The sequence below is a fragment of the Varanus komodoensis genome, unplaced genomic scaffold (genome assembly GCF_004798865.1).
Source record: "Varanus komodoensis strain SLA01 unplaced genomic scaffold, ASM479886v1 scaffold10, whole genome shotgun sequence".
Taxonomy (NCBI): domain Eukaryota; kingdom Metazoa; phylum Chordata; class Lepidosauria; order Squamata; family Varanidae; genus Varanus; species Varanus komodoensis.
In genome coordinates, this window is record NW_025335269.1 from 18,799,699 (window position 1) to 18,915,058 (window position 115,360).

Genomic DNA, 115,360 nt, shown 5'->3' on the forward strand with positions numbered 1-115,360 from the left:
TTGATGGACTTGGCATTCCCATTTCATCTCTAGAGAAAGAATTAAAAGTGTTGTACTTGCACTAACGTTTTACTAATTCTAGTCCAAATCATCACTTACAAAATTTGTTCTGTCCAGTTTCAAGCTGTGGTTTGGTGCAAACCAGAACTAGCAAAAATGGTGGTGAATACATAATGTTATCTAGCAGCTGTAAACCAGATGCCCATGAAGGGAGAAAACAAATGCATAGTCTCCTGGAGGGTTCTGATTCTCAACTTGCAATTTTAGACTTGTGCAGTATCCTATGACTGTTCAAGATAGGCCTAAACCACTTCACATGAGATTTCTGCAAAAGGTAGTTATTCCATGGCATTTTTGCTGAAGAATATCCTGGAACAAACTGTTTCTGAAAGTCTCCTTCTCCTGAACTGATATTAACAAAATGCAGTCACACACCACAAGCTAACCAGTAACAATATCTGGGTCTTTCTGACAGCCTTTGTCCTAAATTCATGAATTAACAGAACAAAAAGAGCCTTCAATAGAAGCTGTGTGCCCAAACTGTCTCAGCCTTTGATGTAGATTTATGAAAAATGCTAGTTATTGCCCTTTTCCAGAAATTCTTATTGAGGAATTAGAAGGAAGAAAGAGCACACTGTTTTTGTTGCTGGTTCATTATGTTCTGCTAGTTTGTTAATTTAAATAGCTTGTGTTGACTTCAGTATTGAATGTTCTTTTAGCTAAATGAATGTCTGCAATAGACACTTGATCAAGCAATATAACAAAAGCCTCTATATTAAAAATAAGCTATACATTATGAAATAAACATAAATGCACTTCAGTGAAGTAGCATAGTACATACTCTTATCCTTTTGATTCCTGCACGGGTAACTTGCTGACAGTCGTATAACTCAATTCTCTCCAAGTTGTGGCAGTTCTCAAGATGTTCTAGAGTCACATCTGTGATTAGAAGGCAGTTGTCCAGCTCAAGTACCTGGAGTCTTTCGTGTCCACATGTACTGCTGCTTAGATGCAGAATCCCATCATCTGTGATCAGTTCACAGTGGGACAAACTCTATAACAAAGAGCCAACCTATAAAATCTCATCAATTGACAGTTCTCCAACAGTAAAAAGATGCATCCTCTTGATTAGGAGTGCATCCTGAGATATGAACTCCTGTCCACTCGTTCAGGCTAGGATAGTGCTGCTTTCTACTCAGGAAAGTAGTGTTAGCCATAACCCTCATAGAAGAGTTTTTAAAAAGGCTAAACAAAATGGAGCCATCTCCTTTCTATGCTTCCCAGCTTAGTCTGGAAATTCCTTTCATATTTACCATTCATCTTCCAGCCTACTCTAACCTGAGCTTCAGCAACTTTTGTCTTGTGATATGGAGCAAGTATTCTTTTATGTTTCAGGATTATTAAGCAGAAACAGAGGCCTAGGCCTGGTAAGCTCATGACTGAGCAACAATCAGTGAGTTGGGCTTCATGCCAATCAAACGTTTGCTGGCAGTGCTCAGTATCCACTACACCCCAAAAACAGGTACAGTTGCATTGCCAGTGCCTATCTTTACAGAATGCTTTCCTACTGAGGTCTGCCTGGCATCAACACTCATCTTTTTGGCACTAGGTTAAGGCCAGCCTTTACTTCCTGGCCTATAAAGCCATGTTAGCTGCTTTAACATGTCTAGCTTTTTGTTTTAGCTATTTGTACTCTTGTATATTGAAAGTTACAACTTTATTCATGATATCTGTATACTATATTTTATTGTTTCGGTCATGAACTATGTGAACTGCTGTAAACCATCCAAAGAACTTTTGCTGTTGGGAGGAACAGAAATGAAATAATAGCTTGTGTTGTTACTGTTACCGTGTTTCCCTGAAAATAGGACCTACCCTGAAAATAAGACCTAGTCTTATTTCAGGGTAGGTCCCATAATATAAGCCCTACCCTGAAAGTAAGACCTATTACCAAAAATTATTGGTAATAAGTCTTACTGTTTTTGCTTACTTGCAGAGTGCCAGCGGGGGTAGAGGGCGCAGCAGGAGGATGCAGAGCGGCTTAAGCCGATACTTCCTCTATAGTCCTGGCTCCTGTGAAGGGCGGAGTGATATCAAATGCACTCCGCCTGTCACAGGAGCCAGCACTATAGAGGAAGCATTGGCTCATGTTGCTCTGCTTCGTCCGCTGCCTGTGACAGTACCGGTAGGCGCTGGAGGCAGCAGGCGCTGGAGAGGATCAGTGTATACAGCTTTGGGCAGCAATTGGAGTGCAGAGCAGGAGGGTGCACAGCAGAAAAGTGCAAGCAACAGAAAAGTGCAAGCAGAAGGGTGTACATTAAAAAAAATAAGACCTACTCGAAAATAAGACCTAATGTGTTTTTTTGAGCAAAAAAAAAAAAGACAGTGTCTTATTTTCAGGAAAACACGGTACTGTTATTATTCTTACACTTATTTTATTATTCAATGGCCTATTTCATTTCTATACTGATCAAGAACAGCTGACAATACTCCCTAACATGCAAAAGTTATAACAATTTAAATAGCCAAAACAGTTACAGTAAGATACTGGACTTGTTAAAAACAACTGATATAAAGGTTCTGTCATATGCAATCTGTTGAGGACAATCTTAACTGGTGCCAAAAAGATGGCAGTGGGGAGAGCATTCTGCAACTGGGGACTGTTCCTGGCAAGGCCCCCTCCCTCATCGCCACCCTTGGAATAAGGCCTCAGATGTTGATTGTTATGTGCAGATAGGCTTGTGTCAGGAGAGTCACTCCATCAGGTATGTGGTCCTGAATTGTGTAAACCTTTATAAGTAGGAACCAGCCTCTTAAATCTGGCTTGGATACACGCTGATAATGCAAGCAAACCAGAATTGGTGTTATATACACATAAATACTGGTCCCTGTTATTAGGGCAGCTCCACACAGAACACATTGGAGTACCTAACTTAGAGATTCCCAGACCATGAGGAGAAAACCTGACCCATGAATAATGCAGGGGACCAAGCAATATTCCCCCAACACCATCTTCTAAAATTGGCTATCCAAGTAGGAATGCAACCATTCCCGTGCGGTACTATGCCCCCTCATTCCAACTCAGTCACTCCAGAATACCATCATCAATGGCATCAGACGTCATCAAGGAGAATCAACAACAACCCTGACATACATCACCATATAGGGTTTCCATGCAAAACCTGCCTGGAACCCTGCCAAGTAATCAATCTAGATAGTCTGTTCCATCACTGTACTACAGCTGACTGTACATCATCTGTCCAAGGACCTTGCCCAGGAAAAGAACATTCATCACTGGCCTAAAGTGAAGATGGGCCAAGGGTAGATCCAGTGAAGATTTCTAAAGCAGTGGTCTCGCTTCTACCTTTTTCAGGTAGCTTAGAAGCACTTCCTAATCACTTCCCTTTCAGCTAGCTGTTCCTGTCTTGCCATTTTACAAACTAAGGCAAGTTTACTCACACCTGTGCACGTACCTTATTATCCTTAAGCTATACCCAGTTGAGACTCATCCAACAAAAATGGATTGGTGTGTGCTCTGCATAGTTTACCTGCTATAACATACTCTTAACTCCTGGCAAGATGTGAGAGATTTTATATTGGAAGCACCTTGCTAGGATATTACAGTAGGCCTTCCATGGACTTGCAGTGTCCTATGGAAAAAGCCATGGATAAACTGGAAAGTTCCACTGGGTAGCACACAGAGAAAATTGAGGAAGAGAAATGATGCCTTCACTTCCCTGAATACAGGCACTAATCAATATTTGATTTCATCTGTTAAAGTTTTTTTCAGTTTGAACTCATCCTAATTTGTTTGTACTCTGAGATACTCCATGGAGCTGTATGACTTCTATTGCAGAGAGAACACTTAGCAGCAATTATCCAAAATGGCCAGATAATTTCTACATTGAATAAATCAACCAGGATTTTGTTAGGACTACCAGTCATAATAACTGGAACCAACCTCTTAGAGCCATTACTCTCTGGGGTCAGCTCACTCTTGCAGCAGCAAAAACCTGTCATTGATTTGAATGTCAATAACAGGAGATCTGACCAAGACCAAAGGACTGATTCAAAGTCCTTCACCTTCAGATCATCATCATCAACTGAAAAACTACCGTGCTTCCTGCTGATATGTTGGAACAGTTCCATGGTTGTCATGGAGACCATGGAATACTTAGTGACCCCAGCCAAGCTCTCCTCCACATGAATGTTGTTGTCTCCCAAAACCAGCAGTCTGGGGGACCTCAAAATTATATCTGAGGCAGCCTCTGTCTGTTCAGGTAGGGACATGGCTAAGGGCATTGGATGGTACATCTTCAGAATTCTCAGTCTGTCCTGCTGGCCCAACATGAGATCCAACACTCAGATCCAGTAGTCAGAGAGACAGTGAGCTTGGTGAGTAAGAGGGGAAGAATTCTTAAAGAACATTATCCATGGTTCAGGAAGGACCAGAACACATCCACTAGCTGTCTGGCCTGTATTCCCCTTACCTGGCTAGTCCTACTCCCAATGCCAGGCCTCTTTCTACCTGCCATTCTTTCTACCTGCCATTATGTTGACTAGGGTTCCCCCAGGTCCTGCCAGTTGGCCCCATATCCCAGATATGCATCCAGGCCCTAAAAAAAGCAATCAATTCCCTGTCAAAACTCTGGCCAGCCAAACTTGTTAAGGTGTTAGTGGGGAAACCCTTGGGTGTCCCCCAAAGGGTGATCCCCATTGAGGTTACTGCTGCCCCACTTCTACCCTGAGTGATAAAGGCCTTTCCATAGTCGAGCACGGCAATCTCACATTGTTAATTTTTCCCCTCCTGTCAGCTACATCAGCTTTTCCCAGAACGCAGGGACAACAGTCCAGCACACAGCAGGAAACAATACAGAATGAGGGCCTAGCAAACAATAAGGAACAGCTCATCTGTCCTGCAAAGTGCCCCCATGTCTTCACAGTGGTTTCAGGTACTGAACAGCTCCACTCTGGCCTGGTAGATAAAGAATCAAGCATTGTGGACTTGCATTCTCAGCCACCTGCTCCACTCTCAACAAAGCATTTCCCAGAACACTGTTGGAGAAATTGCAAGGGAAAAATTTAGGGGCCGTCTTTTCAGTGCAATTTACAGGTAGCCTGCCATGACAACATCTGCCCTAGCCTCTTCTAGTTATGTGTGCAGAGCAACCAGAAGTGTTGCCAATTGCCTCCTCAAAGGCAGAGACATCCCCTGCCATGCCCATCACTAAAGGAACTCTCCATGCAGAACTCCTTGAGTAACATTTCAGGTATTTGCTAGCACCAAACTGCCTAATTAAACAGGAGTCATGCCAAGAGCCTATAGAAAGGAAATACATGAACATATATTCCTTTTCCAAAAGAATTTTGAACATCAGAGGAATGGACACATTCTGGTTTAAGACACAGATTTCCTAATGCTAAATATTCTAATGCCTTTCTACAGAAAACTGACCTCCTTCCAGGTTCCTCTTTTTGATAGCTTAGTGGCCATCTTGTTTCTTGCAGCTTCAGCTGCAGTAGCACTTAGGGGAAGCCAAAGGTGCAAAGTAAGACAGGGCTGTGATGGATACAACTGATGAAGTAGCTCAGTGCCAGTGACAAAGCCATCAACAGACCAGCAAGTTAAGTGCCTGTGTGAGTCAAGGAGCAGATTGAGGGGGTCAGGGCAGTTAACACTCCTCTCCACTTGCCCACCTATGTTTTAGAACTTCCCAAGTAAGAGGTGCCAATCAGCAAGTGACCAAAAAGATAAAAAGGTAAAAGGTTAGCACTGGTGATCGGCAACAGAAGCCCTCCTCCGGGAACCCTCTGTGAAAGATGTTAGGAGACAGGGTACCCGGAGGAGGGCCTTCTCTGTGGTGGTGCCCCGACTATGTAATGTGCATCCCAGAGAGGTCCACCTGGTGCCGTCATTATATGTTTTTTCGGTGCCAGATTAAGACTTTTTTTATTTAATCAATATTTTAAGATGTTTTAATATTGAATTTTATTATTGTATTTGCAGCCAGAGTAGGTCATCAATTTATTTATGCTGTTAGCCGTCCAGAGACGTCAGTAATTGGACGGCATACACATTTCATAGATAGATAGATAGATAGATAGATAGATAGATAGATAGATAGATAGATAGAGATAGGTGTAGGGCAGGGGTCTCAATTGCGGCCTGTGGGACGATATTTTGTGGCCCTCACTTGATATCAAAGTTTAGTGATACTGTGGCCCGCGTGTTTTTCTCACACGCACCTGCGTGAGTAGTTACCCTGGGTGCAATGTTCCCTCTAAGCTGCGTGCTGGGACGGGCAGGGCACAGGGGAGGGGCCCTGTGGCCTTCAAAGCGCCGGTGGCACCTGGGCCGGCCTCCGGGAGCAACACGGGATGAGCGGCCCACCACCACTGCGGTGAATACTTGATGCAGCCCAGCCTCACCCAGACTCTACTTCCAGTGGCCCCCAGGTAAGTTGAGTTTGAGACCCCTGGTGTAGGGGCTATCTAGGCTATTACCTAATATCATCATAGACACCGCTATTTGCTTGCTGGACAGAAAGCCTGGATATATATTCACTACAGTGAACGGCTGGATTTCAGGAAGTGTGTTTGCTGCCTTGAGATGAAGGCAGCTGACCTGAACAAGCAGAGAGGTTTTCAGATGAGAACTTTAGAGCTGTGATAACCTGAGAATGGGATCCTGTTAACAGCTAATTTGTTGACATGGAGAATGAAGATTTTGGCAAAGAAGAGGAAGAGGGAACCGGCCCTTAGAAAAGACACAGTGTTTGGGGAAAAAAACTGATATCCACTCTAACTGAGGATACACCAGTGGGAGACTGCTGACAGTGAGCAATTCAACTGTTAGAAAGACAGCCAGATGGGCTTCTGACAGGCATGCAGCTCACATGATGACTTGACTTCCCAATATGAAGGTAGTGGATGCCCAAATTTCACATAGACAGTGCTATGACAGAGTCATCAGCTGTTGTACACACTGGCATGTATGATGTGGAGAAATATAGTTAGGCAGTCCTGGAAACAAAATTGAAGTGCCTACATAGAAAGCCGAAACTCAAGACTTCCAATAGCTTTCTCTTTAATGCTACCTGTTCGATGTGCAGGACCAGCTAGGCAGGCAGAGCTGCAGGGCTTCACTTCATGTACTGGATGTGTTGGGCGCCAGAAAACACTGTAGGACAACCTGGGTCTGTACAAAAGGCACCAGTTCCACTTGAAACAAAATGGAACGAGACTGCTGGCACTTAATCACTGAAGTGGCACAGCAGCTTTTAAACTGATCCTTAGAGGAAGTTAACAGGAGCCAGGGAGGGTCCAGGGTGGGATGAGGCATCCCTAGAGGATATGAAATTGAAGATGTTTCTGACTGAAGTGATGAGGTATAACAAAGCAGTAAGTATGCAGTGTGCCCTGCTAGCCAGGCAGAGGCCCAATACACATGTGGAAATATGCATGCCAGAGACATTTGGATAGGGACCCCATATGCAGGTGCTCATATGCTAATTGTAGAAGCTGCCAGGCCAAGAAGGGGGAATCCTAGCATTTGTTTACAAAGTAGAACAGCAGGTCTAGTGAGCATAATGGAGATCTGGTGAAAAGAGAGAACCACTGGGATGTGGTTAGACAATATAAAGCTTGTGAAGTGTGTGATATATTGTAAAGCTCAGTTACTTGGATCATATAAAACAGGAGTACAAACCCACGTGTATGGGTTAAATGTGTGAACCCGGTAAGATACAGGATGTCAACTACTGGGTCTTAAGTGCCTCCAGTGAGTTCATTATTCTTCTGCAAGGCCACAATAATAAATACATAACATGGTATCATCTACAATATAAAGAAAAAAATTCTTTCAAGATTCTCTTTTCTCCAGAAAAGTAACATTAAACTAAATCAGCTTGATAGTCATCATTCAGTTCCAAGTGCAGGCCTTAACATGTTTGCAGTCAAATTCAATGGGAGACTCCATATGGTGTGTCCCTGCTGACAGAACCACACTGACTGCATCCCCCAGTGGAGTCAATTCAACTTCTCTAGTGCCTTGCTGTAAAATCCACTCCAGAGAGCTGTGAACCCCAGAAGAGAGGGATGCGTAACGGGGCTGCAAGGGGAAGGAGAGGATAAGGCAGCTGCATCATATGAATAACAGCTTGCTTAAGCCACACTGGATTATCCCTGCTTCATTTTAATCCAGTTCTTTTAAAAGATACACATTCTAATTTATGTAATAAAATATAATTTGATTGTTTAAAATCAGTTTTTATGTGACCTGCGCTCCAAGAGGTCAAAAGTGGAACTTTAAAGTCCTTTATACTTCCTTTAGCTTGCCCCATGACTGGCACTCACAAAATAAGCAGAGTTTATGTAGGTTTTTTACATGCAAAATTAGGTTACTTGGACTCAAACTTTTTTGTTTACATTCAGTGTACAAAAAAAAAACCCTTGCAACCTACCTATCAGCAGTAATACTATCTTAAATTCTCTAATTCCCAGCTTCCTTTAATAATAAGATGAATGGAGCACACTCTGGAAGAAGTGGAATGAGTTTATTTTACAGAACACAAATAAATTGTGAATAACTTACCAATGCTTCCAGTTTAGGACAATGAATGGAAAGCTGTATCAATGTGTTATCTGTTATCTAAAAGGAAAAATAAATTATATGTAGAATGGTGATGGGGAAAATAGGTCTTCTAAGACATTTTTATAACTTCCAAGTTATAGTTAGAAACTGAAAATATCACCTCTGAATTATATATTTCACTAGATTTGACACACATGCCTTGTACAAATGGTTCTCACCAGAACACATTCTTCTAGGTCCATCTTTTCTAGTTCATGGCAATTCTAAAAGTCAGAACAGATATTCCAGAATTAAAAACAAGGGATAATTTAGAATTCCATTATGACATTTTCATATTTCATGAAACAATGGCACATATTGAAAATTCTAAAAGAATAGTTTTCAATGTGTATATACAGGTTCATAAATTAAGGAATCTGAATTCACTATGTCCTACCTCCTAACCAGTGTTTCTGGGGTCCTGGATATTTTGTGGCAACACTTGTGACCCTACAAAAGTTTTGGCCTACAATTCCCACCTGCACTAACCAGCCCAGCCAATGAGGAGGGGTGATGGGAGTTGTAGGCTGCAACAACTGGATGGTCACAAGTTGTCCACCTCTGCTTTAGTCTAGCTTGCCTCAGAATGGTTGTTCTAAGATTAAGCTCCTGTTCTGAGCTACTTAGAAGAAAATTGGGATTGAAATTTAAATAGTATTAACCTTACCTACCCGTGCTAGAAGTGTAAAACCAGCATCAGTGAGATGGGAACATCTTGCAGCTTCCAGAATCCTGAAAAGTAAGTATTCTTAGATTTGAGAATATTGAGAAAGAAGTCTTTACACTGACATTAGGAATTTAATATACAATTCTATGCAATGGAACCAATAATGAATCAGCAGCAAAACATCCATTGCCCAAAAAACAGTATTTTACCATCTCCACAGGTAATGGGACTACCAATCTCAACTCCCACAACATGGCTAAATTCCCATCTCTATGACTGATGAATTTCCACAATTGAAAATCTCCTTGATTCACATCTGGTTTTTTTTTCTTTTTGGTGAAAAAGGTGACTGGTTGAAAACTGTGATAGTTGATTCAACCATGTTTTATCGTGTTTATAGTTCTGATGCTCTGAAATTCCCCACCTCCTGGTATTGCAAATCTTTGCACATTAGAAGCATCACAAGGCTATAAACCTGATTAACTGCCTGCGTTCATTGTTACTGTTTTCAGGCTAAAGCCGTAATTTATGCCATTGTTTTCAGGCTTAGAGCCATCATTCATGCCTTCATTTTCTCAGGGCTAAACAATCATAATGTGCTTGGTTAGGCTGTTAGACTAGAACTAGGGAGAACCAGCTTCAAACAGCTTCAAACTTTCACTTTTTGGGTAACACAAACTCTTGCCCTAATGTACTTCATGGGTGGTTATAAAGACAAGATGGGGAAGAACCATGCATGTTTGCCCTGAGCTCCTTGGAGGAAGGGTGGGATACAAATGTTGCCATTTGTTGTTTTTGGTAGTACCATACCTGATTGCTCTCTGACCATTGAATTAGTGCAAGACATGGTTCCCTGTCTTCTGAAGGGATTTAATGACTGGGAGCATATTACAGAAGTACCATAGCAAATTATATGCCTTGCAACGACTGCCTTGCAACAGTGACTCATGCGCTGGTGACTTCCCGTCTTGACTTCTGTAACGCGCTCTACGTGGGGCTACCCTTGAAGACGGTCCGGATACTTCAATTGGTTCAGAATAGAGCTGCCAGGCTGCTGACGGGGACTGGACGTTATGTTCACATGACACCAGTTCTCCGTCAGCTTCACTGGCTCCCCATTGAAGTCCGGGCCCAATTCAAGGTGTTGGTAATGACCTATAAAGCCCTAAACGGCTTGGGTCCTGGTTACCTGAAGGAGCGCTTACATCCATATTTGCCCAGTCGCCCCCTGAGATCGGCGGGAGAGGCCCTTCTCCGGGAGCCCTCCGTGAGAGAAATTAGGAGGGTGGCTACTCGGAGAAGGGCTTTCTCAGCGGTGGCGCCTAAGTTATGGAATGCGCTCCCCAGAGAGGTCCGCCTGGCGCCGTCGTTATTTGTTTTTCGGCGCCAGGCTAAGACCTTTTTATTTAAGCAACATTTTAAATGCTAAATACAATTGAATTTTATCTGGCCAGGGCGGCTTATTTTATAATGTGAGTTTTAATTAAGATTATTTTATATGGATTTTAACTTGTTTTATCTATGTTGTAAGCCGCCCCGAGGCTTCGGCGAATGGGGCGGCATAAAAATGTTTTAATAAATAATAAATAAATAAATAAATAAATAATACATCACTTGTTTTAGGATTAACAGAACAACCGAGGGCTACGGCTGCTGGATTCTGGGAAGTCAGAATACTGGACGGGGGAGTCATCATCATGAACCCCCAGTACAACACTTGTAATCTGTCATTACAATTATACCATGTGGCTCTTGAAGGGGCACTTTTCACCATAGCAAAGATAAGTGTTATCTTGGAGATCTTAATGAGGTGCCTGTGAATGAGTTCAGTATGAGATTGGAGAGGAACCCACTGAAGTATAAGCTGGCCCATGGCAGGATTGCTAGGGAGAATAACATAAGATCCAAAGTCTTAAGCTAGAAACAGAAGATCTGCTGAGTAAGAGGCTTTGCTGACTGAATTTGGATGTATTCTGATATCAAATGCATTACGCTCTTGGACATCTCTAGAGACACTCCCAAGTGAAGTAAAGATTGAAGGGTTCCATGTGGCTCTTTCTGAACTGAACTACCTTAGAACCTGCAGTCCTGGAAACAGGATGGTGCAATCCTGAGATCTGAATGAGCATTTGTGTCCTCAGAAGTGAGCTACCATTGCCAATGTGAACTTCAAGAAGACTCTTGGTGCTGATTCCAGATAGAGAGTGGTACCTCATATGTGAAAAATGGGGCAATGTCATCTGCTGTATAGCTGAGAAGATATGCCTCTATTTGATCTATCATGAATAAGAAGTCCCCCTGAATTAAAGCTTTTTTCATGGCTGTTTGGAGAAAAACACAGATTCCACAGTCCCCATCTTTTGCAGTTGAGTAATTTCTGGAGGCATTAGCTGTTCTTGAAGGAGGGAAAGGAAGAAACTACTGGAGTTGACTGAAACTCCAAAAATATCCATGTTGAATAGTGTTCAGAGTCCAGGTGCCTGGTATTGTCTGCTTCCATGTATCAACAAGGTACTGTACCCTTGTTCCTACATGGGCAGGAAGGCTACTATTGGCAATGAGTCTTAGAGGATGGGAAGGGCCCTATTCTACACTAAGTACTGCATCTGGTTCAATACAGGATATGCTTTGAGAGTTTATAGTTACAAGGCCAAAATATAGGTTTGCATCTGAAAGTACTTGTTTCCCTTAGAAGTGGGCTGAGCTTTTTTGTCTTTAGTTTCCACTAAAACATTCCTAACAGAATGTTAACAGAATTTTTCTTCAAGCAGGTGGGCCTGCTTGAAGGGAACAGCTTCCTTTGGAACAAGAACAAAGATTGCAGTGCTTTAAGCAAAGTAAACTTCTTTCCACTGTGGCTGCAGCCATGTAATGTAACACATAAATCATGGAACCTTGCATGTCATCTAAGATAAAGGCATAAGTTACTTCTAATAAACTCCTAAGTAGTGTGAACCTATCCAACTTCTTACTGTTAATAATATCCTCTATCCAAAGAAGGATAATCTCACAGGAAAACATAGGATGCTGTGGAGGGACCCGAAGCACCAAGACAGCAGCCTTGTGAGGCTTCATACTACTTCAGTGAGAGCCAACCCACTGCATTCATGGAGCTTATTTCCAAGTAAGTATGTATAGGAATGCAGCCTGACTTGTAGCAAACTTTTAAAAGTTCTGAGCAATACTCACTTCAGTCTTGGACAGTTCAAACCAAGGGCTATGAGAGAAGCATCTGTAAGGTTTGTACACCCAGAAACACAAAGGGATTGGAGTTGGTGACATCCTTTACAGATAGCCGCTATGCCATCATCTGATATTTGCTGCAACACACAATGGTGGAGAGTTTGAACCTCTAATATTAGATGATCTGTTTTAAGAAGTTTCAAGCTAACACAGTAGAGAGTTATACTGACTATGTCATACGATTTTACCATACTCAGATATAACAGCAGCATTCAGCAGCCATTTGTGGAGTAATGCACAACGTTCACAGATGTAAATGTCAAACCATGGTTCAACTTGAGGTTGTTTAACACAGGAACAAATGCTTGGGTTCAGATGTCATATTACTAACATTCAAATATGACATACATAGACTGTTGCTAGAAATCAAAAATGGTTTAAGCTTGCCGCTGCTGTTATAACGTCTCGAAAAAACTACCCTCAAATGTAGCCATGGATCTTGCAATTTATTTCCTAACATGATTTCATTTTTCGAAGCTGGATTTCTCTCCTCCTTGATCAGTCATCTCCTTTGAAGGATTGCATAAATTTAGGACAGCCATTTCTGAGCATTGTGCTGAAGGAAGCATGTAATCTAACAGAAAATGAGGGAGAAGCTTCCATCCAAACATGATGGAAGATACAGTTCACTTTCCTGATCTGTGCCACATCAGTCTTTTCCTGAAACCATATGACAAAGTTGACTGGCCTGCCACTTGCCCAGCTTAGTGTTAGACACCCTAGAAGATCAAGATCTTTTTATGTCTCCCTGTAAATTCTACTTTGAGCTGAAGGAGAGGTAGCAAAATAATAGAATGACTGCTTTTCCCACTGACAAATTGAGTAATAAGCATCCCTCTACTTTGAAAACTTCAAAACACAAATTTTGTAACCTTTGTAACTGTCACAAAACCAGCACTCTATCTTAACAGCCAAGGGGATAGTGCCCTTCCTTTGCCTTGGTTCTGTTTGCTTTATTTAATGAGAAAAAGTAGTCAGCCCTGATGTAATTAAGCAGCATATACAAAAGGAATTCTCACAGTCTATTTTTAAATGAAAAGGAGCTACAGGAGAGCAAAATTTTGAGCATAGGAACACCAAGGAAGAAGCACATCACTGTCCTGCACCAAACATTTCTCCACTTCAAAATTTCTCCATGCATACTGCTCCTCTGCCCACTCCACTCAGAGTCCCAGTTGCATATTCAACATGGGAATTATCAGGTCATCTGAGAGACCAGCTCGATTTGCCCGCCCCCCACACCTTAGCCAAGATGCAGTCATTCCTTCAGGCTGAATCAGAGGGAGAGATGGGAAGCAGGGCCTAAAAGACTGACTCCATTTTCTCCTTCTCTTCTCCAACTGTTTCCATTCAAGGGGGTTGTACAGGTATTTGAGTTGACTTATTTGCTTCTTTCTTCCATATCCCTTTTCCCTTTTTGTCCTGCCTTTCAGATGATGAGGCCAAGGCCAGGGACTGTCTTCTCATTTCTATCAGTATTGCCATAAATTGTGAAATCTAACAATTCAAATGATCAGAGTATGTTTGGTTTCAATCCTGATCAGGAGAATGGCTTTTTCAATCTAACAGACTTATACTGTCCTTCAAAATACTCATTAAAACCATGCTAAATAAATCGTCCATAATAAGTTGCTTGAGCAATGTATCTTGCCAATACATACTCTAATACAGTAAAAATGTAACAATTTTATTGATCTTTTAAATAGATAATTAAATGTATCTCAACACTTGCTTACAAAGAAATATGAAAAGACTTCGATGCAGCAGGTCCATGGTTTGACTCCTGACATCCCCAGGCAGAGCTAGAAAAACTCCTGCCCAAAATCCTGGAGAGCTGCTGCCAGTCAGTGTTGACAGTGGGCTAGACGACCCAAAGGATGGACTCAGTATAAGGCAGCTTCTTAAGTTCCTACGCAGTGCAATGTTAAGGTTTTTTTTAATGTGATGAAATATGGTGTTAGTGCTCAGGAAGCACAAGCTGAAGAAAGTTCACAGAATAAACTTCCCCTCCTACTATGCTGCACAGAAGGCTGCTCTGGAAGGTTAAGGGACATGCTGGAATGGCATGGTATAGAATCAGCAAGCTGCTGCAAGAAGAGGAGAATTGGCCAAATATCAGGCAGAGTTGCCGTGTATAAGTAGAACCAGTTTATTATTACCTGAACCCTCATGGGATGGAACTGAAGGGCTGCTTGCACAAAAGGAAGGAAGCTTCATTTTGAGCAAACCAGATGAAGATCAGCTCAGGCCTCTGTTTTACCTGGACAGTCCCTGCCTTCTCCTTACAAGGCTTTCTACTACCGACTGCTCTGTGGACAGATCCATATGAGCAGTTATTTCAACTGTTATTTGTAAATCAACTATTATTTTTAAATATTGATTTATAATTATTTTTATTATTGTGCCACTTTACTTGTAAAGATATAAGTAACTGTAATAAATATGCCACTGATTTTCACCTGCAGCTAATTCTCATTAGTGGCTCCAATGGGAAAAATCCCATGCTACAAGCTGAATCTTGCCTGAAGCTCTCAAAATGCTACTCAATGAAAATTAAGAATAGGATCCTATGCATTCTTAAGAACAAGTTCCACTGTACCTTACTCCAAACTAATTACTCACAGTCAAAATGCTCAGAGAAAAAAAATCAGTTCATTTTAAGCTGCACTTTTGAACTTTATTTTCAACAGTACTTACGATTTCTAAATAAATGCTGCTATTATAAAAAGTACTTACCATACATGACTGTAGGTTTAAAATAACAAGTTCATGGCAGTGTGTCTCAATATGGTGAAGTGCTTCATCTACTAGCTGTATTGATCAACAGAAAACATATTAGCAGACGCAGACATGGGCATTGCAATAAATGACTTACATTTTATAACTGCAACATTTTCTAAATATTCCAGATAAACAAACCCCTACAGTTCAACCTGGTAGCTAAGCAGGTTTGTACCTGTGTGCATCCTCTGAGAAACAGTGCCTTTAGTCCATTACACCCCTTCACCAGTGCTTCAATACCATCTTTTGTAATCTGATCACACCAGGAGAGATTCAAGAATTCGAGATTTTGGCATCCCTCACTGTATCAACCAAGAAAACAAAACATTAAGTTTGAACAGTTGTTCTAGTGGCAAATCCAGATTAATTTTTAACCAAGTCCTGGGTTAACTCCAGTGCAACACTAGAAATCCACTATTGCACAGGACTTTACCTCCCTCCTCCGACCTGCGGTCCTCTGCACTGCCCTGAAATCTCATCCAGGGGGTTTCCAAGTCACTTGAGCAGAGTTTGAGGACAAATTGTCTCTCAAAGCACAAATGGCCGGGCAAGTTGTCCCACTCCTGGTTCTGACAGAATCTCTGTTAGAGGAACAACTGTGTGTGGTAGCTAACCAGTATAAGTTAACTATCACCCCATAGCAAAATGATTTGAGAAAAAGACCACATACACTCATAACTATTTAAATATCAGGAACAGTCAGCACCAGTCACTATCAAACTATAATCTCAACAATTCTGCTTATGTTGAACAAAAACATACACATTATTTTACCTTAGACTTCTCAAAGAGCTGTTTGTGATGGAAATACAAGATGTCAAATCCAGATGTTTTAGCCTTGGGCAGAATTTGCTAAGACTGTAACAAGTGCTGTGAAGAAAGAGAGTCATTAAAAATCTATTCAATTTATTTCTAAAAATAAAGTTATTATATTAAATACCATCCACTTACCTATCAGTGATTTTTGTGCATCCATTAAGGTTCAAATGCTCAATGTTTCTACAGTTCTGTGCAAATGTTCTGCAAAAAAATCAGATAGTCCAATGAAGTAAAAAACTTTTATTTGGCAACACACTCCCTCATCAAGCATTTCTATTTAGCATTTCACAAGTAATCATCTCATATTTAACTGTTCTTAAACAGGCAACTTACATTATCTTTAAAACCTATCTTCTGTTCTGCTGCTTAATAATATTCATATTCCTTTAATTATATGAAATCATAAGAGGGGAAGTCAATGTTCTCCAGATATTCCTCAAGTAATCAAAGTTAATTCTAATAAGAAGTTCCAACATGCAGTTAATGATTCACAAACAAAATCCATGATTAGTGAAAATAACTGGTTGTATGTGCACCTAATTCTGCACAGGATCAGTTTTAAGAGTCTGATTCATAGCCTGATTATGTCGGAAAGTTCTTGCAGGTACTTTGTTCATCTTCACTGGCATCACCTGGATGCCAAGGCAATGGCTTCAAGAGCTTCTACTCAAGACCTGAAGGCCTGTGGTACCTTAATCAACAACTAAGGACTGCAGACTGGTCCATCTTATTGTAACGAACACCTAAGCAGGAAACATTAATAGCAGTAATGTGGCTGCATTAGCCTTCTTTAACTTGGTGCACTCCTGATGTTCTGGAGTTCAACTCCCATCAGTCCCAACCAGTATAGTCAGTTGCAGTTCAAAGCAATTGGAAGTCGGTGGCAGCTTGGGTAAAGTTGGCCCAGATAATTCTGCTGAGTAATGGCACTCTGTTAGAACCATTACATAGTAAAATTTGAAAATAAATAGTGGGCTCGGAGCATAAATGACCTGGCATGTTTTTCAGTTCAGGCTCTTGAAGTCCAGAGTGGGTCAAAAGCTAAGGTAAGCCAATTTGTTCTACTCAGACACATACTGTTATTTCTGACTTTCAATTATGGTTGTGTTTCTATTGTGCTGAAGATTTTGAGAGAAAAATGGCTTTCAATATATAATCTGTATCATCCAAACATGCACAAGTGTGCTAATATTTTAAAACACTACTTACTTCAAGGAAGAGTCACCAACCCCAAGACAGCCTCTCAGACTTAGTTGTCTCAGGAACCCACCACATCTTTTGGAAATATTTTCTAACACTCGGCCCTTAAACAGATGAAACAAATGTCAACTTCATATCTAATCAGACGGATTTCAAAAGGAGGTCCATGCCAGGAAGTATAATGTCTAAAACAGACAAGAAAAAAACAAAAAGTAAAACATTTTTTTCTTTTTAAAGGCTATACAATTTCTGCTTAAATTAATGCCTACATTCCCATCATGGATACTCAAAAAAGTCTTGTGGGAATTCAGCTGAACACTCACTTTCCGCAAGCACCTAATTTTTAGAAATAAATACTCCAAAACAAGAAATGCCTTCTTATACTAAAAGGAATCCAGTGACAAAAAGTACTTGCTAAATCAGTATCGACCACAATCTATCCTCTTTGCCAGTACTAATATAACCTATTTTGATTTCTACAGTGCTAGAGTTAAACTGAAAGTCGTTATTTCCTACCGCAACATCATTGTATCATAGGAAATTGTTTACAATAGAACTATCTGTGCTAGATTATGACTGTTGAGTTAGGGATTACTTTCTGATATAACATCTCCCCCTCCCCCAGTGATTTTCACGATCCAGCATTTATGAGGAACTGGAACTACATCATCCTTGTGTTACTAGAAGGGGTCAGTTTACATGTTGGCAGTGAAGGCATTAAGCCACAGTGGCTTTTTTCCCCTGCAGACTGTGACATTGTTTTTCATTTATGACCTTTAGCTTTGAATAGTGATAAAATACACTGACTTTATGCCCTACTGAAATGCTAAGATAAGTTCATTTCTTTGGTTCTAACTTTTTCTTGCTCTACAGTTTCTTCCTACTTCCTGCAAGATGTGAAAGCTTGGACCAAGTAGCTGTTCAATTATTTTGACAGGAATTCATGCTTTTTATAACAAATGAAGGTACTACAGTAACATGTATAAATTCCACTGCACTATGTCATATGCCCAATTAGTTATGATTTGCAGTTATTTCTGGGGTAGATGGAGTTGTGGGCTGCTCAAGCAAAACTTCCCATTCTTTGGGGCGTTGCTTAATTAAAAGCACATCAAGGAAAAGAAGAAAGAGGATTCTATTGAGCCTTGTAGAACTGGTAAAGGTAAGGAAGTTTCCACTAGAGAAATTACTGGGTAAATCTGCATCACATGATAGTTTACCATGGGTTATTTATCCCTGAGGAACTGCAGATCTTGTTACCATTATGAATATGCAACTCCCAACCTAGGATTAATTCTTACTTGCCATCTTATGTCAACCTGAGCTATGCAAGGATTGTTTAACCTTCAAACAATCCCTGACGGCCAGGCAAGCCCCATCATTCCTTGTTGGGGTTGCATATTCATATCGGTGGCCAGCATGCACCACAGCTCCTTGAGGGTAAACTAGCTCACAAGTGAACTTTGGAAGTAAGACTTGGAATAAGATCTTTCCATGTAGAAAATATATTTTCTACTTATAAGTCTAATTTTTAAATGTGTGCCTCCTCCTTTCTTATGTTTAGGCATTTATTGGAAAACTCTCATAAAAATAAACAACTAAGCACTGTTTCCAGTGGCAGACTGTATTAAATGCAGAAAACAAACTAATTTGTAAAGCAAGTATTTGTCATTTTGGTGCCATTGTTTTTTTTTATACTCAAACATTTCAAAGTACCTGAAATACCTTTAATTTTGTATTCCTAGAATTCTTGAGTGTGTTAACACTACTCTGAGTAAAAAAGTTGCCCTTCTTTTCAGTTTGCATACTATATGTTACTGGGCACATATTAATGTGTTAATAATCTCATCTATCATTAAAATATTAAGCATTAAAATTTTTATGTAATGAGAAATCTTACCCTTACCAGCAAGTTGAAGTCTTAGCACTGTGCATGAGATGTCACCAAAAGACATGCTTGGAAGTCACACTGAGCAAAAGATAGTGGATACAGGGAATATGCACTTTGTGTACCTTAAAAATAATCCAAACAGATGATTTTGGGTATTTTACGAGTGCTTTGGATGATTCCCCCCAAAATTCTTGATGTATGGTTTCTGCATTATTTAGTGATATATTAAATGGGCATGTTCCCTGCATGCACATGTACTAAACCCATGCAGGGGAGGAACCCCAGTAGCTCAACAGAATCCTGTTCCTGCATCTCCCAATGAGCAGGTATATACAGACTGCTCAGCAAGGTAGTCTGGAAAATGGGGAGTTCACATATGCTTCCCATGGCCTCATCCAACTTTTGAAATATTTCAACATTTTTACACACTTTAGCCTCTGCTTGAACACAGAGCCACTGTCAACATTTGGCATCCTTGGACAGTAGCCAAAGATACAAGAGCCTGGCAGGAGCCTCTGCTGATACCTTTTTGAAAACTGCCTGCATTTCAGAGCTGTCCACCATAGCAATTTCTCAGAATGCCCTGAATTAATGCTACTTCACGGGCACTGTGAGAAATTAAAGTGGTGGGTGTTTCTTAGATGTCCAGCACAGAACATAGTGGTAGTGCTGCCTATCCCACCTGGTAAGCCCAGTGGAAGGGAGGCACCGATGTGGGATGTACCACATTTTACCAAGGGTTCTCTCAAACCTGAAGCTCACCCTGTTTGAAGCTCATATAACATGACCAAGCAAAGAGGAAATACCAAAGTCTTCCACTTCCCCCAATGAGCCACTATACTGCCTCCTCATTCGTATGCATTCTGGGCACAGGGGAGAAACTCTGGGGATCCATCCGCATGCAGGCAGGCAAGGATCATGCCCTATGTGCCCATAATTTTTGTGATATGGTTTAAAACTTGACATAAGTATTCTAATAATCCAGTGTGTCTAATCTGTTTCTATAAAAATCCTTTAAAGGAGTGGATAATCTTTGCCAATGGGTCTGTTAAACTGAACATTAGTCTTTATGTGGCATTAATTACATGCTTTGAATGGGTGCCTAATATATTTAAAATATGAAGGCAAAATTATTGATGTACTACATGTAGTAGTCAGCTTAAGTTAGGTTTCCTCTTTCTTCTCTTTACTACTTGACTAGTATGAAGAGCAAAAAACAACACTGCTGCAACAGGGGTGGTGACAGCCCTAAGTCATGGCGGCATAAAGAGTGAGCACAATAAAAGCCTTCTTATATAATGTCTTCTTAATTTCTTTTTAGACAAACTAAAAGCTATGTTTTATTAACAAATAAATTGAATGCTTTAAAAATGCTATAAAGGGAAAAGAATGAAAACTTAGGATACAAGTATAAATATCCTAATACAAACTTCTAGGACTTTTGTGGTACAAACTATTTTCATCTATGAACCACTTTGTATGTAACCTAATCTATGATCCAGTTTATGTTGAGAACAAGCAAGCATGCTAATGCATGCTGTCCACCTGCTTCTGTTTGGCTCTTCTAGCAGTAAGCAGTAACTAAAACAAACCACTGAACTTCTGTTTGTGATTTAATTGTTATCATATCCAAACTGGGATTGTCAGCTTGTTGTTCTCTTAGCACACTTGAATGAGAAGCCAAAAACAAATTGACTTATTTCATATTCGGGCTTGTCAGAAAAAACCTAATGTTAAACAAACCAGATACCTTATTTAGCCACTACCACTGGGCAGAAGAACCCAGTAAGAAGCTGTCAGGCAGCATGTATCAGCATACTTGTATCAGTATTTCTCATAATCCAGAATTCCAGCTTATCATTAGGTCATAAGCCACACTGACCCAATCAGTGTGCAAAGTTCTGTTAACTAGAGAGCCAGTGTGGTGTATTGGTTAAGAGCATGAGAATGGAACTTAGGCATCCAAGTCTTAGTCCCGACTCAGCCATGGAGCCAGCTGGGTGCCTTTGGACCAGTCACTGACTCTCAGCCCAACCAACCTCACAGATTTGTTGTGGGGATAAGATTGAGCAGGGGGAGGAGAATTATGTAAGCCATTTTGAGTTCATTGTAAGAAAAAAGTGGGATATATATCTAATAAATAAATAACACCCAAATCTGGTTATTACAAAACCAATCTTCCAATAGATAGTGTTGAAGAGACCAATGGGATGTAGCTTTTTATTTCAAATAGGTATCTATAATAAGTTTAGAAATGAAAAGTACATTCTCACCTGTATATATTAATTGGTCAACCTTTTGAGAAATTTGCTTACACACTGTCTACATTCTGAGCACAGAATAATCATGTTCCATAAACACCAATCCCACAGTGCATATAAGTCAGATGAGGTTTCAAATAATTGCCTACTCCTTTTGACATCTATTAACTAGTTCCAAATACAGATTCAACCAGTACTAGTTATGAAGCTAAATTTAAATTATATTATTGTTCTCCTTCAATGTTTTAGTTTGACATTGCATAGATATTATTTTCAATAGCGCTGAAGAACTATAATATTACTAACCTCTACATCTGTTTGAAAGTTAAAAAGGTCTATTCTTTGCCAGTTACTTCCATCAAGGGCCAAGACATTCCAGGACTAAAATATATAAAAACACAAACATATGCATACATATGTATGCATTACATATGCATTTCAGATACCTTACAATAATTAGCATGATCTCTCCAATGCCTTTCTCTCAATAAGTATAAAGAGGCATAAAGAACTGAGAAACCATTTAAAGATGACTGACCATAAAAAAATAATTCAATAATTATTACTAATAATTCAATTGGGTGGCATTTTAAGGTCCACGTTCTTGAAAGGATGTAATAGTATAAGGAATGGACAACTCCCTAAATGAGTATAGAGAAGGTAGAAAGAGTCCTTACTTGGCATGAGGTGAGGTGTGAAAGCCCTAGACATACTATTGTTCATTACGACTACAACTTGCCCCATCTTCAATAATCCTCAAGTCAAATACACAGATAACAGAACTGTCCTATACCAGCTAGGGCAGAACCCTCACTGACTGGGTTTGTACTGCACTATAAACAATGGTAGGTTAAGACCATGGATTGTTTCAGATTAATTTGTTGTAACATCCAAACCTGGAACTGCTTTTTTCCACCAGTTTTTTTCCACAGACAAGTCACCTTGAGAACCCATGTTGGGTTGTTCAGGGCAGCTAGCTCTGCTCCAAATTTGGCAGGACATTTTCTCCTTTGGGCTCTTAAGGAGTTAGAGAAATGTCCAGCAAAAGCAACAAAGTCCTCTGCTAGTTTTCAGTAGTGCACCTGCCATCCTCTCTCATCTCTTGTCAATACCCTTCATCCCATATTCCTACGCATAAATATCAAGAAGAAAAGGACGTTAGAGAACTAGCCTCTAAGGGTTGAATGCAACCTAGTCTTAGTTTAAGAAAACAAGCCAATTTAATACCAAGCTAATGAAGCTGGTTTGTGTCCCTAATAATAGTTAAGATAAATCACAATTTAGGGTTTTGCATAATACTCTTCTGTAGTTAATTGAAAACAGAACTGAAAATTCCTTAATGCTGTAGGAGATGGGAAAGCAAGAGCCTGGGGATAATGATCCAAAGACTAAACTATAGTTAAGATGGGTTCTGAATCAGTCTACAGAATGTATGAAATGTTTATGGCAAGTATATAACAAAAACTTGTGAAAAACAGATGTCACCTGTTAGAAAATGTCATCCTTTTAGAGGCACTGGGCTACCAACTACTTTCCTTTCAAGAAAAAATGCCTGTAAATATCCTTGTTTTTCAGCTATAATTTAAAAGCAGGGTCTGAGACGATGAAACACAATTACATTGATTTTTTTTTTTTTTTTACATCCACAGAATATCCTTCACAAAGTAAACACTTGGCCGTACCTTAGAAACTTGTGCACATCGACACAAAGTAATTATGTCCAAGAAGGAAAATATTCTATAAAAAAGGGGAGAAATAAAGCTATGATTTTCAATAATCCAGTCTAAGAAGGTCATGTAAACAAACAATATACATAACACATATGTACTGTTATATATGCTTTATATATACATATAAAACGGTTTAGTGATTAATACTAACTCTTTCAGAGTAACCAAAAACTGTTTCAAAGCAGTTGGAAGATCTTGGTTAACTTTAAGCTTTGCATAAAAGTACATGCAAGATGTATACACAAGATGTGAAAAATACATACAAGGATTATATAAAATAATCTGTGTATGCGTTTCTAGTTGAAATCTTTCTTCAGATCCTTCTATTCCCATGCATTTAAGTTTAAGAAAGCAATAGTTAGCTGAATGCTGTAGGGCAGGTCATGATTTTTCTGCCAAACTATGTTCTGTTTGGTTTAAAGTACCACCAAAGGCCCTATTTTGCCTTGCAGATAGTGCAAAGCAAAGACTGTGCTTGTGGTCCGTGTTAGTACCAATCACATGAGGAAATGTAATCATGATGTTCTGGAAGTCAAGTTTAAGCTGCTAGGTAGAAGGCTGAAATCCAGAACATCAAGGTGGCCTTTTCTCTTCCAGGCACAGAACCAACTAGACAGGCACAGCTGAGGAGTATTAATGTGTGGATGAGATAGTGGTGGAGAAAGGAGGGCCTGGAGAGGCCTGGATTTTTAATACACTGGGGCAGCATTTTGTGACAAGCCATGCCTGTACAAAAGGGATGGACTCCACCTGAACCAAAATGGAATCAGATTGCTGGCATACAACATAAAAAGTAGCAAAGCAGCATTTAAAATTACTCCTGGTGACAAATCCACCTGGAGCATGGAAGCATAGAATTTGAGTTAAATCACCCCTCATGGATAAAGGAAGAAAAATATCTGATTGCTCAAATGAAATGCTCCACTCCAGCTTGAACTCCAGGAGGATACCATATGATTAATGATATCCAAATCCACTGAAAGAGCAAGGAGAACCAACAGGTTCACACTACACCATCTCTCTCCTGAAATAAGTGATCATAGTAACCACAGCAAAATCTGCTTTGAAGCCTTACTGAAAGAAATTCAGATAATAAATCTTGCTCAGGAGCTTCTGGAGCTGGCAGGCAACTGCCTGCTCAAGGACCTTGCCCAGACCATCAGCCTGAAGTAAGCCATCCAGAGACATTTTTTTAGTAATGGGACAACATAGAAAAACTTTAACTAACTAACTAAATAAATAATAAAATAAGTTGTTAAGATTTCCTGGTCCAGGAAGATTTCTTTAGGAGCAGCCTTACCATCGTTGGTCCCAAGACCCAAGACCTACTCGCAAGAAAGCCCCTGGTCAAACCAGCCATTCCCTCCGTTCCAATTTAGGCCTATGGTGGCTGTCATAGCTCATTTTAATTCAGGGGTGGGTAATACATGGCTCTGCCACCTCAACTGCAGGCCCTGCCACCCCTTTAATGTTAAATGAAGAATGGTGCCAGAGCACTACAGAGATCAAAACGCTCACACTTGTTTGCAAGCTAAATTTGCAACTTTTAGGTCTCCACAGCTACATTTTTGGGTCACTCAGCAGACTTGTGGTGGTGGAGAGGAGTTTCAGGAAGCAAAAATGACCATTAGTTCTCCAAATGTTAATCTCCAATCTTGATTATGAAAATGACACAAAGAAATCCTGCCCCCTTGTGCGACTGATTCTCTAATCAGAACTTCTTTCCCTTCCAACTGCCTTAAGGTGAAAAGAAATCAATGCTAATCATGGATCTCCTACATCGAATCTGTTTCAACTCTGAATTGACAGCGTCATCAGTTTTCTATTAGTTCTTCTATAATTTGTTCACCAAGAATTTTCCACTCGCATTTTACTATACACATAAAACCCCCTGTATTTATCTACCCACTTTCTTTCATAAATACTTGTTTAGTACAACTGATACTCATTACTACCAATGAAAAATCTATTGCTTTCTTGCTGTACTGATAAGCTTTTTAAAATGATCCCCAAATCAAATATTAATACATTTTACAGCAAATGCCACGAAAAGCAGGCCTATTTTAGGTATTCTCTAAAATGTAGCATGCATTTATTATCTCAAAGAAAATGCATTCCAGCAGAACTATTAGGTTAAAGCAATGAACAAGTTGTCTACGATTACCTTAATAGAAGTTCTTTAGGTAACTTTTTGTTAATAAGGGCCTCATCATCATTTGAGAACACCTAATAAAGAAAAGAGTCCATAAACAAGTTTCAAAAACACCTTTAAACAAACCATATATTGATTTAACAGAAAATCAAAAGGATAATTTCACAAGAATTAATTAAAATAACAAATAAAATGGTCATAAATCAATTTTAGCAATTTGTGCACTACAATTCATTGCAGGTCATCTTCTGCAGGACAAACCTCTTTGGCTCTGTAGGCTCTCTCAACCTGGAAATTTCAGTGTCTGAGCAACTCTAGAGGGTCTCTCAACACTTTTTCAACAAAACCCAAAGTATTCCATTCCTGTTTTCTGAGCCACACCTAAATGTAAGTTGTTTCAGTAACTATAGCCCTCAAGTCATTGAATTTCACTCATACAGCTTCCAATTCAGCCTGGAAGTTCTACAAGGTGGCACCTACCATATAGGTTCCTCTGCTGCCCTCTTCATCCAAGACCTATCACTTCTACCACCTCCATCCTATCAGTCCTCTCAACCACAGCCTTACCTAACCCTACTTTAAGTCTTACAATGCTTTAGGATCATATTATCCAAGCTATGAACATTAAAGGCAAAAACAAAACAAAGAAGCAAACAAAAGAACAGAATGGAATTGAAACATAATTCTATTATTTTTCTACAATTACTTGTGAAGACAGGTGCATTCTGCCGCATGAATTTTTCACATATAAAGTCAGTATTTAGAAGGCTTGGGACCTTTTAAGAGCATTGCAAGGCTTACAACTGTTTCAATTTTATAAGGAAAGAAATAAAACAGGCAAGGCTTCACAGCAAGACTTCTCTTCCCCACCCCTGCGGCTCCCCAAGGAGAATCACAGACATGGAAAATGGCCGAGATGTGCTTCGAAGAATATTTTACTTTCTGCATTTCAGAATGCTATTTGCATTTAGAATACATAATAAGTAACACTGTAAAAATGCAATTCTAACCAGTACTGAGAGAAAACAGTTCCATGTGTAACTGTAAAAAGAAAACAAGCTTGACTTTCTAACTGAATAACTGAAGCATAAATATTAACTAATTGCTGGAAAATCTCAAGAGAACATGAGGCAGAAGAGCGATCGTTGATCCAATTAGATTAGTTTTCCCATAGTTTTATATTATATATTATTATATGTGGTCATTTTAATATTCTCATGATTAGGCAAAATATATTGTTCTGATGCTTTGAAAATGTGCTAGAACATAAACACATGGCAAGGAAGTTAAATTTAACACCCTCAAAGAGGGTGTACAAATGAGAGGAGTTGAACAGTCTAACTTCTACAGCCTTATATCCTCACAATCAATTTTCTCCCCAGCTGTACTCATTTTCGTCACAGGAAGCAGGCTTGGGGAAAGACATATACACAAGCTGGTCCAGACTGTTAGTTTCTTAAACTGAGGGTCAAGGTAAATGTGATAGCAGCAGACATATTAGTTAGTTCACATAGCTGTTCATTCACAAAAATGTGGGCAGAATGGATCTACTTTTAACTTTGAGAGGGTTGTGTGGGTGGGGAGAGTAAAACAATTGTCCATTGTTCCAAGTATTTTTCTTCCATATCTGAAGCTAGGCTGATCACAAAGTAGTTAGTAGTTACGGATTCAGGAAAGTGGAAGGATATACCTTCACTTGTATATCCTTCTTTCTGATGATAAAATTAGAGCCACTCACCCTCCCACACAGACTTCATATATGAATGAGAATGATATGTGAGTAAATGTACCTGTCATTGTCACATCTAGCATGGCCTTTAGAGAACAGTTTTCTAGTGTAAGCCAAAACTGTGCACACTTACTTATCTCTGCAGTGGCATGATCTGGCCAGGGCGGCTTATTTTATAATGTGTGTTTTAATTTAAGATTATTTTATATGGATATTTTAACTTATTGTTTTATCTATGTTGTAAGCCGCCCCGAGGCTTCGGCGAATGGGGCGGCATAAAAATGTTTTAATAAATAAATAATAAATAAATAAATAAATAATATGTACAAAATGTAAGAAAATACAGTAGGGCTGCAAGTAGAAAATATAAACATCTGAACCCACAGAAATATCTATGAATTAGGAAGAGAAATTGTGACATAAAAGCTTTGTCTGGAAGCTGAAACATCCTCCAACTAATGATTCCCTCCACCAACTCTTGAGACAAAAATGTTTTAAAAAGTGGGTACCTTCCTTGAGGACTGTTAATCTTGTTATCTTCCTAGATATAATGAACTGAGTGGCATAACACATCAGTGTCTTAAGATGACAGCAAATATTGGGTTAGTTTGAGCAGCATCATACTCTCCTGCTATAGATCTGAACATTAATAAATAAAGCTGTATTCCTATTTAATTCCTTATTTATTTTTCATTTCAATGTGCAGGCAAACACACATGTTGCAAACACAAATGCAGATGTCTCCCATCTGCTTCCCCCCAGAATAGAAAAATGCAAGTATAGTACGCAGGTAAGGCTTGAATTCTCCCTCCTGGGTAAAGCTTGTATGCTTGGATCAGAAGTATGACATGGATGGAAAGGGTCAAACAATTTTCCCTCTACTATTGTACTAATTATTAGCAGATATAGATACAAATCTTCTTTTAAAATGATGCAAGCGCAGCTGCATATAACAATCCTTTAATCTGCCCACTGGGTCGGAAGAGAGAACTACACCCCTTTCCCCTTAAAATGTTTTGCCTAGACTTTTGTCCTTGTGAAGATTATTTTTAGTCATAACTAAATAGCAGCTTTAAGAAAAATATCAATTTTAAGGGATAAAGAAGAGGTAGTTCCCTCTTTCTGCCCACAGTGCATTTTAAAAGAGCCCAATGCTGTTTGTTTACAGAGATCTGACAGCAAAGTGATTCTACCCATGGATCTATTGCTGCCTCATTTAGTTTGACTTGTAAGTGTAGTGATCATATTTCCATATAGCCCTGTTTTATATTTCCTACTAGAACAATATTTTATTTTCTTGCATTGTTGAGTTAAATGCATAAAGTATCCAGATTAGTGTTCTTATATGCTACTTTCTAAATGTCTATCCCAGACTGCAGTGGGAAAGAGTTTCAGGATGGTTCACACCAAGTTAATAAACACAGCTGATGATATAAGATAATAAACAAATTACAGAAAATGAATAGTAAATGGCAACACTAAAACAATTTTATCTAGAAATTAAAAGACTTCTAAAAAATCTTTACCCAGTAAAAAAGACAACAAAGTAGGTGCTTCCCTGAGGGAAATGTTCCAACATGGAGTGCCACAGACAATACATCCTTCTCCTCAGCTACTAACTGCTTCATTTCAGAGAGCAGGGGGTACCAAAATGCTTTTTCAACTACTCAAGTACCTTTTTTTTGTTCTATACAGCTTGCTAAAACCAGCAATTTGAGCTGTGCTATTAATGAATTCATGAGATACAGTCTAGTTAGTAGCCTAGCAGCTATATTCTGAATAAACTGCAGTTTCTGGTTTTCAAAGGACACCCCATGCTCTACATTAATCTAACCTTGATATTATCATAGAATAGTCGTTCCCAGACCATAACTAAAATTCTTTCAATAAAATAAGACCAAACAGCTTACTAGACATAACCATAGACTGAACTGCTATAACAGTAGCATTCAGATTGCTGAGAATGCAAATTATTTTTTCCTCAAAGTAGTTGAGGAAAATGTCACAGTAGTGCACAAGGGATCCTTTGTATCAGCTGAAATCCCTAAACCACCAGAGAAAGCATCACCTGAGAACACTGAGAGGATACATTGGAGGTGAAGGAATATTTTTTCTTTACTATCATCATCATCATCGAATAGATAAAATGATCTATCCATACTTGGATAGATGCTCTATAAGCACGAGGAGGAGGAGGTTGATAAGATATACCAGAATTAGTGATAGGGCATCAAGTGAAACAGTCAAGCTGATCAGCTAGTTAAATACCCATGCAAGGAGAAGCTAAGTTCAACCTAATTATTGAGCAAAATCCAAAGCCAAAACAAGGCTATGGAAAAGGTATTGCTTTAAAGGAACAAAATATTGTGGAGAATTGATTTTTCAGCTCTGTTCTACAATGAATTTTCTTCCAGGAGCATAGATTGAATCCAGCTTTTAATATAGCATAAAGACAAACTACATAGCTCAATATTGACAATGTAGAATTGGCTAGCAGAAAAGTCTATTTATGAAAAAGAAGCACAGGCATATATTTCAGTTAAGGCTTAATGTAGGTATGCTTTAATTTTTAAGCACAATTTATAAAATAAAGTATATGTTTAGATCTAATTTCAATGTAAAAGACCAGCTTTCTAGAATAAGTAAGTCTAAAATACACCAACAGATTTCTATTACGTCAGACCCTTGCATTTCCAGAGGGTTCCTACCTGCCACATCTTTTCATCAATCCCTACTTAATCCCAATCTTTGTCCATAATTCTTCTTAAAAAGTAACATATTCCAAGCGCTCAAATGCCATAAACTCCCCTTTAAAATTTCACTCACTGTAGTTTATCGATACTCCCTTGCTTTTTCAAATAAGACTCTCCTGGTCCTGAGTTTGATAAAGCTAATCAGGGTTATAAAAACCAGACATCAGTTTCTGCAAACATAACTCCTGCCTCACCAACTTTTCAGAGTTCTTTGAGAATGTCAACAAGCATGTTAATATAGGTGATCTGGCAAAGAATGCATTAGATTTTCAAAGACTTTTAACAAAGACCTTCATTAAAGATTTCTGAGCAAACTTAGCAGTCATTGGATAACAAAAGATGTTTGGCTATGAATGAAATTTTATGTATTAAGTTTTGGATCAGATACAGGCACAGTAATTTAGCACTAGTGAATATTTTCATAATGTAATACACAAATGCAATAGGGTAATTTATTAAATCCTTTGTATAAGATTTGATTTTTGAAGAATCAAAAACCTGTGGTTGTACATATGACTACAATTAAAAGTAGTAAGGGCAAGAAGTCAAGAACAGGAATGAATGGATAATTCTAATTCACACAATGCAGAATGTAAACAACTGGGACCCCCATGATCTATACTGAGACTGGTGCATTTGTTCATCAATGAATCAATGGAGTTATAAGTAGACAGTGAGGTAGCAAGGTCTGTTAATAACATCAAATTATTCAGGGTGATAAGAATGATACTGGCTTGCCAAGAGCTCCAAAAGATTTCTTCTAATTAAGTGGATATTAAAACCATAAGTTCATTTGTATATAAGCAAGTATAAAGTGCTGCACTTTAGGTCAAACATTCCCAACTTCACATATATACAGATAGACTTTGAGGTGGCAGCGGCAGGGAATCTTGAGGTTATAGCAGTCAATGGAAACAGTGGCTCAAAGCACAACAGCAGTGAAAGAGGCCAATTCTGTGTCCCACATGATGTAGTGATGTCCTTCAATCTGCATAGCTTCAAAAGGACATAACAAATTCCCGAAGGATGAAATTTATGGGAAGGTTTGCACCATACAACAAACTATGCAACTTGTGTGGCAGTATGTGCTGTTTGTCCCAGGGCCCACAATGTGCCCAACAGACACATTGTAGACTCCTGACTACCCCCTTCTCCTCTCCTGAAATCCTCCTGTGGACATCAGAGGCAACCCCATGGGAGCACCAAGGTTTTCCTTCCTCCCTGCCACCAGCATTAATCAGTTTTGGGCCTTATTTTCATTTAAACGTTTCATTTTTCTTTCCTTTTGATATTACAGAAGATGCCTCTCAAGACAGCTTTTGCAATCCCAAGTTAGTCATCCCAAAGCAATATCTCCAAGTGCTCCTGTGATGCATTGGAGAGGCGGCTATTCCCCACCCAAAATTTTCATAGACATTTGTGAAAAATAGTTGTATTGTCAACTGTGTACAACTGTGGGAGGCAATCAGGACGCTAGAATAGCTAAGGGGCAGAGGGTGCCTGCTGGCAAATTCTGGCAAGCACCTACTCTGTCCCTGTCCCATAAGAGGGGAGAGCAGATAAGTAGCTCTCCCCCAACCATTTCCATTTTGAAGCATTTTGACAGCATTCAAACCCATGCTTCAAAAACCCAGGGAGATCAGGGCTTCCAAAAAGGGGGACTCAAACAGCAAGATCCCTCAGGATGTCTTCCATTAGGAGTAATTACACCCATCCACCACAGGGGAACTCTGGCCATTAATTTTGCATGTTCACAGAACCAGTGGGTGCAAAATAAAGAGGACATTTTGGGTACATGTGCTCCCTCCAAAAATCTTAAGACTCTTACTATTAAAGGTATTTTACACACAAGCGCATGTATATGTACAGTGGTACCTCAGTTCATGAACTTAATTTGTTACATGATTCTGAACAGAGTCAAATTTCCCCATAAGGTTGTTCCATTCTGAACCATATGTATTTTTTTTAACCACAAAAATATGAAACAAAGTACAGTACAGTATGGAGAGAACACTAACCTTGATTGAGGTGACTTCTGGCATGGAGGACAGGAAGGTGGGCAGGGAGGAGGTTATTGTTTGGAGGGAGAGTCTGCGACCACAAGCTCGACTAGAGGAAGTTTGCGACTATGAGTCAGAGCAAGGAAGATGGCCACGAACATGTTCGTGTGGGGAAGATGGCCACGTTTGTGTTCGCAGGAACACGATTACAGCCATCTTCCCCGCTCGAACACGTTCTGACACATGGTCGCAGTGTGAAGAAGATGGCCTCGATCAAGTTCGTGCAGGGAAGATGGCCGCAATCGTGTTCATCACCCGATGCGGAGTTTGTGGATGGAAGCAAATTTTTGCCATACTTTATGTTTGTGAACTGAATTGTTCGCAAACAGAAGCGTTCATGAACTGAGGTATTATTGTTTGTGTTTTACAGCCCAACCTCTACAATAGATTTGAAGAAGACTATGAAGATTCTTTTTAGCAGGGCCATAGACATCATCATATTCTCACATTAGGAGAAATATTGTGATTTAAAATGCAGTTGCAGTCTGGACTGGTCAATGCATTACTTTCTTTACTGCTTGACAAGCTTTGCCAGTACTGCTAGTGCCTGCTTAGGGTTCATCTGCGGGCGATTTGGCACGCTGTATCTCTTGGCACCTTAGGTGACTGCCCAGTTTGTTTCCTCAAAGAATTGGCCTTGAAACCAGAACCATCTAGATGAGAAGGAGAGCAAGACAGAATCCAGATCAGGGATAAGCAGAAATTCAAGATCTACTTGATTTGCAGTGGATCAAGTATTTCTTACACCATTGTTTAACAGTAACAAAAGGTTGAACTCCCAAATTATACTGCTGAAATGAAAACCTGTCTAACCAAAAGTGGATATTTATAAAGAACAGGGTGGGAAACCTGTTGGCACTCCAGAAGCTTCAACCTATATCTTCCATCATGCTTTACATCTGACTATGCTGGCTGCAACAGATAGAAATTGTAGGCCAACATACATGGAGGGCCACCAGTTGCTTAATCCTGGTAGAGAGCCTAAGGGCCTGATCCAGTTTTGGTATTCAAAATTGTTTCATAGGTTTAAAATTCTTTAATTCTAAGTGCCTTTTGTACTCCAGTGGTAGCTCTCAGAATTCTAATAAAAAGAAAGCACCTCATTGTTTTGCACATATGAAGTAACAATGTGAAAACTGATTTAAATCCATGATTTAAACCAAGGATTGGTTAAAGATCTTTTAACTAATAATTTTATTTTTCTTGCTGATTTAAATTGCCTTGCTTTATCAGGAAAGCAAGCTGTAGCTTGCTGGTGTTTTTGGGCTACAACTTCATCATCCTAGATAATTGTCAATCCAGGTAACTCACATGTAGATAAAATACCTATTTGGACACTTAAAAAGTTCAGATTTTGCTTTCTGGGTGCAATGGAAACATACACAAGCTTTGTGATAAAGGCACAGCGTTTCAAGTAACAAGTATGCAATTACCCAAAGTTACCTATTAACTTCAATATGAATTTTGTTACACTCTAAATACTGTTGTAAATATTTATGAAAAAGAGCTTGCAGCTGTCTATTCCAACCACACCCTGCACAATACAGAAGGACTCGTCTCTTCAGCTTTCGATCATGTACTGCTTTCCCCGGGGAAAGCTGCTGGGTGGTGTGTCTCCAACCAATGTTTTGCTTCTCCGACCTCTCCACTTCCACATATGGGGCACCATCTCCCACCCACCTACCAGTTACGCCTCACCCATCCCATAGTCCCTCCATCTTGGCACACACCCTGTGAGCCTCGCGATCCCCCACACGCACATCCGTGTTCTGCCGCTACCGATGAAGAGCACGCCCGGCTCGCCTTTCCGCTGAATTCAAACTACCCCCACATCCTCCTCAGCGCAGCCTGTGCCCCGCTTCCCCGTCCCCACAGCGGCCGCTTCCACGGACCTCACCCCGCCGCCCACACCCAGAACTTCCACCTCCATGCCGAGCCCCTCCCAGGCAGTCGCCTTCCCCGCTCGCCGCCGCCGGCATCACCGCGCGACGACCCGCTCGCTCTCCCTCCACCCAGTACGAGCTCCACCCTGTCGGCCTCGGCCAAGCCATCGGTTCGCGATCGTGACTGCCCTCATGACAATTATCAGCCGCGACTGCAAGGGCAGGGGAGAGCGGAAAACGGGACTCCCGCCAACACGGGCTCCTTTTCACGAGCCCCCACCTCAAGGCAGGCACGCGCTGCCTTGGCGCCCCTCCCGCCGCTGCGCGCGAAGGGCGGCCGACGGTTCAACAGCCTCCGAGCGGCCGTTTGGGGAAAGACTCACCATGGTCCAAGGCAGGGGAGCGACACCGCGGGCCGCCCGTCGTCCCGGGTGACGGAGGAACCGCTCGTGAGGGCCGACCAGCCCGGCCAGGTGCGGGACCAGCACTCGCCCCCCCCCCCCCCGCAGTGTGGAGAGCGGTGGGCGTTGTTATTCCCGAGCACGTGACTGGAGGAAGTGCTCTGCGGATTGGGGACCCGACGGCATGGGCGAGCGCGCGTGACTCGTGCGGACGCGAGGACGACGACGGGGAGGAGGTGGGGAAAGGAGCGCGAGCGGACGGCACCTGAATCAGCGGGAGGACCAGCGGAGCTCATTCTGATGCCCGATGTCGACCTGAGCGACACCCCAGACCAGTCCTCCCCAGACCGGAGCCCTCTGGATGTGTTAGACTACAACTCCCATGACCCACAGCTACTATGCCCAATTACTGTGCAAGCTATGATCGGTGGGAGTTGTAGACCAGCGCATCTGGAGGGCGCCATCTTGGAGGATGTTGATTTGTATACTGTTAACAGACCGCTATGGGATGGGAGTTAGAGCAGTGGCTTCTTTCTGCCATTCAAGTTGCACCCTGCTTATCCCATATTTCGTAGGCCACCCTTCCCTTCTCAGAATGTAAATCCATTCTGCCCTGGATCTAGGCAACTGTTGCAATCTATAGGATGCAATGAATGTAAAGGTGTGTCTTTCTAGCATACTTGCGCTTAGTAGGGTTACTTTCAGATAGAGCTTGTCTGTGCAGCCACAGAGGTACTGGGGCAAATTTATGAGCACTTCCCAGGTACTCTCTTGTTCCAATATGGTAACAGAAATCCCTCCAAGTAACAGATTTCCCTCATCAGGGTCAGATAAGCGAGCCAGTAAACAAATGTTCTGCCTTTCAAGGAGAAGGTGTCACACTCTTGATAACCTCTAGTTTGGTTGATTGCAATGGGCAGGTTTGCACATCATGCTAAGCCACCCTGGCAAGCCCTGGTGGATTGGTTGTGTGAACAATCAGCAACATGCTGAACAGATAATCAGGCTCACTGTGGGTTGTTCTCCCCATCAGTCCTCTAGCCAGCATCCCACAATAGAGCTGCATCACCAGTCCTCTCCCTTTTGATATCACAAGCCCTTTTTGGCTCACCCCCCCCCCCTCCTTTGGAGATTACAAGCAGCAGTCACCACACAGAGCACATTGAAGAAGTTGTTACTGATTAGCCATCCCTTTAAAATGGACCCACATGTATGCAAATTTCATTGTGTTTATTAAATAATTTTAGTTGGATATGTGCATTTTCAGGGGTTCAAACCTGGACCAGGGCTTGGGAGTACCTACTGTCAAAATGCAGCATGTATCAACCCTGAATTTTGAACCAGAGATGTTCCAAATAGGGTCACACACACATACTCACTGCTTTCCCTGAACAGCTGTCAAAAGGAAAGCTGTCAGGGGAAGGCAGTGCAACAAGTGATCTTTGCGTGCAAAGGGCATGGGTGATTTTTTTTTTTTCCACCCTTGAACTTAGATTCTCAGGAATCTGCCTCCTCCTCTATAGGACCCAGTGCCTATAACTTTTTCATCATTCCTGAGACTCTAGATCCTCAGGAAGATACAAATGTGCACTCTTTTCACTGATACTTGCTTTTGGCAATTATTGCTAACACACAATTAAGGTCATGTTACTTTCACCCTCAGTTTATATCTGTGTCATCAGAGAATGAGTGGAGCATAGTGGTTGAAATGCTGGACTAGGACACTGGATATCCAGGTGTGAGTTTGACCCAGTCACTAACTCTCAGCCTGAGCTACCCACAAGGTTGTTGCAAGGTTAAAATAGAGGGAAGGATTATGTAAGCTGGCTTGGGTTCCTTGCATGAAAAAAGCCTGGATATAAATAAATAAAAGCTGACTATTCTCCCAGCAGATTCACTGAGATATGTCCAATGGCTTTATAGTTATAGGGTAAGCACCAAAGGGACACATGTTACTGCTACTACTATGATTTAACTCATATGTAACATGAACATTAGATAAACTGTTATCAGATCTTTTACCAGGTAGTACAGAATCATCATAGAGAATCTTTGGACATGACTATTTAAATTGAAGGCACTACATTTGTAATATTTATAAGTAACAAAGACTATTTGCCAAGGAAGCTTAAAAGCAGAAATGGCATGAAGATGATGGGAGAGAGCTTTGCTTGCAGTATTTCTGTTGGTCAGCATCTATTAAAGGCTCCAGAGTCCTTGCAAAAGGAACTAAAGTACACTAATAAAAACCAAATCAGGTTTACTGCAGAGATGTGAACATTGCCAGAATATGATTGAATACCTCAGTTAAGTGGGTGTGGGACACTACTCTTCACTAATCTAACTAAATAACCATGGTCACATGCACTCTCCCTTTGGCCTGCTCACTCACTGATGTAATGCACCCACTGAGACATTTCCCAGATTGGAATTTTGCCCTTGGACTGAAAAGGTTTCCCTACCAATAACATCCAGTAGCAACTTGACTCAGCCTCACATGCAAACAAGTGTCATGCAAATGATACAGCTTGTCCTGTGCCACCAGTTTTCATTGTGGATCATGGTGTATATACTACTGCTTCTCTTAGAAAAGCCCCAAGAGAAAATGCCTAGTAAAAGACATATTTTAGATATAATTATGACTATAAAAGGCATATCTATGCTTTTAAATCACTACCACCTATATCTACTTTACCAGAATAAGCATCCCCCTCATATTGCTGCCATCGTCAAGGGTGGATTTTTGGTAATTTAACATTTTGGATGCCTTAGGCATGGTTACAAAGAAAAAACCCATGCAATTCCCAGCATGCCCCATCCAGCCTGGAAGTTTTTAAATACTGCAAGCATATACAGTAGACTCTCAGTTAACCAGCACCCATGGGGACTGGTAGATGCCAGATAAATGTTGTTTCTGGTTGCTTGAGAGTTACTATTAAAAATAGGCTTAATAAATACTGTACCCCATACCATACCATAAACCCTGTATTGATTTGATATTAATATTGAAATACACTAATTAAAAGCAAATGAAGACAAAATTCTACCTTCTGAGATTGAGCCTTAGTGTCAAGATCATTAATGAACCAACATTAAATTCCCCCAAGAGCACTGCCCAGCTTTCACCTTTCTCAAGCGTCTTGCATATTTTCATCTTCTGCTTGAGGGTAAGCACTGTGTGTTTATGATTACTTTGGACTTGTTTCAGCGTACGTGGGATTTGGTGAGAACACAAAATTTGCAAAACAATACATGCCAATAACCAGTATGTTTACACATGGTGAATTGGTGGGAGTGGGAGACAAACATGGATTTACAGCAGACCGTGTGGCATGCGAGCATTACCCACCAAGTTTAAACTTAATTCCTACTGGAAATTGATTTTAATTTTTATTTAAAGTATTATTTCTTCTATTTTTTTGCCAGTTGCTGGGAGTGCTGGTTGCTTGAGTTCCAGTTAACCGAAATTTTGATGTACCTACTGTACATCAAAATTAGAACTACTGCAACGAGACTCAGAAATCAGTGCCCTTTGATAACAGTGTGATTTTTTAAAAATATAAGTAATCATTTACACTACAGTTTTATTTCAAATTAGGTGTTATTTCAAATTGGGTGTTTTAAGTAAGCAGACTAACGTTTACATACCAACATGGCAGAAGCAAAGATGAAATGTGCTAATACTAATTAAGAGTCAAAGGAAACATTTAATAAAATACATAGTCATTTAAAGTACAGAAGGAGAGAACTTTATGGGTCTGGGAGACATATTTCTTATTTGATTTTAATGTTGTAAGCCATCCTGATACATTGTCGTAAAGGACAGCATATAAAATTCATTCATTCATTCATACATACATACATACATACATACTGCACTCCCCCCTCCCCCAAACTGCTGGACCCGAAGAAGTCAGGGGATTGAAATTCTACCCTAAAACCCTGCTCCCTTCACTGACATCATCTACCACCCATTTTGCTTTCCTTTGTGGAGAGAAAGGGACTCTGCTGGGTTCTGGAGCAGTGTCTTGCCAAGCATCAGGAGAGATGAGCCCCTCCTTTGCATGCTGCTTTATGTCCCAACTAAGACTCAAATGTAGTACCCAAAGGGTCACTTGGCTATCACCTATAGGAGAGAACAGTGGGAAGAGGGTGGGACACTTCCACGGGCTGGATGGGGAACCTTTGTGAGCTGCATTTAGTCTGTGAACTATCCCTGTTTTATTCTAAGCCAATTTCAGGGTTATATGTCTTCACAAAGTGGCACAGAAAGAAGAGCATGTTCAGGTACAAGACACAGCAGCCATAGTACCAAAGATACAGAACTTTGCATACCTTGCAAGGCTACTTCGACCAGGGTTACAACTACAACTGAAGACAGCTTTTTTGGTCTTTTGGATACTTGCTAAATCATTTGCTCTTTCAAGAAGCTCCATCCCCCTTCCAAAATTGCAATGAATTTTGTGAAGGTTCAATCCTTTCCCTTTTGAGGACCACATACCTAATCAACGGTCCCCAAATATCATCAAAATTATTCTTATTTATATAGCCTTTTTCATTTTAATAACACAAGTTAGTTTAACATTAATAGCTATATTCCAAACTTCTCTATACCAATCACTCAAGTGAGAATCCTGTTTTATTTTCCAATTATTTGCTATGATTAATCTTGCAACTGTTAATAAATAAATATTTTTATTTTATTTATTTATTAAAACATTTCTATGCCGCCCCTTGCCAAGGCCTCTCCAGTGTTTTCTACCAAATATCCACAACAATGCAATTCCAGGGTTTACCTCAATATTTAAAACTCAGTATTTATCCTTTATAAAAAATACTTCTTTCCAAAATTTCATTATACATTCACATCCCCATCAGATATGGAAATATATACCTGCTCCCTGACCACATCTCCAACATAAGTTAGAATATTTGCTATTCATATGATTCAATTTTACCAGAGTTCGGTACCATTTCCATACTAGTTTATAAAAATGTTCTTTTATTCTTACTGACATACCTTTTAATATTGTCTTATCCACATGTTTTTCCAAGCTTCTGATACTCCTCCTTAAATCTTTTTCATGTTGATTTAAAAGGATCCAATCCTCAACTTCTAATATAAATTTTACATACTATCCCTTTCGTGCACATATTGTCACATTTTTTCTTTTCTACTATTGTATTTTCAAATTAAGTATAATCTCTGCATCCATCTTTTTTCTTTAACCAATTCTTAGTCCAACATTCTAATTGAATCACATTAATTCAAGTTATTTTCCCCTTCTAATGCTGCTTTTATCTTATCCTTATTATTCATCTTTTAACTTACTAATTATTATTAAGCTGAAGGCCGCTTTAAGCAAAAGTTCTTTATTGCTTGCCTAAAACATCCAAAGAAGCAGATAGACCTATCATTAAACAGAGTTCCTTGAGACCATTGCTAAGAAGGCCAATTTTTTGTGCTGATCAACCTAAAATATTCCAATGATAAGATCTTGATATATTGGACTTCTTTTTTTACAGGTTGCAGTATGTACCTTATTTAGCAATGGTCTGCTCATTGCCTTTGATAGCGCTAGTCAAGAGACACTGTCAGACTTCCTGAAAGATGCTTGGAACGTAGATGATAAACTTGCCAAATCATATGTCTTTAAGACTCTTCTAGCATCTTTTAGATAAACAATTTAGACTGTTGCTGTTGTTGCTGCTGTAGACTCACAAGGAAATTCAGGGTCTCCCTGAAGAAATGGTTGTGAGAAGTAGTGATGGTGGTGAGAACAATGGAACAGCTCCAGCCTGACAAATATATTTAATTGTCCCTTCCCTGTACTGAATTGGTGCATTTGAGCTGGAATGGCAACAAGCGCCCCACTCCCAGCTCAGTAATATAGTGGGGAGGAGTAGTTTATGCCTTTCTCCCTGCATTCTCCAGGTTCTGCACTCTCAGAGAGTTCCTTTTTGTCCTTGTTGAAAAGTAGGGAGAAAATTGAACCTGTGCTGTGTTCATTAAACAAGAAAAGAGACCTCCCACCACCACCACATTTGTTAGCATTTTTGACTGTAACTTTGTGTTGTTACAGAAAGGAGGGGTTTGTATCACTCAGCACTTCCAAGAGAATTATTCAGAATATTGTTATGCCCTGCCTGAGCTTACATTATTCAGGGTAATTTACATGACAAGATATTAAAAACAATATACAGATAGATCCAGGCAGTCATAAAACCATAGGAACTAAAAGGCAGCAAGATCTCATTCATAAAATCTATCGACGGGATGAAAACTATTCAACAAGAAAATAGAAAGGGTTTTGCTTGTTGCTGAAAGAACAACAAAGCAGGCAGGCCTTTGTAGAGAAATAGCCCACAGTTGGCACATCACCATTAAGAAGCCCCCCACCACTAGTTTTATTTAAGCAAAGACCTTTCTACAGTGACCTCTCAGACTCTGCAGAGAAATAATAGGGAAGTTTTCTTAACTTCCTGGCTCATCTCAGGAAGTACAACACATTCTTTGGAATGAGTTCTCCAGAGAGGCTCACCTGGTGCCATATTTATACTCTTTTTTGTGTCAGTATTTTAATTGTTCAGTTTTTAGTAGCATTTTAATAGAATGGGATATGACTTTTATTAAACCATGAGTTCTCTTGGGTGCATTTTTATTTTTTTAATGTTTTCTCATTGACTGTGGTGTTTTTACATTGCTCTTATATGGTTTTTATTGTTGTAACCTGCCCAGGGAGCCATGTGGCTAATGGGGCAGGTTAGAAATCAAATAATAAAATACTCTGGCTGAATCTAGTTGTTCGACTATGTTGTTACAGGGCAGGTATAAAGTGTTAATATTTGGAGTTCCAGGCAGCCTGGAAAAAAGAGGACCCTTTTCTCACTATTCAGGGCTCTCAGAGAAGGGGAGGTTTCAGAAAGCAGGGTGAAAGGAAAATGTGAAGTTCTATATTCTTTCTTCCCTTCATTTGTCCAATTTTCCTGAATTGACCTGTTCAGGAGGGTTAATTTTTAATAATGAGTGGAAACTTAAATGGTTCTATGTTGACATAATATAAATTTCTGTTTGTTGGTCTAAAAGTTCCCTTTCATTTATCCATAGTTTGTTGCTGTTTCCTAGAAGTCTAATGGGGGTGGTTGGGTTGCCAGCTTTATTAAAATAGAGAGAAATATTCAGAAAATGAAATGAACTATATTTTTCTTTCATGTTTTACCCCTGCTTTTCAGTCAGCTGCAATAACACAGAAAGAAACAACCAGTAAGTCACATGAGTAAAAGCAGACTGAAACAACTGTTGTACCTATTATGGGGGAGCAGGGTGACTGGAAAGACTTTAACATGTTCAAAAAGTATTATTTGTATAACATAAAAGACTGTGCTATGAAGCCAAAACTGCAGTTTTAAAAAGACTGTATTATACATCAGGGGATGCAAGCTTCTTATCCCCTCTGTGTGTATGTTTTCTAATTTATTCCTCAATTAATTGTAACTTCCTTACTTTGCATGTCTCTGTATCTTTTCTGATTCTGATTCCTTTGCAATAGCTCCATAAACGTTGGACATTGCTTTAATGTGGTACAACAACTATCTGCTTGTTGTACTGAATTGTTTGTTTTACAAAAGTATTCTCCTTAACATTGTGCATATGTGAAATAAATTATACTAGGGAATGTAGCTGTCAAATATTTATTTAGTATCTTTCTTTTTGGAACATTTTTGCCAATCAGATAAAATTCATTTTGAATTCTTTCCTCCTGACATCATATCCCTAGGTTGCAAATTCATTTCTGGACATTATGTTGGCATTGGCTTGTTGTGAATAACACAGATACTTAGGAATTTTCATATACAATTTAGTGTTTTCCAAAAGTTGGCATAAAAGCAGTGCTTAATTTTATCTGGCAGCAACTTTGTCCTTAAAAAGTATGTAGCTGGTGTGCTTTACTATTTATGATTCAACCTAAGTCTTAACATTTTCTAACCTCAGGAGTTTTATAATACATGAAAGCTAAAAATCCCCCAATGCAGAACTCAGTTTTTAAATGTTCAGATCATGGGACACCAAATCCTTTCAATGGTTTTCATTCTCTTCTGTGTACTTAACTTTCCATGGGTCTCTTACCTCACCTTCAGGCTCCCATATTTTTCTTTCTACATAATGAGAATGTGTCCCCCAAAACAGAATGACAAACACTTCTGTTATGGTCACTCTTTCCTTTCTGTCGGAAGAGAAAAATATTTCAAGCATGCAGAGAGTTCTTTTTAAAACTTTATTGCAACAAAGGGAACAGAAAAAAATGGTTTCCTTCCCATTTTCCTGTTCACCTGAGCACATGTTCACACACCCCTTTTGGACCCTGCGCCCGGCCACTTCTTCCCTCCTCCTTTCCCCTAATTGGCTGGGGTACCTGGAGTTTACAATCTTTCCACCCGCCTACTCTGCGCTGCTCCAACACCGGCCCTTCTTCCCAATCCAGCCCTGCCCCTGGTGAGCTTCAATAGGTTCATTTTGTTCTGCCAAGCTTGTCAATAAACAATCAGGAAGTCATTGAGTCAGTATTTGGCCATCCTGCCTTTTCTCCCACCTTGTGCTATCTGATCTTAGCCCCTCCCCTACTTTGGGCTAAGTAATTTTCTTTGTTACCTTTTAAATCTTTCTACTCCCTTGTTTCAAATCATCCTTTCACACCTTTCACAAGTTCTACCACCCTGCTGTTGTTGTGACATGCTGTCAAGTTGTCTCTGACTTCTGCTGACCCTATGAATGAATGCCTCAAATATCCTATCCTTGACGGTCCTGCTCAGCTCCTGGAAGCTCTAGGCTGTGGCTCCCTTTAAGAACTTGAACTATTTCCTATTCAGTCTCCTCCTCCTCCTCCTTTCCCTGGCATGAGTGATGTGCCTGAAGTACACAGCTTCAGTTTTGTCATTTTTGATTCCAAGGAAAGTTCTGGCCTGATTTGCTGTACGACCCACTTTTTAGTCTTTCTGTCAATCCAGGGTATTTGCAAAGCTCTCCTTCTGCATCACGTTTCAAATGCATCACTTTTCTTCCCATCAGCTTTCGTCACTGTCCAGCTTTCACACCCATAGTGAACCCTAGTGATCAGGAATACAATAGTGTGTGACATTGGCCTTGGTCTTCAGTGAAATGTCCTTATGCTTGATGATCATTTCTAGTTCCTTCATTGTTACTCTTCCAAGTTTCAGGGTTCTTTTAATTTCTTAACTGTGGTTGCCATTTGAATTGATGACCAAGCCAAGATACATAAAATCTTTGAAAATTTCATTTTCTTTACTGCTTGACTGTAAAAGTTGTATAATTATTCTGTAGTCATGAGTTTAGTTTCTGTAAAGTTCAGCTGGAGTTAGATTTGCATTTTCTTCTTTCACTTTCACCAGGAGTGAGTTCATTGTTGCTTTCTGCCAATAATAAAGTATCACCTGCATATCTTAACTGATTGATTCATCTTCTGTCAATTTTCTGTACATTTACAGGAATTTTCACTTTGATCTCCCTGATCTGCTTTCTTAATGATATGTTGTGTTCAGACTGAACAAAAAGAGAGATAAAATACATCTTTGTCTGACATCTTTGCATGTAAGAAGCCATTATATTTCTTCATATTTTGTTCTATCTTGTCCATGATACAAATTATGCATCAGAACAACCAAGTGCTGATGCACACCCATTCCTTTCAGGACCATCCATAACTTTCTTTCAGGACCATCCATAGATCCACCCAGTTTAAAGGCTTTGCTGTAGTCTACATTGCATACACTGCTCTTCTTTTAAAATTCTCTGGCACACTCCAGTAGTCAATTTATAACTCCAATATATGTTCTTTTTCTAATCCAGCTTGAATGTATCCAAGTATATACCACAGTGTTATCATATGCATCTCTATCAAAGTAACACTTATTAAGGTTAACCTTTCTACTCCTTGTTAATTATTGTAGCCCTAGTCTTTTAAAGTACTATATATATTTATGGCAAGGGGAATTCCCTTCCAGAATAACTACTTGGTGCCTCTCTTTCTTCTCATCTCAGCTCAAAATCTATTTCTCTGAAATTTAGGCACGAAAAAATTCCTGCCAGAATCCAGCTCTCTTGTGCACAAAGATCCCTCCCCCATGCTCTACTCTGAGCTGTGAATTGAATTGAGCCAAGATCAAGTCTGCAAATGCTCAGGAATGCTAGTGGACCCATTCTTTGTGCTAAATTATTCTTGTACAAGTTATACAAATCCCACAAGGCAGTGTGTGGAAGCAGAATTCTGTTCTCACAGTGGGCACAGAGATGATAAGTGGTGGGTGGTGTGTACAGAGCCCTGCCTTGCTAGTTATACCTGAGCAACAATTGGATAGCCAGTTTGAGTCAGGGTTAGGGCAAAGAGAAAACGGTCCAGACACCAGGAAGCCAAGTAAAGTATATTGAATGGATTTCCACCTCCAAACCAGATTCCTCATACCTCGTACATCACTACTGATGCCTTAAGTCCCAATTAAAACAAATCTGAAATTCTATAATTTGTTCACGATATTGCCTTCAATCCTCCTGTTTCCTTCCTCACTGTTTCATATGAAGTTTCTAGAGTGGGGAATCTAGAGTGGGCTGAATAAGGATATGAGGTGGCTGAGGCTTTTAAAAAAGCATGCTTATAAATGCCAGAAAAATAGTTTTATCACCAGTGCTGCTTCATGAAAGGTTACTGTTAATAGCATAATTGTCACTAGATTAAATCCAGTTACAATTACATTAGTAAAATAGTGATTTCAATGGTTCTACTTTAAGTATGGATGAATATGAATCCAAACCATTGTCTGTTCTGCATTTGGGAGGGTGCTGCTCCTGAAATGGTCCCTCTTGATGATTCACCAATATAGCTTCCTTAGGTGATGGGGCACATAATGGGACCTCTGATGATGTTTGCAAGTCAGGAGCAGATTTATATGGAAGGAGGCAAGCATTCATTGGCTCCAAACAATTTAGAGCTATGACTTTTTGGAGCTATGAACATTTGTTTTTGTTATTTTTTTCATATTGCAGTATATGTAAGTGTACTTCAGCCAATAAAATAATTGTGCAACAAGATCCCAATCCAGCAACACATGGATGCATGACATAGATGTAGAACAGTAATGCTGCAGAAAATTAGTGGCTGAATACCATGGACACAAAAATACAAACTTTAGGATATTTAAGACTTTTCTTCACACATGCATTTTGCCAACATTTTGGTTGGTGTGTTTTACTTTGCCTTTTTGCCTGTTCATTTGTTTTTTACTTTTGTGTTGAATTTTATCATGTTCCATTCTTCAAATTGAAAATTTTATATTGACAAATGAGTTTATCAAATGTATTTTATAAGAGGCTTACATTTACAGGAATACTTCAAAATAGGATACAAACCTTCCCATCCCACAGAGCCATAAAATATTTCACATTCACCTTGAACATGAAGAGAAGTATGTCCCAACAGGCTCTGTGATCACTAGCTGCATTACAAACAATAAGTGTAGTGACAAAACAACACATCCGTATGTACCAGAATCAGAGTATCTCACTTTTCTTAGATGTTCTTTGCAATCTGCTGTTCCTCAAACTGCAAACAACTCTGAGTTCCTTTGAAGTTCGGCATGCCATTGTATTGAGAATCAGGATTAAAGACTGGCCTTTACTCATCTCCCTGTCCCTCAACAACAAGACAAATCAAACAGAAGAATACATTTAGATGCAGTGGTGTAATCAGGACAGGACTTTGGGGCAGAAGTTCAGGGTTTCGCTCAACTGAATAGGCTGGAGAGCTTCCAAATGCAGAAGGGTTGTCAACACGTTTTGAAGAAACTAGAGGAATACATGTTACAATTTTAAAAGCTCCATTGTCACCATAAGATCATCAAGTCCAGAGTCTAAAATTACCTAACTGCATTAATGCTTTGAGGCAGGGACAGGCATCAACACATAAACATTTGACCAACTTTGAGATTTTGGGATATTGCCTTATGTGAATGCACATCAGTGTATCTCAGGAATGTATAAATAGTGGGCTGGAGTAAAAAAGCTTTCACCATTGGAGGAAGAGACTTCTGTTTTAGCTCCTCCAGAGAAAGACTTCCCTAGATCCAGTCCTTCGTGCAAAAATGTTCATAATGTGGAGAAATGGATGGGAAACTCCTCCCTGCCATAGATTAGAAAAGACCTCTATCTTTCTTGGATAGAGAACCATGTGCACATAAATCTCAGTAAAGTGTGGCAAGGAATATGGTAATGTGGACTAAATGGTGTGGGAGGAAGGAAAAAATGGTGAGTGAAAGTATATTATATATACTGACTAAAATGAAAATAAAATCCTTCAGAGCAGGGATGCAAAAAGTTCATCCCTGCAAACTCATTTGGCAACCCTCCAGAAAAAAATGAGGAAAAAGAGGGAAAAAAGTAGAACCTATCTATTGCTCCTGCCACAAAAGCCTCCTTTCTAGAACATGTCTACAGCATCAAAAGAAGGAGTGCCTGAAGACTTCTACCTACTTTCCAAGATGCAGGCAGAATATGGTTTCTGTGCTGGAATTATAGGGCTGTTCTAGAGCATTTTTTCCTGAAATATAGGGCCTGTTCTAGAGCATTTCCAGGTAGCAAGAGTATGGAAAAGTTACGTCCTTCAGAAAGAGAGGAGGTCTCTTCAGTGAGAGTAGGGCTAAGAGCTGGAAATTCCTGGATGGCTTGTTGATTTCACAGCTCTGGTTTTCTGTAAGCCATCTAGAGATCCATCCTGGATACAAGATGATATAAAAATATTTTAAATAGATAAACTCAGATTGACTTTATCTGATCACGTGCTAGGCCTATGAAACACTCTTGTCCTCTACATTTCAGAGGCCTTGCACCTGATCAGATAAAGCTGGATATGAGTGAGTAGTATGTCCATGTATGTGTGTGTGTACAATATATTGTATGGAAATGTGTGCCTGAATGTGCATGTGGATGTGAACACACACACATGTGCAGCCCCACCATCCCAGCATATGATGTGACTCTCAGAATCAAAATCCCTGCTTCGAGTCTTATGGGTGATCTCTGGCATAGGACTATCAAGGACAGAACATTTTGGAGGCTGTGCATTCATAGGGTCGCCATAAGACCACTTGATGGTATATGTATAGCATCAGCAGAATAGTCACATTTACTGCCAAAAGAATGACAGCCTTGTGCCTGCTTGTTTGATTCCAGAATCTATAGATAAATGAATAAATCAGAACACTTTCTTATCAGCCAAAGCCAAACATGGAAATTCTAATGACTTTTTTTCCTGTTTTTATAATTGTGGAACTCCTTCCCCCAGAAAATGTACTTAACTCACTGAGATAGCTTGCATATTGTGAGTTAATTAAGCCAGAGTTAACCTAACTACTAATTGTAGGTTAACTGTGGATTGGTTAACCCATGATTATCCTACTGATCATGGTTTATACATAACAATCCAGAGTAAAGGTTTACAGTGGGTTGCTATTGAATTGTAGGTTGTTCAGTCAAGAACCCTATACTGTGGCTTAACTATGAGTTACAGTATATACCAGGAACAACCCACCAACAAACCATGGGTTCTCTTCCTATGATGTTTACACTGCTTCTCACGATCACTCTTGATATGCAATATCATGTCTCTTGCCTCCCCAGGAATACTGTATGAACATCCTGAACACAAAAGTCATATATACACAAAGTTGTTATTCCATCTATTGTCAGTTTCAAGAGCAATTTCTGTCTTTGTCTATTAATGGTTGAAGTATTAAGTGCTTAAGGGTGCAATTCTCTATCAATTTACTTGGAAATAAAAGCAATTGAACATAGTGAGGCTGTCTTCTGAGTAGATCAATGCACATTTACTTTGAAGTAAGACCAACTGAACTTTTTGGTTTACTTCTGCATAGTCAAGCACTGTTAGCCATTTTTCTATGGCAACATCTCTTATATTTCACATATGCTTTTGACTAGTTCTAAATGACAGTGCCTGTGTTTGAATTTTACAAACCTGAAGTAAAAGTCATTAGACAAGAGTTAGAAATGTGACACAGCACTTACTCCACTTACATAAATAAATAAAATTAAAAAGGTTTATTTGCTTTTAATTGAATATTGATGCTGGTTTACATTTAATTGTCATTTTAAAGGTTGCTGATCTTCTTTGTATTGACATTAAAGACTTATGCAGTTTTAATCAATTGTAGTTCTTTTTTTTTAATCTTTCTACTTCATAAGTTTCTTTCAGAAGGCCTCATTTAGAAAGGTAGCATAAAAATGCTGTCAGTAGATAAAAATAAGCTTTCTAAGGGTACTGCATTCTGAGGTCCAGCACACAGGAATGAAAGGAAGGGAAATGAAAGCGCATGTAAAGAAGGTAAAGCTAAAAGACATTTAGACACCATTGTTTTCATATGAAAATTAATTTTTGCAACATCCCATTTGGCTGCAATGTTATGCGTGCTTACCAGAGGATCAGTCCTGCTGAATTCAGTGAGTGTAGTGGAGCTAAGGTTCTTAAGGATGCCACATCAGCACTACTGTGGGATGCTGACACCTGCCACCCCCCCCCCCCCAGGTTTCCCTGTTCCCCCTGAGCTTAGCTGCAATAAGAACACAAGAAGACCCTTGTTAGATTACACTAAAGTTCATTTAGTCCAACATTCTGTTCACATAGTAGCCAACCAGCTGCCTGCAGGAAGCGCACACACAGTGCATGTGTGCAAGAGCACCTTCCTACCCATGTTCTCCAGCAATCCATGCACCTAGGCATATTGGAGGTAGCAAATAACTATCAAGACTAGTAGGACTGGCAGCTTCCTCCTCCTCCAGGTATTTGTCCAATACCTTTTAAAGCCATCCAGATCGAAGGTCATCACTACATCTTGTGGTAGTTACGGTGACCTGGTCCCAGCAGACAAGCCTGTCTGAAGATGCAAGGTCTGGTGCAGCAGAGTCCACTGATACTGGCTGCACCCGCAAGGATAAAGTAAACCCATTCTCCTCAGTCTTCAAGTGCTCTTGGTCCTTTGGTGATGGCTGACTAAAGAGCTCACTGGGGCTTTTCTGTTGGGCTTTTTCACAGCCCACTTTTATCATTAGGAAGAGCACTGCAAGATTACCAATTGTACTGAGCATGTTGTATGCAACCTGGGTACTGAGACAGCATAATTACCTAAATGCTGTACAATTCTTGGGAGCCTTCCCCTTTCACCACCAAAGCACATTATTTGGGTTTTGATGAAAACAGCTTTATTTGGTGAAAATGGATTTACAGGGCTTCTGTGAAAATAGTTAAAGATTCATTAAGGATTCAGAAAAAAACTACAGAGTGAGGGGAAAGGTTGGTCAAATTCTGGGCACAAAGCAAGAAGCAGTTTAAGGTAGCAAATCAGTGCAAAGGACAAACAAAAGGGGGAAAATAACATCTGACTAGGAGAGCTCTGTTCTAAGCTACCTATCTAGTTCCTTTAAGAGCCACTATGTCAATGGGAATGTTCTAATGGCTTTATCGAGGAAAAACCACACCTGGGCACCTGTAGCATGAGCAATCTCTCCTGGGCCTGCCTCAAGCTCCCTTCCTTCAGAGAAACTAGCTTCTGGCAGCCATGTTGGAAGGAAATCCTGCCCTATCTGCTACCTTTCTCAGTAAAGTATATCTCCTCTGCCTCTTTCCCACTTGCCTCTGTGCTTGCCTGTAGTAATGACTCATCCCCAGCTCTGAGATGGATTCTGTTGTTGTTAGTCGCGAAGTCATGTCCAACTCATCGCGACCCCATGGACAACATTCTTCCAGGCCTTCCTGTCCTCCACCATCCCCTGGAGTCCACTTAAGCTCACACCAACTGCTTTGGTGACTCCATCTAGCCACCTCATTCTCTGCCGTCCCCTTCTTCTTTTGCCATCTATTGTTCCCAGCATTAGGCTCTTCTCCAGGGAGTCCTTCCTTCTCATTAGGTGGCCAAAGTATTTGAGTTTCATCTTCAGTATCTGGCCTTCTAAAGAGCAGTCAGGGGTGATCTCCTCTAGGACTGACCAGTTTGATCGCCTTGCGATCCAACGGACTCTCAGGAGTCTTCTCCAGCACCACAAGTCAAAGGCCTCAGTCCTTTGGCGCTCAGCCTTCCTTATGGTCCAGCTTTCACAGCCATATATTGCAACTGGGAAAACCCTAGCCTTGACTATACGCACGTTTGTTGGCAGGGTGATGTCTCTGCTTTTTAGTATGCTGTCTAGATTTGCCATAGCTTTCCTCCCCAGCACCAAGCGTCTTTTAATTTCTTGGCTGCAGTCCCCGTCTGCGGTGATCTTGGAGCCCAGGAAAATAAAATCTGTCACTACCTCCATTGTTGTTGATATTTCTCCCAGCAATCTTAATTCTATTAAGATTCTAGGAGATTGCTATTGTTCCAACACCTGGACAGTTTACTACTGAATAGATTGGCTATTGGCCTATAGATAACTTCAGCCAGGTCATCAGCATTGCAATACCGGCAACTGGTGACCAGCCTTTGGCCTAAGGCTAAGCAGAGGTCTGCAGTTGATTGCAGAAGGGAGGGGACTATAAGCGTAGTCTGGGTGAGTGAGCTACTCCAGGCTGACCATTAACAAAAGTGAATGTCATAGTTTAAGAATGTGCTGCCTGAAGAAGTATTATTATTCCTACATTATCATGAGATCATATCCGGTTTTGTGAACCACCTCACTGTGGGACTTCACTTTGCAAAACTAGCCACCTGGCCAAAAAGAAATACTTAAAAAAAATCTTTACAAATCAATCAGGTGGAGCAAGAAGTCCAGCAGGCACACTGGTGCCTGTAGCAACATGTTGGATATCCTAGAAGTAGACACATGTAGCTACTTTAAATGGGACAGTTTGTCTACAGTGTATGTGGCCGCTCTATAGCATGAAGTAGCTCTTACAATGTCTCTTGTGACAGTGCTTCTAATCTATACATGAATTTGACTGTGCCCTGATCCCCATAGTGCTGATTCCTGACAAAGGAACAAGGTCTCTGTTACCACTGCAACACCCCCATAACTGCACCTCAGCTGGGACTGCCACCCTGATGGAGTCTGATTAAGTCTTTTGTGCTGTAATGCAAACAGGGATGCCTTTCAGCACTGTGTGGCACAAAGTCATCATCAACAGAAGTACACAGAAACACCCTGTTTCTTTTTAAGTGTTTTATATCGTGCCTATCTTTTTCTTGCAAGTGAAGGACACAGTGTGTCCTGATCTGGTCCACTTAGCCCAGTTAAGCATGACAACGATGAGGAGAAGAAAATATTCTGGAGAATAAACTTTGATCACAATGAAAAGGCCGTTGACCCTGAGTGCATGGCAGAGTCCCCTTTTATAGCCCTGAAGACCAGGTAGTGATGACAGCTGCTTATTTGGTTGAAATTCCCATTGCAAGCACTGATTGTGAGCTCTGGAGAGGAATTCTGCTAAATCCCAGACCGCATGGAGACTCCAGTTACACTGATAATACTTGAGTGTGGGACCGACCTGCCCAGGCTGAATACCTGACAGCCTGGTATGTACTACACAAGGAACCCAAAATGGCCTACAAAGTTCTTCATTTTTGCCTCACAACAACCACCCTGTTGAGTAGGTTAAGCTGAGAGTCTGGCTCGAAGTCACTCAGTGAGCTCTTTGTCTGAGTGGGGACAAGTGTCTGGATCTCCTGAGTCTCAGTCCCACGCTCTTGACCACTGTACCATCCTGGCTCTATAGCATGAGTCCCCGAACTACGGCCCATGGGACGAATCCGGCCCATCATGCCTTTTCATACTGCCTGTGCCACCCTCTGCTGCCCACACACGTGCTCACTGCACGCCGGAGGCAGTGATTTGCTCGCTCAGAGATGGTTTTGGACTCGCTGGGAGAGCTCCCAGTGAGTTCAAAACCATCTCTGAGCGAGCAAGCCGCTGCTGCCCCCTGCCTCCCCCACGCACACGTGCTTGCCGCTGCCTTGCAGCATGGGCTGGTGGCGGTGACTTGCTCACTCGGAGATGGTTTTGCACTTGCTGGGAGATCTCCGAGCGAGCGAGTTGCTGCCGTGCGCGCCCAACGCCACCTCGTGCGCACCTGACGACACCTCACCGGCCCGGCACCCAGGCACCCCCCCCCCACTGGCCTGCGCGTGTAGCCGCTGCCTTTCAACTGGCCCCCTATTGAAAAAGTGTGAGGACCCCTGCTCTACAGGGTTAAAATGCTCCCTTTTATCTATCCTGAAGTTCCCACCATTCCCTTGAATGATGCGAGGGTCTAGTATTATGAAAAAAGAAGAAAATTCTCTCCCTATCTACTTTCTCCATACTCTCATACATCTCACATGTACTGTGGGGAAATCAATTTTCCCAGCAACAATATATTGTTCCCTGCTATAATGCCAAGGCTTGGTCTTGAATACACAATTAACATCCATTTACTTCACAAAAACCTTTTCATAGTAAAGATGAAAAGTGCTAGAGCTGGTTTGTTGGTATGGATCAATGTAGGTGCCAAAACCTTTGGACTTTCTTTGCATATGTTGAGTTTTGTTTTATATGTTAAGCATTTGTAAACTGTCCAGAGAGCCCACGGGGTAAGGGAATGGTATAGAAATGTTTTAAACAAACAAACAACTAAATTTCATTTTTTTTTTTAAATTACAGAATTAGTTTGCTGCACACAGACGTGGACTAATGCCAAGGAACTGGCTTTACCAGCAAATTGAATACCTTTGAAATTGAGAGTACCAAAAAAGCATTCTTCAAAGCTTGGAAACATTTTTCCTTCTTAAAAATGTGAATTTCAAATACGTCTAGCTCTGGGAGAGGCCTGTCAGACAGCTGTAGCATTCCTCTCCTGGGACTATTAGTCTTGCACTGAAGTGTGCCTTTTTATAGCTGCTATTGTATTGCAGTGATTTATATGGGGTCGTGGTGATGCACCCGACCCCACACAACATAGTTATCAGAACACCCTCCTGCCTCGATGCTGGCAGAACCCCAACACAGCCACCAATGTTTCCTATGCCACCCACAAACTGGTATACATGATATTAATACTACCACCATTTTTTCTACAAAAAGGCCAGTTCCCCCAATTTCTGAGTTAGCTCTGCATGTGACTACTTTTCATTTAACTGGGTAGAAAATGCTCTATATAAATAAAATATGCTGATTGCCAGACTAATTTTAAAGGCTTTCCTGAACCCCTATACTATAAGTACATAATTCAGATTCTATAAACAAAGACACCTTTATTTCTTCCTCCCTCCTCTGACTTGGGAGGCAGGGAGAAGGGGGAAGTGAAAGGGATATTAGACACGATGGCAGAGCTGTAAAAAAAGTCATATCACCATGTGCAGTAGGTATATGATAAATTTGTACAATAAATGTACAGTGTTTGGAGAATTTTCAAGGATAATCGTCACCTGGATTCTATACTCCTTAGGTATGAAAGAAAGTCATTTGCTCCATCTCCTTGCATTCTTGTGATCTGTGCATATATTTTAATAAAGTAAGAGTGTATACACAAGATAACTTAGCAGTTAAAACATAATCTGTCTACTGAATATGCAGTCTGGCTCAGGCTTCAGTCCTATGTGCATATTTATTTCAGAGTAAATTTCATGGAAGTCTGTGGAATTTATTCTAAGTAGGCATATATAAGAGTACACTGATATGAACATAAAATTTCCTTTGTGGGTAAGCTCAAGATTCACTCAGTCAAGCATTCTGTACAAGGATCCTCACAGGCAGGTCATTCCAGTAAGTCACTACAATATTCTATGTAAATACTTCTTTGGCTACTACAGTCAACTTTACATAAAATCTGTCATTCAGAAATGTGAACAGGTACATGTGTCAAAACCAGTAACTTATTTCTGCTAGGGTGGAACTAGCAGTTTCTGAACTACCAAAGAGGAAAAATGCCACTACATTTTTACCACTGACTTTGCATTTCTCTATTATAGTCTGCCACAAGATGCTGCAAAACTGAATTTGCAAAACTTCTGCTTTGACACAGAAGCTGCATCCGCACATAAAGATGAGCCACAGTGGTTTTCACTATGGTATAGTCTGTTGTGTTGTCTGAACCTGGTCGTGCACTTATAGCAAGATATGTTTGGTTGTCGAAGAAACACAGAGAGAAACAACATGCTCCATACTTCACAATGGCTTGTTCAGTTGTGTGAACCCAGAAACATGGTTCCATGCAACTACCACAGTCTGACGGAAAGAGCAGCTACTGCTAGAAAAGGTGCTCCTGCCTGCATCCTCTACTATCCAGATCTATCTAGCAACTGATTTATCAGGTCCACCCAGCCACCCCTGGTCCATGCACCCTCCCACCACTGGCTTCCTCACTGCCCTGCAGATGTCCACCTGCAGTTCTGGAATGTTGCTAGAAGTGCCGTAGCAGATCGTGTTGTCTCTAGCAGTCTCTTTGGATGTGTTCAGTGCTCCTACCTGGTCATACAATCACCTTCTCATGAGCTGCTCAGCCATTGCTCTCCCCCGTCTGCAAATTTGGTCCCTACATGAGGGAGGCACATGGGCTACATGTGGGGCACCACCAACAGGGCAATCACCTCCAAAGGCCCATGTCTTCTGCCCCCCAAAATCCTGTCCTCCTGCCCTCTCCTCTGCTCCTATCTTGTCCCTTGCTTTCTTTGGATCTGTCAACAAGCCTCGCTGTTCCTCTCGCCACCCTCTCCCTGCAAGGAGGAAGCGGCCAGTGGCAGCATGTGTGATTTCCTGTGCAGGTTTCCCGTGTGGGTGCATGTGCAAAAGCACTATTATAGTCACAAACAAATGCTTTTGCTGAGGAGGGGAGACAACAGGAACAGCTGTTTGAGGACATGCCCAAGGGACTGTGTGGACCAAGGAGAAAGAAGCAGGTAATATAGGCAGGAGCAGTGCAGCCTGGGATTGACTTTCAGCCACAGAGGCTGATGAGATCCCTGCTGCCAGCTGGAGGACTGAGGAGGAAACCCACATGAATGGTAGAAACCGCATGATTGCCCAACAAAGTCACTTGAGCAAGAAATCATGCCACACAGAAACCGCAAGGCATGGTTTAGCATTATGTGTGAATGGAGCCATAGCGTCTGAGCAAGTCGTCGTTTGCTGGGTTAGACCAAACAGCAGATTATATTTTACTGATACTGCAGAAACAAGTTAAGTAGTTATAATGGAACATGTGAGGAAGAAAATCCAAACCTGAGGCTCAAACCTGCTTTCATGCATGAAAGCAAACTGTGTTTTGGCATTACAATTAATTATCTGTATATCTCTTGCATATTTCTTTATTGCATTTCTATACATTGCATTTCTATCCTACCTCTTTTCACTTGTGAGGAACCCATGGCAGCTAACATAGCTCTGTTTTAGTCTCACAACAACCCTGTGAGATAGGTTAGGCTGAGTGTAACTGATTAGCCCAGTCATCCAGAGAGCTTCATGAATATGTGGGAACTGTCCTAGTCAAACATTGTAACCACCACACCACACTGTTTCTGATCCTTTTCAGCATAATACGGATTACAGTTGTTGGGAGAGGAAACAAACTGTATGATTAATAATTTAATCACTTTCAATTAAAAACTGTAATACTGCATTGTACTTAAGGCAGCTAACTTTTTGTTTAAAGTCTCAAAGCCATGTATAAAAGGATCTCCACCACCACCCACAAAATGCAGCAGATAAAAAGTGCAGTTAAAATTCAGAGGGTTGTATCCGGATCTAGTCATACATTGAGTAGACCAGGCTGTTGAATCTCTTTCAGTCCAAGGGCCAGATTCTATTTAGGGAAGTTCGTAGGGGCCACATTCCAGTGTTAGGTAGGCCCAAACTATCAACCGTTCTAGCATATTTTAGGTTAATCCTGCTGGAATCAGGTGTTTGGAGAGACAGTTCAACTACCACAGTGTACAGAGGGAAACTACCGATGACTAGCAGTTGGGGAAAGGGGATGGGGCCAGGGCAACCTGGCATGGTGATCTGCAGAAGCCCAAGGCCTGAGCTGAAATTCCACACCACTAGACCCACCACAATTAATAGCATTCACGACCCACCACAATTAATGGCAAATCTACTTATGATTATGGCTGGATTGAACCCAGAGAGTTTAAAACATTAATGGTAAATATTAAATATGTTCAAAAGTCTAGAATGTGTTGATGGTTTAACATCAAGTATTAGACTCATTAAAATACCTATAGGAGTAAGATTTTTATTGACTGACTGGTCTGGCAACCAGTAGACCACGAAGCTGGAATTTGGAAAACGGAGGTTCCGCTGCTAGAGTAGCAGCAGCAAAAAGAACAAACCTGTGCTCACCTGTTGAGGCATTCCTCAGCTCTAACAAAGGTTGCATTTATTTATTTCTAACTTTGATATACTGCCTTGTTTGCTCGAGAGCCATCCTAGTTCCTGAGGGAATGCATTCCACAGTTTGGGAGTGACACAAGAAAAAGCCCTTTCACACATACCCAACAAACGGGCCTGTGTGGGTAAAGGCGTCCTCCAGGACACTTCCTGCAGATCTTCATACCAACGCAGGTCCCTAATGAGACAGGCAATGCCTTAAATAGTCAGATCTGAAGATGCTTGGGGTTCTAAAGCTTAAAAACAACAGCTGTACTTGGCTGCAACCTTTAAAAAGTAGCTGACAACCAAAGCAGGTCTTTCAAGACAGGGCCAATTTAGTCCCAATATTATAAACCAGCTAACATCCCAGATGCCAATTTTGCACCAACTGTACTGTCTGGGAGTTCTTCAAGGGTGGCCCCGCAAACACTGAATTGCGGTAGCTTAAATGTGATGTTATGAAAACCTGGATACATGTTGCCAAGTCAGCTTGACTCAGGGTCACAGCTAGCAGACCAATAGTAATTGTAGAAACACTCGCCTGGCCACCTGAAGATTCACAGACAGTGCAGGCTCAAAAGCATGCCCAAGGCTATAAATCTGATCCTTCATGGATAACATCATCCCTTGCAGAACAGGTAGAATCGTGGTCAGGCTTTCTACTGAACAAAAACACCTCCGGCTTTGGAGCACAGTATTGGCGAATGATCTTGTAGGCAAGCTAGTGTTGGAGGCCCATTACCAAAGATGGTGGGGTGGTCCTAATTTGGAACGATTATAGCAGGGTATGAGAGTACAAGACAAGCAGTACTTGCATGTTGTTTCTCCCCATACAGAAACTTATGTCAACAGTGTTATCCCTGAAGATCGTTATTTGATACTTTAAGATAAGATCGTTATTTGATACTTTATCAGGCCAGGGCGACTTCTTTTATATTGTTATTTATTTTATCTGGCCAGGGCGACTTCTTTTATATTTTTATATTGTTATTTATTTTATATTGTTGGTTTTATATTGTTATTTTTGTATTTTATTGTATTTTATTCTGTGCTGTGAGCCACCCCGAGGCTTCCGCAAGGGGCGGCATAGAAATGTTTAAATAAATAAATAAATAAATAAATAAGAAACTTCTTTTGCCTTCCAATCTCCTCTGCTACCACAGCCCACCATACTTCCCTGTGAATTCAAAGATGCAGAAAATAACCATCAGTATATTCAGAAGCAGCACTTTCCTCATCTCTGTGTATCAAAAGACACACCACTTGAATTGTCCGGGATTTTGAAGGGAGGACAGAAGGAGCTACTTCTTATAAGTCAACTCCTGCTTTTTGTAGTTATTCCTCCTTGAGTCTCTGATCTTTTGGAAGATTTGCATGTGCCTTGCCAACTTCACATTTCTTTAACAAGGAAGGCAGGCAGGCAGGCAGGCTCACTCAGTAAGTCAGGGGGAAATTGCAAGAGAGAAGAAGACTATGAAAACATTTCTGAGCTCTATTCACTTCCAACAGAAACAGCTAATTATTCTCTGTGTTTTAACCAAAAAAAATACTGGCAGCAGTAAGAGGAGGTTTCCTTTTCTTCATGGTTTTCCTACTTTTCCATCAGGATCTATGGTAGAGACAGTGCAGGAAAAAGAAGCTGGAGATCCAGAAAAGATGCTAATAGAAGCAAGACCACCCTACACATAGACACAAGGGGTTAGATCCAGAATATTTGAGAAGATCTCCCCACCTCCCCTACCTTCAGCTGGGCATGGCATTTGCAGGGGCTGGAAGAGCTGCTGTGGTAGGGAAGAGATGGAGAGATCCATTTCTGCCAACAAAGTTGATCTCATGTTAATCTTGATCCAGTTTACAGTTTGGACTTTTGTGTAATTTGATATCATACCTCACTAATATGTTGGTGAATTAGTGTTAACATGAAGGTACTGTTCATATGAAGATTGGCAGCATGAACATCTGCCCATATAGTGGCTATTCAGGGGTGCATGGCTCACAGCTACTATTCATGCATTCTTTTATGCACAAGAGTCCAGTCCTCCATTCAGTCCCCAAAAGGACATGCAAAGAATCAGCTCACTTGTGGAAGAAGCTGGCTTTTGTCGAGCAGCAGTCACGGATGCGGGCAAACAGTCCAGCAGGGAAATCTTAGTTAGAAACATGCCTGCAACAATCGCACAGCGATTCTGGTTGTGCTGTTTGCACTTGCTGGAACCGGGGAAATGTCGGTGGCTGTCTCCACACTACCCTCTCCTTGTTTCATCCTGCTGTGTCAGCTCACATGTGTGAACTGAGCCCGTTAAGGGGCTGCTCCGACTGTTGAAAATGTTCTGTGGAAAGTAGTGAGATTTGTTCCTCAGTATGCCCAGACTGCTCCTGTGGGTTGCCTTGTCATTCACTTCCCTCCTTCCCCTTATATATTTCCTTTGCAAACAAACCAGCCCCCTAACCCTTCTGCTCCGATACATCAAGTCTTTACTCACAACACAATGCCACTTTTCACACGGGCTCTCCATGCACGCAACTGAGCTGGATAAAATCTCTTTCCAAAGACTGGACTCTGCCCCCCCCCCTTCTTCCCTAGGGCAGTCGGGGAAGCTTGCTCCCCTCCCTCTTTCCATCGCTTCCTTCTCTGCCTCTGCCCTCCATCCCCATCGGTGGATGTCCAAGGTACGGGATCTCGCTGCTTTAAGTCCTCAGCATCCTCCACCCGTCCCGTCCCAGCCCTGCTTTCCTTTCTGCCATGGCTCCCGCCTTCATCCCGTTTGTAGGAGCCGTCGTCTTCTTTTTCCAGATTGCTTCTGTCAAAACTGATGGTAAGTTCATGCACAGTCTTGAGTTGCTGTTCTTAGATTGCAGTTAGCAGAACTTTGAATTTAATGTAATATTCAAGGTGAAAAAAATAGCTGAAAGTAAGTATGTGTGTGTGCTCCGGATTTTAAAACGAGTTGGAAAATTTGCTTTGCCTGGAGAGCTTAGATGAAGAAGAAAAACAAAATCTAAGCAAGGCTTAAGAGTACTTACTGATAGTGCAGAAACAAAGGCAGAGGGGAAATCAATGAAAACCTTGTAGAGCAAACCTGCAACACGATTTATGCAAATACTCACAAGATCCCAAACACAACTCTGCCTGCAAGAATTTTGCCACTTGGATTTTTCTGTTCATTGATTTAAAAGCAACAGACTCTTGTTTGCATTATATTTTGTTTCTTTTTTTAATTTTATTCTATAATGGTGTGAGTGTGTGGAAAAGCAATCAATCGGTTTGTAATACTTTCTTGGAAAAGGAAAAGAGGTTTGCCTATACTGAATACCCAAATATGTGTTTGTGTAAGCCTTTAATTAAGCCCAAATATACTACCTACATGTTCCAAAGAACTTCTGTCTGGCTTTCCTCCACAGCCAAAGTGGGAGTAACAGATTTTCAAAGTTGGTTTTTAGCCTACAGAGCGGGGTAGGGACCTTTCTCCTGGACCACTTGGCCCATGTGTTGCTGAACAGAATGTCAGTTGCAGCTTCCTATTTCTGCTGAGATTTGAACGTAAGAATGGAGCAAAGAAAAGGACTTGTACCCTGATTGTGGGTCCCCCTTCTGGTGGATTGGTCTATTTCCTATTCATAATACCTACTCCACCTCTTTTAACGGTCTAGCAAATCCTTTTTTTATGCATTCAAACTGTCTAACTGATTTATTTCCTGATGGTTCTGTGGTGTAAAGAAAGAGGTAGGGTAGGAAGGGATGGGATAGGTTTCACAGGGACACTAAAGGCTTAACTGGTCAAGAACATCACTGGGAGGATGAGTGAAAAATTCTGTGTTTCCAGATGTTGCAAATGGAAGTTATGTTTTTTGATTCTCCTTTCGTTATTTTTCAGAGTTGAGTTTCAGAATAAGTATCTGAACTGATATCCTGTTTGTGTTTGGGAATCTTACTGTCTTTATTAGAATTTACTGCACTCTGAACTTGGGACTCCCAAATATTCTCAACTTTTTCCATCTCAAGATTTTATGTTATTTTTGATTAATTAAAAAAAAACAAGTTACTCAGTGGACACAGAACAATATTGATCCTGACAGACTTCGTTTAATATCAGAATACAAATGCTTTCATGCTTCAGAGAGGTCTTTATCAGGCAAAATGTCTCCAGATATTTGTACTGTGAGGCAAATGGCAGTTTGGGGAAGATGATTTTAACAAAGAGAATACAGTAGGATGGGAAAAATTAATATTTCTTCTCCTACTGCTATGTGCCTAGTATGAATTGGGGCTCTGAAAAGCTGCTGTTGATTATGTAATTAGCCTATTAATGAAATTTTTGTTTTGTTTTTAAAAATCTCATTCCACATCACACCCAGTTTAGCTCATTATTTTTCTTAGCTTTAAAATGGTTTACAGTGCAACTCTATTGTAAACCTGAGCTCAATAGGATTTACTCCCATATAGGAGTGTGAGAGATGACATCCTTAGTTATTTGAATTTCTGATGCTTGATAAAACAAGCAATGCTATGCCATAGTTCCACTATAGTTGCATGTAAAGTTTCCTTAAACTCAGTGGGAAATACTTTCAAGTAAATATGCTTAGAAAGAAGGCGCCAATTACACAGGAGTATATTGAATTAAATCAGTAAGTTCCATTGCTTTCAATGGGGCTACCTGTATATAAGTATGTGTAAGATGACAGCCTTAGGCTGAAATCCTAGGCTGAAATCCTAAACACATTTATTAGGAGTAATTTCATTGTACTCAGTGAAACACAGTTTCAAATTTAAAAAAATGGGGTTGTATGCCATGACTGGCCACTAACACATATCCACTAATGCATAGCTATGTATCCAGGGCTGTCCACTAAAATACATCTCCTTTAAGTTGTAGATGTATTTAAAATGCCAATAATGCAAAGTGTTATCTTTGGAAAAAGAAGATGCAAGAGCCATTTTTGAATGATAAAACTTTAGTGTCAGTATGTCCTTTTCTGTCGAAGCCACTGCACGTGCTTTTCTGTTACATATACCCTTACAGATTTCAGCTGTAAGAACCTTAGGACCGCCCCTACACTATAATAAGGTTTATTATTATTATTTTTAGCATTGACTTATGGGTTTTTATAAGCATAATGTGAGTATGCTAATAGTATTTGGACAAGCATTCAGACAGATGGGCTCTGTAAAGACTTGGTTCTTCACTCACTTACCATGCTTTTAAGTTTTATTGTAAGCATTAACTGAGTCATTAGAGGTTTCTTCACAGTAATTTCAGGGTGGGCAGATACATGTGAAATCAGATTGTAAGACTATAAATTCTGTTCTCTTAGGAGATTTATAGGGAAATTCCAGACTTATTCTGTGAAAGGGGTTTATTATGTTATCTTTGTGCAGGGGATTTGCCTGTATCCAGTGCAATAAACATGAATATTATATCTTCAAAAGTTATTCCAATTATGTTGGAATAATTGCAGTGTACCCCAATAATGTAAATTACTTGTATTATACTGGCACAACTGACATTTCAAAAGCAAAGGAAATGAAATGTGACTTTAGGAATTTGTAGGTGGTTGTTGTAAGTGTGCTGATTCCAGTGAATAATAGGCACATTCAGTTCTTCTGCTTGGGGCATGAGAAGTGCAGGTACTACTCCTGCTAACCCATGGAGTTGGGAATAATGCTTTCCAGGCCTGCTGCATTGCCCCACTGCATCTGAAGGTCCAGATTGTTTCAAATCTCAGGCCTTGGAGGTTAAATATGGACTTCCTGGAGTTGTAATTATTCCCCACATGGTGGCACCCCATTTCCTTGGGCAGCATCCCCATTCTCCAATCACTGATAATTTGATGGTTTCCAGAATTTTGCACAGTTCTGTCCTCCATCAAAAATACTGGCAGAAAATGTTTTAACCTAAAGGCAATGTCATTTTTGCATGCATCTTCTGTGAGCTTCTCCAGAGTAAAATTTAGGTTGAAAATGGTTTGATGGCCCTCTTCTATCTCTAGTTACTACATTGTATTTTTAGATTAGATCCTAAGGACATATATTTGAGCAAACATGCTTAGGATTACACTTCAGGCTTTAAAGGTGTGTTTGTGTCTGTAGGACATACCTGGCTGGCCAGCATTAAGCCTGGGCAGGCTGGTCACATCTACAGGCAACACCAACATAAATTGGAGTATTCCACATGGCCAGAGATTGAGCAATCTCCTGCAAGAGCTCCCAGGTAGCCCAGCCTCCCAGGTAAGTGCAGGAGCAACAGGAATTCAAACATACCAATCTCACTGCAGTGGAAATTTCAGTTCAATGAACATCAGTCATTGCTACCTGGTCAGCAAAGAGATAAAAGGGGACTATGCCATGTGCTTTGGGTTGATTGCCCTTTTACTGTGATCAAACTTACTATCAAGAATAAAACAAAGTTTTGCATCTCTCACTCCTGTTGTTTTTAATTGGGCGAAGGGTGCCAGGCCTGGACCCCTTGTCTCCTTCATGTTTATGTTTGTGATTGTGTATGTGTGTTTTCTTTTCTGAAACAAGAATACAGGAAGATCTCTTACAGTGAATCAAGCCAGTGTTCTACCTATTCCAGGATTGCCAACACTGAGTGGCAGAACCTCTCCAGGTTTTCAGGCAGGGGATCCTACCTAGTCCTAGTCTGATGGGTAGTGAACCTTCTGCATGTAAAGTATATGCTTCACCACTGAGCAAGTGAGAAGATTGCAAGGGTCATGAGGACACAGATCCCCAGTTGCATGTTAAGACCTCCATAAGCGAATCCTTATTTACGATCCTTATATCCTTATGATCCTTTAATCATATAGTCTGATTCTATGAACATTTACCTAAATCCTGCTCAGACCTAAGTCCTGCTCTGCTCATAGGGCTGCCTACCATATCTTCTATTTTCAGGCCATCATACAACCAAAGTTACATATTTTAAGAGTGTAGTTCTACAGAAACTTACTTGGAAATAAGCCCCATTGAAAATAGTGGAACTCATGCATATGATTATGGAATAAATCCCACTGATATCAAAAGGAGAAAGTTGGGTATAATCTTAACTCTCTAAGTCTGTGGAATCTACAAGTGTTTGACTGGATCATGCATGAACCCACAATTGTAAAGACTAACACAGTTCAGTTAGAAAAATAACTGCAGAATAATTCCAAATATTCAGCTATGTGTTTGCTATTTTCTAAACTATGTTGCTCTGTATCGAGTCATGACAAGCAAGAAATCTGAAGCCCATGTACTCTTTTCTGAGTAAAACACTGAACAGAAAACTAATCAAACTGATGTTTTTATGGAATAGACCTCTGGGCACAATGAAATTCAGAGCATAATAGATATAACAACTACTCATAAAAAGCTTTCGTCCATGTCGAAAGACTAATTTTACTGTAGAGAGAAATTGCTGGTTGAAAGAAAAGCAAAGCCCAGAAATACTTCCCCTCCAAAATCATCATCTCCATTTTTATCTCTACTTACCTTTGAAGAACTCAATGAGCATGAAAATTGACTATAGCAGGTATGCCTGGGTGGACAAGGTCAAGTTGTGTTTTTGTAATATTAATGGAAGCCATTTGTGGCATACATTTTTTAATAAAGGGGAATCACTTTATAACAATAAAGGAGCAGAACTAAAGGACTGCCTGGTCTCAAATGAAAATTCCAAGATATTGAAATTTACATTAGAGGCTGTTTTCTTTGTGCCCCCAATATCAGAGGTGAGGTGGAGAGCGATGGGGGAAGGATCCTATGCATTGGCTGTTCTCTAGAAAACTCTCCCCAGCAGATTCACTGGAGCCCTCCTTGCCAAGTTTAAAGGGTCAGCTTAAGTACCTTTTGTTTTCCTGAGCCTTTTAAATTTCTGGTTTGTAGCATTTTTAGTGCATGATGAACCTACTTTTATCCAATTGATCATATTTGTAAGAGTGTTTATTGGCTAATCTGGCACTTTATTAATGAGGCTGTTTTTGTTTCCAGTTACTACTATTTGAGTTTTTGCTGTTGCTGTTGTTCTATGTATACATGTGTTTGCTTGATATAGTTGTTGGGGATTTAGGAAACTGAAAAATGAGATATGTGTTTCAAAGATAAGTGATTGAATGTACTCACCACAGGACAAAATGTTGTTTTATCTGTTATATTTTCAGCATGCATCACCTAAACTATTTAACTCATCTAAAAATGTTAATCATAAAAACTAACTATCATGTTTGTAAAGTGCTAGTTTCTTTGGTTATAACAAATGCAAAAAAAGTTCAGCATATACTCATGCATTTTAATCTGTTATTTTAAAAGAAACACAGAGACATTCATACATATGGGTTCTGCACCTTTGTGATGGATTTGGAAACTTCTGTAGCTGAGGAATCTTTGGTGGGAACCCTCCCCCACCGCCTCAGTGCACATGTTCTCAGTGGGTTCTCATTTGTTCCCACAATTACCTGAGGCCACCTACTGTGGCCTTGAGACCAAGAGGGAAAAGGGTTTGGTATCAACTTTGATATTGATACCAATACTTAAACATCAACACAGGGGAAACAATACCAAAGTGGGAATGGTGGGTGGGTTGTGAGAATGCACAAATGTCCTCTTACCAGTAAGCAATCTGTCATAATTTCTATGCATCATACATATGGACAAGTGGACAGCTGGCTCAATGGAGGTGGATTGGTGTTGCTGCTGCAGATAAGAGTACCCTTTGACCAAAAGAATTGTCAACTCAGGCTCCACTGTCCAAACAGTGATTTCAGGGAAACGTTCAGTTGAGGTTTGTAACTGAGGTGGTGGTGTGTCTTGGGTCTGAGCCAGAGAGGAGCCCTATATCTCATGAACATACCTGGCTTAATCCTGAGTTGGAGAAGGATCCCACACTCTCCCTTTGAGCTTCACACAACCAGAGTTGGCTTGCTCCTTGGTATGGTATGGCCAATGGAAGTGTTCAGCGTAGGTGATGACAGCAATACCAGTGAAATGGCTTTTGAAGGTGAATCCTGTGCACTTTTAGCCTACTTCCACTTTTTCTTCTTCTGAAGACCCAGTTTAGGGATCCTTCTGCCCATTTGGCATACTTCTGTGCCTTCATCTACTGTCTCAACAGAAGCTTCTTGTCCATAATACTTGTCACACATTGGGGTGATCAAGGCACATCCATTAAAAATAAGGACTGTCCATACCTTCTCATGATCCACACAGTTTCAGGCTTTGCTATATTCTATAAAGCACTGATCAGTCTTCTGAAATTCTTTGGTGTGCTCCAGTAGCCAACATCTGTCTGTGATATATATCAAGTGCCTCTTGAGCATGGCTTTAGACACCACTTCGTGTTCCAGCTGTCCCCTCTGACCAGCTCCTTGTCCTCTCAGCTGTGCTTTAGGGTATGAGTCCTTCTTGCGCAGCTGAGAATGCTTGACAGACACCGCAAGCAGAACTGAGCTTGTGATTCTGACTGTCGAAGGAGAAGCTTCTTTCCTCCACATGGCACCTCCTGGGATACAGCCTGGAGGACCTAGAGGGATGAAAATGGTGAATGGGAAGAGGATTGCTATGTTGAAGCTGATCATCTTTCAGGCGCTTCTACACAGTATTGCTTCTCATGACATGTGAACCTGCCAATGCCTTAAAAGGGCTTGTTTGTATGGCTACTTATGTGTAAATTGCACAATAAAATGTTAGGCTGGGATAGGAAATTCCTCCAATCTCGTGCCCCATTAGTGAAGAGTAACTGACAAGGAATTCAGTGGTATTTACTGTGTAGGATGGGTGCATAGGCTTTCCAGGTCACACAAACTACTATAAAACAGTAGGCAAAGATCTTAAACCAATGTATTGGAAACTCAGAATCATGGAAGGTTATTCACAGTGAATTTGTTATACTTTGTTGGGACTTTCTTTCCTTGTAGGGAAGTTGTTTGCCCTTGGACCCAGGAATGGCTCCCAGAATCTGGACTTAGCAATGGCGCAGAAGTCATGCGCTGCAGAAGGTGCTCGTTTAGCCAGTGCAGAAGAACTAAGGAGAGCAATAAGGGATTGTTCCTTTGTCATGTGCACCAGAGGATGGCTGGCTGACGGCTCAATTGGGTAAGGAGAAAGGAAGCAAGAAAAATTACCCTCTAATGAACCCAGATGACTCATTTCTAAACCTCACAATCTTGGTGGCAATGGCTAATTTTATTGCAAAGAGACTCTGGTTAATAGAGAGAGAGAGAGAGGAAGAGAGAACAGTTTACAATGGAAAACATGTGTAGCACCTGCTGAGACATAAATCTCTTAAAATCCAGAACTGCCATCCTTATTGTAAACAGTTGTAAACCATCCAGAGAGCTTCAGCTAGGGGTTGTAGAGAAAGGAAACAAGTAATAATTGGTTTTCAGATGATGCAAGGCTTAGCTTGTTCAAAGGCAGCATGAACGATTTACTGTAGAGCTTGAACCAGTCCGGATGCCTGTAACCCTTTGAATTTGGAAGATTGCAGGTATCCTGTGTAGGGTGGAAGAAATGTGGAGGTGGTTTCTTCCACAGAGGTGTAGCTACGGTTCTTTTCCAGTCTCATAGCTGGGTCCCTGTAATATTCCATGGCAGTCTAGACTTGGCTATAGGCAGCTACATTGGATAGCATCCTAAAAAGATTTTGCATTATTGACTAAATTTCCATATTTTTCTAGAAGCTATTTTAGGGATCAGATAGACAAGTTTATCCAAAACAAATTTTTATGGTGATTTGAAAAATCTTTCAGAATAAATGATAACCTCATGCTTTTTTTCTCAGTTATAATTTATAACTGTGTTTTCCTGTTTAAACACTGACAATCAGAAATAATAAGAAATATAAATCAGCACTCTACAAAACCCATACTACTTTTCTTCAATTCTAGAGCAATGTCTGAGTGTTCAGTATAGCAGATAGAGCCCTTTGCTGCCCCTCAGCTGGATGATTTATGAATTCAGCTGTTAGATGTGAAAAATGGATGAAAAAGTAGGTGTTCAGTGTGTAACCTTACTTCAAAAGAAGATACAGCCATTCTAAAGGTTGTATCCTTCATTCCGACAGTACCCTGAGAATTTTCACTTGGCTGACAGGTCTCCTCCAACTGTAAAGCAAAAGGACTTCTTCCCACTGTACACTTTAGCCCAATATGCAATGTGATCTCTTCCCACATTCCTACTGAGTTCCTGCAAATGCATTTATTTTTCACAATATGTTTAAAGTGTCACCTGTTTGTCAAAATCCAGTGGTCTTCAAAATACATATGTACCAGGCTTAATTAACAAGGTGATGCAGTGGCAAGAAAGGGTAAACTGCTCGGTATGTCTTAGGATAAAATTGATGTTAAAGGAGCCCAGTCTACAGAATTTTGTTACTATATATTTTTGTTGTTTTCTTAAAATAAATAAGATACAGAAAGAAAAAGAGTACAAGAAAAGAAGTGAAATAAAATTACCAAGGGATTTTAAACCAATATAATTAATACATTTATAACCTGCAAATTTCCAGAGACCAAAACTTTCTGTCAATAAATACTCTGTTGAAATTTGAAAAAAAAGAATGACTATAATTCTCTGTACCAATGAATTTTCCAGTTACTTCAAATCAATTATAAATCATCAACAGCATTTTAACAAGCTTCCTTTTACATCATAATAATTATACTGGATATAATAGAATTTCCATTTATCATTAAATTCTTCAATTGGTCTTCTGTTTATGTAATTAGTTAATTTTGCCATCACTGCATACACTGTCAACTTATTTTTCCAGTCTTCATTTGTTGGACATTCTGGGGTTTTCTATTTAGAAGCAATTGTAATCCTTGCTGCAGTTTTCATACCTTATTTGAATAACTCTCGCATGTTCTTTGAAAGAATCTCTGGCATTATGTTCAAAAACATATTTTTAGGACTCATAGGAAACTTAACCCAATCTACAGAATTAAGATGTGCTTTAATATTTGATCTGCTTAAGAATTGGTAACCTGATTTAGGAAACAAAGATTAAGGTGAAACTCAAGAGATCAAGGCATGCCTAGGATCAACAAGGATGGAGCAAACCAATTGCAGTTTGATGAGTCCCACTTAGATTTGAAGACAAAAGCTGTGAGGCACAGTTGCACATTCTGCAGCAGTGGCCACAGAATATGACCCTGGAAACATAATTCTTTGTCTTGAGCAGCTCAGCTTTTATTTTTAAAATGTGCATGTTTCTAGCCCTTACACATATGAAGGTGGACTTGAAACTATGTAAACAATACCAGCTGAAAAAAGCCAGAGAGGAATAAACTTTCTATTGAATAGGTCTAGGAGCTTTGGTGCCCTGTAAATTTCATTGTGCCCTCCTTTTGACTAGAATTATGCAAAACAAAATAAATCATGTAATTAGTTATATTTTGCACAATTCCATGGATCACAGAAGTTTTCGCTCACGCTCCCTCTCTCCCTCTCTCATACATTTTTCAAACAAAGTATATTCCCAGTGGCAATCCATTTTGGAGAGCCCCAGTGATATTTTCCTTTAGATAATTCTGATCAGATTTGATGTGGATGACTGGCCAGAGGAAGAGAGAAATCTGCCTAGTCTGGCTAGTCCCATATTGTCCAGTCACAGTAACAGCAGATTTCTAGAGTCTTGTTCCTTCCCATCACAGCCAGCTAATACTTTTAAAATTGGTGATAACAGGGGTTGAAATAAAGGCTTCTTATTCTATTATTACTTGTTACATTTCTCTACCACCCAATAGTCAAAACTCTCTGTGTGGTTCACAAAACAAGACTTCAACCATGAAATACAATAACAAAATACAGTAAATTATTATTTGATGAAAATGATGGTATTAATTTAACCATAGTAGGATTAAACCAAAAGAATAAAAGCAGAGTAAAAACCAGTGAAAGCCAGAAGCAGTGCAAAGATCTCAAAGCATGCTAACACAAGGACTAAAATGTCAAGAACTATCTGTGTACAGAGGATGTGTTCTACCCCCTGAGCTAGAAATTTTCCTTTCAGTGCTGCTTCATTGTCTCTTCCTTTAATTATGCCATCTTAATTACGCATGTCAAACCCCTCTGCACCTGATGTGAATGAGACCTGTGTCACTTTCTCTGAGGCACAGTTGTTCAGTTTCCAGGTCATTTCTTTTTGAGTCCAGCTGATTAACATCCACAGCATGTTGAATTATTTAATCAGTAGCATGGGTATTTCAGAAATGAAGTTATCTCACAAAAACAAAATCCCATTACAGGCACCAAATGAGTTGGGGAAATTTATGATTTGCCAATGAGTTATTCTCAAGGGTGATCAGGACCTGTCTAAAAGAACAGAGACATTGGCCTGGGCTCAGAAATGGCCTTGATTTTCAATGTCAATGCTATCTGATCTTTTTCTAAGCAAAACTGGCAAGTAAAAGAAGAAAATAAAAGATGGGTTTCCCTATAAGAGGCAATGCAATTCCCTGTAGGGTAGGAGTGGGGAAGTTAAGGCCCAGGAACCACATCCAGCATTCCTGGGCTCTGGATCTCAAAGTGGTAGACATAGGGACTGTCATTAAAAACAAACTCATGCATATTTACTCAGAATTACATCCCACAGAATTAAATGGGATTTACTCCCAGTAAGTGTGTATAGGACTGTAACCTTCTAGATTAATCATCTGGAGTCCATTTTAATTGTGACACAGCAAGTTTTTAGAAATGGCACTGTTAGTTAAAGACACACATGTGAATAGTTAAGGCAGTTTTGCATCTGACTTGCTCCCGTATTTTTTAAAATTTAAATTTGTATACTACTTTGCACAGAGGCATCGTAGTACTAGCTGTTAAACACAGAGGTGTAAGAACAACAGTAAATGTAACAATCAAAACAACACAATACAATTAATCTGAGCACTGTAATACCAAATGCTCTACTGCAAGTGCTGCTGATGCAAACCTCCAGCACATCTAGTCAGTCATTCCCTACAGTTGTCTTACAGGATCACTTATGAGCAGACTCATGCTTCTGGGAATGCCAGTTTGCTTCAACTGGGGTCATACTCCCTGAAGTGCTAATTCCACTATACTCAGCACTAGTCAGACCTCACCTGTAGTGAGGTCAAGTTCTGGGCACCACCATTTAAGAAAGATGCAAGCTAAGAAAGGCTTCAGAGGAGGGCATCAAGGATGATACAGGAACTGGAGGCATGAGGAAAGACTGAGAGAACTAGACATGTTCAGCCTCAAGAAGAGAAGAGTGTGATAGCACTCTGCAAGTACCTGAAAGGCAGTCACAAAGAGGAAGGACAGGATCTCTTCTTGATCATCCCAGAGAGCAGGACATGAAATAATGGGCTCAAGTTACAGGAAGCCAGATTCCAGCCAGATATCAGGAAAAAATCCTGCCTGTTAGAGCAATACGACAATGGAACCGATGACCTAGGGAAGGTGTGCGCTCCCCCACACTGGAGGCATTCAAGATGCAATTGGGCAGCCATCTGAGAGGGATGGTGTAACTTGGGTGTCCTACAGGAGGTTGGACCTGACAGCCCTTGGCCCCTTCCAACTCTACTATTCTATGATTCTATGCTTGATTTTAAAGCAAAGTTGTCCCTTTTGCTGCCATCATCCTGACACAGTTCAGTATCAAATCACCACTGCAGGAAATTTGGTGGCAGCAGCAGTAGCGAGGAGGTGGTGCTGGGGTGCAACATGCTTTGGAGGGAATCCTGCACTTCGATACCAGGCTGAGCCTGCTTACAACCTGACTGACTGATAACGTTCTGGCACTGAAGTCTGATAAAGTCCTTAAAACAACACTGCACCTATGGAACAGGTGCAGAACAAATGCAAGAGCTGACTTTCCATGGGTCCGTGTTTATCAGACTCTGAAGGGGAAGCAATGGGAAGGCAGAAGGATCAAAGAGGGACAGGAACTTCCCATTTTCCCAGGCTGATCCTGAGAGCAGACATGCTTTGAAAGAGACAGAGAGGGACCCAAGAGAGGAAGGGGAGCATTGCCATGCCTGGCCTCTGACCCTGTGATGAGGTGTTGGGAGAGATGAGCTACTCAGTTAAAGGGCTTGCTGGCTGACACACCACCAGCGGGAGCTGTCTTCAAGGTGGAACCTACAGTGTGAATGAAAGGGAAAGATTTAGGAAGAAATTTCAGGTCAACATTCACTCAGTCTTTACATTAGCAGAGGCTATTTTTCAGCTTCCTAGGGGGCTTTTACGGTTTAATTATCTTGCTAGCAGTGAAGTGCTGGAAAAGATCTGTATTATAAAGTACTGTTTGGTGTTTTGGAGTCTAGGGCAAGAAAACAGGGCTTAGACTTGGGAGAGTTGGTATAAAAGGTTGATATCAGGTGACAATCGAGATAGTTACCTATTTTTCACCCTTGCACATGTAGTCCATTCTCTGCACAACCTATTTTTCAGACAAATTTCTAATCATGTTTTTGCCCTTCCTCTGTTTTAGGACAACCCTATGTAACAGGACAGGCAGCAGGCTGCAGAGTGTGAAAGTGATTGATGTTCAGCTTGAAGTGGACCCTCCTCCAAGTGGCAGATATGATGCATTCTGTGTGAAGGCCAAAGGTCAGCAGGGATGCACTACGAGAACAATCTCCCTGATGTTTGTTTTTCTTTCAAAAATGTCCATTAAGATAAGTGATGCAACTATTTGCTTACAGCTTGGGTGGAATGCCACAGACCCATTATGTCATGCCTGGGCTGAATTCAGGCTCTTGATAAGATAGTTGCTGTGTTCATTGAAAAAGAGAGAGAGAAACTCAAGATTCCAGAACTGTGGAATTGGAAGTGAGCAAAATGCCAGGTAGTTGAGTCCCACCATCTACAAGCCCCTCCCAAGTCAACCTGTGCAATCTGGACCACAGTGTGGCACCAAGCAGAGAACTCAGAGCAAATGACCAGATTCCACATTTTTAGCTACAATTTAAAAAAAAACCTCTTAGGAATACCTTTAATGTCACAGCAAGCATAGCTAGAATCTGTAACCATTCTCAGTTATATTGATGTGTTCATTTTGCATAATTGAGTCAGCTTCTGGGCAAAGAAATCTTCAAGAGACGGAACACCCACTCCCAGACCCTATTCTGATGTCACTTCCCCCCCCCGCAAAAAGAGGAAATGCATCTATTTGCATAATATTTGCATGTGATAAGTTAGAGGTATATGTGGACATTAAGAAATCTTTTGTATAATGTGAATAGAAATAAAGTACATCTACCATAACGGGGCAGATCCTGACCAACCAAAGCCCAGGTACTAACAGCTGATGGGCAACTTCAAGATCCAGGCCAATGGTTCTGCATCTTTCCTGTGAATCTTTCTCTTGGACTAAGCAGGCCTGCAGATAGAGAACTTTCTTTAATAAAGTTGGATATACAGAAACATAAGTGCTCCTTAACTTTCCTGTATATGTTTTCTAGAAAAAAAACTTGGGAAAGGCTCCTGCATTAATAATCTGAGCTTCTCCACTTCTTTCTCCATATGAACAGCCCATGAGGTTGTACGACAAGTGTGTATCTATTCCACAATCAAAAATAATTTGTTATCTTGCAGAAAATGTGAATGACCCAGCTGCTGCGGTGGTTGAACCCATGAATGGGAATCAAATTTTGGCAGGTGAAAGCTCTGGAACAAATTCCTCATAAAAATGATGAATTATGTACCTTGGCTTTTTCTTCTGTAACAAGGGAGGAAAAAATAAGACACCAGAGTCCCTAATATATACCACATGGACGCATGTGAATCTAGCAAACAGAACTGAATTTGTTCAGTTATGGTCTGGTTTTTCCGTGCGTACAGTTTTCATTCAACATTTCAGTTTTCTTTCCCTTCCCATCACGAGCCTTGAACTTAGGACATTTCCAATTATCTGATAGTATCATTTAAGTTAATGAGAAAAAATACAACATACAACCTTCGTTGGTGACTGATTCTGGCATTCTGATGTAAGTGATGCACAAAACGTACTTTAATTGATTGAGTAAAGATTGTGTTCTTTGCACTACATTTTCCCACCTACCATCTCACTCCAAATCTGTGGAAATCAACTACTCCCATAAAAGCCACTCAACATTCAGTGGCCATCAAACACAGGCAGTCTTCCTTTCTCTATTCCAGGGAGGTGACCTTAAGTTTTCTTCTTGGGTGTGTGTGTGTTTCTGCAGAACTTGGAGTTCCTCCAAATCTTCCTCTTGTGCATATGTGGTGCCACTTTGGCTACATATAAACAAAGATATTCCTGTAGTACGTCTTTCAAGCGTGGGTGAAGTTGTTTTGAACACAAAAGCAGTGATACTCAGCTTCAATCTCAGAAGCAGAGGAAATGATCTATTCCAATTTTTAATGGTCGGACCAGCTAACCCAAACCACTGATACTCACAGAAACAATAAGACACGTGTTTCAAGGTTATGTTAAATATATACAAATATGTCACATATATGTCTGCTACTTCTTGGTGCTATGCAGTTTTTGAGAGGGCTTTAATGTTGTAGGTTTTTCAAGTCCATCCATCATTTCACCTACCTCTCTCTCTCTCTTGCAAATGTTACTGCACATGAAAGTGATCTGTTTGTGTGAGCAATGCAGTATATAATCTATCACCGTTTGCGAGTTCCCTTCTTCTCTGCTGCTAACAAGAGTATGCATGCAGGTAGACTGCTCACAGGAGTAAATGAAATATGCAAGAGCACACAGGCTGGCTCCCCTTTGAAACTGTGCTCTGAGAGTTCCAGGATTGTCTAACTTCTCTTGTAAGAGTGGGCAGTTTCCCTAATGCAGCTGTGTGAGCATGTTGAACAGTACTTGGCTGACGCTGTCCTCGGGACACTGATTGTCACATGCTAGGAATAAAAAAAGAGGAGATTCCCTAAAGATCTGCTTGGTAGTCTCTCATCTTATTGTGCCTATCCCCAAATCTGAATTGTACTCTCAACCCAGAAAACTATTGTGTTTTTAGATCTGAAAAATGAAACATGCAGGGTTTTTTCCTGTTCTTTTGTATGGATTCCAAATTAAGCAAAAACATGGAGAACCTGCTGAAAGACATCCTCTCAGCAGAATCTGGATTTGAATCATCTATCACACAAGCCTTCCCCAACCTGGTACCATCCAGACTGTTTGATTGTAACTCCAATCATCCCCGGACAGCATGCCATTGGTTGTGCATGCTGGTGGAGATCGGTCTGTAGTCCAGCACATCTGAAGGGCACTAAATTGGCAGTAGACTGTCTTACACTACATCAGAAACAATGGTTACCTAGCTTGGTTCTGCTCATACTGATCGGTTTGCTTCCTGCTTGTTTTTCTGCTCAGGTAAACCTTGTGGGGACCCTCCGTCCTTCCCTCACAGCGTTCTTCATGGGCACACCGGGTTTGAGATGGGAGATGAGCTGCACTATGTCTGTGCCCAGGGGTATGTCATGAGCAACAAAGATGCTGCTTTCACGCTGCTCTGTCACACCTGTGGAGAATGGTTTGGTCAAGTCCAGGCTTGTGTCAAAGGTGAGCCTCCTGACTGAGGGCATTCTATCTTAATATTCTGGATTGGAGCTCACATCTTTGTGCATTTCATTTAAGGTTTGCGGTATAAAATCAGACTGCTAGAGCTAGTTTGTCAGTACAGATCTACACAGATGCTTGCAATTTTGGACCCTCCTTGGGGGCATGACAATGGGACCTGTCGCAGTAAGCACCCATACCTCCTATGTATCACTGCCCCGCCAATCTTTTACATGACGGACTTGGGCACACTGGTTCTCTGCCTTCATCAATGTCTAGGCAGCTTTAACAGGACAGAACCCTGGTGCTGAAGGCTGCTCCCCACTCTAGCAGCCTGCAAAGATAAGACGTCTGGTGGAGAAGGCAGGGAGGTTGGACCCTCCCCCCCCCCAGCATATTCTCCATGCACTGCAAAGGATTTCACCTCTGCTGAAATCTTCAGCCAGTCTCCATATCTATTAAAACAGCAGCTAGAATGTCTTCTTTTACTGTTTTGACTGCTGGGACCAATCATCTTATTCTAGGGTAGATGTAACAAGAACATTGCTGTAACATGACAAATATTCTAACGTGGACTAAAACAGGACTGGCCCAAAACATTTTACTACTTGAGGCAAAGGCTGAGATGGGGACTAGCCTCCCTTCCATGTGCAAAGCCTGGACTGGCAGTTGAGGCCATGCCACTGGGACAGCATCCTTACCCACACCTGAGGGCAGCAGGTTAGCTTGGGTGGCACCACACAGTTTGCATGACCCATGCCTCCCAGTCTCTGCCTCCTGGAGCAAACGGGAGGACTGGCCTTCTGTCCCTCTAAACATCTGATGAGCATCAAAGAAACTTGCAAGAAAAGGGACAGATCTTGAGACGAGCCATTGCTTGCTTCAACCCTTCACTATGTAAGCTCGAGGTATTAACAAGCAAAACCCAACTGATCCTAATTGCAGCTGGTGGGTTGAATACAGGTTTTGTCTCCTGCAAAAGGCAGGGAATTGCCATGAGAGACAGGGCTCTGCTCATGGAACATCCTCTGTGCAGATTTGGAGATCCCCCATGCACCATAGTCGCCACCACTGCTGATGGTCAAGTGTGAAGGTAACTGGAAAACCTTATTTTCAGAATGCTGTATTTCAAGCCAAATACCACATGGCACAAATTAGGAAGCATAGACCTGTTCTTGGAACTGTTTCATCGCTAAATGGCAACAGGAAGAGACCCTGAACATTTCTATATTGGGTAGCAGAGGAACATTGCTCAGAGAATTCGGTAATCAAAGGAGCAGAAAGAGTTCTGATAAAAGGTTATAAAATTGACCCTGAATGAGCGTAAGAGATTAATTAAATGAGGACATGACTGTCTCTTGGATCTGCCCTTGTCACTCTTCTATATGTATTTGTTGAACTAACAATGTGATCAAAAGTCAACTGTTATTTCTTGTGAAGAAGGTAAAAGCCATTAATTTATTGGTATTATTATTAATGTGATTTCTCTACCACTCCACAGCCAAAGTTCTGAAAAAGCTCAGTCAATAAAAAGACAAGAACAATATCATGAAATCAGGAAAAAATAAAAAGTTTAAAACAGCTAAACACAGATGATAAAAACAAATAAGAGCAAATAATTGCAAAAAAATAGCTCTGTAAAACTCCTGGTGATTCCCGTCAAGGCCTCATGAGTAGCTAACTAAGTTTTTGAAGACCTCAGAGAAGAGGGCCGTCTTAACCTGACACCAAAAAGATAATGGATTTAGTGCCAGCCAAGCCACAGTGGGGAGTTTGTTCCATTGGGGGGGGGGGCACCACCTAGAAAGCCCCCCCCCCTTTGTTGCCACCCCCAAGCCTCCTGTGGTGTTGGCCCTCAGAGGAAGGCCCAAGGTTGAGTGTAATGTCTGAGTAGAATGCAACTGAGTTGCTTTGGCAGCTATTGCGATTCTAATCCACGTAGGGCTTTACAGATTAAAAGCAGCACCTTGAATTGGGTCTGGAAGAATGCAGGCCAGCCAGAAATGGCCTTACATGTTTGGGCCTATGGGCCCCAGTTATTAATCTGGCTGCAGCATTTTGCAGCAGTTGCAGTTTCTGAACTAGCTGAAGGGCAGCCTCACAAAGAGTGCATTGCAGTAATCTAATCTGGAGAGTACCAGAGCATAGATAATGGAAACCGGGCTATCCTTGCCAATAGAGGAGTGTAGCTGAGTCACCAGCCAAAGCTGGTGGAAGGCAATCCAAGCCAACAAGACCACCTGACCCTTAAGTGACAAAGACAGATCCAGGAACAAGTTTAAGTTCTTATGTTTACCTTTCTACCATAAAGCAACATGTGTATAACAGCCTATGCTTTCCAAATATTTAAAATAAATTCAGTGTATATAGTTTGCAATCTAAGAAGAACTTAAATGGGACAGTGAGTCTTGTTTGACTCCAGACACTGAATAAGCAATTACAGCAGCTGATCTTCAAATTTAGGCTTAACAGAATGGAGTTCCCAGGGTCATATTTCCCTCACTGCACCTAGCAGGAAAAGTTTGCCCAAAGATGGGCACATTTAACTTTACTCATCATTGTTGGTGGATACACGCAATCTGCACCCACTGTTGTGATCTGTGCTATGAAGTACATTGTTTATCACAAATGCCGGAAAAAAGAAAAGATGGAAGCCCTGCTATGTACATGAATAACATCCTAGAGTGAAATCCTGTTGACACAAATCTCATACTTGACTGTTAAGAAAAAGTCACCCCAATGTGTGGCCATTCCTAGCAGTGTCTAAATGATGCTATCCTCTTTTGACCACCATAGCAGGTGACACTTGTTAAGAAGGGCTGAGTTGGCCACTCCTGACTTAGAGGGTGGCCCAATAGCCCTTTCAATTAGACTGATGTAATTATGGAAGCAATTTTCAGTCCTGTTTCCTGTCTTTTGCTCTGGAACTTTGTGGCTTCAAAAATAGTAGGCCGTATCCTTAGATCAGTGTAGTTTTTGGCCTCAGCAGACCCAAATCAACATATGTTAGCTAAGAACTGACCTTATAAAGCCACATCCTGATACCAACATTTATTTCTAAGAAAAGTAAAAATAACTTCAGCAAAATGGTCCAGTGAATAGACTTTCAGACATAATAATAATTCACATAAGTCTTCCTTTGCATTTCCCTCTCTTTCTTTTACTGTGCACAATGCTGTTCAATAACTAAAGTCCAGGATGGAGAGAATATTTTAGAATTTCCTTGTCAACATCAATGTTTTTTCTAAGAAGTATCAGACGTCTAAAACGTTATTTCTGGCAGAACTTTCTGTCTTCTTCAGGGGGAAAATAGGGTAGCCATGACACAACCAAGGCAAGTAAAACAGAATAAGCTTCACAAAATTTGGAAAGGAATGAAAATGTGCACTTGTTGGAATGGTTGACTTTCATCATTGTCCTACATGCCTACTCAGCAGTAAGTCCACTGAATTCAATCAGCCATACTCTACCAGATAAGTGTGCATAGGATTGCAGCCTTTGTTTTGCAGAGACGCTTCTACAGTACAGTCCTATAAAGTAAGTCCCATTAAGTTCAATAGCCTATACCCCACTGAACTCTATGAAACTTACTTTTGAGTAGAAACATACAGGATTGTGTGGCTAAAGTTTCAGGTTAACACAAGACAAGACAGGACAAAACAAGACACCAACTCTCAAGAATTATTTTGAGTTATTCTGATGTTAAACCAGAATTGCAAAGATAACTTCCAGCTTAGTGTATTCAGCTTCCCTAGATCTGATATTCAGCAAGTTGGCTCTATGAAAACAATTATGCAAATTCCTTTTGTATCAGTAATTTTGATGAAGATGTTGTGCAATTTTGAAGAAACCATTGTGGAGTTTGTTGTTGTTTGTTTTTCAAGTGCCTGGAAAAGAAGAGTTCTGTGGTGCAACGATGATGTGGGATTCAGGAAAAAGGAGAGCCCAAGACATGGTTACAGAAAAAGAAAAAAAATACCAATGACAGTGTCTAGAGTTCTGAGCCTGAAGCACTTAGTGCCTATGCTGGATCTTTTTCAGACACTGGCATTTTCTCCAAAGATGGAAAATTTTGCAAACATTTCAGTGATCTCAGAATTATAGTATTTCTAAGACAGATCATAGATGAAATCCAAACCAGGTGTTTCCTACTATGAATATCTCACTCTCTTAAATGCAATACTATGCATGTGTAGATAAGAAAACTCGTGCAACTCCCAGCATACCCCAGTATAGGACTTTTTGCTATTTAAATAGACATATGATTATATTATTAGATACTAGCCCATATCTGTTATCCAGTGCATTTAAGTATCCAGTACATTAAACATCAGAGAATCCCACCATGGACTTAAATGCATTCTGATTTTTATGAATCTGACCTGTAGATTATGCAGTAGATGAGCATTTCCTAAGTCACACGGCTTCTGTGGAAATGTGGACCAGTTGTTACTTTTCAGCATTTTACAAGAATTTAGATGTATAAAAATATGAAAAAATGAAAAGAAAACCACCAAAAATGTCATTTTTCACCAATAAGCTAAAGTGTGAAAATGTGCATTTTGTAGGTCTTTGCACATTTTTGGAAATGCAAATTTGTACAAGTGTACACAAATGCAAATTTGGGAAATAAAAAAAATCTATTGATGACCAGGTGACAGAACAAATGGTGATCCATTCCCCAGAGATAATACAGATTTAACAAAATCCATAGATCCCTGTAAATCTGTTCTGAAGGATTAATGACCCTCCTGAACAGGAGGCAGTGAGGGTTGCAGGGGAAAGAAGAAATATGTGAAAATGGACATCCTGCCCACTTCCTCTGGTGGGAAAACTCCACTAGATTCTGGTTCAATAAAAATCCTGGAAAACAGGCTTCCACGTGCAGAGGTGGAACTCTGGATGCAATTCAATGTATCTGGAGCATTTAACCACAGATTCAGATCTTTCAGTAAAAATCCACTTCTTAGTTCAGGTGGAAAACTGTTCAATATAAACCAAAGCACGGAGGGATTGGTACCAATTCTACCCACATTTATTCCTTGTGGGAGAAGTCAGGAAAGCCCTATCCTGCTAGAAGCCTGGCAGAGGAGGAACTTGTGCCATGTCCTCCCTTTCCTGCCATTCCTCTGGGGAAAGGAAGAACTAAAAGAGGAGTAAGCAAGGATGATGTCAGAGTCAAGTATAGTCTTGCATTCTGGTTTTTGTTTGTTTGCTGCAATCCTGACTATATATGGACATGGGCTGGAATTTATAAATGACTGCTAGAAAAAACGTAAGCAAAAGCTACAATACTTCTTGTGCATGTCTTCTGTTTTATGACAAATCAAAATTAGTCTCAAGAAGAAAAAGTTGGAGCAAAAAGAATATCTTAGAAATTATTTGCTGATTGTTGGGATATGTACTAATATTTGATAGAAACTGCACAGACTGAATAAGTTTGTGGGGAGAGAAGAGATTCAAACATACTGTTCCTACAGGCTAGCAATATTTTGGAACTCCTTTAGGACTGGTGTGGGAATGATTTGTGTTACAGTTAAGATGCTTGATTGGAAAGTGGGGGGTTTATGGGCTCAATTTAGCTGTTAGACAAAGCATTCAGAAAATTATTTAAAAGGCTGACTTCTATTAAACTTGGGACTCTTTTTATTATTGGCTACAGAAATGGGACTTTGCATAGATTTAAATATGATTTGAAGTTATCATAAACGGAAAAAGAAGGGTGTGGGGGCTGACCCAGCAGGCTCGATGTTTTTGATGATGGATGTTGTTTGTAGTTTTCTTTTTGTTTTTTAGGAGTGTAATTTCTCAAATAAAGCTTATTTTAAAAAAGAAAATTATTTAAAAGGCGCTGCTGAAACAAATGTATATAGGAATGTAAATCTGTATCTCACATGATAGAAGAATAGTACTTGAAGCAAAGTTAGTTAGGAGATCTTCTTGCCTATTTAGTTTGGTTAATACATTTGGTGGATTTCATGTTAAGTCTTACCAAGGTGATACTGTTGATTAATGCGATTATAAATATGGATGCTGTTCTACTGTGACTTGGATATAATCAGTCTGCATATGGACAACCACATTAATAGATTTCAGAAATGGTATTTCATGGACTATATTCCTATGTAGGAGACAGCAAAAACAAAGCAACCAGTTCAGGATATGGAGTAATGGAGGAAAATACCTCGAGTAGTGGCAGTGAACTAATAGATCTAGCAAATAAATTCCTCCTGTTCTTCTGCTCTTTTCTTTCAGACTCATCCTATGGTCCTTAGTATCTAGGAGACCATAGGATTCTTTGGACTGCCAGAACTGAGATAGGAAAAGAGCTGGGGATTCCCTTTCCCTCCTTACAGCCTGTGTTGAAAAACTGTGTGGCTACATCTCTGATGCTGGAGAAGCAATCTCAGAGAAGGGATGCAGGGGGCTGAAGGGGAAGACGGCTGGGGCCTTCAGGTGATGAGACAGCCGCTTTGTACTCCAGCCTCCTTCCCTCCCTGTCTGAAATTGCTCGTCTAGCTCATTTGCAGGATAGGGGGAGGAAGGAGGCAGAGATCATCTCTGTCACTTCTCCTCTCATGCCCATCTAGGTATCCCCTGGATCTGGAGGCTTACAGGCAACCTTGGAAAAGACTCCAAGTGATTTGCAAGTAAAATTAAAACATACAAAAATGTAGAACAATTTCAAACAGGTAAAAACCCTGAATAATGGAATGCTATAGAACAACTAAATTAAGAAACCACTCATATGCTGTCATAAGAACATAAGCAAAGCCATGTTGGATCAGACCAAAGGTCCATTCAGTCCAGCACTCTGTTCACATGGTGGCAAACCAACTGCCCACAGATGCCCTCAAGTTGGATGGGTACAAGACCTCCTCCTGCCCAAGCTTCTCAGCAACTGGTGTTATGCAGGGATGCCGCCTCTGGTGAAGGAGGTAGCACAGAGCCAGCATAGCCACTGATAGCCTTCTCCTATATGCATCTGTTCAATCCCCTGTTGAAGCCATCCAAACTGGTAGCCATCACCACTTCCCATAGCAGTGAATTCCGCTTTCTGTGAAGAAGTACTTCCTTTCATCTGTCCTAAACCTCCCACCAGTCAGCTTCATGGTGTAATCCTGGGTTCTGCTGTTATAGGAGAGGGATAAAAATTGCTCCCTCCCATCTTACGTCACACTATGCATTGTATTAAGCACCTCTATCATGTCTTCCCTTACTTGCCTCTTTTCTAAGCTAAACAGTCCCAGTAGTTTTACCGCTCCTCATAGGAAAGTTGCTCCAGTCCCTTGATCATTTCTGTTTCCCTTCTCTGAACCTTTTCCAACTCAGAAATGTCCTTTTCCAAGTACGGTGACCAGAATTATATACAATAAAAGGTATGGGAGCAAAGTCTTAACCTGCTGCCAAAATGATGCCAATGCTAATGTTAGGTGAAAAGCTCTCCTTTTCTTGCCATCAGATGTTAAGTCAGTCTTGAGATGCATAGGTTTCATAAGTCAAAACTGGCACCTTGAATTGGGCTCAGAAATATACAGAGAGCATAAACAAGGCAGAATTATGCTGTCCATGCTGTCTATCTGACTTCCATATCAAGACTGTGGATTTCATGCCTCAGAGATTTTTGTAATTTTTTTACACTTAATTTTCCCTTTTTTCAGATGAAACTGAGGGACATATTGATTATGAAGATAATTTCCCTGATGACCGATCTATGCTTAATGAAGAACATAATGTGAAAGAGACAGAGGAAAAGGAAAATGAACCAAAGAAAGCCACAAATGATGACAAAAAGATTCCGTTTGCTGATGGAAACAATCACATCGGTGTGAAAATGATGTATGATGAACAAGGCACGAAAATGCTGTATGAAAGTGAGGACTTCCCTATTGGCCCTACCATTGTGAACAAGGACACAAAAGCAGCTAAAAGTACAGATTCTAAGGAGGAGTCCTGGCTAGATGGCTACCCTGTCACCCAGGAAGCAATAGAAGAAGATGAAGAAGAGGAAGGAGATAAAATAGATGGATCTATGGGAATGGAAGATGACATCAGTGACCAATCAGTTTATGCTGGAGTAAGCAAAACAGGTGGCAGCACCCTGGAAAAGGCTTTCCTACAGACTGGGGCAGTCCCATCACTGACACAAGATAAAGATGGGATCGAACAAATACTAAGACCTCAGCCAACAAGTGGACCTGAGAATATAAGTGTAAGCAAAGGGTCTGATGATGCCATCGGTTATGCCCCAACTGCATCTATCAGATTTGCTACTCAGGAGCTGGCCTCAGTAACCACAGTCCCCCATTTAAATTTGGCTGCATTGGAGACATCTGCAGCACTCCACCTCATTGATCACATCCAGTTGCCCAATGAGGAAGAAATGTTGGCTTTTCCGAGGCAAGAGGTGTCAACTGTGCCTTGTCAGAACGTGTTTACTGATACATCAGCAGATGTTGTGGGAGACACTCTTACCTATGGACTAGGTGGAAAGCCGTTGACCACTTTTGAACCATGTGCAGGGCTAGATTGTTCCAGCCAAGATAAAGGCCCCATGATAGCCACTGGAGTGACTCTAGTATGTTTGCTCTTACTTGCCGCAATCTTGGCGGTATGGTGCTTCAAGAAACAGCAACAGAAAACCTCTGTTTATAAACTGAATGGAAAAGATCACACCAGGCACCAGCTGCAACAGATTGAAATGCAGAAAGTCTAATCTAGTAGTAGACACAAGTGGAAAGAAACGTAATAGTATGATGAAGTGAGGGAAAAACTGAATGATAAGCAGATCTCAATGTCCACTAGTTCAGAAACAAGAAAAGAAAACCTGTGTGCAGATCAGAAGGACTTGCAACTATCTGAAATCACAACATGGGGATATCAGTATTAATTTAGTAATGTAATTTTTGTTTCACCAACCACCTCCTTGAAGATTTCAGTGTTGATTCACAGCTGTGCCTTTTATTACTTGATAATAATGTGATGATTTGGTTTTCTGAAATAGGTGATCTATTACAGTCCTTATGGCTGTGCTTTTTGCATTCTGAATGCCATCTATTCAGTAGCCTGGGTCATCATTTGGGAACCGCCACATCAAATTACTCTGTGGACTGAACTTCAATAAGGCAGAATGGACTTGCAGCAAAGACTGAACAGTAACTGCTTCTTACACTGATTCATATATGCAATTTCCCCTCTACTGTGCTGAGTCAGTCACAATACAGGGGCAAGTTTGAAAGAGGCTCTCTAGAGGAGGACAGCAGCAGGGGGTGACAGGTGAAATTTGATGCAAGGTAAAACTCCTTTTGGTGAACCATTACATTTGTTATTTTTATAGTAAGGCCAAATGGACACAAAAAATATTTGCTGTTTTATGCAACATTTAAGGTACAAATAACCAAGCATACTTCATATTAATTCCAGTGAATTTGTGCTGGAGCAACTCATCCTTCAAATGATAATTTTGAGTTATAGGGAGGTAATCACCATGGATCCATCACAATCTATTAACTAGAAACGGGGAATCTATTTTAACCCCATGGTCTGGTCCAGTCAAGGCATCTCACTTTAGATTCAAGGATACTTATAAAAATCTCTGTCAAAGAGGATATTGAATACAATGAATAATACATTAATAATACATTATCAATATGGATGCATAATATAAACATGCAAAGCTTATATTCCTCTTATCCATGTTGTTTCCTTGAATACACCAGGGAATACTCCATGGACCTCCAAAGTTGCCTGGATGAGTAACACATCAATATTTCTCCCTAAAACCTCTTGCTATTATTCTATAAAGTTCCTTTTTCTCCCCATTCCAGAGTCTTTCGGAATGCACAGATACTGATCTTTCTGGGAGATGGAAGGGGCAAACAGTTTCAGTTCCCACTGCAAAATAAGCTCTTATCTAAGGAATATACTTAGGGAAAGCACTTGCAAGGCAATTATCTCTGGTGCTCTTCTTAAGAAGCTGAAGGCATTAAGGCCTTGACTGGGCTCCAAGAAACGATCCTGACTTTTGGACACTGGGTTAATAACCTCCCTGTTGTTCTTCTGGTATAGCCCATTCAGTAGAACATATTGGAGAATTTGGATTTTGTTAATTGTTTTCCTATTTAGAAGTATCTTTTTATATCTGTGTGGGAATGTATTCACAGACAAGGATTTTGTTGTGGGTTTGAATTAATGATGTACTACTAAGCTTTATTAATCTTTTAAAATTACACCGATGTTGTAAATATTTTACGCAACCCTTCTGGGTTCTATAGGAATAGTCCCAGAAGGAAGAGACAAAGCAACTCACGGCACTTCGCTGCAAACTCATCAAAGGTTCCTTACTTTTTTGAGTACAATGCTGCCACCAGATTGGATCAAGATTTAGTTATACTTCAGGTGCTTCTACACTGAGGATTCCTAGCACTGTGCATTATTCTGCCTCCTGTCTGTATGTCTGTCTGTTTTAAGAGAAAAGATGCTTTTGATAAAACATTATGGGAAAACACAGGAAGGTTACAAATATAACTTCATCTGATCCCTCAGGAAAATTCCATTAGTAAGGAAGATGATTGCAGAATAAAGGCAGCACTAAATCTGGACCCAGTGATGCAAGTAGATGCTTAAGGGCAAAATGGTACGCACACCCCCCCTCCCCGAAAATAGGCCTCTGCACGCAGAGGCATCCTACCCATGTAATGAGGTGCAGCACCTGTGGTCTCTGCCCCCACCAGTCCTCATCCTATGTAATTTGTTGAGATGGCTGTTTTAGATAAAGTACTGGAGAGCCTAGAACACCAATAGGAATCCTTCGCCACAGCCTCCTCCCCTTCCTGCCCCCCATATGCCCCATTTTGCCTTCTTTGGGAAACAGAAATAGTTACAATCTTAGAGAGGCAGATGGGACAATCCCAATATCCTGTGAGGGAGTGGGACATGGGCTTGCCCCCTTGTCATAACATTGAGGTGGCAGGACATTAGAGTTGAGAACGTTGAAAAAATCCTGTGGGCCCCCAGATGATCTTGAGAGGCCATAGGGTTGTGCCCTAATATAATTGTGTAGCCAAAGACACAAATCCTTTCGGAGTGGATGTCCCACTTGCCTTTATAGATTGGTTGAAGTGAAAGCTTTATTCTTCGATAAACTCAGGGTCAATTTTCAAGTGGACAGAGATCTGATGTAGGTAATATATCTGTTAATAAAGATGCCATACCAAAGCAGACTATGGATAAGTTTGGAAGTCACTTTCCATGCACTCATTTTCTTGATGTATATTACAGCTTGGTCGTTATGTCCTCACCCATCAATGTGTACAGTAAGACACCGACAACATTCACTAGAGAAAGAGATGAGGCCATACTCTTAAAGCATACTATTGGTGCCCACAAAATAAGCATTCATGCATTAAGCTGTATGGTACTGTGCATGTTGTGTGTGACTGCACATAAAGAATAATTGTGTTTTAGGTCTGGTACATGCAAATCTATTATTTAGCCATTATATGGGAAAGTTGTCTTTTTGGGTGCCTATCTACTTACGTTTTTCAGTATGATATTCAAATAAAATGAAGAATATATTCTAAAATTAGTCTTTCTAAAATATCTGTTGCTCTAAAGTTTAATTATTCTTCCATCCTGTACTACATTTCCAAAACCCTTTTCTATTTATAGCACTATATGGAATGCATTATGTACTCTAGTGTGCACATGCAACATATTGTTATAGTCTATCCCTGCCTGATGGTTATCTGAGAGTCTACTGTATACTGTACCTGAGATACTTCCAGACAATTCTCTAGGCAGTTGTATTAAAACTGTTAATACATTGATTATGGGTCATATGAATTAGTACAACTAATGGCAAATGTCACTACATGATTCACAGTATATGTAGGCAGGAATCCTGGATGCACTTACTTGGGTATAAGCCTACTAGATGCAATGGGATATACTTCTGAGTAGGCATATACAGGATTGTGCTGTTAGTTCAATTTATATAATGATGCAACTGTATTTGAGTGGACTGCTGCTCAAAATTATCTGGCAGCAAATCTCTTACAATTCATGGTTTTCTTGAACATTTATTAATAATTGTATACTATGGTATTTATTGCACTAGTACATATCATGATCACTACTTGTGCTTCTCCCAGGAAAGCCACAAAAAAGATATTGTCCAAGATTAAGGGCAAATCAAGTATTATGTCCAAGCGTATGTATTTTAATAAAAACCATAATCACATTGCTCTGTAAAGGTAGAAGTTAACTGATAAATATGCAGCATTAACCATTTGGTAGTGCCTACACACATTTCCCTAAATGCCACACTGAAGTAAATGGTACATTTATGGAGGAAGGGAGCAAATTCATATTTAAGCATAAACTAATACATGCTAACAGATGAATTTACATTTCAGAAAGTACACATATGTTTTCTACAAACAATTTACTCCAAGCAGAGGCAAGGGAGGTGAAATGGATTAAAATGGAAGGGAATAAATAACTGACTCCTTATTTAAGAGTTATCTGTTTATTTTAAGATTTTAATTCTAGGCAGCAAAGTCAGTTAAGATACAGAATGCCGATTTGCTGTGATGTGAGCTGTGATTTACAACACTCCTTAGGTGATTTCTTGACTTAGCTTTTTTTTTAAAAAAGCATGTAGCTTAAATTCCCCACACTAGGTCATTCAGCCCTGAAGCTACCAGAAAAATGAAGTTGCTGTTTAAAGCATGGCAGACAACCAAGAGTTCAGACAGTTGCTATGAAGGATTAGTTGTGGGTTTTTCTCACTGCCCTGCTACAAACTGCATCACAGCTCAATGTTCAAACATTATTAAATAAGAATGTTTTCTCTGGCACCATCTACTTCTCCCTACAGTTTATGTATTGAGTTTAAAAAAAGCAAAACAAAAAAGCCCCTTGAAATAGCCTTACAGCATATATTAGAATTTAAAACTAATTTCTATATTATGGTGCTTCTAATGTTTGGGTTCAGTTGTAGCTACAACTGAAGTTGGACTCAGTGCTGCCAGATCACATAGTCCTTTATTTTTGTCTCCTGGGCTATAATCTACAGAAAAATGGTGGGGGAGATCTCTTCAACTGAATCCCCTACCTTCTGAAGGAGCAGTCCAACACTTCAGCCTAGCTTCTGAAAACCAGCAATAGCTACTGTCTTCCAAATTGCCACTAGTGTAAACATGCAGGACTATGGTGTCGATGACCCTATGTAATGGCTGGATGTCCTCACAGTTGCAGAACCACCTTGAAGGACTCATGTGCTCCATTCCTCCAGCCATATCTGAATTAAACTCAGAAATTGCCAATCATTATGTGAAAACCAGGTTAATGGGTTTAAGTTCTCAGCTGTCCTGTAGACCAACATGATTTGTTTTTAAGATGTGCAAATGTGAGGACACCTAATCCACATGGAGTTATTTTCCTAGGTCTGATTCAACAGCTAATCTTCCTGAAGTCATTCATCTTGATGAAGGTAAGTGCATCCCTAGCTAGATGGGGCTTGTATTGCAAACTAGTGCTGTGGTGGATGGCTTCACTTCCCAATCTTTCAGTTGGGGACTGTTCAAGTTCCACTTTCATCTTTTGCATTAAAGATGCCAAGGTTTGAACCTGGGACTTTCTGCATGTAAAGCATGTGCTCACCACCTGCTTCTCTGAGCCCCTCCTGCATCAAAGTCCTTGGATAGGCACATAGGAACCTGCCTGACAGGAATCAGGCCACTGGTCTATGTAGTCCAGTACTGTGAAAACTGACTGGCCATGGCTTTCCAGGGCTTCAAGCAGGATCCTTTTCTAGCCCTACATGAGGGTGCTGGGGATCAAAGCTGGGACCTTTTACATGCAAAACATTTGCTTTTTCATGCAGAACTATGGTCGTTCCTAATAAAAGCAAATTGTAGCAGTTTGTGCACCAAGGCCTATATTCATGGCACAAGATGAATTGCATCTAGTTATCAATAATTCAATGTAATTGTGCTAATTACATTCACCAAGACTGTTATATTGTAGAAAACTTACAAAGGATGGATTTTTAAGGCACTTTATTGTTTAAGACAGTGGCACTTGGATTATCCGTATCAAAATCAGGTACAAACATACAGCACCAACCTCCCAATGAAGAGTAGCAAAAGGTAAAGCACCATTCCTAGTTCAGGTAACTCAGAGTCTCTAGACTACAGATAAAAAGGAACAGCAGAATGAAAGAAAACCAGGAAGAGAATTAATAAAAATACAATGACAGGCATGGGACCATTTGCCCTGAGCAATCATTCTGAACATGAATATTTCAAATTGTGAATCCATATGAGAAACAATCTGTAAATCTTTGGAGATCTCAGTAACCCTTTATAAATATCAATGGGTAGCACAATCCTAAAAATTGTAGTGTCATTAAATTATTAATATTTATTAAGCACATTTATATCTTGCCTTTCCTCCAAGAAACTCAGGCTGACATATGCATCTACTCCCCTTTTGACTCCTTGCTAAATGATGTTAAAACTGTTTCTTGCATAAAGACATGTTAGGGTGCATCAGCTAAGGAAAACACATTTTCCCTCCAAAGGGACTTTCAAGCCTCTAGCTGCTCTAGGATAGGAGAAATTTGATACCTGAAGCTTTCCCCATCATTGGATTAACATGCAGGGTAATGTTTCACCTGCTGGAATTTGCAGTGACTGTGGGCACAGTACCTCTGTCAGAAAAACTGTTGGAAACCCTAGCAGGAACCACTGCACACAATATTAACTTACTGATACAGTAAATTTCACAGTTAATGACGGGGAGTAGTAAAAGAGTGGAGGCTGAGTCCTTCTGATTATGCTATAGAAATGAAAACCACTTCTGCCTACTATTGTTAGGCAGCCTGAGCTCTGGCTAAAGAAAGACACTTGAAAAAATCACAGTTGGTGTTACTTTAGTGCAGGGGTGGGCAACTTGTGGCCCTCCAGATGTTTTGGCTTCCAATTATTATTGACCGTAGCACACTTATTCAAGGTTGTGGGATGATGGGGGTCTGGATGCCCACAAGGTGTCCACTCCTATAAGTTTAACCAGAGAATTCTTCAAAATTCCACCAATTACATTTAACAAAACAGTCAGTTAATAAAATGAAATGCTTCTTGCAAGGGGGCACAGTTTGTTGGCAGAAGGAGTTTTCCCCTTAATTTCTTCTCCACTACATCCATTTCAAAGAGCAAAAGAAAAAAAGCTGCACGGGCATTAATGGCTCTGAGGAAAATGTGAACAACAAAGTAATTGTAATGTTTGCTTACCACTGAAGATTGTCAAGCATCTAGAAAAGAGGGCTGCCCTGCTTCTTTGCCACAGAAGTCTGAGCAACAGAAATCAGTAGGTAAAATCTGGAGATAAATGTTATCACCTGATAATGGCTGCATATCAAACTGCTGTTAAAAAAACAAGCAGGCACTAAAAGAGAAGCTGGCAAACCTGCTGTGGAATAGAAGCTAATTTTGTCATAAATGGCCTGTGAAAATAGAAACAATTAAATTCACACATGAAATTGTAATAAATAAGTGTTTGTACCATATGAATTGAGTCTGTAACATGCATTCCATGCTGAAGCATCAAGGCAGAAAACAGACAAATTCTGTTGTCTCTGTAGGGGAAAATGCTGTGATGTACCTGTAATTTGGTCCATTTACTTCTCTCAGTTATTTATTCAACAAGAATAAACATTTAAATAAATTGAAATGTTTAGATGAAGTAGTCATGCCAATAAAGAATTTTTGGAAAGGTGTAATACTGCAACTCTAAGTTGGGTTTAAGTACAGTTGAAGCCAATGAAGCTTAATTCTGAGTAGGCAGGTATGGGTTTTCACCCTGCAGTGGTATTGTCAGGGAGGACTTTGGGGCCAAAGTCAAGCACCCCACTCCGCAAGTGGTGATGTAAGTAAATTTGGGTGTAAATGAATAGATATTGCACAGTATCCAACACACTTCTGCTGATGCAGTGCCAGTTCAACAAGTGCTTATTAGCATTGCACTAGAGGTTGTTTATGGTTATGCTGGGAATGGAAACTACTTTTTGTCCAAGGACCTGAGTGCTTCCATGGACCAACCAGATGAGCCTAGCAACAGGGACATTGTTCTGAAAACCCACCTACTCCTGCGACATTACCTGCTCTGGCCTACTTTTTCCTCCTCCATGGAGAAAACTCTGTATTTAATTTCATTAATGCATGCAGAAAATGAATTATAACTTGCCTTTTTTATAACCCAAATATCACCCTTCCCTTTTTTTTAACCTGGACCTCAGCTAAATGGGCTTAATATAAAATGCTTAAACATTTGGCATTAAGTCACACTCTTCAGTCTGTTGTCTCTAGTGATGTCTCACTGAAGCCAGTTAACAGTGTAATCCTATAAATGTCTACTGAGAATAGTTCAGTGAAAATTATTCCCAGGCAGGTGTGTAAAGGATTGGGGATCTATTTACTTCAGAGTAAGTGCTTTCAGCTTAAGTGTTGAAGGAACTCTCAATATGCATAAAATGTAGCATCCTTCCAAAAATATAGAGGAGTGCCTATCTTCCTCATTTACTTTATTAATTTGAAGGATTTTTGCCCCTGTTTTTGTCCAAAAATGGGTCCCCAGAGTGATTTACAAAGATCCATATTATAAAACCATGTTTTTGATTCACCCAAGCTATGATGTGCTTGCTGAGCAGAATGTACAGAAGGAATCTTGGTGCTTATTTTTTAAAAAAGAGTAAAAGTATGTGTTTAAAAAAAAAAAACTTCAAATGAAGAAGGAAAGCCCAGGCATGTGACATGAGAACCCACATCATGATTCAGGTGACAGCTGAATGAGCCTAATAAAGATTTGAGGTATTTCCAACACCTGAGCTAAAGGTGGTGCATGGAGATGCAAAGGAAGACAGCCAGAAGTCAGTTCCTAAAATTCATGCTTGTTTCAGCCAAGTCATTGTGCTCCACCATCCATTTCCAGGAGTTCATCCAGGTATTCTACTACTTCACCCTAGAAAGATTATAACAGAAAACACAGAATTAATTCTGTACAGTTTACCTTTAAGGACAAAACTTCTACCTTAAAAAAATAGAAACACTTGATGGAATTGAAAGTCCATTAAGAATTAAGTCTGGGTTTGGATGGAGTGAAGATTTTGTCTTAAGAATGCTTGATTTGCACTTGATGAGGGACTTTCACACACACCCCCTTGCATGCAGTAATTGAGAAAATTGGATACCCAATTTTTTACCCATCCTTACTCTTGTGCTTTTAAGCACTACTTTATCTGAAAATATGAAAAACTGAATGAGTCATATATAAATGCTACCTGCAAATAGAAATATATTTGGCTATTTTGCCTGCATCAGTATCATTTATCTGTATTTCATATGTAAGCACCTAAATTGATACTTTCAAATCTATGTAGCTAGTCTTTTTGATTATTTCAATAAAAAAGTAGAATGCTTGTTTCCATACTATGAAAAGTTTTATATGCTAATTTTTACAAATCAAGAGGCTGTTAAATGAAAGGGGGCTAGTCTGCTATTTCTGTCCTGCTCAGTTGGCAGGAAACTGCCTTCCCTACCCATGCTTTTGCTATTAAACTTTAAAACACTAACAGTGCAATCCAATGCATGTTTAAAAAGAAAAAAGTGCTACACTTCCCAGCATGGCTGGCTGGGAAATGCTGACAATTGTCTTTTCTTCCGTCTAACCAGGCTTACGATTGCACCTGAATGGCTTAGATCACTAGCTTTTGGAGGGACTGTCTATCTGGGGAGGAACTTCCTCAGTACTCAAGCTCAGCAAGGGAAGACCTTGCAGGCACCCTCAATTATAAGGGTCCCCTTGTGAGGAACATGCAACGGGCTTTCTCTTGTTTGCTCCAAGACTCTAGAACACAATCCTGGACAATTTCTGCCAGGTGCATTTTTTCCCCCACAGATATGCCTGAAAGGTGATCAGAATCATTGTGGCAACTCCCTCCCTTCTGCCATGATCTATCTTTTCAGTCCTCCAGAAGATATCCCAGGGATGAATGAAGGCCTCACACTGTAGCCATGACTGCAAGCCAGGTTTGACTCACCATGGCCGTCAAGCAGTACAAATGGAGCTCATGCTGTGAAGCAGAGGGGAGAGGATGAGAAGCTGGTAAAGCACCTTCCCGTCAAGCAGGAAGGGAGTGCCCAATTCACCCGCAAGCAAAAGCAGGGATCAGCTGGGCACCACTGAGGAAAGAAATAACAGCACCCTCTGAGTGCCTGAGCAAAGCCCCTCCTGTGTGCAGGTGGCAGGGGTGAGAGGCAGCTGTACCCCAAGACGGATTTCCCCCACTCACTGGAGTGCAGCTTCTCACACTGCTCCTCATGAGCTGGAGCAAGAAGCAGCTGCGTGGCACTGATGAGGAGGTGGTGGCACTGCCTGCCCCCTTCTCACTCTGGATCACCAAAGAGGCATTTCCAAGCCCAGGGACGTCCCTTTGGCAAGCCAGACTGAGACAGTGTGGCAGCAGGGGAATCAGCTGCAGTGGGCAGCCTCCAGACGGTTGCTACCACCCAGCAGATTCTTGCCCCTGCAGCTGGCTTGCTTGACCGCAAAAAGGAGCTCCACTCAGGCACTGTGGGAAGCTGAGCTCCTTTGAGCATTCAAAAGCCACAGACCGCTTTCCTTGCAAAGCATTCTTTGTTGATCCAAAAGCACAAATCACTCAGAAGACATCTCTGATCATGGACAGAGCATTTGATGAGCCGAATCTACTATTCACCTCTGGAAACTCTTTCCTTATGAATACGCCTGGGCCCCATTCCTTTGGGAGCGGCTTTCTGAAAGTGAGCATGCCTTCTCTCTGTACACCGATCCTGAAATTGGGCCGCCTGCTTCTGTTGATGCTGCATCATGGGATCAAGAGCCAGAGCTGCCTGACCTTCATCTGAGAAACTCCCATGTTTAGGGTCCCTCCTGCCTGCTGTATATCTTGAATATTTCCATGGTCTGCCTCATGGACTTGAGGGATCTGGCCTTGAGATAAGAGCCTCTGTTTCTTCTTTCCATTTTACATGGCCTAGTCGCCTTAGCCCTCTCCTATTCAGTTTCTTCTGAGGTCTAGCCCAGCAGTCCTTGAGAACAAATGCCCAAAAAGTTCTCCCTCCCAACAGGCACATGTTGAAGAAACAGAGGGGGATCAACTGAGCAGGTTTGCCCTTCTCCTAGCACTGACATGCTGACTGCCCACTCCTGCCTCGAAGATCTTTAGCGTGGGAGGAGTGGGGAAGCCTTTGACAGGTGCACCAAATAGCAGTCATCAGTGGTACTCTCTGGCTTGATGTTTCTGGCCCTGGGACCACACCAAGTGTGTTTCGGGGTTTGGACAGCATGACACACAGTTGTAGTGCCGAGAAACCATAGAACAGACCACCTTTCTGCTCATAGTTTCTCAAAACTATTCTATCTTGTGAGCCGCCCCGAGGCTTCGGCAAGGGGCAGCATAGAAATGTTTTAATAAATAAATAAAAATAAATAAAAAACCATGCTGAAATACCAGGATGGGGTCTGGACAACAAGACAGACCAAGAAAGGCTAAAAACCACCATTGCTTGTCATGTTCTGTGAACCCATGCAGATTGTAACTTCATAGGAGCCACTCAAAATATACTTTGTGCAGCCACAATATTTATGTCAGTGGTTTCTCAAAACCAAGCATACCTACACTGAAATATCACAACAGGGTTTGGATGACCTGACAAATCAACTTGCATAAAAGGCACCACTGCAAGTCATGTTTGTGTGAACCTGCCCATTCCTTTTGGCATTGCAACTGGTTTCCACTCATTCTGCACTGAAGCTTTTGAAATGGTTACATTTTTTACATTATTTTTACTATTTTACTATATTTTTATTTGATTATGGTTTCTATGATTTCGACCTTTTGTAAACCACCTGAACTGATTTAGAAAGGCAGTCTAGAAAGACTCTGAATAAATAATAAATAGCACAAACAGAAAGTAACTCCCAAACCATGCCATTTGGTATTATTTGAATGGCAGATCTCCACTGATCTTGCAAGTACAGAATCCAGAACTACCTTGTGATGCTGAAGACCTGATGGCAACTAATCTTGGCAAGCATTAGCCTATACTGGCCTTGTCTTACTTTCGGGCAGCCCACCCTTTGCCTCTGATGTTTCTTGAGTATCAGCACAAAGATAACCTTTTTGGAGTCCAGGTAAGCAGTGCTGCAGGGTCTCGGCACCCCACGCAGGGTGAATATTTATGCTGGGACACTTCTGGAGGGGCACTACTGCAGGATATCTAATTCCACTTTAAACCAAACTTCTTGGCAACTTACCAGTTGGGGAAGACTAAGGGGAGGGCAGCTGCCTGCTCTTCTTTTCCCCACAGCTTTGTTGGAACTTCTGTAAAATGCTGAAGTGGTTTTAACAGCTTTTGAAGGATGACGGTTTGCTTTGCTTTTGTGCTTACTCGAAATCTTTAAAGCTGTCAGGTCAATAAAGAGACTCTTGGCCAAGTATTATTTACCTTACCAGCAAGCAAGAAGCTTGCCATAACAGAAATGGCATTCAAAATATTGCAGTCTTCAGCATACATAAATATTTGCTGAAGGAATGATTTCTGGGGAAATAATGAAACCTTTTCAAACTAGTAAAAACAAGCTCTCGTGCTCTCATTAGAGTAATCTGGATTTATACCCCTCATGTCACAAAGACACATACAAAGGTAAGTATCATTCATCTTTCTACACGCCACTAGGGATTTTACTGAAACAAGAGTGACCACCTCTGTATGAACCTACAACTTCTAAGATGCCCTTGCATTTCCCTCTCAGTAATCTTGTTTTGCCTGATGCAGTTGACCTGGAGAATTAATACTCTGACTGAACCAGTAATTCAGTTCATTACACTCTTGGCAACATGAGCACTAATGGAAAGGTGTATGATTTGGTACAATAGCATTCTTTGCTTATTCTGGCAGAATGTCCCTTGACACTGAGAAGCTGATAAGAATGACTGAACTGTGTCAAGTTCTCCCAGGAACTTTTAAGCAACCTTACCTGTGTCATTTCCCTGTGTCATTTCCCTGTCATTTCCTTTTCTTGCTGGTAGCAGCCATCAATATTAAAAAAACAGTGTAATTATGTCAAAAAATGAGTAAGTATACCTAATCAGAGAGGGCTGAAATAATCTTTGTGAGTTTAGCAAAATGCCCAGTGCCCTATGCTTCTCTTTCTTTTGATAGGGCAGAAGATGCTAACATATATCTGAAAGAAGAGAGGCTAGAAGAGTGTTTTGCTTCTGGAAAGGCCAAGTGACCAGAAAGGGCAATGAAATTTTATGTAAGTATGAGAGATTATCTCCATCCTGCAATTCATTTTCAAGAGAGCAAACCAGAGAGCAAAGAACTTAAGAGTGGACACCAGTTGTTTCTTTCAAGCATTGAGTTTCCAAATCACTTCTGCGTAAGGTAGGAAGAAAGCGATTGGATGCTGGCAACTGGGATACACAAAGGGCCATGGCTTTATAAATAAGCTGGGAAAACCCATTCTTAGAACTGACCTGAGACCAGAGGGAGCTCCAATTCCTGCAATATCTAGCATGGAAAGATATGCTGGAAGGGGGCACAACAAGCTTGTAAAATAAAATGCAATACATAGAAGAAAATACATGGCTTTGGGGCACTGGGGCACGGAAGGTCTCAGGAACAGGTATATGAAGAACTGGCTAAATCCATGGAAATGTTCCCTTCTCTGGGCACCCTCACCATTACCATATTGACTGGGAGAAGTGGGGGAAAGGTTTTGGGGTCTTAGCTGAAGAACAATCTCCTATAGGCCAGATTCCAGGCACAATCTGTTGGTGAAGGTCAGGCCCCCCTGGACTCAGAGGTCTACGATCGTTCAGTGCAGACCAGAGGAAGTACTCTTCCTCTAGCCATGCTCCTGCCTGCATTTTCATTAGATGCTCTTTTTGCCCACCTGCTGCAGGCAAACGGAAGGAAGCTGCAGAAACATCAAGCTATCTTATATCCTGGCCATTCCTCTCCTCCCCCAAATTCCCCCCTTTTCTCCTTTCCAAGGTCACTTTCCCAGCATTGGAGAGAAGGCAGTGTAATTCTTTCCATGCTGACTGTGAGGAGGAGTAGAGGAATGTCGGTGAGCTTATTCCCAGCTCGGAGTGCTATTTCTGACCTTGGATCTTGGAGTCTGAAATAGCTGGTGGCTCCTCAGATGCTGTCCAGAGGCCGTAGGATTGCTCCCGTAACAACCTTCAGCCGGTATGACCTTAATATCTACCCAGGCTTTTAAAATGTCTAGTTGCTGGCATTGTCACTGTTTGTTTTAACTGTTGTTCTTGTTCTTTTTACATGCTCCTTTACTATACACTTTCATAGCCCTATATTTTAATATTGTTTGCGATCAATTCATTTTGTAAGCCACCTGGGATGCAGTGTAAATGAAAGACAGTAAAACAGTTTTAAATAAATATAGGATGACTATAAAGCCATAATACTAGGCTTCAGCCTACCCTCTGGGGGAAAAGGATGATTTTTATTGCCTGCATCATTCTCAAACTACAAATGGAGAAATACTTTTCTTCATAATAACCTGACATGTTCCTTTTGACTCTGCCAGCCTTTTAAATATTCCCATGAAAGTGGATATAAACAGCCTATATTTTTACTATTAATCTTCCTGATAGCTGGAGCAGGCATGGCATGCTGGTTAGAACAGATGGTAGTTCTGGCCCAATTCATTGGGAAGGCAGCAGATGTGACAGAGTGGCCTAAACAATAATATAACCAAAACTTTTATTTATAGATGGAATCTGTTCTTTTTGGGTTGTGGCCAGACATACCCAATTTCAGTCATAAACAACTAAAGAAGTCATGCTTAAATAGGTAGCAATGCAGGCACTTGAAGGAAAAACATATTCCACAAACCAAAAGCAAAGTGAACAGCAAATCTGGAGCATGTGGTAGGGACAGCAATGGATCTGGTGGCCCTAAAGGTCCACTTCGGGATCACAAGCTGATGGAAGTAGAACTTACGTTCAGCCAAAAGAAAAAGGAAAATAACCTGCTCTTGTCACTAGACATGTATGTTAGGATTGCAGTGGTGCTCAAGGTGTGTGGTTTCTGTCATGACTGCAACCTGTTCTTCATAGGCCAGCCAGGCACTGGCCAAAAAAGATAAACTCCAGTGCTTTCTATCAGCCAGGAAAGAGGAGAGTTCAGATCCTAGAGATGGAGGAAGAGGATGACATGAGGCAACTTAACCTTCTTCCCTTTTGTGCCTGAAGCCAGATATGGAAAGGAGTTATGGGGGAAACTGAGCCATCTTGCCTGTCACAAAGTCACCTACGTTAGATCCAAAGGGGAAGAAACTAAAACAAGCTTTTACTTCTTTTGTCTGTTCTCATTTGTCAGACTTTTCTCACTTCTGCTAAAAAACAAAACAAAACAAAACAAAACAAAACAAAACAAAACAAAACAAAACACCAGAAGTTACTCTGGTTATGTGATATTGAAACAAAGGTTGTCCTCATTTCCTGGCTCTGCCCCTGTGCCTCAATCAACACCCTGACGTGTATGTGTGCGCGCACACACACACATGTTAATCAAGTGAGACTTTGCACAGTGAAATGAGAAATGCTTCACATGCTTCTTTTCTACATATTAGGTTGCTCTTAAAAGCAAAGAACCAGAATCAAGAAGAAAAGGTAGAAAACCACTCCCATATCACATACGTATTCCTCTAACAGCCAGTGACTGTGATTTCACCAATATATTAGTCTAACTTTACTTACTTCATCATCATCCATCACATACTCTTTAGCGTATTCATACATTTCTTTCTGAAGTGTTGTGATGTTGTAATACCGAACTGCTTCCTAGAAGGGTAACAGCAAAGATGCATGTCACTTTAACAATAACACAGTAAACATGGTTACTTACAAGCATTCTTAAGACAAGTTCCTAAAGGCATGGAAACATTCATGCACTCTTGCTCTAATACACGGGCTGCTAGCTCATTTGCCACAAGGGTCTAGAAGTTTTGTCTGGCCTTGCCAAAATTGTGATTGCCAAGGAGGGCCCAGCTGGAGCCCTGCTGCCTTGGATTTCCCAAGGGGAGGCATACTGGGAACCTGGACTCCATAAAGTGAAGAAAGCCTCCCAGTAGCCATGAGCTCATACCCCAGACTATTTCCCACCTTTGTAGCTGTGGAGGAAGCAGATTTCCATGCAGTTGTGGGGATGATCTCTGCCCACTTGTGTTCAAAGTTAGTTGTCATGCTGGTGGTACAGTCACCATGGTGACTGTAGGATGGCTAGCATGTATTTGTATCCCAACTTAAATCATGGTTTGTTATCCACTCCATAATTTATCTGGCAGATGATCAAACATCCATAGTTTTTTGAATTGATCCTTGGACTGTTTGTTTCCCTCTTCCTTCACCTCTTCCCTTTTGCATCCCTACAGCCTTTACAGCTCTGCATTACTGGCATATAATGAAGTTAGCATTTTTTTGATTCCGATTCTCTTCATGGGTTGGCACACGGTTAGCATCTCATAGTTCCAGGTTTGCATTTGATGACAATCAATGATTCAACTGGCAAATGAAACCATGGCGTTTGGGTATGTGCAAAACAGAATGTATTGCCCCAAAATGTTGCTGCAGACCTATCCAGGTGAGTATGCATGGCCTTTTAAATAAAAAATTTCAACCTAAAAGTGACGGGGGATGTGGCATGCATCCAAGCCCTGTCCCCAACACACCTGTGTCCACAGACTCTTCTTCAAAATTTTGCACACTCCTTGCATAGAGCAGGAACCCTGATGGGGCAGCTTTCCTAATTGAAGAGAGGCTTCTACATACACACAGCCAAATGTGGTCAGAACCCCAGCCATTGCACTGAATGCATGAAGATGTAAAGAAGTGCTGGCAAGAGGTGTGAATGCCCACACTAACCACAGCTGCTCCGTGTTCAAGTAAGTGCCTGAATGAGTCTCTCAAAGGTGTAGGAGTGGATGAGCCATTTGCTCCAGCAGATCGTGAGAGATTAACTTTTCACTTACAGGTCTAGGCTGGAAGTCTTCGTCTGTGAGCCCCCATTTGTCTTTATGATATTGATAGTAGACCAGATTCTGTTTCATCACTTCATCTTTCTGGTCAAAGAGCATGTAGCTAGCAACACATGGTGCTGCATTCTTCAAATCATTCACTGAATGAATATGAAACAAGACAAAGACATCTCAGAAGTTTATTCAACAGTTATCTCTTTTTGATCTCAGAGATCATGCCTGGATCTATATGTGGGCTGTATGCCTAAATGCACCTGGAAATATACATATTAGTGTTTAAGTCTGAAAGCTATACAAAGTGGTTCTAGAAATTGTAGGACGGACAGGATACAGTGCAGGCTTTTAAGATCTTGTACATGGGGCATCCTTTCACTGGTACGGAAGACTAGCTTTGCAGGTAGGATAGGCCATGATTTTTCTGTCTAGCAGACTGGAAGATTTTAAACATGCCAAACAGAAATGTGATGTGTGTATGCAATCCCCCTTTGAGTGTAGAATGAGATCCCTTACTTACACTTATAATAGGCAAATTGCAGGTAGTGGTACATAGTTGCCACAAATTTCTCGACTGCATAGCCTCCTATGACAGGTGTCAGATCGGGTTCACACTTCATTTTGCACTCAAGAACTTCCGTGTAGTGATCTGTTTAAATAAAAAAAAAAGTTTGGCATGCTCTATAGTTATTTAATTCACTTTTTGAACCAGCGCTTCTGTGGTAGATTCCAATCTCCTGAAACTCAGTAACGCCAATGTTATGTCATTTGGGTCAGAATCTGGAGGTGGGAAGTGTCCACAGATAAAATACTGTATGGTCCACAGAAGCAACCCATTCTCAATAAAGTTATATTTGACTATATTGCCACCTACAGGCACTAATTGAAAAAGTTCTCATAAAAGTAACCATGCATTTGCTATTACACCTGGTCCAACCATTGCTGTTCACGGTGAATTAACTGCTGTATTACAGCATTATTTATTTACAGTTTTAGAATTTTAATTTGAGAAATGGGGGAATTGAAAACCATCATGCTGTTCAACCATAGAGAATAGTCTGAGGATCTTAGTACATGATATGAAGCCTTGATACAGGTTTCTTTTGTTTATTTAAAAAGAAAAAAAGAAAAGCAATCTTCAGGTGGGATTGTTGAATGGAGTGGTAGGCTTAATCACTTCCCAACTCACTGCTTGCCCACTCCAAGTACCTGTCAGGTGACTCTCCTCTGAGAGACTGGAAGTGAGGAACAGGTGAAAGGGATGATGGGATCTTTAGTCTAACAACCTATGATGGGCCACATGTTCCCTACCCATGACTTAGAAAATCTGTGAAGGAAACCTGGGGTGGTGTATGTGCTGCAACAGAAAATTAGTGGGGAAGGACCATGCTAGTCTTTTACCATTCAATCCCACCTGATCTGCAGCTGCTTTTTTAAATATATGTTTCTGTTACAGGCATTTTTACATACCGTGTGGCTAGTCCCTAAGGACAGGATAACAGCAGTGTTTTTCTTTAGTATCAAGTTTCCTTCAGTTTGAAGCAGATAAATATATGATGTGTAGTTAACAAGATGACTGGCCAGAAAATGAAGTTTTGCTACCAGTTTTACTTACGTCCTGATTTTACAGATTCATCTGCAGGGTAAAAGGCTTTTCCTAAGCTCAAATATACAGGCATTTAAACCATGTGGCTTCTGCTTATCCACTAGCATTGCAGAGAAGAACTATTCACTTGTCATGGGAGCATGTGGCTTAATTTACTTGCAAGGGCTGCTATGTTTTATCAGGCCATACAAACCCAGACAGCAAAGGTTGAGTCAACCCTCACATAACCCTAAAACAAGCCATTGGTTACTTGAGGATTGTATAACCCTTAAACCAGGGGTGTCCAAACTTTTTGCAAGGAAGGCCAGATTTGGTGAGGTGAAAATGTGTGGGGGCCGACCATTCAGCCTGACATTCTTTGAACCATTAACATTAAATGCAAATGAACTATTTTATCAAAGACTAAACAAATAACTTAACTGCACTAATGTGAAGGGTGATACTGAGATCTCGACTGCATTATATAGGCCAGGTTTTGATGCGCAAGATGTCACACAGGTGTAAGTCACTTAGTCTTGTCCTCACACGGTTCTTGTTAATGTTCATAACCGAGAATGTCTTCTCGCACAAGTATGTCGAACCAAACAAGCTCAGCATTTTCTTAGCAAATGTTCGAATCTCTTAGAACCTGTCTTTATCCAGCTGGCAGTAAAAGTTGACAAGAGGGAGCTGTCGGTGCCGACTGCGACACTCGGCGTCACACTGCAGCTCAATGAGCTCCAGCTGCAGGTGGTCTGGAGCGTTATCAGGGTCCACAGAGAAAGGAGATGAAAAAAGTGTGATCTCCTTTTCAATAGCTGCAAAATCCAGAAAGTGCTGTTGAAACTCCTCAGCCAGAGATGAGATGCCTGCTTCATACCTCCTTATTTGCACACTCATTCTGTGGAAAACTGGTCATTATTTCCTGCAGCGATGGGAAATGTGTGGTATTGGGCTGCGTTTGTGACAGGTGCCTTTGGAAAAGTAGCAGCTTGGTCCCAAAGGCATTGATAAGTGAATACAGTTGGCTTACACTGCATTTTGCCCCTGAAGGATTGTGTTCGGCACATTCAGATGTCATGTTATGTCAACTAAAAATCCAAAATCAGCCAGCCAAACAGGATCAGATAGCTCTTGCATCAGTTGTCCCATTTTTGCCAAGAATTGTCCGATTTCCTCCCTAAGAGAGTAGAAGCGCTGCAGTGCAGACCCCCGACTGAGCCATCGTACCTCGTTGTGATACACAACATCTCCGTATTCAGCCTGGATGTCAAGTAGAAACTGTTGAAACTGGCAGTGGCACAGGGCTTTGGAGCAAATATAATTAATAGACTTCATCACCGGTTTCATAACATGATCATATTTCAGATGTTTGGCACAGAGAACTTGTTGGTGAATAATACAGTGGAGTTTTATAGCTTTGCCTCCTCCTTCGCTGACTTTGTTATAGACTAGGGTTGATAATCCACTTCGCTCGCCAGCCATGGCAGGTGTGCCATCCGTAATAATCCCCGTGACTTTATTCCACAGTAGTTTCATGTCATCTATGGCAGAACAAACAGAAACAAATAAATTTCTTCCTCTTGTTTGGTCCTTAAGGCTCTGGAGGTCAAGCAGCTCTTCACTCACGTTCATGTCATTGTCCACTCCTCTCAAAAAAATCAGTAACTGAGCGGTGTCAGATGCATCCGTGCTTTTGTCGCAGGTGAACGAAAAAAAGTCAAACTTCACTCCTTTTGCCTCTAACTGTCCCTTAATATCAGATGAAACGTTTTCAATTCTCCGTACCACAGTGTTACGAGCCAGGCAAACATTGGCAAACACTTGCTTCTTCTCAGGACAAATTTTCTCCACCATTTTCATCATGCAGTCTTTAATAAATTCACCCTCAGTAAAAGGTTTGCAGTGCTTGACAATCAGCATTGCCACCTCGTAGCTCGCCTTTGTGGCGTCACGGGCTCTTGTGAAAAAGCGCTGCTATGCCATTAAAGCAGCTTCCAGTTCCTTCAATTTTTCGCCGCGTTCGTTCCCAGTTAGCTTGTTGTAGTTAGCATGTTTCGTCTGGTAGTGCCTCTTGATATTGAATTCCTTGAAAACAGCCACAGTCTCTTGGCAAATTAGGCAGACACAGTTGTTTTGTGTTTCAGTGAAAAAATACTCCAATTTCCACTTGTCCTGGAAGCGGTGGCCCTCGCTGTCAACTTTCCTTTTTTTAGTTACAGTCGCCATTTTAGAAATGGGCACACAAGCCTTGTGTCACAAGGGTCGCGCAGCGAGAGTGCTGACTCTGGTCTACTGCCATCTTCTGGTGAAATATAACCACCAGCCTTGAAGGAGTACGAGGCAGCAGGGGGCAGCTGTGGGAACCGCTGTGTGGTGAAGGGAAAAACGCTGGCCAGTGGGGATGAGTGACAGGCTGAGCCAGCAGGGAGAAGAGGCTGCGGGCCGCTCGAAATTTGAAAACGGGCCGCAATTGGCCCCTGCGCCGGACTTTGGACATGCCTGCCTTAAACATCTCCTATTGCTTGGCTTCACATGATACAACAAGCCACAGCAAGCTGGGGATCCATGGGCACTGCGTAAAAATGGTGCTTGCAGGCACCCAGCACATTGCAGGAACCTCTGTGGGTAAAAGAAGCCATGTTGGGTTGTTCTGTCATGCGTACACAGAATGGGCAGGAAGATATAAAGCAGGAAGAGGACAAGAAGAGTTGAAGAGATAAGGGAACACTTTCCGAAGAAGACATGAGGTGAGCTGTTTATTGGCATTTCTGATCATGAAAAAGGAAGGCTGTTATTTTCCATTCTTGTTGTTTCTTGCACAGATTTAACTTAATTCTACACTCTGAAATGCATGCGGTACTCAACTTTTCATAGTTTATCCACTGGAGAAACCAGCTGCCCAGCTATGTGGTTGCCTGGGCAACCACATGGGTATCAGGCAACACCCACTATGTTTTTGCCCCCTCTTCCTCTCCTCTTTCCCAAATTCCTTCTCTATGGTTTAAAGCAGCCTCTCCCAACTTGGTGCCCTACAGATGTGCTGGAGTACAAGGCTGGCTGTGGAACGACGGGATTTGTATTCCAACACATCTGGAGGGCAAAAGGCTGCAAAAGAGCACCTTAAACCAGGCCCCTATCATCTAGTGTTATTGGAAGAGAAATCATTAAACAGGGTAGATAAAATGGGAATATTTTAGGATATCAGGGTATCCTTTAAGAACCCTTTCCCTAACTTTAAAATAGAGCTGACCACCTACCTGCTATAGAGAGATAGAACTCTTTGAAAGTGGTGATCTCCCGGGAGACTTCACAGGCTGCTAAGCAATCATCGTAGGTTTTGTAGAACTCAGGAAGTGCCAGCTCCATGTCTGTGATGGCTGTCTTCCAGTTTTCTCCATTGTATGCCCTTACTGCCCTGATAAAGAGATTCTGAGAAGATCAGAAGAAATCTTAAGACACGGACATGACGAGAATGGCCTGATGAAAGACAGCATTGCTGTGACAAAAGAGGCAGGTGCGCTCACACAGCTGCTCCTTTCTATGCTTTGGTAGCAGATCCAGGTAGGCTGCTTCACCAGCAAGCCACCTGCCAGCCACCCCTTCATATGCTTCATTGCCAGCAACCAATCAGAGTCATTTTTAGCAGGATCTCTAGGCGTGCAGTCTCAAATTTACCATGTCCCTAATGTCTTGGGTTGGCAGACTTTCCTTCTGCCACCACTTTAGTAAGCTGGTACTGAGAAACAGAAGGTTATATAGACTTCTTTTAAAAAGAAACAATGTATTCATAAGATAGAGAAATAAATAAAAGTACAAAATATCCAAATACAAAACACTAGAAACATTTTCTCCGTGGCATGACCTCTAGGATTAAAGCAGGTTGTTAAAATACATCTTTTTGTTCCAGACTAATCAATGCCTATTCTTAAATTGTGGTTCATGGATCACTGCTAGTCCACAAACTCAATTCAGGAGGCTCATAAAAAACTGGAACAGCCAACAATATCTGTACTTGGTCCTGCACTTTTTTCTGACAATGTGAATTAACATTGTTTTGACTAGAACTGGATTATTGACTAAGCCAAGAAGGCCCTGTCCTAGGGCCCACGGCTTTCATAGTACAGCACTGGTGCATCAAAATATAGCAGTCGAAGGGGCCTTTCTCAGCTGCCTGGCCTAGGGTTTTTTCATAACATGGGGCTGAAGTGATGATGCTAGTGCTGGACAAAATGTATTATTAACTATATATTATATATGTGCTTCGATGTGTATAACAACAACAATAAATGGCCACAGAGGCATCCAGATATTTTCCTGTGATCCACATGGGGGAATAGTCTAAATTATCTTCCTATGAATTGCATCTAGGCTTACAATCTTAACCAGTAGTATATTTAATATCCAGCTATTAAAAAGAAAGCAAATTAAATGACTGTGCCTAACTCATTTATAATACAATTTTATATATGACTCCTCAGAAGTAAATCTGATTGCATTCCAGGGCTTACTCGCACTTAAATGTGCAAGATGGGGAAATATCTGGATTGGCATGTACAGCAAGATGTTTGATGGCTAGTGGCACCAGGTACATAGGATGCACATGTAAAATCCACCTACAATTGTGGGTTTTTGTTTTAGTTGAGGAGAGGAGAGGAGAGGAGAGGAGAGGAGAGGAGAGGAGAGGAGAGGAGAGGAGAGGAGAAGAGAAGAGAAGAGAAGAGAAGAGAAGAGAAGAGAAGAGAAGAGAAGAGAAGGCAGCAGAGGATATAAAGTAACTGACTGTTGTATAGATAAATTTCTGTTTTGTTAAACTACCATAGAGTGTTCAAAGATAGACAGATGGAGGGGAGGTTAAAAGTTTTGAAAGTATTGGTTCTATTTGTTTAAAACTTCCTTAGCAACTTTGATCGTTTTAGCTTGTTTATTTTAGTTTGCTTTGTTTTACATATGTTTCTTTCTGTATCAGTTCATGTTAAGAAAATAAAAAATTATTTTTAAAAAATCAGGAAACAAACTATCAGTGGTTGAAGAAAAAGGGTTTGGACCACGGGAAATGAAACATGACTTTCTGGAGAACGTTAGGGGTCATGTTCCCTAGGAAAGCCCAGTTTGGCCCTCAGAATTGAGGTTTTGCCCATTTGTGTGAAAAAAACCCCTGAAATCGACCATATTCATTAATGAGGGGAAATATTCCTGTAAATGGATTTTTGGGACTGTGTTCTGAAATACATTTCACCCTAATTTATTTTGACAATTGTATCAGAATTAGGTATTACCAATACAGAACAGTGATGAGATATCTCTGTTCAAATAAAAGCATTATTAAAATCTCAAAAAAAATCAACCTACAATTCATAGTCACACGGAAAGAATTTCCTACAAAAATGTCTTATCACTATAGGAAATTACATAAACCCTGCACATCATAGAAATTCCTATTTTGTAATGCTTATAAGTAGCAGAAAAATGATACCAGTCATGGCTTTCCAATACCTGTTCTTACTTATTTAAATAACCTTTTTGTCCCACTCTTCAGATAAAAGCAAACATATGTGTATTTGCAGAGTATCTGACCACAGCTGAGATTCTAAGTTTTAAACAGAACCTTTACTTACTATTAACAGGCATCTATTACTACTACAGGAAAAGTAAGTAGCAAAAGTCAAACCAAAACCAGCACCCCTCTTCCCTACATTGATTAATGATTGGCTTTCCACTCGATTTTTTTATCTCTCCATTAAGGATGGAAGCCCATTTCTGATAGGAAGCTATTGCAGTTTAGGACACAATTTAATTGAGATGACTATGAATCTCCAAACTTGGAGGATTAGGGGCATCCTAGGAAAAGGAGGTGACCTTCACTGCCCCACTCCTCCAGCTCTGCAATCCTCTCCTCCCTCTAACTCCTTTCCAAGGTTGAGTTCTGACTCCAGAGGCAGCCAGAACATTACTTGTGGGAGGAGGATCGGACTGTGAATCCCCAGCTCCAAAGTCAGAGATCCAAGATCTAGGGACCATAGAATTGCTCCCAGAAACTAGTTTGCAGATTTTTTTAAAAAATGTGGTTTAATAGATCCTAAACCATGGGTCTTCCTTCTTCCCTTTAAAAAAATACAGAATATAATCAGAGAGATTCAGAAACATAAATAGGATGGAGAAAATACCTCATAGGATTTTGCTTCTAAATCTTTCATATAGTCTTCAGCATCTGGCATGCTTTTGTAGAATTCCATATTCCTTTTCATCATCTCATCATCAGGATGTTTCAAAAGAAATGTGTGTGCTGCTGCAATGGCTTTTGGGAGGTTATTTGCCTAGTCAAAAAAATTTAGAAAAAGATTGATTATATTAGAAACCCACTTTTGAAAAAGTCGCATCTTTTATACACTTTTCTCCTGGAGCTTCAATGTAAACATCTATAGGGTCTTCATTCTTCTAAGAACAGCATTCCAAAATACAATAAAGTGACATATATGACAAGGTACATAAACTGCATTTATTTTTAGTCTTAGTACAACAAGCCATTTCCACTGAGTGAAAGCTGGGATTTGTCCGAGGGTGGGAAAGAGGAGTGAAGGAAGCCATGAGAAAGGTGGGACGCTCTGGAATACTAGATTGGTGGAAGAATGAATAACAGGACATAGGTTGGGAAGGGGCAAATATGAGCATATAATGGAAGTGAAAAAATGAGGTTTTTCACATAAAGGAGCCAGAGAGTGCAAAAATTAGTATATTAGCTACTGTAGATTAATAAACTAGCAGGCCATTTTTTAAAAATTATACTGAAGTTTAATAGACCTTAAGCCAAAGACCCACAGAATAAATAATCATATATCTAGAATGTTACTACTATTATTACACTGCATTTATATCCCACTTTTCCTCTTGTGAGGATCCCAAGGCAGCTTACATAGTTCTCTTCTACTCCACTCTTATCCTTGCAACAAGCCTGTGAAGCAGGTTGGGCATAGAGTCTGTGACTGGCCCAAAGTTACCCAGTAAGCTCATGGCCACATGGGGACTAGAACGTGGATCTCACAAGTCCCCAATCCAATACTCTAACCACTACACCACAAGTGGCTTTCCAGATGATGGAAATGCGTTACAAATACATCTAGAGTACGTTGGAATACAGTGGCCCAGTTCAGGTCGCCTGATGAGCTGGAGCTCCAGAAAATCCTGGCTGATTGGGATTGAGCAAGCACACTTGTGCCTGCTGTCAAACTGGTTCTGCTTAACTTCTCCCACCAGAAGGAGCACTTAACAAAAGATGAAATTCTGTCCCTGGTTTGTCTATCAGGATGTCCAGATGGGGATTCTGCCCTGTCTCTCTCCAAGCAAGCCACAATCAAAAGCTGTGCTTTCTTAGTTGAGCAATAGTGGAGTGCTGGTTGAGCAATAGGGAAAAGTGTGTGACATCAGCAAAAAGCTGTACTGGCATGGTACTGGACTTGCACACTTGCAGCATGCGTGGAACTGGAAATTAAGAAGCAGCACATGGTATACTGTGAGGTGAGTGACTGGATCCACATGGGAAACAGATAAACACAAATGCATGGCTGTGGGGCATACAGTGCGAGCAGCAGCATGGAAAGCAGTGCTGAAGCAAACGCAAAATCATGGATAGCGGCATGAATAAAGCAGGTGACAATGACTAATTTGCTAAAAACACATGGATCAATGGAAGGGAGAAGTAAGTATGACATGTATGTGAAAGCATCATGGATCCATCATATTTGGATTCTTTTCTTTATCTGAGGAACTTAGATTAAAACTGATCCAAGGAGTCAGGAAAAGCACATAATTGGTCAGGGGAAAGGTCTGTGGGAAAGTATGTGTAGTACAAGAGTAGGCAACCTGGAACCTGCTGGATAGTTTGGACTACAGCTTCCACAATACCTATTAGCCTTGGTGGCTGGGATTGATGAAGAGCTGTAGTAAACACACACACACCAGGTTGCCTACCACTAGCATATATGACACCTGAAAAAGAAATTATATGCAATTATGTGAAAAGTTGGTTTGATTATTACATCATTTATATACCATGATAGAGCTAAAGTTCTTTAGGTGGTTTTCACTAAAAATTAACTCCATCAACAGTGCATCCCTATGTGCTCATAAACTTCCAAATTCAAGGATTAGAGGTATTCTATGGAGGACAGAAGAATCTATTTACATATTTTGCTTCAAAGTCCAAGAAGGACAAGTTGTGGTGTTGCCAGATTACCATAGTTTCTGGTGAATCCTGTCTTCTTGTCTCCATGCCTCCTTCGAATACCCACAACACGTGGTCTCTGAGGTCACTCTTGTGACTTTGGAGTCTTGGCTAGAAAGAGCAAGCTCTGGTTTTGGAGTGCCAGCTCCAATCTTGGAGCGCATTTCTGTTCAATTCTTCCTGCCAAGAGGCTATGCCTCTTTTTTTAAAGGTGGCATCCAGGGCTTTGGTAAATCCATCTGTGTTTCACTGAATGTCAGAGGTCTTTTGTTCCATCAACAGTTCACTAACAGCACTGGATTTTTTTTTTACTAGACTTTTGTTCTACTTGCACTAATTTGCAGTAGCCTTAATCTGTACTTAATGTAAATTAGCACAAATCATCACCATTACAAATCCAGTCTACAGAATTCAAATGCCTCTGAAAGAGTTGCTCCAATTCAGAATCTGCATAGTTGGATTCTGAACTCATTGGAATCAGTGGTGGGTTTTTCTAACATCCCTAGCAGACAACACCATGGCAAGGAAGACAAATAACCATTGGTTTGGAGCACTGGATGAAGGAACTGGGCAGCATGCGAACTGGAAAAATGGGCAAAAACCAAACACTTGCAGGCCACTTAAGGAAAACTTCCAAAATCAACATTAGGGTGGTACCTTCATAGAATCGTAGAGTTGGAAGGGGCCATGAAGGCCATCGGGTCCAGCCCCCTGCTGTTGCAGGACACCAGGTTACACCATCCCACCATTTACACGGTTCGCACCATTGTGGCTGGCCTCCTCAACGGCAGGGGCCGAAGGGGGCTTGGAGGAGGGGCGCGCGGGGCGAGGGGGCGCTACCTTGAAGTAGGCGAACTGCAGGAACTTGTACGGATCGCGGCGCTGGAATTCCTCGAGCACTTCCCGGCTGGGCTGGGACTGGCGGAAGGCCGGCAGCCCTTGCTTGCAGCGCTTCAGGCACTGCGCCCTGCGCAGGATGTCCGCGAAGGCGCGCAGCTCCGGGAATCCGTCGAAGCGGTCGGGCGGCAGCGGCGCCTGGCCCTCGGCGCCCCCTTCCTGCTCCAGGCGCGCCGTGCTGCAGTTGAGGTGACAGAAGGCTTCGCTGTCGCGCAGCAGGCGGTGCAGCCGCAGGCTCATCTCCAGGTAGCTGACGCTCTCGGGCCAGTTCTCGTTGCTGTACTGGTCCAGGCCGTAGCGGTAGGCGGACTCCAAGGGCATCAGCTCGTCTCGCGGGAAGCTCCTGAAGCTGTAGCGCTCGTACTGAGCCAGCGCCGCGGCCGCGAGCAGGCAGAGCGCGGCCGAGAGCAGCTGCCGGCGCCTCCACATCCTTCCCGGCCTGGCGAGCAACCGGACACCACGTAGCAAAAGGGGGCAGCGGGGCCTCTCCCTGCCTCACCACTCCGAGGGACCAGGCGGGGATACAGGCGGATTGACGTGCCACGCGGGAATCCTCCTGCTCCTCCTCTGCTGCTGCTTGGATGGCTGGCTTTTTGTTGGCCGGCCCCTCTTCCAGAGTCGTTGAGTAGCGGCGCTTGGGAAAGTAGAGGAGGGGAAAGGCTACTTCTGCAGAGAAGCGGAGTTGGAGAGAGCGCCCTGGCTGTAGTTGCTGCTGCTACTCCACAACTCTCTCTCCTTCCAGGCCTTGTGGCATTCCGCCGCCCCATAGTGAGCGTGTTCTTTAGAAGGAGGGAAAGTATATTAGCAAAGAAAGCTGGAGGACAAGGGCAGTGTTGGGGGCCGGCCCGCTAGGGCAGCTGTCCGAATTTCTGCAAGTCCCGCTTCCTTAACCGGCCCGCTAGCCAAAGGTAGCTGCTGAAGAAAAGGTACAGGGGCTGTAATGATCTGATCCCCCTGAATTAACTAGCTCTTTACCCACACGAGTTGCACTTCCTGCTGCCCCCCCCCCCCCGCAGCCCATCTCTCTGCTTGAGTTTTTTTTCTCCTGAAATCAGATGTCCTCTCCAGGAATGGCTTAGCAGGCAGGGCTTAGCAGACACATCCAGAGAGAGAGACTTAAGAGCATATGTAAATGTGTAAATATATATAATTTTTAGAAATCAAAAGTTTAATGTTCATTTATTAATATTAATATGTGCATTGATGTTGATATTGATTTATTCATACCTTACATCTTTCCCTTCTGTGCATATATACACCCAAATTACAAAATCAAAAAAGCAATGATATAATCATAAATTAATTTTGTTTGTTTCATATTATATTGACATGTATTTATGATATTGATATTAAGATTTGTGCTGATATCCAATTCTACGTTCTTTATATATTTGTGTTGTTATTGACATGGGGGCTGCCATATTTGATATAGTCCTGCACCTAAGGAAGCTTTTAGCTGGATACAATTCAATGCCATTTGATAGGAAACACTTCTGATCTATGGAAGTGTGATTTGGCTTAAAATGGGGTGAAAACACCCAGTTCCTCATTCTTCCCTGCATATTGAGGCTATAAAAGGCATGGGTGCAACTACTCGACAGTTCCTTGCTCTAAAGGAAGCTTCCAACTGGACACAGACATAGCACAATATCATTGCTGAAAGGTCACGTTCCCCTAGGAAAGACTACCTACACATTCTTCCTCAGCTTTCTTCTAGTCCATGGATCCTCAAACTACGGCCCGTGAGATGGATTCAGCCCACCATGCCCATTCATCCGGCCAGCACGCCGCCACCTCCCCCCCGCCCCCCACCGCACGGGCTGGAGGTGGTGGCTTGCTCACTCGGAGATGGTTTTGGACTTGTTGGGAGATCTCCGAGCGAGCGAGTCGCCGCAGCGCACACCCAATGCCACCTCACATGCACCCGACAACGCCTCACCGGCCCTCATGCTCTGCCCCCTCCCTCACCAGCCTGAGCATGTAGCCGCCACCTTTCAACTGGCCCCCTATTGAAAAAGTTTGAGGACCTCTATCCCCACAGACTAACGCTTTAAACTGTTCCTTGCTAGAATCCCCAGAATTGAATCAGAATTGAAAACTGCCTGATCTACCTACTTACCCACCCACCTAACCATATTCACAGTGATTGCCCACCTCTCCCCCTTCAAAATGTAACTAAGGAGTTAAAGAAGAGGCCTTTGACAAAAACAAGACATGTACTTAGGCCTCCTGAGCCAAGTAATCCTGCAGAGATTCCATCCTGTGCTGCTCTGCTCTGCTCTGCTCTGCTCTGGCATAGAAGTGCCTGAAAGACCATCAGGGTAATGCTCCTCCCATCCATCATCTTCTTCCCTCTCAGTCTTCCAGGCAGTATCCCAGGAGGCACTACCAGAAAGAATGATGCCACTTGCTTTGACAGCAGTGACTATGAGCTTATTTTGGCTCATCCTGACTGTCAAGTAGTCTCTCCTGCACAAACAGCTTGTGCCCTGAAGCACAGCAGAGCTGATAAGGAATTGGTCAGGCACCCTCCCCTCCTACTTCAGAAAAGACTGCTAGAGCAGCAGAGGAGGTACCCAATTCATGTTCAGGCAAAAGGGGGAAGCAATCAGCAGGGAAGTGCTGCAGAAAGGAGCTGCTCAATTCATTATCTTTCTGCTCCTCCCACTAGCCAGGAGGAAACTCCTTTTTGTGTGTGAACAAGCCAGTGGCAGGAGCAAGAAGCAGCTGACCAGTGGTGCCCATTTGGGGGTTATATGCTGCAGTGGATTTCCCTCTTCTTCCTTCTGGCTTTCCAGGGGGGCATGTCCAAACCAACAGCTGGAAAGTGACGGATGAGGCACTGATTCCCCCCTTTTTGCTCTGGCTTTGCTTTGGCTTGCCCCAGACAACACCACTGCCCTGAGGCTTCTTGCTGCTATGTGAGGGGCGGTACAGGGAATCCACTGAGACATATGGCCTCCAACCTAGCACCCCACCCCAGCTAGTCTTGTGAGAAGGGCACCCAGAAAAGTCCACTGAAGTATGCCTCCCCCCACAACTGTGCGCTCTCACCCAGTCCACCATCACTACTCCTGCACAAGCAAAATCAGTTCAGTGGTTCTGCTCTTACCTCAGTGTTGACCAGCTCATCACCTACGCCTGCCCCCAGTAAGAATCCTTAGGGTGAGAGGAGCAGTGATTTCTGGTAGTGTCTGATACTCTCTGGTTAGTCTTTTGGCAAGAGCAGCAATCGGGCACTCTTGCCAAGTGGCTCTATGGTTCTGCACTCAGTACCATGCCAAGTTGTGTTTTCCAGTTCAGGCAACGAACAAGCAATCATGGTAGCAAGAAATCACTACAAAACCAAATGTACAATGCTGAAATACCAGGATAGACTTTGGATAAGAAGATAAACCAAGAAAGCCTAAAAACCTCCATTACTTGTCCTGTCAGATTGTAACTTCATTGAAGTCACTCAAATGGAACCACAATATTTACATAAATTACTTTTTTTCACATTCTCCAAATAAATTTTGGGCTTGATGTGATTCACTTCCATTTCATGGACTGGAGATGTGAGTACAAGTTGTCCTTCGGTATAACATCTGAGTTACAAACATCCACAGTTAACGAACGGATTGCCGTAAAGCCTATTAATTTAAAAAAATCAGTTAAAGACAAATGGCTTGTAGCAATGAATGCAAGAACTTTTGGTGTTTTGAGGCCTACAATGGCAAATTGTCATCACTTTAGAGAGAGGGGAAGCAAAAAGGGAAACGGGCTTCTTTCCCCACCCATTCAGAGAAAGAAATCCATCCAGTACTTCCTTGGTGCAAAGAGGAGACACTGTGAGTGAAAGGGAGGGTGGGGGATAAGACTATAAGAGTGCAATAATGAAGAAGACCACCACTGCTGGATCTGAGATAGTGAGGGAAAAGCAATCCAGTACACACAGGGTCAACAGTATTAAGAGTTAAGGTTTTGGGGCGGGGATTAGTAATACTTGCAGTTTTCCCACTTTTGTGAGTGTCCTGTGCCCCTAACCCCTGTTAATGAGGAGGACTGACTGTACACGGAAGTGTTTCTTCAGTGTTTTATATGCATAGAAAGGTAAGATATATATGAATACTAAGACAAACATTTGGCTTACTCACGCTAAATATGGCCCATATGTACATGATCCAGCTTGCGCACACATTCACCTTAAAGATGTTCTTGGGAATGGAATCCATTTTTAAGCTGGGGACTGCCTGTACATGTATTCATCCTAAACTTTATTGGTGGTGCATATATACTTCCAGTTCCTTAGTGTCAACTAAGATCATTCCTTATTAATCAATATTAGGCAAAATGCTGACTTTGGAGGAATTTGTTCATTTTGAAGAGGAAAGTTTCCATTCAGGGAGATGTTTGAAATATAACACTAGTTTAGACAATTAGTATTTGTGAAATGAACTGTTTGTTATTGTAATGATGTACTTCTTG

The 115,360-nt window shown here is 41.1% G+C and overlaps 3 protein-coding genes across 9 annotated transcripts in view; 1 reads left to right on the forward strand and 2 right to left on the reverse strand.

Annotated features, from left to right (window-relative positions):
• The window catches only part of FBXL2 (F-box and leucine rich repeat protein 2), a 35,227-nt gene extending 969 nt beyond the window's left edge, over positions 1-34,258 (reverse strand). The window contains exons 1-15 of one of the 7 annotated variants that reach the window (XM_044455487.1): positions 33,843-33,861; positions 31,877-32,571; positions 25,389-25,450; positions 23,177-23,231; positions 21,801-21,875; positions 17,352-17,446; positions 16,275-16,343; positions 16,098-16,193; positions 15,499-15,625; positions 15,279-15,353; positions 12,489-12,619; positions 9,304-9,364; positions 8,812-8,856; positions 8,594-8,650; positions 842-1,054 (exon numbers count right to left, since the gene is read on the reverse strand). In XM_044455487.1, coding sequence (XP_044311422.1) covers positions 842-1,054; positions 8,594-8,650; positions 8,812-8,856; positions 9,304-9,364; positions 12,489-12,619; positions 15,279-15,353; positions 15,499-15,625; positions 16,098-16,193; positions 16,275-16,343; positions 17,352-17,446; positions 21,801-21,875; positions 23,177-23,231; positions 25,389-25,450; positions 31,877-31,900 — 1,185 coding nt within the window. In that variant the 5' untranslated portion in view covers positions 31,901-32,571; positions 33,843-33,861. The other 6 variants (XM_044455478.1, XM_044455470.1, XR_006417119.1 and 3 more) reach the window with 6 other exon arrangements.
• A 25,083-nt stretch (positions 34,259-59,341) lies between these two features.
• Positions 59,342-85,475, forward strand: SUSD5 (sushi domain containing 5). Its single transcript, XM_044419134.1, has 5 exons — positions 59,342-59,414; positions 66,493-66,670; positions 72,036-72,154; positions 74,901-75,089; positions 82,748-85,475. Exons 1-5 carry the CDS (start codon positions 59,342-59,344, stop codon positions 83,800-83,802), a joined length of 1,614 nt encoding a protein of 537 aa, XP_044275069.1. The 3' UTR covers positions 83,803-85,475.
• Positions 85,476-89,132: 3,657 nt separating this feature from the next.
• Positions 89,133-111,358, reverse strand: LOC123036341 (cartilage associated protein). Its single transcript, XM_044455519.1, has 7 exons — positions 110,837-111,358; positions 107,943-108,092; positions 105,036-105,207; positions 100,711-100,839; positions 100,191-100,336; positions 98,920-99,003; positions 89,133-92,108 (listed from the first exon to the last, which is right to left on the reverse strand). The coding sequence occupies exons 1-7, from the start codon at positions 111,320-111,322 to the stop codon at positions 92,052-92,054; spliced, it is 1,224 nt and encodes a 407-aa protein (XP_044311454.1). The 5' UTR covers positions 111,323-111,358; the 3' UTR covers positions 89,133-92,051.
• Positions 111,359-115,360: the final 4,002 nt, after the last annotated feature.

Bases quoted from the DNA above. Each gene is read 5' to 3' on its own strand.
- SUSD5 (XM_044419134.1), top strand. From the start codon at position 59,342: ATGGCTCCCGCCTTCATCCCGTTTGTAGGAGCCGTCGTCTTCTTTTTC. The intron at 59,415-66,492 runs GTAAGTTCATGC...CTTTCCTTGTAG, and splicing joins TGCTTCTGTCAAAACTGATG to GGAAGTTGTTTGCCCTTGGA. The intron at 75,090-82,747 runs GTGAGCCTCCTG...CCCTTTTTTCAG, and splicing joins AGTCCAGGCTTGTGTCAAAG to ATGAAACTGAGGGACATATT.
- LOC123036341 (XM_044455519.1), bottom strand. From the start codon at position 111,322: ATGTGGAGGCGCCGGCAGCTGCTCTCGGCCGCGCTCTGCCTGCTCGCG. The intron at 108,093-110,836 runs GTAGCGCCCCCT...TTTTTTGACTAG, and splicing joins TGCAGTTCGCCTACTTCAAG to GCAAATAACCTCCCAAAAGC. The intron at 100,840-105,035 runs GTAGGTGGTCAG...TTATTTAAACAG, and splicing joins GTTCTATCTCTCTATAGCAG to ATCACTACACGGAAGTTCTT.